Source organism: Gigantopelta aegis, unplaced genomic scaffold (assembly GCF_016097555.1).
Source record: "Gigantopelta aegis isolate Gae_Host unplaced genomic scaffold, Gae_host_genome ctg2354_pilon_pilon, whole genome shotgun sequence".
NCBI lineage: Eukaryota > Metazoa > Mollusca > Gastropoda > Neomphalida > Peltospiridae > Gigantopelta > Gigantopelta aegis.
Window position 1 is genome coordinate 10,348 of NW_024532905.1, and position 144,179 is coordinate 154,526.

A 144,179-nucleotide genomic window follows, 5' to 3' on the forward strand; every position below is an offset into this window, starting at 1 on the left:
GAATTAGGATATGCTTCAACTGAACAGTTTTATACAGCAGGACTTACTAATCCAGGAACTGGTAAAATATAATATAATATATCACTATATTTATATTTAGTTGGTTTGTACACACAATATATAATGTATGTTCATACCTAAAAAAGTTGTATGTTTTTATCAATTTATATTCATTCCAATAATCATGAAAATATCACACAATATATAATGTATGTTTATGTCTGCTTATATAAACTTTGCATGTTTTTGTCAATTTATTTTCATTCCAATAAATAATGTATATGTTAATATTGTTCTGTTATAGGGACAAAATATGGTTGAGTAATGTTAATTGTACTGGTTTAGAGTTCTCTCTTAGTTCTTGTAAAAATAATGGATATGGTGTAGTCACTGGTTGTACTCATGACAATGATGTAGGTGTGGTCTGTTCTGATAGTAAGTACATGTTAACAGTTATATTATATAATGTATTATAATTATAGATTTTGCTATACGTCTTGTCAGTGATAGTGACTATGATAGTGAGGGTCGTGTTGAGGTATATCATAGTGACCAATGGGGTACTATATTTGATGATGACTGGAGTCTGGCTAATGCTATTGTTGTCTGTAAACAATTAGGATATCCCAGAGTACTGGACTACTACAAGTAAGTGCTGGACTGTTGGCTATGAAATATAAATTTTTTTAATTATTTGTTGTAATAATGTAGTTAGATAAGGTAAATACAGAGGAAATAAGACACTTCCTTGAGAACATTCCATATAACAATTATATAAGCACATTTTTCTTTACCATTATACACTTTTATACTTATAAGATTCCCAAATAGAAAAACAAATTTACTCTATTAACATTTAATCATCATAGTACATATACTAATCACAAATTGTCATTAAATCTTAGTTCAATACATTAAATGTTGATAAAATCAGTTTCTTTGAATTAATCAATATTTAATGTTAATATGTTGTAGGTTAGACATTTTTGTAATGGTACTGATCAGATATGGATTGATAATGTCCAATGTGTTGGTAATGAGTCCAGTATAGGACAATGTCAATTTAGAGGATGGGGTATTCATAATTGTAGTCATCAGGAAGATGTTGGAGTGAGATGTGCACCTGGTAAGTCACATGTATCCAGTAACTTATATATACATTTACATGTTTATTTATTACCTTAATATTATTAGCAATGATATTGTACTCTAGATATATACATTGATCTCTCTCTTCTCTCTGTCTCTCTGTCTTTCTCTATCATTCTGTCTATCTTTCTACTTTTGTAGTTAACTATTCTATACCAGTTTATCCAGTTCGTCTTATTACTGATACTAATAACTCCACTCACAACTCATCTCTCTATTATGGACAAGTACAGATCAGAAATGGAACTATTAGTCAACTTAATGCTACATGGGTACTGTCTGTAAGATGGATGGGGAATTGAAGATGCTAATATTGTATGCAGACAACTAGGTTTGTGTTACTTGTAACTAATCAAATTTAGTTCATTTAAACTAGTCTATTTTTGGTGTGTCCACTTATCACAAATATTATATCTATTTTCTATTTAGGTTTCAAAGGAGCAGTTCTTGCATTATCTCATAGTCCATTTATTACTAGTTCTAGTACTCTTCCTATACTTTTAGATGAAGGTTTATGTCTTGGAAATGAGGAAGGTCTCTCACAATGTCATTATCGTAACTGGGGACTACATGATTGCTCTCATTATCAAGATGCTAGTGTTATATGTCAAGGTATTATTTACTGTATGATATATATAACCATTATGAGTCACATCTCTCTTCTTCTTTCTTAGTTCCTGGTATTAACATTGACACAGTTACTAATGTCCGTCTTATAATGCCTGGTAATTTACCTAACACTAGTAATGATAATACTACAGCTCAAGGAAGAATAGAAATAGAATTTATGGGAATATGGGGAACTATATGTGATAATATGTGGGATATTAATGATGCTAATATAATATGTAGGCAAGAACATACTATACAATAATACTATAATGTATATATACATTGTAATAGCTGTTTAGTTTATATACATGTATAATTTATCTTCTATTTAGAATGTTAGGTTATGCTAATGCTATTGATATTGTGACACATTCATATATGGAGTAGGACAGGGACCAATATGGATGGATAATGTACAATGTATTGGTAATGAGATTACTATTGAACAGTGTACATTCCCAGGATGGGGGAATAAATAATTGTGAACATAATAAAGATGTAGGTGTTGTATGTATAGGTAAGATAATGTAACAATTTATTAATGACCATATTAATTGTACATATATTTAATATGTTATGTTAAGTTGTAAAATAAAACATTTATTTACATGTACATTATTTTTACATTATATTTATTGCTACTGACAATCTGTTAATTATTTTAACATCTTATTAGCCACTCAACAAGGTGATCCAGTACTATTAATAGGTGGTACATCATCAATGGAGGGACATGTAGAGATATTACATAATGGAGAATGGGGGAACTGTCTGTGATAATCACTGGACTAATGATGATGCTACTGTTGTTTGTAAACAATTAGGATTTAATGGATCACAAGGTATTGCTATTCAAGGAGGACAATTTAGTTCAGGTATGTTATATTAACATAAGTCTATACTATTACAAACTACTAACTCACTACATAAAATATTGTACAGTACATACAACAATATATATAATTACAAAAGATTAGTATATTTTTACATGTTTTCTGTATAATATTCATTTTAATATTATTATTATGTACAGGTTCAAGTGATATGATAATATGGATGGATGATGTTAACTGTACTGGATATGAACATTACTCTCTCTGACTGTCCATTTAATGGATGGTCATATTCATGATTGCTCACATAATAATGATGCTGGTGGTGTAAAATGTCAAGTACTACCTAACATCACATAATAACACTCTATTAATATGTAATACATATTTAGGCAGTGTATACAATTATCCTGTACGTCTTTATAATAATGGTAGTGTGTCTGATAATGAGGGTACTGTAGAGGTCTTTATATCATCAACAAATACTTGGGGTCTCATCTGTGATTATCTGTGGGATCTTCATGATGCTAATGTTGTATGTAGAATGTTAGGATATGATGGTAAGTGATCATTCTCTCTCTCTCTGTCTCTCTGTCTCTCTCTCTCAGATATACATATATTATATAGCTATATGCATTGATAATATCTTTTAGGTGCTGCTAATGCTACTCTTGGATCTTATTATGGAACAGAAACATTATCATTTGTAGCAAACTATATATCTTGTCAAGGTTTTGAATCTCAACTATCTGACTGTCCAGGTTTTATCACATATCAACAATATGCTCAGAATTGTTCCTCTACACATGCTGCTGGTGTAAAATGTTTATGTAAGTACATACTGGGATTATATAATATGTATCAATTAATAGATTTATATTTTATTTAATAAATTAAAAATCATTAAATGCTATAACAAAATTATCACAAAAGTTTTGTATGTAAAACATACCCAGGTGTTTGTAAGATTGTTTTGAACAACAAGCTAATATACAATTGTGTTTGTTTATATATCATTATATTATATTGATGTATCTGATTATTATAAGCAAGAAATGATATTAACTCAAGAGAACTAACTGCTAACACACATGTCATTTATCCATTTAAATCTAATTATTCTGCCACTAGTGCAGTTTCATTTTTCTATCACAATATTTATTTATTATATACAATAAATATGTACTTAGTGAAAACAGATGAGCTTTATTTATTTTGTCTAAAACAATAAAATAAACTTTTTGATGTTTTTGTATTATTTACTCTGACCACTATTCTACTAAATTAACACATATTTTTCATACAGCACTTCAACTAGTCAATGGTTCTAATCAATTTGAAGGTACTATTCAAGTATTTCATAATGGTACCTGGTACTTAGTATGTGATAATAACTGGGATATATTGGATGCTAGTGTAGTCTGTCATCAACTAGGTTATGTTGATGCTATAGCTGCTACAAGATATTCTCATTTTGGAATTAGTTCAGGTATTATTATATGTTGAATATCTATATGTATCTATGATACTTGTATATATAATGACATATCTCTCATGAATATTGTACTTCACTGTTAATATGTATAGTTATATTATTACTAAATAATACTATATTGACAGGATCAATTTGGTTGAATGATGTGGAATGTTTTGGTAATGAGTCAACTTTGTTTTTGATTGTCTAAATGTTAATAGTCGTGGTTGTACACACAGTAATAATGCTGGAGTCATTTGTACTAGTAAGTAATGTCAGTGATATAATAATATAATATGTGAATATCTTAATTCTCTCAGATCAACATGACCATCTTGCTGATATTAGACTTCGTCTTGTTAATGGAACTGCTCCTAATGAAGGTCGTGTTGAGAATTTTATAACAATACTTGGGGCACTATTTGTGATAATTATTGGAGTATAAATGATACTAAAGTTGTTTGTAGACAACTAGGATATGATCCAAGTCAAGGAGTTAAAGCTTATACCAGTGCTTATTTTGGTCCAGGAACTGGTAAGCTTGTTAGCATTATTTCACATAATTGTTATATTTGTGTGTGTGTGTGTGTGTGTGTGTGTGTGTGTGTGTGTGTGTGTGTGTGTGTGTGTGTGTGTGTGTGTGTGTGTGGTGTGTGTGTGTGTGTGTGTGTGTGTGTGTGTTGTGTGTGTGTGTTTGGGGTGTATGCTCTATTTATATCTGCTGTATAATACAAGTTTGGTCTTTCTTCCATAATTAGGACCTATATATCTTGATAATGTTAAATGTGATGGTAATGAAGTAAGTATTACTGAATGTAACTTTGTTTGATTTGGTAATCTGTACAACAATTGTTCACATGCACAAGATGCTGGTGTACTATGTAATGATATTAATGGTAAGTTTAAATCATTCCTTTAAAATGTTAAGTTTACTTTCTATATAATAGCCATTCCACCATTTTGTTTATACAAGCTTCATTCTTACTGATTAACTGAAAATTTGACATTTTTAACTGTAGAAAATCCTATAAAATTTTTTAAAAAATAGATTTTTTAATTACAACTACACTATTAAGAATTGTCCAGTATCAATGTCCCTATTACGGTTCATTATCAAATATAGATCTAGTTTTAGGTGTTGTAATATATCAATGACACATAGGATATGAGTAGACAATATTACATGTTTAATAAATGGTTGAAGGAATAATGGATTACTAACTTGTGAAATAGGAAAGCAGAATCTGCAAATAGTATATTAATGGACTTACTGTAGATCAATATACTGGTTATAAACTTATAACATTGAAAGCTTTGAGGTTAATTGTGTTCATACTATATTACATGATATCTTTTAGGTAACTGGAACTGTTCAGAATCATCATGTCTTCCTTACAATTCTTTTATCACATCTTCACTAGTCATCACTACAACATCTAGTGCAATAACTACATCATTGACTTCATTATGGACTACAACTTATTCTTCATCATTACTCTCACTACAATATCTAGTGCAATAACCACATCATTGACTTCATTATGGACTACAACTCGTCATCATCATCTATAATTACAATATCTACATCTACCACACCTTGGTCCACATCATTTCATTTCTCTACATCTGACTCACTTGCTATTTTATCTTCATCTGTTGCTACAGTCTATTCATTTAGTAGTTCTTCTATAACAAACTAAATCTAGGACATTGTCTATTATAGCTTCTAAAATCTGAAGGTCATTCATCTGTTATTCCTTCTCCTTCATATGTTTCTATATCACTTACAGTTAATACTAATTCACCTTTTGAATCTGCTGGTTCTACTTCCAAAGATATATCTGTTCTTATGTCACCTACAGCTCATGTTCCCAGTAAGAAATAACAAAATAATACATTATAGATGAAGGAGAGCTCTAAATGTCCTGCTCTCTTATAATATTCATGTATAAATGTAGAGTTACAGATATAGACAGTAAATCCACCAAAAACAGGATACTTAGAGGACTATTATAACAGATGTATCACTTATTTTAATTGCTAGGGTTATCCTCATCACAAGAGGCTGCTATTATTGGAAGTGTTTCTGGGAGTATTCATACTACTGTTAATTATAGTCATAGTAGTAATGGCAGTCCATTATACGTGTACTATGTAAGTATTAATATCAATATTATCTCTAAGTACATTAGCTAGAGAGACTATTGCAACATATAATAGTATGCTTGTTTAAAACTTTGTTATAGATACTGAAATAAATAATTATGGTGTTTTGGGTCAGTACATACTAGTCCGAGTTCCTCATCTAAAGAGGAGGGTCAACCCAGAGTGTTCTAAATGTTAATATAATTTTATGGAAATTATGATATGTTCTGTTTCACATATTACAAATCTTCATGGCAACTATAAAAGTGACATATCCATGTAATCATGCCCTGGTTATCATGCATTCATTGAAGTAACTATTGTAGAGAAACAACAGAAATTTTAAGAGCAAATGGCATTTAACATTTAGAATATATCATTAAATGTGATGTTGTTCAGCAAAAGTGAATTTGGCTATGTTGTAATGTTATTTTTAAAGTGTTAGAATTATAAAACAACACTTTTCTTTATAAATATGTAAGTACTGACTTAGTCAACTTGAACTACTTAGAGGAATAAGTATTTTAATTTATATAGGAACGTCATAGACGTCGACGTTATAATTTTTTTTAATACCTGAGATGATGATGACAATGAGGAGGAGGAGAAGGACATTCATTATGACAAGCATTTGCAACTGTCACGTCATAACAGACAAGTTATGAGAACATGACTTTTCAGTCTGAAGATCATGAAACAAATTAGTAAGTGGATGATATTGGAGTTAATGAAATAGTACATAATGACTGACTACAGTTGCAATTGTGATAATGTACTAGAACATGGCCAATAATATATTTGTTTCAATTAATATTTGTTAATTAGCTTTTTGTTTATATATTAAACAGATCTATAGCTAATATTTAATACTTGTTAACACTAAGTATTAATCTGGATTCATGCCAAATACATATTTGTTGATCATTTGTCATGTTAGTTCACTATTCTGGTACTCTCAGTAAATCATGATCGTTTATCTCTAACCTCTACAGGTCAGCCATACTTTCTTTTGTTTGAGGAGGACGATGCAAACCTGGTTTATATAATATCATTATTTGTTATAATGTAAATTGTCTTCAATTATCATTATTCAGTTTGTTAACAGTTTAAGTAGAAAGTTATAGTAAGTGGGTGTGGTTGCTAGAATCTGTCATAGTTTATAGAGGGATTTTTATGGAAGATTCTTTGATAAGAGATTTTATGCATAAGTAATCTATTAATTGAAAATTGGACTTTTCCTGATCATACTGATTTGTACTGAAGCTGAAGAGGACCTTCCAATTCCTGTTCCACTTTTAACTTCTACTCTCCTTTTTCACTTTGAATTTTTTATTTTCCTTCTACTGATGGCGTTGACCTAACGATTAAAAAAACACTATGGTAATAGCTAAAGATGCTACAGAATTCGAAAGGAATATCATATTTTCCAGTCTCAATGCCTCCTTTTCTTTCAAGAGAAGATACGTCGTTAATAAATGCCACAAGTAAAAAATTAAGATGCCTTTAAGTGATACTGTGGTTAAGGAACTAGGAAGAGAATATTTCTAATACATATGTGACGCTATACTTGTGAAGACTGCAATAATTATGATGATGCTAACAGTAATTTTCACATAAGGAGAACTGCAAACATACTGATCTTTATTTGGTTAAAAGGGTATGTGGCAAAAGCTTTGCCCTCACTCGTCAGTTAACAGTAAAGAGCTCAGTAATAGATGTTGTTTTACCTACTACTGTTATGAGGTATATATGACAGAGAGCAGTCAATGATGTTGCTGCCAATTCTAGACTCATAGGATCACTGTCCAGGTCACACTAACGAGCAAATGTGAAGAGTATATGAAATAAAGTAAGTTTCCAAGATTGAGAAAGATTATAAAAATATAAATGCTAATTTTCAATAGGGTTCCAATTATGTTTAGCTTGCAACAGTTATAACAGATTGAAACCTTTTGAAATAGTAATTCATAAATTATTGATGGATGAGTAGACTTCTATGATGTCTTAATTGAAGAAGTGATATATTAGATATTCAATAAGAATTATTTGGCTTCATTGCAGTAACAGTAACAAAGATACTATGTTGAATGATAACTAATTTATCTGTTCAAGTTATTTTTATAATGAACATAGGTGTTCCTTGTATTTTATGACTGACAAAAGCGAGAAACTAGTATAGTTACTACAGCATTTGTAATATAGACTATACTTCAGACCATTCATAGTAATGAATTGATTGACACAAACCTGGTTATATAATATTCATTATTTGTTATAATGCAAATTGTCTTCAATTATCATTATTTATTTTGTTAATAATTCAATTAGAATGTTATAGTAAACAGGCATGGTTGTTACAATCTGTCGTAGTTTATAGAGGGATTTTTTATAGAATATTCTTTGATAAGAGATTTATACACAAGTGATCCATTAATTAAAATTGAACTTTCTGATTTGTACTGAAGCCGAGTGTGGACATTCTAATTTCTGGTCCACTTCCCATTTTCAATTTTTTCACTCTCCTTTTTCACTTCGAATTTTTCATTTCTTTCCCTTGATGGCATTCACCTATTTAGTTAAAAACATTATTTTAATGGCTAAAGATGCTGCAGAAGAAATACCAATGTCCACAGTCTTAAATCCCTCCTTTTTTTCCAGAAATAAACTAATTAAATATTACTATTCTTGCTAGAGTTACTACTTGGCGTGATTCAAAGATTCCTACAGAGTGATCATGGACATTTTCATTAGAAAATGCCACATAAGAAAATGAAGATACTCTTTTAAGTGTTACTGTGGTCAATAAGCTAGGAGGAGTATATTCCTAAGATATGTGAAGCTATACTTGTGAAGACTGTTATAATTATGATGATACTAATAATAATTTTTGTAGAGAGGACTCCAAACTCGTGGACCTTTATTGGGCTACAAGAGTATGTAGCGAAGACTTTGCTCACTCATCAGTTAACAGTATAAGGAGGCCAGTATTAGATGTTAATGATCTACTGTTATAAGATATATATTATATGACACAGTCATTGAGTTGCTGCTACTTCTAGACTTATAGGATCACTGCTATGCAGGTCACAGCACAGCTAGCAGGCAAAAAGAAGAGTATATAAAAAGTAAAGTGAGCTTTAAGAAAAGGTTTTATAAATATTCATACTAATTGTCAATAGGTATGTTTAGCACTGTGATTTTTACAACAAATTGAAAATCTTTGGTATAGCAATTTATTGACTATTGATGAATGAATAGACTTATAGGATCACTGCCTACAGCACAGGTAAAAATAAAGAGCATATGAAGTAAAGTGAGCTTTGAAGTTTGGAAAGGCTTTATAAAATTATGCTTACTAATTGTCAATGTTTAGCACCGTGATGTTTACTACAAATTGCAATTCTTTGGTATATTAATTCATGGATTTATTGATGGATGAGTAGACTTCTATGATGTCCTTAATTGAAGAAATGATGTAATAGTTATTCAGTCAGTAATCCAGCTTAAATAACAGGAATAGGAGTGACATCTGTAGCCTGAATATGTGTTGTACAGTACTATCATTCCTTTCCTGTCTTAATGATCTTTTTCTGGAGAAGGGAAACATCAGAAATGTTATACTAACATGATAAGTTCATGATATAATAATATTAATTACTCATTTCTTTCATGGCTGTACAAACCACATAGATTTATAATATTCACTGTACTGTATCATTAATTTTTAACTTAAAATCACGTCATGAGTTGTACATGTACTTCTCTAGATTTAATAATGAAAAATGTCTAGTAACACAGAGTTGGAGCTCTTAAGTTTTCACTATGGCAGATTAACCTCTACTCAATTACAAGTAAGCTATATGTACTTATCCTATTACTATTTGTTATTATTCAAACAAAAGATAGAATGAAGGTGGTCTTATCTTAAGAACAAGAATGCACATGACTGACAGGTGAATTTCAATTTTCAAGTACTATATATATAGTGTTAATAGATAATCAAAACTATAACTAAATCCCATTATAGTAAGGTATACTTATTGAACTAAAACTAAAAACTACAATAAAAGTTTTGATCTCCCATTTTTAACTAGAACTAAAATTATATATATAGGGAGGTTCTCAGATATTTCTTTATTGCAGTTTTTTTCAGAAAGAATTAAATAATTTAGTCTATGAATACAATCACCATACATGTGAAAGAAAATTAATACTGAATACCCACATGGAGTTCCAGAAGTCCTATATGTTCCCCTTGAACAGTCTATATAATTAATGGCATGTACAAACTGCACATGCCATTACTAATCATACAGGAGCGAGTCATTACAAATGTAATATCAATATTGAATTGGTTGATTATCCATATGAAATGTACACTGATAAGTCAAAAGTCTACAATGATGAGTTTAGAGAACATGCTGAATGCTGATGTCTTCTCTATACTACCTTCCACCAACTAAGACTATCTTACAATGAAATAGAAATTAAGATAATTATGAAAATAAATATGAATGAATATCAATTAAGATTGAAGCTGTATCCATGAAATGGAAATATAAATGATGACAGGAATAACATAAATTTGCAGATGTATAAATAACAAAATAAATTATAGAGTTGGAATATTGTAACTCATTTGATTTCCAATTCCTTGAGGTAATTAATCCAATTGCAGCATAAAACCAATGTTCCAGGTTAAACCAAACTTTGTTGGATCACATGTTGCCATTGATCTGTTAGCTCTGTGTAACATACAGTCCTCTGCCAGGCAAATGACAAAACTGTTTTCAGCAAGTGCAAGAAAGGCCTCTCCACATGTAATACATGACATCCTAGGTTGATAACCTTATATAATATACTTACAGCCTTAAAGTTTGCCAGTCTGTTCCTCAACATATATCAGTAAGTCTCGTCTTCTCGGATCTCCCTTAGGAAAGGATAAGACTGACTGTTATCTTGGAGAGGACAAGAGATTGTTATGTAATAAAAAAATTAGTTTTGCTTTGTAGAAGACTGAACATTTCACAGTACTGAACGATGCTGGTATAGAACTTTATTGTGTGCAAATTTAATGACTGATGAAGTGAGCGTCACAAAACAGACCAACTATTTATAACTTTAATAATAAGAATTATTCATACTTTCAATAACGGAAATAGGAGTGGCTTTGTGTTTTCTGTAGCGCTGACTGAGCATCCGAGAACAGCTAAATTTTGAAAGATAATTGAACTTACAATTACATATCACTAGATCTTCTTTTTTGTTTATTTCTAAAGCAGAGTTGAAGAAATATGACTCAGATGCTGTTCATAGTCTCTTTTCTTGCTTTAGTGTACCGCAGTCTTTAAAGAAGTCTCTCCATCTCCCTAATAACAAGTGAATGTAAGTTAAATTAATATTAAAATATTTTAAATGTATTTGGTAGAAAAAAATGAATATCTCACTCAAAATTGATTAAACTTTTTCGGCTCTTTGCAGTATTACTTTTCTATGATAACCTTTATTTATACAGTTATAGTTATGACAAAGTTACTAATCATCATAGATACTACTGCATGACTGGTAAAATGTTTCATTTGTTAATCTTTTTCAACCTTTGCACATGCCTCATGATCAGACTCGGTTTTATGAGTCCTTTATTACTCACTAATCATAAACAGGTTGGACACTAAAACCACAGAGCAGCAACATGCTCAAGTATGACAGATGACCTTTTGTATGTCTTGTTTTGAACACTTTAAAACAAAATTAATGACTTTAGCAGATACTTTTCAAAAGTTCCTAGTCAAAGTTTACTACCACCCTATCATATGTGGAGTGACATGATATATTGGTGATTAATTTAGTTGCTTAATAAAAGCAGAAGTAGGCCTTTTCAAAATAATTAGTAAATTTCCGCAGAGATTACCACAAAATTCCGTATAATTAATTGTCCGTATATATAATACCAGAAGAGTCCCAGTTTAACTGGAATATACGGAAGCCTCAGACGGACATTCCAATTCCTATTTCCAATTTCAATATAGCCAGATTATACGGAGTTTTTAATGTCCGTTCTCACTTCTTTAAATAATAGAACTACAATATACAACCAAAGTCAGGGACCAACCTAACTGGAAACATCTCGCTGAAGCTCGATTCTAAGAGACGGCTCGTGGTACTTGCGCTCCGTGTTTTTATTAAGTAACAAGAAACCCTAAAAGTTGCGCACATGCCAAAAATGGAATTAGAAATGAGAAATTGGACTCATCAACTGGATCGTTAATTGGAATTTTAAAATACGCCAAGGTTCGCGGAAGAAGTAGAAAAAAGGAATTGGAATGTTCGTCTGCGGCTTCCGTAGGAATAGCCCTCGTTAACGCCCTCTCAAAAACAGTATAATTCTCAAATTCTCAAAGATGGATTTTGTTGTTTACTTGTTAAGAAGAGTTGAAGAAATATGACTCAGACGCTCTTCATATTTTTCTTTCCTTGTTTTAGTGTATACAATCTTTAAAGAAAGTGACTCCATCTCTATAACAATAAGTGAATGTAAGCAATAAATGTGGCAATATCGAAGTAAAGTAATGCGTAATTTGTGACTTCGTTTGGTTATATAACTCCTATATATATGAATAGTATGGTTTTTGGCTTTTGTATGTACACACACACACACACACACACACACATATAATATATATATGTATATTCTAATACAGCTATTATGTAAGTGATTTGTTTACTGAAGTTAGTACCATGCTATTAGAGAGCATACTTTAAATCAATTCACTATCACTAGGGAAAATTTTATAGTACCAACTACTACTATGTTATGATAAAGAGCTAATGTAAACAGATTTCTAATAATTATATCAAGGTCACAAATGATTGTGTCAGCATGTCAGAATATTATTATCAATATGTAGTAGTTATTATAGTTTTGTCATTTATTATAGTTACTCCAACAATACGTCTTGTTACTAGTAGTTCATATATTGGAGCTCAATATGTTGGTCGTCTTGAAATATTTCATAATGGTCAGTGGGGTACAGTTTGTAATAAGTCCTGGACATTTCCAGACTCTCTTGTTGTTTGTAAAGAATTAGGATATACTTCAACTGAACAGTTTTATACAGCAGGACTTACTAATCCAGGAACTGGTATATATAATATAATATATCACTATATTTATATTTAGTTGGTTTGTAAACATAATATATAATGTATGTTTATATTTGCTTATATATACTGTGTGTTCTTTAAAAAAAACTTTATATGTTTTTTGTCAATTTATATTCATTCTAATAATCATAATGTATATGTTAATATTGTTCTGTTATAGGACCAATATGGTTGAGTAATGTTAATTGTACTGGTTTAGAGTTCTCTCTTAGTTCATGTAAAAGTAATGGATATGGTCTAGTCACTGGTTGTAGTCATGACAATGATGTGGGTGTGGTCTGTTCAGATAGTAAGTACATGTTAACAGTTATATTATATAATGTATTATAATTATAGATTTTGCTATACGTCTTGTCAGTGATAGTGACTATGATAGTGAGGGTCGTGTTGAGGTATATCATAGTGACCAATGGGGTACTATATGTGATGATGACTGGAATCTAACTGATGCTATTGTTTGTTTGTAAACAATTAGGATATCCCAGAGTACTGGACTACTATGAGTAAGTGCTGGACTGCTGGCTATGAAATATAATTTCTTTAATTATTTGTTGTAATAATGTAGTTAGATAAGGTAAATACAGAGGAAACAAGACAATTCCTTGAGAACACTCCATATAATAATTATATAAGCACATTTTTCTTTACCATTATACACCTCTATAATTATATAAGATCCCCAAGTATTGTCTTAGAAAAACAAATTTACTCTATTAACAAATAATCATCACAGTACATTTACTAAGGATAAATTGTCATTAAATCTTAGTTCAATACATTAAATGTTAATAAAATCAGTTTCTTTGAATTAATCAATATTTAAAGTTAATATGTGTAGGTTAGACAATTTTAGTAATGGTACTGATCAGATATGGATTGATAATGTCCAATGTGTTGGTAATGAGTCCAGTATAGGACAGTGTCAATTTAGAGGATGGGGTATTCATAATTGTAGTCATCAGGAAGATGTTGGAGTGAGATGTGCACCTGGTAAGTCACATGTATCCAGTAACTCATATATACATGTACATGTTTTATTTATTACCTTAACAATGATATTCCACTCTAGATTAGTACGTTTAATTCATCTCTCTCTCTTTTCTCTCTCTCTCTCTCTCTCTCTCTCCTCCCTCCCTCCCTTTTTTGTCTCTCTCTCTCTCACTCACTCTCACTCTCTCTCTCTCTCTCTCTCTCTCTCTCTCTCTCTCCTATCATAGTTAACTATTCTATACCAGTTTATCCAGTTCGTCTTGTTACTGACACTGATAACTCCACTCAACAACTCTCTCTATTATGGACAAGTACAGATCAGAAGTGGAACTATTAGTCAACTTAATGCTACATGGGTACTGTCTGTAATAATGGATGGGGAATTGAAGATGCTAATATTGTATGCAGACAACTAGGTTTGTGTTACTTGTAACTAATCAAATTTAGTTCATTTCTATTTTTGGTGTGTCCACTTATCACAAATATTATATCTATCTTCTATTTAGGTTTCAAAGGAGCAGTTCTTGCATTATCTCATAGTCCATTCATTACTAGTTCTAGTTCTCTTCCTATACTTTTAGAAGAGGTCACGTGTCTTGGTAATGAGGAAGGTCTCTCACAATGTCATTATCGTAACTGGGGACTACATGATTGCTCTCATTGTCAAGATGTTAGTGTTATATGTCAAGGTATTATTACTGTGGGATATATGTAACTATTATGAGTCACATCTCTTCTTCTTTCTTAGTTCCTGGTATTAACATTGACACAGTTACTAATGTCCATCTTATAATGCCTGGTAATTTACCTAACACTAGTAATGATAATACTACAGCTCAAGGAAGAATAGAAATAGAATTTATGGGAATATGGGGAACTATATGTGATAATATGTGGGATATTAATGATGCTAATATAATATGTAGGTAAGAACATACTATACAATAATACTATAATGTATATAATATTATAATAGCTGTTTAGTTTATATACATGTATAATTTGTCTTCTATTTAGAATGTTAGGTTATGCTAATGCTATTGATATTGTGACACATTCAATATATGGAGTAGGACAGGGACCAATATGGATGGATAATGTACAATGTATTGGTAATGAGATTACTATTGAACAGTGTACATTCCCAGGATGGGGAATAAATAATTGTGAACATAATAAAGATGTAGGTGTTGTATGTATAGGTAAGATAATGTAACAATTTATTAATGACCATATTAATTGTACATACATTTAATATATTGTGTTAAATTGTAAAATAAACATTTGTTTACATGTACATTATTTTACACATATATATTTATTACTATAACAATCAATTAATTATTTTTAACCTCCTATTAGCTGCTCAACAAGGTGATCCAGTACAATTAATAGGTGTACATCATCAATGGAAGGACATGTAGAGATATTACATAATGGAGAATGGGGGAACTGTCTGTGATAATCACTGGACTAATGATGATGCTACTGTTGTTTTTGTAAACAGTTAGGATTTAAAGGATCACAAGGTATTGCTATTCAAGGAGGGCAATTTAGTTCAGGTATGTTATATTAACATAAGTCTATACTATTACAAACTACTAACTCACTACATAAAATATTGTACAGTTCATACTACATGTATATAATTACAAAATAATACTCTATATTACATGTTTTCTGTATAATATTCACTTTATTATTATTACATGTACAGGTTCAAGTGATATGATAATATGGATGGATGATGTTAACTGTACTGGATATGAACATTATCTCTCTGACTGTCCATTTAATGGATGGTCATATCATAATTGCTCACATAATAATGATGCTGGTGTAAAATGTCAAGGTACTACCTAACATCACATAATAACACTCTATTAATATGTAATATATATTTTGGGGGAGTGCATACCAGTATCCTGTACGTCTTTATAATAATGGTAGAATATCTGACTATGAGGGTACTGTAGAGGTCTTTATATCATCAACAAATACTTGGGGTCTCATCTGTGATTATCTGTGGGATCTTCATGATGCTAATGTTGTATGTAGAATGTTAGGATATGATGGTAAGCGATCATTCTCTCTCTCTCTCTCTCTCAGATATATATATAACTATGTATATTGATATTATCTTTTAGGTGCTGCTAATGCTACTCTTGGATCTTATTATGGAACAGAAACATTATCATTTGTAGCAAACTATATATCTTGTCAAGTTTTGAATCTCAACTATCAGACTGTCCAGGTTTTATCACATATCAACAATATGCTCAGACTTGTTTCTCTTCACAAATGCTGCTGGTGTAAAATGTTTATGTGAGTACATACTGAGATTATATGATACACATTAATTAATTAATTTGAGGTTAATTTTAATAAACTAAAAGTCATTCAAATATTTTAACAAATCATCAGAAAAATTTTTTCTACATTGTATGTAAAGCAAACCTGGGTTGTAGTAAGATTGTTTTGAACAACAAACTAATATACAATTGTGTTTGTTTATATATCATTATATTATACTGATGTATCTGATTATTACAAGCAAGAAGTGAAATTAACTCAAGAGAAACTAACTGCTAACACACATGTCATTTATCCAATTAAATCTAATTATCTGCCACTAGTCCAATGATTTCGACATGACTAATTGAAAAACTTTTTAGTTATAGCTAAACCCAACTCTCTGTTTTTAATATTAGAAAATACACACACACAGAAATGCCAATAACACAAATTAACATTTTTACAATCATTCTTCTTAAACTAAAATGTAGTGTATATGATTGTTTCAGTTTTCTATTACAATATTTATTTATTATATACAATAAATATGTACTTAGTGAGAACAGATGAGCTTTTATTTATTTTGTCTAAAACATAAATAAACTTTTTGATGTTTTATATTATTTCTCTGACCACTATTCTACTAAATTAACACATATATTTTTCACAGCACTTCGACTAGTCAATGGTTCTAATCAATTTGAAGGTACTGTTCAAGTGTTTCATAATGATACCTGGTACTTAGTATGTGATAATAACTGGGATATATCGGATGCTAGTGTAGTCTGTCATCAACTAGGTTATGTTGATGCTATAGCTGCTACAAGATATTCTCATTTTGGAATTAGTTTCAGGTATTATTATATGTTGAATATCTATATGTATCTATGATACTTGTATATATAATAACATATCTCTCATGAATATTGTACTTCACTGTTAATGTGTATAGTTATATTATTACTAAACAATACTATATTGACAGGACCAATTTGGTTGAATGATGTGGAATGTGTTGGTAATGAATCAACTTTGTTTGATTGTCTAATGTTAATAGTCGTGGTTGTTCACACAGTAATAATGCTGGAGTCATTTGTACTAGTAAGTAATGTCAAATATGAACAATATAATATGTGAACATCTTAATTCTCTCAGATCAACATGACCATCTTGCTGATATTAGACTTCGTCTTGTTAATGGAAATGTTCCTAATGAAGGTCGTGTTGAGATATTTTATAACAATACTTGGGGCACTATTGTGTGTGATAATTACTGGGGTGAAAATGATGCTAAAGTTGTTTGTAGACAACTAGGATATGATCCAAGTCAAGGAGTAAAAGCTTATGCCAGTGCTTATTTTTGTCCAGGAACTGGTAAGATTGTCAATTATATATATATATATATTTATATATATATATATATATATATATATATATATATATATATATATATATATATATATATCTGTATTTACTGTCAACTTGTCCCAAAGTGACGAGTTGACAGTAAAAGACAAGCTGTTCACACTCAGTCCCACTTGTCCATCCTACTCCCTCGTCTCTAAGAGACTAGTAGATTGTGAAGGACATCCAAGATACTACTCCCTCAAATGTCCTTGGTTTATTGTCTATCATATCTCTTTTTCCATAAGAATAAATATAAACATGCAGTGGAAATGAATCCATAGAATCACTATTTTATCAATTAAACTGCATGTTTTGTATCCTATAGCATGATGCAATATCTGTACATCAACAATGACATGTACATGTATATAGTTTGAACATGTAATCAAGTTTTTACCACATAAAAGCAGCCTGAAGATGACTTTTCCATAATGTATATTATGGCGGTCACACAAATTTAACAAAAAGAACAAAAATGTGTGTCACTTATCTTAGTGTGGTATGCTTGTATCTTGAGAGCTATGAAAACACTGTCCTATACAGAATTCTGAATCAACCTAATGCATCATAGGAATAAAAGAAAATAATCATAATATATAAATTTGTGTACACCATTTCAATCAGGCATTCTTACATTTGCTACTTGCATGGGGAAAGTTATGGGGATCACAATTCTCCTCACACCATTTATCAGCATTGCCTCTCATATGGATTTTATTGACCTCTATTGTTAGTGATACTAGCTCTTCTACTTGTTCTATAAGAACCACTCTTTTTTTCTTGGCAAGCCTCTTCAGATGACAAGCATTGTCATAACAAATGAACTCTATTATAGGACACAGGTAAAGTAGATGAAAATAAAAATATATAAATATTATATAAATAAAAGCATCTGTGGTAAATCCTTGCACTTTGACTGATAAAGTAAGTTTATTGGTTGCTAATTATAAAACAATTGAGAATAGTGCTGGTATGTCTGATGTAAGGATTAAAAGTAATTTGAAGTCTTTGGCATTGTAATTTTTGCTTGTGATGTTTGGCTGGCCTCTCTGTTATAAACATGTAATATTGGTATACTATACTTCAATATAATTCATCCTCTACAAACTGAAGCCACTAGCAGTCTACAGATTTTGTTTGCTAACTACAGATGACTTTTGGGTCTCATTACCCAAATATTCATGAAACCTGAAATATAACTGACTTTTACAATTTTAATAAATACTCATTATGTTACTTTTGTGGGGATTCTCTAAAAGATACAAGAGAGAGGCAACTGATAAAGACATTCTACACCATATAAATCCCTCAAAAGTCTCCTAACAAATCAGAAAAAAAGTCCCAAGAAACACCTAGAAAATATCTTGCTACACAGGAGACCCAATAAATGAGTGACTTGTCCTTGTAATTTAAAGTTTTAGTCAAAGACATTTATAATTAAGTTTATATCTAAACTAACTATATCTGTTAAACAAGCCTACCAGTCATTTAGATATCTTTGTTGTATTCTTTCACTTACTGATTATACATCCTTTGGTAACTATGAGATGTAATAGACAACTGTTGACAATATCTAGTATTATGAGGGCAGTCCATGGGATATCCTCTAATGTAATAGTATAAAGTCGTTAGATCCCTTTGGAGACTGAGGAAGGAGATGGACAATAAGGTGAGTCCATGGGACATTTCTAAGATCATTACAATGTTTGAAAACTTAGAGATGGGATGGACAACTGGTAATAACAGTTAGTTATATGGGTAGTCCAGTGGATATCCCTGAGAGCTATACATCTCTTGCAATTGGTCTATGGAAAAAAGAAGGACAAACTCCAATAGATAGTCCATGCATATATATGACATTATCAGACATCTTTGATACTCTATTATTTAATACAAACTGGGTCTTCTTTCACAATTAGGACCTATATATCTTGATAAGGTTAGATGTGTTTGGTAATGAAGAAAGTATTACTGAGTGTAACTTTAATGGATTTAGTAATATCAATTGTTTCCACCACACAAGATGCTGGTGTACACTGTAATAGTAAGTTTAATACATTTTTCTTTGAAATGTTTGCTTTACATCTTTAGTTTCTTTTATTGTTATATAAAACTTATACATTGAAAGCTTTGAGGTTAATTGTGTTCATACTATATTACATGATATCTTTTAGGTAGCTGGAACTGTTCAGAATCATCATGTAATTCTTCTATCATGTCTTCATTACTCATCACTACATTATCTAGTGTAATAATTACATCATTGACTTCATTATCAACTAAAACTCATTCCTTATCTTCTATAATCTCAATATCTACGTCTACTATACCTTGGTATTCTGAGTCTCTTAGTATCTCAACAACATCACTTGTTGTCTCATCTCAATCTTCTCCAGACTCCTTTACATCAAATAAATTTACATCAATTAGTACTTCTGAATTCAGAACTTTGTCTTCTTCATCTGAGTTTTCATCAATATCACATTTTGTCTCATCTCAATCTACAACTATCTCATCTGTTATTAGTCCTTCAGTGTTATTCACATCATTTCATTTCCCTACATCTTTTAAACCTGAAGTTCATTCATCTGTTATTCCATCTCCATCATCTGTTTTTATGTCACTTACAGTTAATACCAATTCACCTTTTGAATCTGCTGGTTCTTTACTTCCAAAGCTATATTTGTTATTACCTCACCTACAGCCCATCCTACCAGTACTAGTAAGAAATTACAAAATTAATACAATACATTATAGGTGATGGAGAAATCTAAGTGTTTATCTCTCTTATAATATTCATGTATAAATGTAGAGATTACAGATATAGACAGTAAATCCACCAAAAACAGGATACTTAGAGGACTATTTAGATGTATCACTTTATTATAATTGCTAGGGTTATCCTCATCACAAAAAGCTGCTATTATTGGAAGTGTTCTGGGAGTATTCATACTACTGTTAATTGTAGTCATAGTAGTAATGGCTGTCATTATACATGTACTATGGGTAAGTATTAATATCAATATTATCTCATAAGTACATTAGCTAGAGAGACTATTGCAGCATATAATAGTATGCCTGTTTAAAACTTTGCTAGTCACTTAGATAAAAAAAATTAATGGTGTTTTGGGTCAGTACATACTAGTCCAAGTTCCTCATCTAAAGAGGAGGGGTCACCCAGAGTGTTCTAATGTCAATATAATTTATGGAAATTATGATATGTTCTACACACTTTCATGGCAACTATAAAAGTGACATATCCATGTAATCATGCCTGGTTATCATGCATTCTTGAAGTAACTCCTTGAAATGGTAGAGAAACAACAGAAATTTATAAGCAAATGGCACTTAACATTTGGAATACATCATTAAATGTGATGTTGTTCGGCAAAAGTGAATTTGGCTATGCTGTAATGTTATTTTTAAGTGTAGAATATAAAAACAAATGCTTTTCTTTATAAATATGTAAGTATTGACTTAGTCAACTTGAACTACATAGAGGAATAAGTATTTTAATTTATATAGGAAACGTCGTAGACGTCGACGTTATAATTTTTTAATACCTGATGATGATGATGACAATGAGGAGGAAGAGGAGGACATTCATTATGACAAGCACTTGCAACTGTCACATCATGACAGACACGTTGGAGAACATGACTTTCAGTCTGAAGATCGTGAACAAAGAGGTAAGTGGATGATACTGGATTTAATGAAATAGTACATATAATGAATGACTGTTATAGTAAAATGTACTAGAATATGACTATTAATATTTAGTTGCCTTTGCTGTGTATTAAAAAGATCCACAGCTAATATTTAATACTTACTTATACACATCTTTTAATTGCTTCAAATATGTCTGATTTTTCCTTTATTCAAGTTTATTGCATTACTAAACATCAATTAAACATTTTCATTGTGAAGAAAAACTGATCACATGCTTTTGCATACCCGTGGTTCTGGGTTCTGATAAAGCAATTATCTCATTCATAAGCATGATCAAACCACACATATACATATAAGGTAAGATTTTTGTTGCAGCATTCAGATAAGTTGCCTCATGCTAAGGTACTCATTAATTAGTCTGGACTTCTTGTTAAAATACATATTTGTTGATCATTTGCCATGTTAGTTCACTATTCTGGCACTCTCAGTAAATCATAAATGTTTATCTTTAACCTCTACAGGTCAGCCACGCTTACTGTTGTTTGAGGAGGACGATGCTAACCTGGTTATATAATATTCAATGTTTGTTGTAATGCAAATTGTCTTCAATTATCACTATTCAGTTTTGTTAACAGTTTAAGTAGAAAGTTATAGTAAATGGACATGGTTGTTAGAGTCTGTCATAGTTTATAGAGAGATTTTTATGGAAGATTTTTTAATTGATAAGATACTTATGCATAAGTAATCTATTAATTGAAAATTGAACTTTTCCTGATCATACTGATTTGTACTGAAGCCAAGGGAGGACATTCTAATTCCTGTTTCACTTTCCATTTTCAATTTTTCGCTCTCCTTTTTCACTTCAAAACACTATTAAAATGGTGTAGAAGAAATTCAATATCTACAGTCCTAAACCACTTCTTTTTTCCTAGAAACGTTAACGAACTAATTAAATACTACTAACTTACTATAGGCATAATTCAAAGATTCCTACAGAGTGTTTCTGGATATACTTAATAGAAGTAGCAGCAACTTCATGACTGTCTGTCATATGATATAATTCTTATAACAGTAGGTGAAGAACATCTACTACAGCTGACCTCCTTACTATTAACTGATGAATGAGGCAAAGCCTTTGCTACATATTCCTATAGCCCAAGAAAGGTCCACAAGTTTGTAGTCCTCCTCTGACAAATTATTGTTGGTATTATCATAATTTTGTAGTCGTCAAAAAGTATAGCAAAAGAAATCAAAGACACAAAAAAGTCCCTAGTCAAAGTTTATTGCTACCCTATCAGTTGTGAAGTGACATGATATATTGGTGTCCAGTTTCTAATACTCCATACAACCAGGATAAAATCAGCACAATGAAGTCTGGTTTTGACATGAGTCCTATGAAGTACGAACTCACAAAGACTGTGCTTGTAATTAGTAGCACCATTATAGATTAATCAACATGTTGCACAAACAGTATATTAAATTACCAATATCAGATTGACCCTTAGTTCTTAATGACGTATCTTTTCAAAAATAATTAGTAAATTTCCGCAAATTACCACGAAATTCCGTATAATAAAATTGTCCACATATCTAATACCGGAAGAGTTCCAGTTTAACTGGAATAGCCCCCTCTCAAAAAAACAATTTAATTCTCAAATTGTCAAAGATGGACTTGTTGTTTACTTGTTAAGAAGAGTTGAAGAAATATGACCTCAGACAATATCCATAATTTCTTTCCTTGTTTTAATGTATACAATCTTTAAAGAAAGTGATTCCATCTCTATAACAACAAGTGAATGTAAGCAATAAACTAGTAAAGTAATGCGTAATTTGTCACTTCGTTTAGTTATAAAACTCCTATATATAGGGTAAACGGCGATTAAACGGACGGGTCCTTTTTCGGACGCTATATCTTCAGACCTGAAGATGCTATTGATATGGAACCAACTGAATCTGAAAGAGAAGGCTTTTAAACCTTGGAGTTGCAAAAATTAACTAGATCGCAAGTATAGCCTTGATGTTGGAGGCGGGAGAAAAGGAAGTCTTGGTAAATGTTTACTCGAACGGGTGGTACCATTGAACGGACAGCACTTAACACTTGAGACAGAACAAACCAATGTTTCCAAATCTAACAAATATAATTTGTTCACATATCGAAATACATCTGTAATAAATTTCAGCTAAAGCTGACTACGATGTGACTAACTATGGTAGATGAGAAAATATTCAGCACGGGGGCCCATTAAACGGACAACTACGGTAAGCAGAGTGACAAGCACGTGTGTGAAGTGAAAATTGAATTTGAAATTTGTCAACTCTCAGTCGACTAATCTGTGTATGAAGATAGGATATCTATCGTTGAAAAGGTAGTATAGAAGTAAATTTAGGCATTTTTTACTTATGGTTCATATTTTATAGCATCATGGCCCAGCAAAGTGATTTTATTCCACTGCAGTCTGCCCAACCTGATAAGGTTAGACTAAAAAGAGCAGTCCAGTCAGTTCATGACGGTTTGTCGATAAGAAGAGCAGCAGAAGAGTATGGTATACCCAAATCTACTCTTTATGATCACGTGTCCGGTAAAGTAGCACTTAATGCTAGGCGTGGTCGCCACAAGCACTTAGACTCTGTTGAAGAAAACAAACTTGTCATCATTTTTAATAAACTGTGCAAAGTTAGGCTGTGCTCGTACAAGAAAAGAAGCTATTACTATTGCACAGCAGGTGGTCAATGAAAAGGGAATAAATGCTAATGTAACAACTAGCTGGTGGAAATCTTTTGTTAGTAGGCATCCAGAATTATCATTAAGAGTAAGTGAATGTGTTTCTCGTGCTAGAGTATTGGGACAAATAAAGTGGCACTAGAAAAGTACTTTGATTTATTATGTCAAACCTTGTCTAAGGAAGGATTACAAGAGTGCCCATGCCAGATCTTCAATTTAGATGAGACAGGAATTCCACTTGATCCACCTCCACCAAAAGTAATTGCAAAAAAAGGTCAAAAGCATCCAACATCTCTTACTAGTGGCAAAAAGAGCCAAGTTACTGTTCTAGCCTGTGTTAGTGCTGGAGGTTACTGCATGCCTCCTCTAGTAATATTTAAATCACAAACACTACAAGATGGAATGGATGTAGGGGAAGTTCCAGGAACAATGTATGGTTTGTCAGAAAGTGGGTGGATCAACAAAGAAATTTTCTCTGATTGGTTTACTTTTCATTTTCTAAGATATGCCCCACCAGCTCGTCCATTATTGATACTAATGGACGGTCATTCATCTCATTTCACACCTGATTTCATACATAGGGCAGCAAATGAGAAAATCATAGTAATGTGTCTCCCTCCCAACAGTACACACCGCACCCAACCATTGGATAAAGGTGCTTTTTCTCCCCTTAAACAAGCATGGAGAGAAGAATGTCATGCATTCCTGTTGAAGAACCCCGGAAAAGTCGTTTCTAAGTTTTCTTTCTCCACAATATTTAGCAAATCATGGCTGAAAGCTATGACACCTTTGAATATAATTTCAGGATTTCGTAACACAGGTATTTACCCTCTTGACAAGACAAAATTGCTCCCTGCTGAAGATAAGAGCTCCCCCATATCAAGTCAACACATCCCATTTCTGCAGCCTCTTCAGACACCTCAACCCCAGTCTCATTTTCATATCCATGTTTATCAGTCTACTCCACCTTCTACCCTTGAGCATTCTCAATTGCACTCTATCAATATCACACCATCACCTTCATGTCATTTAAGTCCTTCTAATCTATCAAAGTTAAGATCATTAAGTAGGATGTCGTGTTATGATCCATCTTATTATGACTCACCCACTATCACCAGAGAGGGACAATAGTGACAACTCAATAACAGAAGATGACTTTGTATTTACTGCTGAAGAAGAAGCAAAGTATAGAAGAAGACAAGAGGAAGGTTATGACATTGATACTGATACTCGTTATAATGCATGGCTGAGGTCACAGCATACGTTCACTTCTCAAAAACCGCTCGACACCATTGCAGCTAGTGGACATCAAACATGTTATGATCCATCATATTATGACTCACCACTATCACCAGAGAGGAACAATGATGACAACTCAATAACAGAAGATGACTTTGTATTTACTGCTGAAGAAGAAGCAAAGTATAGAAGAAGACAAGGGGAAGGTTATGATATTGATACTGATACTCGTTATAATACATGGCTGAGGTTACAGCATACATTTACTGCTCCAAAACAGCTTGACACTAACATAGCTCAACCTGTCAATCTGCTCAAACGAACTGGAACACTGGCTAAAGTATTGGACAAAGAAATATCTTCTATTAAGTTACCTGTTTTATCAAATCCTTCTTCCTCTGCTAAGGTGATCACAAGTGAAGAAAATCGAAAGAGATTAAAAGAAAGGGAAGAGAAAATAATCGCTGAAATCAAAAGAAAAGAACGAAACAAAATGGAAAGGGAAAGAAAACGAGATGAAAAGAACAAAGAAAAGAAAGAACAGCACCAACGGAAGATTGAGGCACAACTGAAACGGATTCAAGAACAACAGGAAAAGATTAACAAACAGAAAGAAAAGATAGAGCATGAACAGAAACTACTACTACAAGGTTAGTAATTAAGGTGTGTGTGACCTGTGTATATTCATAATCAACTATATAGTATATATGCACTGTAACCTCTTTCATTAACATCACTACTAAGTGTAGTATGTGTAGATCTACTACCTCCTCCAGTTAATCCAGTAGGAACGACATCTAATGAACTATATAATCACGGCAACTCTTATTAAACCTTGGGTTTTGGCATATTGTGTTGGCATGACAAATTGCCATCAAATTATTTAGAGAAGTTGTATGAGTAACAGATATAGTAGACACTATTTCTATAACTGCACTCATCATGATTTGCAAAGATAAAAGATTAATGTATCATAACTCAGCTAGTATTTATCATACAGAATATTCCCACTGGAATAACTGGACAAAGTAGGAGATATACATGCACTCAACTTACTAACAATGTAATAGTCCTTTTATAGTTAGCTAGAATATAATGTTTTTAATGATATAGATGTTGTTCCTACTGGACAAGGTACTAGATCTACACGCACTCAACTTACTAAAGAAAGAGGTAATAGTTCTTTTATAGTTAACTAGAATATAATGTATTTAATGATATAGATGTTGTTCCTACTGGACAAGGTACTAGAGCTACATGTACTCAACTTACTAAAGAAAGAGGTAATATTTCTTTTATAGTTAACTAGAATATAATGTATTTAATGATATAGATGTTGTTCCTACTGGACAAGGTACTAGATCTACACGCACTCAACTTACTAAAGAGAGAGGTAATAGTTCTTTTATAGTTAACTAGAATATAATGTATTTAATGATACAGATGTTGTTCCTACTGGACAAGGTACTAGAGCTACACGCACTCAACTTACTAAAGAAAGAGGTAATAGTTCTTTTATAGTTAACTAGAATATAATGTATTTAATGATACAGATATTGTTCCTACTGGACAAGGTACTAGAGCTACACGCACTCAACTTACTAAAGAAAGAGGTAATAGTTCTTTTATAGTTAACTAGAATATAATGTATTTAATGATACAGATGTTGTTCCTACTGGAGTAACTAGGCGAGGTACTAGATCTGGATGCACTCAACTTACTAATGAGAGAGGTAATAGTTCTTTTATAGTTAACTAGAATATAATGTATTTAATGATATAGATGTTGTTCCTACTGGACTAGGTACTAGATCTACACGTGCTCAACTTGCTAATGAGAGAGGTAATAGTTCTTTTATAGTTAACTAGAATATAATGTATTTAATGATACAGATATTGTTCCTACTGGACAAGGTACTAGATCTACACGCACTCAACTTACTAAAGAAAGAGGTAATAGTTCTTTTATAGTTAACTAGAATATAATGTATTTAATGATATAGATGTTGTTCCTACTGGACTAGGTACTAGATCTACACGTGTTCAACTTGCTAATGAGAGAGGTAATAGTTCTTTTATAGTTAACTAGAATATAATGTATTTAATGATACAGATATTGTTCCTACTGGACAAGGTACTAGATCTACACGCACTCAACTTACTAAAGAAAGAGGTAATAGTTCTTTTATAGTTAACTAGAATATAATGTATTTAATGATACAGATGTTGTTCCTACTGGAGTAACTGGGCGAGGTACTAGATCTGGATGCACTCAACTTACTAATGAGAGAGGTAATAGTTCTTTTATAGTTAACTAGAATATAATGTATTTAATGATATAGATGTTGTTCCCACTGGACTAGGTACTAGATCTACACGTGCTCAACTTGCTAATGAGAGAGGTAATAGTTCTTTTATAGTTAACTAGAATATAATGTATTTAATGATACAGATATTGTTCCTACTGGACAAGGTACTAGATCTACACGCACTCAACTTACTAAAGAAAGAGGTAATAGTTCTTTTATAGTTAACTAGAATATAATGTATTTAATGATACAGATGTTGTTCCTACTGGAGTAACTGGGCGAGGTACTAGATCTGGATGCACTCAACTTACTAATGAGAGAGGTAATAGTTCTTTTATAGTTAACTAGAATATAATGTATTAATGATATAGATGTTGTTCCTACTGGACTAGGTACTAGATCTACACGTGCTCAACTTGCTAATGAGAGAGGTAATAGTTCTTTTATAGTTAACTAGAATATAATGTATTTAATGATACAGATATTGTTCCTACTGGACAAGGTACTAGAGCTACAAGCACTCAACTTACTAAAGAAAGAGGTAATAGTTCTTTTATAGTTAACTAGAATATAATGTATTTAATGATACAGATGTTGTTCCTACTGGAGTAACTGGGCGAGGTACTAGATCTGGATGCACTCAACTTACTAATGAGAGAGGTAATAGTTCTTTTATAGTTAACTAGAATATAATGTATTTAATGATATAGATGTTGTTCCTACTGGACTAGGTACTAGATCTACACGTGCTCAACTTGCTAATGAGAGAGGTAATAGTTCTTTTATAGTTAACTAGAATATAATGTATTTAATGATACAGATATTGTTCCTACTGGACAAGGTACTAGAGCTACAAGCACTCAACTTACTAAAGAAAGAGGTAATAGTTCTTTTATAGTTAACTAGAATATAATGTATTTAATGATACAGATGTTGTTCCTACTGGAGTAACTGGGCGAGGTACTAGATCTGGATGCACTCAACTTACTAATGAGAGAGGTAATAGTTCTTTTATAGTTAACTAGAATATAATGTATTTAATGATATAGATGTTGTTCCTACTGGACTAGGTACTAGATCTACACGTGCTCAACTTGCTAATGAGAGAGGTAATAGTTCTTTTATAGTTAACTAGAATATAATGTATTTAATGATACAGATATTGTTCCTACTGGACAAGGTACTAGAACTACACGCACTCAACTTACTAAAGAAAGAGGTAATAGTTCTTTTATAGTTAACTAGAATATAATGTATTTAATGATACAGATGTTGTTCCTACTGGAGTAACTGGGCGAGGTACTAGATCTGGATGCACTCAACTTACTAATGAGAGAGGTAATAGTACTTTTATAGTTAACTAGAGTATGTTGTATTTATTGATATAGATATTGTTCCTATTGGATTTACTGAACAAGTTACTAGATCTACACGCAGTAATGTTAATGAGAGAGGTAATTATAATTAATTTTTACAAATAATATTTTGTATCCAGCAGACACTGGACAAGTTATTACAAATTGCGAAGATAAGAAGTGTGAGCATCCCAAAGCTTATAAGTGGGTAGAATGTGAGTACTGTGGAGGATGGTTTCATCAAGTTTGTGTTGGATTGAAACTAAGGATGAAAAAATACAGTCAACTTCTTCTGTGACAAATGTCAATAATTTTTGTATTCATGTAATGTGACAAATGTCTATATTTTTGTATTCACGTAATAATTAATTAGGCCTACATACACTATTGCTACAATAAAATTAATACTTTAAAATAATAAAGCCACACCCTTTTGTTACGTATGTCCGTTTAATGGGCCCGCGTGCTGAATATTTCTCATCTACCATAGTTAGTTACATCGTAGTCAGCTTTAGCTGAAATTTATTACAGATGTATTTCGATATGTGAACAAATTATATTTGTTAGATTTGGAACAATTGGTTTGTTCTGTCTCAAGTGTTAAGTGCTGTCCGTTCAATGGTACCACCCGTTCGAGTAAACATTTACCAAGACTTCCTTTTCTCCCGCCTCCAACATCAAGGCTATACTTGCGATCTAGTTAATTTTTGCAACTCCAAGGTTTAAAAGCCTTCTCTTTCAGATTCAGTTGGTTCCATATCAATAGCATCTTCAGGTCTGAAGATATAGCGTCCGAAAAAAGGACCCGTCCGTTTAATCGCCGTTTACCCTATGAATATTATGGCTTATATATATATATATAGATAGATAGATAGATATTGATAGATAGATAGATAGATAGATAGATAGATAGATAGATAGATAGATAGATAGATAGATATTGATAAATAGACAGACAGATAGGTAGATATAGATATATAAATATAGATATATATATATATATTTATTTTAATGCAGGTATTATGTAAGTGATTTGTTTACTGAAGTTAGTACCATACTATTAGAGAGCATACTTTAAATCAATTCACTATCACTAGGGAAAATTTTATAGTACCAACCACTACTATGTTATGATAAAGAGCTAATGTAAAACAAAGTTCTTATAATTATATTAAGGTCATAAATGATTGTGTCAGCATGTCAGAATATTATTATCAATATGTAGTAGTTATTATAATTTTATCATTTATTGTATTTACTCCAACAATACGTCTTGTTTACTAGTAGTTCATATATTAGAGCTCAATATGTTGGTCGTCTTGAAATATTTCATAATGGTCAGTGGGGTACAGTTGTAATAAGTCCTGGACATTTCAAGACTCTCTTGTTGTTTGTAAAGAATTAGGATATGCTTCAATTGAACAGTTTTATACAGCAGGACTTACTAATCCAGGAACTGGTAATATATAATATAATATATCACTATATTTATATTTAGTTGGTTTGTACACACAATATATAATGTATGTTTATATTTGCTTATATATACTGTGTGTTCTTTAAAAAAAACTTTGTATGTTTTTGTCAATTTATATTCATTCCAATAATCATAATGTATATGTTAATATTGTTCTGTTATAGGACCAATATGGTTGAGTAATGTTAATTGTACTGGTTTAGAGTTCTCTCTTAGTTCTTGTAAAAAATAATGGGTATGGTGTAGTCACTGGTTGTAGTCATGACAATGATGTGGGTGTGATCTGTTCTGATAGTAAGTACATGTTAACAGTTATATTATATAATGTATTATAATTATAGATTTTGGTATACGTCTTATCAGTGATAGTGACTATAATAATGAGGGTCGTGTTGAGGTATATCATAGTGACCAATGTGGTACTATATGTGATGATGACTGGACTCGAGCTGATGCTATTGTTTGTTTGTAAACAATTAGGATATCCCAGAGTACTGGACTACTACAAGTAAGTGTTGGACTGCTGGCTATGAAATATAATTTCTTTAATTATTTGTTGCATTGTAGTTAGATAAGGTAAATACAGAGGAAATAAAGACACTTCCTTGAGAACACTCCATATAATAATTATATAAGCACATTTTTCTTTACCATTATACACCTCTATACTTATATAAGATCCCCAAGTATTGTCTTAGAAAAACAAATTTACTCTATTAACATTTAATCATCACTGTACATATACTAATCATAAATTGTCATTGATTCTTAGTTCAATACATTAAATGTTGATAAAATCAGTTTCTTTGAATTAATCAATATTTAATGTTAATATGTTGTAGGTTAGCCAATTTTAGTAATGGTACTGATCAGATATGGATTGATAATATCCACTGTGTTGGTAATGAGTCCAGTATAGGACAATGTCAATTTAGAGGATGGGGTATTCATAATTGTAGTCATCAGGAAGATGTTGGAGTGAGATGTGCACCTGGTAAGTCACATGTATCTAGTAACTCATATATACATTTACATGTTTATTTATTACCTTAACAATGATATTCCACTCTAGATTAGTACGTTTAACTCATCTCTCTCTCTCTCTCTCTCTCTCTCTCTCTCTCTCTCTCTCTCTCTCTCTCCTCTCTCTCATCCTCATCTCTCTCCTTTCTCTCTCTCTCTCTCTCTCTCTCTCCTCTCTCTCTCTCTCTCTCTCTCTCTCTCTCTCTCTCTCTCTCTCTCTCTCTCTCTCTCTCTCTCTCTCTCTCTTTCTCCTATCATAGTTAACTATTCTATACCAGTTTATCCAGTTCGTCTTGTTACTGACACTGATAACTCCACTAACAACTCTCTCTATTATGGACAAGTACAGATCAGAAGTGGAACTATTAGTCAACTTAATGCTACATGGGGTACTGTCTGTAATAATGGATGGGGAATTGAAGATGCTAATATTGTATGCAGACAAACTAGGTTTGTGTTACTTGTAACTAATCAAATTTAGTTCATTTCTATTTTTGGTGTGTCCACTTATCACAAATATTATATCTATCTTCTATTTAGGTTTCAAAGGAGCAGTTCTTGCATTATCTCATACTCCATTCATTACTAGTTCTAGTACTCTTCCTATACTTTTAGATGAGGTCACATGTCTTGGTAATGAGGAAGGTCTCTCACAATGTCATTATCGTAACTGGGACTAAATGACTGCTCTCATTATCAAGATGTTAGTGTTATATGTCAAGGTATTATTACTGTGTGATATATGTAACCATTATGAGCTACATATCTCCATCTTTCCTAGTTCCTGGTATTAACATTGACACAGTTACTAATGTCCGTCTTATAATGCCTGGTAATTTACCTAACACTAGTAATGATAATACTACAGCTCAAGGAAGAATAGAAATAGAATTTATGGGAATATGGGGAACTATATGTGATAATATGTGGGATATTAATGATGCTAATATAATATGTAGGTAAGAACATACTATACAATAATACTATATTGTATATAATATTGTAATAGCTGTTTAGTTTATATACATGTATAATTTATCTTCTATTTAGAATGTTGGGTTATGCTAATGCTATTGATATTGTGACACACTCAATATATGGAGTAGGACAAGGACCAATATGGATGGATAATGTACAATGTATTGGTAATGAGATTACTATTGAACAATGTACATTCCCAGGATGGGGAAATAGTAGTGTATCATATAATGAGATTATATGATACACATTAATTAATTAATTTGAGGTTAATTTAATAAACTAAAAGTCATTCAAATATTTTAACAAATCATCAGAAAATTTTTTTCTACATTGTATGTAAAGCAAACCTGGGTTGTAGTAAGATTGTTATGAACAACAAACTAATATACAATTGTGTTTGTTTATATATCATTATATTATACTGATGTATCTGATTATTATAAGCATGAAATGAAATTAACTCAAGAGAACTAACTGCTAACACACATGTCATTTATCCAATTAAATCTAATTATTCTGCCACTAGTGCAATGATTTGGACATGACTAATTGAAAACTTTTTTAGTTATAGCTAAATTGAACTCTCCACTTTTTTATATTAAAAAATACACACACACAGAAATGCCAATAACACAAATTAACATTTTTACAATCATTCTTCTTAAACTAAATGTAGTGTATATGATTGTTTCAGTTTTCTATCACAATATTTATTTACTGTATACAATAAATATGAAAACAGATGAGCTTTATTTATTTTGTCTAAAACAATAAAACAAACTTTTTTTGATGTTTTTTGTATTATTTACTCTGACCACTATTCTACTAAATTAACACATATGTTTTTCATACAGCACTTCGACTAGTCAATGGTTCTAATCAATTTGAAGGTACTGTTCAAGTATTTCATAATGGTACCTGGTACTTAGTATGTGATAATAACTGGGATATATTGGATGCTAGTGTAGTCTGTCATCAACTAGGTTATGTTGATGCTATAGCTGCTACAAGATATTCTCATTTTGGAATTAGTTCAGGTATTACTATATGTTGAATATCTATATGTATCTATGATACTTGTATATATAATGACATATCTCTCATGAATATTGTACTTCACTGTTAATATGTATATATAGTTATATTATTACTAAACAATACTATATTGACAGGACCAATTTGGTTGAATGATGTGGAATGTGTTGGTAATGAATCAACTTTGTTTGATTGTCAAAATGTTAATAGTCGTGGTTGTTCACACAATAATAATGCTGGAGTCATTTGTACTAGTAAGTAATGTCAGATATGAACAATATAATATGTGAACATCTTAATTCTCTCAGATCAACATGACCATCTTGCTGATATTAGACTTCGTCTTGTTAATGGAACTGTTCCTAATGAAGGTCATGTTGAGATATTTTATAACAATACTTGGGCACTATTTGTGATAATTACTGGAGTGAAAATGATGCTAAAGTTGTTTGTAGACAACTAGGATATGACCCAAGTCAAGGAGTAAAAGCTTATTCCAGTGCTCATTTTGGTCCAGGAACTGGTAAGATTGTCAATTATATATATATATATATATATATATATATATATATATCTGTATTTACTGTCATCTTGTCCCAAAGTGACGAGTTGGCAGTAAAGTACAAGCTGTGAACTATATTCACACTCAGTCCCACTTGTCAATCCTACTCCCTTGTCTCTAAGAGACTAGTAGATTGTGAAGGACATCCAAGAGACTCCCTCAAATGTCCTTGGTCTTATTTGTCTATCATATCTCTTTTTCCATAAGAATAAAATAAACATGCAGTGGAAATGAATCCATAGAATCACTATTTTATCAATTAAACTGCATGTTTTTTGTAATCTATAGCATGATGCAATATCTGTACATCAACAATGACATGTACATGTATATAGTTTTGAACGTGTAATCAAGTTTTTACCACATAAAAGCAGCCTGAAGATGACTTTTCCTAATGTATATTATGGCGGTCACACAAATTTAACAAAAAGAACAAAAATGTGTGTCACTTATCTTAGTGTGGTATGCTGTATCTTGAGAGCTATGAAAACACTGTCCTATATAGAATTCTGAATCAACCTAATGCATCATAGGAATAAAAGAAAATAATCATAAAATTTAAATTTGTGTACACTATTTCAATCAGGCATTCTTACATTTGCTACTTGCATGGGGAAAGTTATGGGGATCACAATTCTCCTCACACCATTTATCAGCATTGCCTCTCATATGGATTTTATTGACCTCTATTGTTAGTGATACTAGCTCTTCTGCTTGTTCTATAAGAACCACTTTTTTTTCTTGGCAAGCCTCTTCAGATGACAAGCATTGTCATAACAAATGAACTCTATTATAGGACACAGGTAAAGTAGATGAAAATAAAAATATATAAATATTATATAAATAAAAGCATCTGTGTTAAATCCTTGCACTTTGACTGATAAAGTAAGTTTATTGGTTGCTAATTATAAAACAATTGAGAATAGTGCTGGTATGTCTGATGTAAGGATTAAAAGTAATTTGAAGTCTTTGGCATTGTAATTTTTGCTTGTGATGTTTGGCTGGCCTTCTGTTATAAACATGTAATATTGGTATACTATACTTCAATATAATTCATCCTCTACAAACTGAAGCCACTAGCTGTCTACAGATTTTGTTTGCTAACTACAGATTGTTGTAACCTGGCCGAGATAGGTTCAACATATAATAATATATATAAAGAATAAAGAGAGAGATTCAACTTGTACAAAACTCAACAGAGAACTAAACTCAAAAACGTGCTCACACAATACATACATGTGCTCAACTGGAATATTCTGGAATACATAAATATTCATACATTATTACCATATTCATAATTATCACATTTCCCCCCTCTTAAGTTTGAAGTAGGGGTGCAAAACGATCAACAGGTCGTGGTACACGAGTAGAATGACGAACAGCAATAGGACGAACTTGTGCAGGTGGTGGTATATCGACTTGAACTGCAGGAGGATCTGGATTTTGAGTTAACGCATCTGACATAAACCAATCTTCAACTGGTTCCTGTGGAACAATGTCAGAATAATTACGTCTAAGGTGATCTACATGACGTCTTAGAACAATGCCAGAGTTTGTTTGTACCTCATATGAAAGTGGACCAGTAACTTTTGTAACCTTAACAGGTATCCATTCTGTTCCATGGAAGTTTTTTTTGCAAAAAGTTTATCACCAATGTCAAACTTACGAGGGACTTTATTCCTAATTAACTTGTCTTGTTTCTCTGACACTTTGCATGAAGTGTCTGGGTGTAGTAAATCTAATGAAGTACGGAGTCGTCTCCCCATTAATAGTTCAGAAGGTGAAACTCCCGTAGTAGTCTGAGGTGTTACACGGTATTTCAACAAAAATCGAGCTAACCTAAGTTCCATGGGTCCTTCCATTTTTAAGACAGCATGCTTAAAAGTTTGTACAGCACGTTCAGCTAACCCATTTGAAGCTGGGTGATAGGGAGAGGTAAAAGAGTGTTTTTATCCCATTTTGGGACATAAACTTCTGAAATACTGAACTTCTAAAACCAGGACCATTGTCTGATACTATGTGTTCTGGAAGGCCATGAGTAGCAAAAAGGTAACGTAAGACTGCAATTGTTGAATCGGAAGATGTAGACTTGACTATCTGAACATCGATCCATTTGGAATGTGGGTCTACAACTACTAGAAAAAATTTACCATGAAAGGGTCCTGCATGGTTCTATGTGTAATCTTGCCCAAGGTCTACTAGGCCATTCCCATGGGTGTAAGCGAGCCTTCGGGGGTGATGAACAATTGTTTTGACAAATGTGACAGTGTCTTACTTTATTAACAATATCAGAATCAAGATGTGGCCACCAGACATATGATCTAGCCAAACTTTTCATTCGATTGATGCTGGGATGAGTGTCATGAAGTTGCTCTAATACAATAGCACGACCCTGAGGTGGAATCACGACACGTGACCCCCATAGTACACAGCCGTCCACGACGCTTAATTCATTTCGACGATTAAAGTAAGGTTGTAAATCATCATTAGAATTAGTAGTATTCCATCCATGTAGAATGAAATGATGTACACGAGAGAGAATTGGATCCTTACTAGTCCAGTGTTTGATCTGGGATGCTGTAATTATTGCCTCTGAAAGATGATTAAGAAGGAAATTAACTTCTCCAACATCAAAATTAAAATTAAAGTGTTTGTCAGCTATAGGTAGTCTGCTAAAAGCATCAGCATTGGCAATCTTGTGACCAGGTCGGTATTGAATAACATACTGATAAGAGCTTAGGAATAAGGACCATCGCGGATCCTAGGAGCAGCCATCTGAGGAACTGGGTGGTTATCACTGAACAAATACTTCAAAGGTTGATGATCTGAATATATGATAAATTTCCGCCCTAACAAGTATTGATGGAACTTTTTAACAGCAAATACCACAGCCAGACCTTCCTTCTCCAGTTGCGTGAAATTTTTCTCTGCGGGTGTCAAAGTACGTGAAATGAAAGCGATGGGCTTCTCTGACCCATCCTCCATACGGTGTGCTAGAACAGCACCTAGACCGTAAGCAGAGGCATCACAGGATAGTAATAACTCCTTCTGACTATCATAATAAATAGTAAGGTAGACGATTGTAGCAACTTCTTAGCTTGTTTAAACGCTAGTGACTGTTCCTCTGTCCAATCCCACTTCACGTGTTTTCGGAGCAACCGATAGAGAGGAAAAAGAACAACAGAAAGGTTAGGTAAAAATTTAGCATAGTAATTTAGTAAACCTAGAAAAGATTTGAGTTCAGTTATGTTCCATGGTTCCGGTGCTAATTGTATTGCTCGGAGTTTCTCTTCAGATGGGTGGAGTCCATCCTTATCTATGATATGGCCTAGGTATTCCACTGATGGTGCAGCTAAGGTACATTTCGATTCTTTTAGTGTGGCACCTGCCTGTTCTAGCCAGTGCATTACTTGGTCTAAGTTACGTAGATGCTCTTCAGGAGTCTTCCCAGTGACGAGAATATCATCGATGTAAACAACAACTCCTGATAGGCCTTGCATTAGACTTTCCATTGTCCTCTGAAAAAATAGACTGGGCAGAAGATATGCCAAATGGCAACCTTTGGTATTGGAAGAGGCCTTTAGTAGTATTAATGGTAGTGTACTTTTTTGACTCCTCATCTAATTCAAGTTGTTGGTAAGCATGTGACAAATCAAGTTTTGAGAACAATGTACCTCCTGATAAGGCAGTGAAAAGATCATCCACTCTGGGTAGTGGGTAAACCTCTGGCTTTGCAACAGCATTAACAGTTACTTTGTAGTCTCCACAAACACGGATATTTCCATCTGCCTTAATAACAGGGACGATGGGTGCTGCCCAATCTGAGAACTGTGTAGGCGTAATAACTTTATCTTGTACAAGTCGGTCGAGTTCGGCCTCAACCCGACTCTTAAGAGTGTATGGCAAGGGACGTGGTTTGAAGAAGCGAGGCTGAGCCTCGGGTGGTACAAAAATCTTGGCTTTCATTCCTTGGATAGTGCCCAATTCAGAACGGAATAAACGAGAATGTTTCTTAATAAGTTCGTCTACTGAAGACTTGTAATAAACAGCTTTAATAAACTGCCAATCTAATTGAATGGACTGAAGCCAATTCCTACCTAACAGGGTTGGTCCCTGACCTTTGACCACAACAATAGGCAATGTAAACTGTTGAGACTTATAGGTTATCTTGAGGTCAGCTGTTCCTAATATGGTCAAGAGATGTCCTGAATATGAACGTAGTGAAATAGTAGTGGGTTTGAGCTTAACCTCATCCTGAAAAAGTGACTTGAAGGTGTCCTCACTGATGATAGACACTGCTGAACCCGTATCCAGCTCCATGTCGAGCTTGCGACCATAGGCTGTAACTGTAACTCTAAGTGGTGCAACTCTAGACGGTATAGAATAAACTCGAAACCCCTGGTGCAAGTCATCTAAAAAGGATGTACTTGTCTCTTCAACAACATTTGCTGCTTTGGGGGACCTGCCCTTTGAACGAGCTTGAGTGAGGTGTGGTGTCACAGAGAGCTTGCTGCGACAAACCTTGGAGATATGACCAGTTTTACCACAAGAGTGACACTTCTCTTTGATAAACCGACACTTGTTTGCTAAGTGAGGCCCTCCACACCTGTAACAAGAAACAACAGAATGATTTTGAGGCTTACTTGAACGATTACCAACACGATGAACCTCGCGGGTCCCATGTGATGCAATTTGTGACTTCATCAATTGAGCATTCAACTTTGCTCCTTCTAAACTGATAGCAATCTCTACTGCTCGATCAAAAGAGAGGTCGTCTGTTTCCGTGAGTAACCTGCTCCGTATGTACTCTTGAGTAAGGCCGCAGACGAACCTGTCACGAAGGTTCTCATCGAGAGCATCGGCCTTGAAATTGCAACGGGCTGAAAGTCTCCGGAGGTCAGCAATGAAGTCAGCTAGGCTTTCTGAGTCTCCCTGATGACGGCATCCAAACTTGTATCTTTCAGCAACAATTTGATTTAGGGTGAAAGTGGTTAGTCAATCTGTCGACCAGCGTGTCGAAGTCTTCCGTCTCAGGATTAGTGAATATGTTCGCGAGTATCTCATACGTTTCATAGCCCAACGCAGAGAGAAAAAAAGCCTTCTTACGATCTTCTGTTATATTGTTTGCTTTGAAGTAGAGCTGCACACGTTGTACGTACTTCGGGAAGTTATGCCGCTTCGGGTCAAATACTTCGAGCTTGCCCACTGTAGTCTGTGCCATCTAGTATAGTTAGTGAGTTCGTTACAGCTCTCGTCGCCAAATATGTTGTAACCTGGCCAAGATAGGTTCAACATATAATAATAAATATAAAGAATAAAAGAGAGAGATTCAACTTGTACAAAACTCAACAGAGAACTAAACTCAAAACTCAAAACTCAAAAACGTGCTCACACAATACATACATGTGCTCAACTGGAATATTCTGGAATACATAAATATTCATACATTATTACCATATTCATACTTATCACACAGATGACTTTTGGGTCTCATTACCCAAATATTATCAAGCATTCATAAAAACCTGAAATATAACTGACTTTTGACAATTTTCATAATTACTCATTAATGTTACCGTTTGTGGGGATTCTCTAAATGATACAAAGAGAGAGGCAACTGATAAAGACATTCTACACCATATAAAATCCCTCAAAAGTCTCCCAACAAATCAGAAAAAAGTCCCAAGAAACACCTAGAAAATATCTTGCTACACAGGAGACCCAATAAATGAGTGACTTGTCCTTGTAATTTATAGTTTTAGTCAAAGACATTTATAATTAAGTTTATATCTAAACTAACTATCTGTTAAACAAGCCTACCAGTCGTTTAGATATCTTTGTTGTATTCTTTCACTTACTGATTATACATCCTTTGGTAACTATGAGATGTAATAGACAACTGTTGATAATATCTAGTATTATAAGGGCAGTCCATGGGATATCCTCTAATGTAATAGTATAAAGTCGTTAGATCCCTTTGGAGACTGAGGGAGGAGATGGACAATAAGATGAGTCCATGGGACATCTCCTAAGATCATTACAATGTTTGAAAACTTAGAGATGGGATGGACAACTGGTAATAACAGTTAGTTATATGGGTAGTCCATGGATATCTCTGAGAGCTATACATCTCTTGCAATTGGTCTATGAAAAAAAGAAGGCCAAACTCCCAATAGATAGTCCATGCATATATATGACATTATCAGACATCTTGATACTCTAATATTTAATACAAACTGGGTCTTTTTTCATATTTAGGACCTGTATATCTTGATAAGGTTAGATGTGTTGGTAATGAAGAAAGTATTACTGAGTGTAACTTTACTGGATTTGGTAATATCAATTGTTTCCACACACAAGATGTTGGTGTACACTGTAGTAGTAAGTTTAATACATTTTTTTTTTGAAATGTTTGCTTTACAAGTTTAGTTTCTTTTATTGTTAATACTCAATAAAATAGTAGGACAGTAATATCAGTGACATATCATATAGGATACATACTAAATGGAATAGAAAATATCACAAGTTCAATTAATGTTTCCATGAGTAATGAATTACCAACTTGTGAAATAGGAAATGGAGTTATGTATTTTATATAGTGTTAGACTACCTTACATGAAAATACACTGGTTATAAATTTATTCCAACATTGTTTAATGCTTTAATGTTAAGAATAGTCTACATTTTTACACCAAATTACATGATATTACAAGTTTTAATATTAGAATATACTCACACACAGAAATACCAACGAGGCAATTTAACAAATATTACAATCATTCTCCTTAAACTGCATGCAGTGTGTATGATTGTGTCAGTTTTCTATCACAATGTTTACTTACAATGTACAGTAAACATGTACTTGCGGCTCTTTTGAGAAAACAAATATCTTTCTTTATTTTATCTAAAAAACAATAAAATAAACTTTTTGATTACAAATGCATTATAGAGAATTGTTCTGTATCAATGTCCCTATTATGGTTCATTATCAAGTATAGATCATAGTTTAGGTGTTGTAATATCAGTAACATATAGGATATGAGTAGACAATATTACATGTTTAATAAATGATTAGTGGAATAATGAATTACTACCTTGTGAAATAGGAAAGTGGAGTCTGCAAAATAGTATATTAATGGACTTACTGTAGATCAAATATACTGGTTATAAACTTATAACATTGAAAGCTTTGAGGTTAATTGTGTTTACACTATATTACATGATATCTTTTAGGTAACTGGAACTGTTCAGAATCATCATGTAATTCTTCTATCATGTCTTCATTACTCATCACTACATTATCTAGTGTAATAACTACATCATTGACTTCATTATCGACTAAAACTCATTCCTCATCTTCTATAATCTCAATATCTACGTCTACTATTCCTTGGTATTCTGAGTCTCTTATTATCTCAACAACATCACTTGTTGTCTCATCTCAATCTTCTCCAGACTCCTTTACATCAAATAAATTTACATCAATTAGTACTTCTGAATTCAGAGCTTTGTCTTTTTCATCTGAGGTTTCATTAATATCACATACTGTCTCATCTCAATCTACAACTATCTCATCTGTTATTAGTCCTTCAGTGTTATCAACATCATTCATTTCCCTACATCTTCTAAACCTGAAGTTTATTCATCTGTTATTCCATCTCCGTCATTTGTTTTTATGTCACTTACAGTTAATACCAATTCACCTTTTGAATCTGCTGGTTCTTCTACTTCCAAAGCTATATTTGTTATTACCTCACCTACAGCCCATCCTACCAGTACTAGTAAGAAATTACAAAATAAATACAATACATTATAGGTGATGGAGAAATCTAAGTGTTTTTCTCTCTTATAATATTCATGTATAAATGTAGAGATTACAGATATAGACAGTAAATCCACCAAAAACATGATACTTAGAGGACTATTTAGATGTATCACTTTATTATAATTGCTAGGGTTATCCTCATCACAAAAAGCTGCTATTATTGGAAGTGTTCTGGGAGTATTCATACTACTGTTAATTGTAGTCATAGTAGTAATGGCAGTCATTATACATGTACTATGGTAAGTATTAATATCAATATTATCTTTAAGTACATTAGCTAGAGAGACTATTGCAGCATATAATAGTATGCCTGTTTAAAAACTTTGCTAGTCACTGAGATAAAAAAATTAATGGTGTTTTGGGTTAGTACATACTAGTTTCAAGTTCCTCATCTAAAGAGGAGGGGTCACCCAGAGTGTTCTAATGTTAATATAATTTATAGAAATTATGATATGTTCTGTTCACGTTATACAAATCTTCATGGCAACTATAAAAGTGACATATCCATGTGATCATGCCTGGTTATCATGCATTCTTGAAATGGTAGAGAAACAACAGAAATTATAAGCAAATGGCATTTAACATTTGGAATACATCACTAAATGTGATGTTGTTCAGCAAAAGTGAATTTGGCTCTGCTGTAATGTTATTTTTTTTAAGTGTAGAATATAAAAACAGACACTTTTCTTTATAAAATATGTAAGTACTGACTTAGTCAACTTGAACTACTTAGAGGAATAAGTTTTTTAATTTATATAGGAAACGTCGTAAGTGTCGACGTTATAATTTTTTAATACCTGATGATGATGATGACAATGAGGAGGAAGAGGAGGACATTCATTATGACAAGCACTTGCAACTGTCACGTCATGATAACAGACAAGTTGGAGAACATGACTTTCAGTCTCAAGATCATGAACAAAGAGGTAAATGGATGATACTGGATTTAACGAAATAATACATAATGAATGACTGTTATGGTAAAATGTACTAGAATATGACTATTAATATTCAGTTGCTTTTGTTGTGTATTAAAAAGATCCACATCTAATATTTAATACTTACTTATGCACATCTTGTAATTGCTTCAAAAATGTCTGGTTTTTCCTTTATTCATGTTTATTGCATTACTAAACATCAATTAAACATTTTCATTGTGAACAAAACTGATCACCTGCTTTTGCATACCTGTGGTTCTGGGTTCTGATAAAGCAATTATCTCATTTGTAAGCACGATTGAACCACATATATACATATAAGGTAAGATTTTGTTGTAGCATTCAGATAAGTTGCCTCATGCTAAGGTACTCAGTAATTAGTCTGGACTGCTTGTTAAACTTATATTTGTTGATCATTTGTCATGTTAGTTCACTATTCTGGTACTCTCAGTAAATCATAAATGTTTATCTCTAACCTCTACAGGTCAGCCACGCTTACTGTTGTTTGAGGAGGATGACACAAACCTGGTTATATAATATTCAATGTTTGTTGTAATGCAAATTGTCTTCAATTATCACTATTCAGTTTGTTAAAAGTTTAAGTAGAAAGTTATAGTAAATGGACATGGTTGTTAGAGTCTGTCATAGTTTATAGAGAGATTTTTATGGAAGATTTTTTAATTGATAAGATACTTATGCATATGTAATCTATTAATTGAAAATTGAACTTTTCCTGATCATACTGATTTGTACTGAAGCCAAGGGAGGACATTCTAATTCCTGTTTCACTTTCCATTTTCAATTTTTCACTCTCCTTTTTCACTTCAAAACACTATTAAAAATGGTGTAGAAGAAATATCAATATCTACAGTCCTAAAACACTCCTTTTTTCCTAGAAACGTTAACGAACTAATTGAATACTACTAACTTACTACAGGCATATATAATTCAAAGATTCCTACAGAGTGTTCCTGGATATACTTAATAGAAGTAGCAGCAACTTCATGACTGTCTGTCATATGATATAATTCTTATAACAGTAGGTGAAGAACATCTACTACAGCTGACCTCCTTACTATTAACTGATGAATGAGGCAAAGCCTTTGCTACATACTCCTATAGCCCAAGAAAGGTCCACAAGTTTGTAGTCCTCCTCTGACAAATTATTGTTGGTATTATCATAATTTTGTAGTCGTCAAAAAGTATAGCAAAAGAAATCAAAGACACAAAAAAGTCCCTAGTCAAAGTTTATTCCTACCCTATCAGTTGTGAAGTGACATGATATATTGGTGTCCAGTTTCTAATACTCCATACAACCAGGATAAAATCAGCACAATGAAGTCTGGTTTTAACATGAGTCCTATGAAGTACGAACTCACAAAGACTGTGCTTGTAATTAGTAGCACCATTATAGATTAATCAACATGTTGCACAAACAGTATATTAAATTACCAATATCAGATTGACCCTTTATTCTTTAGTTCTTAATGACGTTCTTTTCAAAATAATTAGTAAATTTCCGCAAATTACCACAAAATTCCGTATAATGAAATTGTCCACATATCTAATACCGGAAGAGTTCCAGTTTAACTGGAATAGCCTACTCTCAAAAAAAACAATTTAATTCTCAAATTGTCAAAGATGGACTTGTTGTTTACTTGTTAAGAAGAGTTGAAGAAATATGACTCAGACAATATCCATAGTTTCTTTCCTTGTTTTAGTGTATACAATCTTTAAAGAAAGTGACTCCATCTCTATAACAACAAGTGAATGTAAGCAATAAACTAGTAAAGTAATGCGTAATTTGTCACTTCGTTTAGTTATAAAAACTCCTATATATATGAATATTATGGCTATATATATATATAGATAGATAGATAGATAGATAGATAGATAGATAGATAGATAGATAGATAGATATTGATAGATAGACAGATAGATAGATAGATATAGATATAGATATATATAATATAAAATAGATATATATATATATTTATTTTTAATGCAGCTATTATGTAAGTGATTTGTTTACTGAAGTTAGTACCATACTATTAGAGAGCATACTTTAAATCAATTCACTATCACTAAGGAAAATTTTTATAGTACCAACCGAGCTAATGTAAACAAAGTTCTTATAATTTTATTAAGGTCATAACAGTAAATGATTGTGTCAGCATGTTAGAATATTATTATCAATATGTAGTAGTTATTATAATTATATCATTTATTATAGTTACTCCAACAATACGTCTTGTTAGTAATAGTTCAAATATTGGAGCTCAATATGTTGGTCGTCTTGAAATATTCCATAATGGTCAGTGGGGTACAGTTTGTAATAAGTCCTGGACATTTCAAGACTCTATTGTTGTTTGTAAAGAATTAGGATATGCTTCAACTGAACAGTTTTATACAGCAGGACTTACTAATCCAGGAACTGGTAAAATATAATATATCACTATATTTATATTTAGTTGGTTTGTAAACATAATATATAATGTATGTTTATATTTGCTTATATATACTGTGTGTTCTTTAAAAAAACTTTGCATGTTTTTGTCAATTTATATTCATTCTAATAATAATAATGTATTTGTTGATATTGTTCTGTTATAGGACCAATATGGTTGAGTAATGTTAATTGTACTGGTTTAGAGTTCTCTCTTAGTTCTTGTAAAAATAATGGGTATGGTGTAGTCACTGGTTGTAGTCATGACAATGATGTGGGTGTGGTCTGTTCAGATAGTAAGTTATATTATATAATGTATTATAATTATAGATTTTGCTATACATCTTATCAATGATAGTGACTATGATAGTGAGGGTCATGTAGGACAGTAATATCAGTGACATGTGATATAAGGATATGTACTGAATGGAATAGAAAATGTCACAGGTTAAGAAATGGTTCCTGGAGTAATAAATTATTAACTAATAATATACTAAAGTGGAATTGTGTACTTGATATAATGTTAGAAAAGCTACCTTTAGATACAAATATACTGATATTAATATACGCTAAAATATTGAAAGCCTCATATTTAGTAAAATTTATATGTTCACATTATATTAAATGATATCTTTTAGGTAATTGGAACTGTTCAGAATCATCATGTAATTCTTCTAACATGTCTTCATTACTCATCACTACATTATCTAGTGTAATAACTACATCATTGACTTCATTATGGAGTACAACTCATTCTTCATCATCTTTAATCTCAATATCTACATCTACTATACCTTGGTATTCTGAGTCTCTTATTATCTCAACAATACTCCTATAGCCCAAGAAAGGTCCACAAGTTTGTAGTCCTCCTCTGACAAATTATTGTTGGTATTATCATAATTTTGTAGTCGTCAAAAAGTATAGCAAAAGAAATCAAAGACACAAAAAGTCCCTAGTCAAAGTTTATTGCTACCCTATCAGTTGTGGAGTGACATGATATATTGGTGTCCAGTTTCTAATACTCCATACAACCAGGATAAAAATCAGGACAATGATGTCTGGTTTTAACATGAGTCCTATGAAGTACGAACTCACAAAGACTGTGCTTGTAATTAGTAGCACCATTATAGATTAATCAACATGTTGCACAAACAGTATATTAAATTACCAATATCAGATTGACCCTTTATTCTTTAGTTCTTAATGACGTAAACTTTTCAAAATAATTAGTAAATTTCCGCAAATTACCACAAAATTCCGTATAATAAAATTGTCCACATATCTAATACCGGAAGAGTTCCAGTTTAACTGGAATAGCCTACTCTCAAAAAAACAATTTAATTCTCAAATTGTCAAAGATGGACTTGTTGTTTACTTGTTAAGAAGAGTTGAAGAAATATGACTCAGACAATATCCATAGTTTCTTTCCTTGTTTTAGTGTATACAATCTTTAAAGAAAGTGACTCCATCTCTATAACAACAAGTGAATGTAAGCAATAAACTAGTAAAGTAATGCGTAATTTGTCACTTCGTTTAGTTATAAAACTCCTATATATATGAATATTATGGCTTATATATATATAGATAGATAGATAGATAGATATTGATAGATAGATAGATAGATAGATAGATAGATAGATAGATAGATAGATAGATAGATAGATAGATAGATAGATAGATAGATAGATAGATAGATAGATATTGATAAATAGACAGACAGATAGATAGATATAGATATATAAATATAGATATATATATATATATATTTATTTTAATGCAGGTATTATGTAAGTGATTTGTTTACTGAAGTTAGTACCATACTATTAGAGAGCATACTTTAAATCAATTCACTATCACTAGGGAAAATTTTATAGTACCAACCACTACTATGTTATGATAAAGAGCTAATGTAAACAAAGTTCTTATAATTATATTAAGGTCATAAATGATTGTGTCAGCATGTCAGAATATTATTATCAATATGTAGTAGTTATTATAATTATATTATTTATTATAGTTGCTCCAACAATACATCTTGTTACTAGTAGTTCATCTATTGGAGCTCAATATGTTGGTCGTCTTGAAATATTCCATAATGGTCAGTGGGGTACAGTATGTAATAAGTCTTGGTCATTTCAAGACTCTCTTGTTGTTTGTAAAGAATTAGGATGTGCTTCAACTGTACGGTTTTATACAGCAGGACTTACTAATCCAGGAACTGGTAAAATATAATATAATATATCACTATATTTATATTTAGTTGGTTTGTACAGACAACATTATTAAGCATACATTATAATAAATATAATGTATGTTTATATTTGCTTATATATATACTATGTGTTCTTTAAAAAAACTTTGCATGTTTTTGTCAATTTATATTCATTCCAATAGTCATAATGTATATGTTAATATTGTTATGTTATAGGACCAATATGGTTGAGTAATGTTAATTGTACTGGTTTAGAGTTCTCTCTTAGTTCTTGTAAAAATAATGGGTATGGTGTAGTCACTGGTTGTAGTCATGACAATGATGTGGGTGTGGTCTGTTCAGATAGTAAGTTATATTATATAATGTATTATAATTATAGATTTTGCTATACATCTTATCAATGATAGTGACTATGATAGTGAGGGTCATGTAGGACAGTAATATCAGTGACATGTGATACAAGGATATGTACTGAATGGAATAAAAAAATGTCACAGGTTAAGAAATGGTTCCTGGAGTAATAAATTATTAACTAATGATATACTAAAGTGGAATTGTGTACTTGATATAATGTTAGAAAAGCTACCTTTAGATACAAATATACTGATATTAATATACGGTAAAAATATTGAAAGCCTCAATATTTAGTAAATTCTATATGTTCACATTATATTAAATGATATCTTTTAGGTAATTGGAACTGTTCAGAATCATCATGTAATTCTTCTATCATGTCTTCATTACTCATCACTACATTATCTAGTGTGATAACTACATCATTGACTTCATTATGGAGTACAACTCATTCTTCATCATCTTTAATCTCAATATCTACATCTACTATACCTTGGTATTCTGAGTCTCTTATTATCTCAACAACATTACTTGTTATCTCATCTCAATCTTCTTCTCATTTCTTTACATCAAATACATTTACATCAATTAGTACTTCTAAATTCATCTTATCTAGACTTTGTCTTCTTTATCAGAATTTTCATCAATATCACATTTTGTCTCATCTCAATCTACAACTATTTCATCTGTTATTAGTCCTTCAGTCTTATCAACATCATTTCATTTCCCTACATCTGAGTCACTTGCTATTCCATCTTCATCTGTTGCTACAGTCTATTCATTTAGTAGTTCTTCTATAGCAACTAAATCTAGCACATTGTCTATTACAGCTTCTAAATATGAAGGTCATTCATCTGTTATTCCTTCTCCATCATCTTGTTTTTATTTCTATTTCATTTACAATTAATGTTAATTCACCTGTTTCTGCTTTTGAATCTGTTGGTTCTTCTATTGCCACACTATATTCTGTTCTTATGTCACCTACTCCCCCTTCAAAATAATAAAGACATTCCCACTTCAAATTTTCGTGAGGTCTTTATTTTTTATTGGGTTGTGCTATAATCCTTCTGTAAGAGGGGTTTGAATAACTTGGTTTTGATTTTTAGTATAGTTGTAGAAACATTTAAAATTAAATTCCTTTCATTAATTTACTCTCTGCCTTAACCCTTTTAAAAAATTAGTAAAGAAAAAGCTATCAGCATATAGATGGTGTTATAAATTTGTTTTTCATTGAATAAAATAATTTATTGGTGGTTTTTATAAACACTCCAAAGTTCCTAGTAAGGAAATACTAAGGTTTTAAGTAATTTAAATTTATAGAAATTAATAACGTTATTTAAACTTTATGCAAATAAAAGTGACAATCATGAACATTCAAGGGACCTGAAAAACTTAAATCTTCTTGAAAGGAAAAAACAGAAATTTAAAAAAGGATTAATTTTAAAGACCAAATACTGACAGTTTCCTTTTGAATTATTTTATTAAGGAATAATTGTCAATTTATTGTAAAAAGCTTTTTTTATAAAATAGTAATTTCTACTTGTAACTGAAACACAAAAAATATTTTAATTTTTAGGAAACTTTGTGATTAAGGTTAATTTTTTTTAATACCTATATTTCAATGGGTTTGAGGAATTCTTTTTTGGCCCCGCCGAAATTTTTTCCTTCCCCCTTTGCCCAAAAAGGGATGAACTTTTTGGGTATTGTATACATTTTCTTTGTTGGTTACTAACATGGCCTTATTTTGTTTCTTAAATTTGTTTAAATTCGTTAATTAAAAGTCTTAGGGAAACAATCTTGTAACCCAAGATTAATTGGGCTTCTTTCCAAATAAATTTTGTGTCATTTGTCTGTTAGTTCCTACTGGTTCCATTTAAATCAGTATTATTTAACCAAGGGTCGCCTTTTTCTTTGTTTAGGAGGCTGCCCTGTTTTTATCTTAGGAATATAAATTGTCCCTTCATTTCATTTTATTTTTTGTCAAAAAAATTTAGAAGTGGGGTTTGGCTAGAACGCCTTTTTGGGGGTTTTATGAAATTCTTTGAAAATTTTGCCATAAGTAACTATTAATAAATTACTTTTCTATCAATTTGACTGGCCGGGGGTTAATTCCTTTTCCCACAAACCCTCCTTTTTCCCAAAACCTTTAAAAGGTTGGGAAACAAAACCCCCACACCAAAACACCCTTTTTCCCAAAACAAGACGATTCCCTTCCAAAGGCTATTCAAATCCAAATTTCCTATATTTGGACAGTTCCGACTGGTCTTGTTAACTTAAAACTTAAAACCTTAACACCTGCCCCCCCCAAACGATAAAACCCAAAGCCTTTCCTCCCTTACCCAAGAAAGGCCAAACCCCCCCACAAAAGGGAAAAACAAAGTTGTCAAAAGTTGCAAAAAATCGAAAAAAACCCATAAATTTTACCCTCTTGGGGTGCAAATTTTTCCTTTCTTCTCCAACCCGAAAATAACGAGTCTTTTCAGGTTTGAAGTACAACTCAAAAGACCTTTAATTAGTGCCCATTATAGATTATAAACATTTGCACAAACAGAATTAAATACCAAATCAGTTGACCCTTTATTCTTTAGTTCTTATGCGTAACTTTTAAAATAATTAGTAAATTTCCGCAAATTACCCCAAAATCCGTATAATAAATTGCCCCATATCATAGGAAGAGTTCCGTTTAACTGGAATAGCCTTCTCAAAAAAAATTTAATTCCAAATTGTAAAGATGGATTGTTGTTATTGTTAAAGAGAGTTTAAGAAATATGACGACTATCCATAGTTTCTTTCCTTGTTTTTATTGTAACAATCTTTAAAGAAAGGCTCCATTCTATAACAACAAGTGAAGGAAGCAATAAAACTATAAAAGTAATGGAATTTTCATTCGTTGTTATAAAAAAACTCCTATTATGATTTATGGCTTATATATAATTAAATAGTAGATAGATATTTGTAGATAATAGAAGTAGATAATGATAATAGTAGAGATATTGATAAATAACAAAGTTGATTAAATTATAAAATTAGATTATATTTTTTTATTTAACAGGGAATTGTAAGGATTTGTTTCGAAGTTGTACCAACTATTTAAGGAGCTACTTTAAATCAATTCATTATCAGGGAAAATTTTAAGTAACCACTTATTTATGATAAAGAGCTAATGTAAACAAATTTTAAATTATATTAAGGTCAAAAAGGGGAATGTCAGAATTATTTCAATATGTAGAGTTATTATAATTATATTATTATTAATTACTCCAAAAAACTTTGTTACATAGTTATTTTGGGAGCCAATATTTGGTCGTTTGAAAATTTCCCAATGGGTGGGGGTACAGTAGGGAATAAGTTTGGATTTCAAGATCTTTTTGTTTGTAAAGAATTAGGATGGTTCAAATGTCTTTTATACGCAGGACTTACTAATCCGGAAGGTAAAATAAATATAATATATCACTATTTTATTTAGGGGTTGTCAGGAAACAATTGCATAAATTAATAATAAATGTATTTTATATTTGCTTATTATACATGGTTTCTTTAAAAAAACTTTGCATGTTTTTTGTCTTTATATTTAATTCAATGTATAATGTATTGTTAATTGTTATTTTAAGAAAATATGGTTGATATTTAATTTATGGTTTAAGGTTCCTCTTGTTTTGTAAAAATAAGGTTTGGGGTATACTGGTTTGTCATCAATGATGTGGGTGTGGTCGTTCAGAAGTAAGTTATATTATATAAGTTTAAATTAGATTTTGCTATAAATTTTCAATATAGGACTATGATAGTGAGGGATGAGGACAGTAATTCAGTGGAATTGAATAAGGTATGTTGAATGGAATAAAAAAGGTCACAGTTAAAAATGGTTCCTGGGGTAATAAATTATTAATAAATTATATAAATGGAATTGGTACTTGTATAATGTTGAAAAGGTCTTTAGATACAAAAACTGATTAAATCGGTAAAAAATTGAACCTAATTTTAGTAAATTTTAGTTAATTATATTAAATGATATCTTTTAGGTAATGGAACGTTAGAAACATTTTAATTCTTCTATTGTCTTCATTCCTACAATTACTAGTGTGAAACTAACATTGACTTCATTGGGACAATTTCTTCATCCCTTTAATCTCAAATACTCATCTAATACCTTGGATTTGAGTTCTATTCTCGGTTCTAGAACTGTATAGTTATGGGGGTTTTTATGGAAGTTCTTGATAAAATTTTGATAAAACATTAATTGAAAAATGAACTTTTCTGATAATGTTTGTTGAAGCCAAGGGGGGCATTCCAATTCCTTCCCTTTAAAACCCACCTCCTTTTTTTTGAATTTTCCTTTTTTTTACGGGCGTTGACCAAACGGATTAAAAACACTATTGTAATGGTAAAAGCTAAGAATTCGAGGGAATTCCTATTTCAGTTTTAATGCCCCTTTTCTTTAAGAGAAGAATTTCGTAATAAATGCAAGCAAAAATAAGATTTTTAAGGTTGAGAAAGATTATAAAAATAATAAAATGCTTATTTTCAATAGGGTTCTAATTATGTTTTAGCTGCAAACAGTTATAACAGATTGAAACCTTTTGAAATAGTAATTCATAAATTATTGATGGATGAGTAGACTTCTATGATGTCTTATTGAAGAAGTGATATATTAGATATTCAATAAGAATTATTTGGCTTCATTGCAGTAACAGTAACAAAGATACTAGAATGTTGAATGATAACTAATTTATCTGTTCAAGTTATTTTTATAATGAAACATAGGTGTTCCTTGTATTTTATGACTGACAAAAGCAGAGAAAATAGTATAGTTACTACAGCATTTGTAATAAGACTATACTTCAGAACACTCATGTAAGAATTGACTGGTGAGAAGAGTTTTCACTATGGCAGATTTACCTCTACTCAATTACAAGTAAGCTATATGTACTTATCCTATTACTATTTGTTTATTATTCAAAACAAAGATAGAATGAAGGTGGTCTTATCTTAAGAACAAGAATGCACATGACTGACAGTGAATTTCAATTTTCCAAGTACTATATATAGTAGTGTTAATAGTTAATCAAAACTATAACTAAATTCCATTATAGTAAGGTATACTTATTGAACTAAAACTAAAACTACAATAAAAGTTGATCTCCATTTTTAACTAGAACTAAAACTATATATATAGGGAGGTTCTCAGATATTTCTTTATTGCAGTTTTTCAGAAAGAATTAAATAATTTAGTCTATGAATGTACATGTGAGAGAGAATTAATACTGAATATCCACATGGAGTTCCAGAAGTCCTATATGTTCTCCTTGAACAGTCTATATAATTAATGGCATGTAAAAACTGCGCATGCCATTATTAATCATACAGGAGCGAGTCATTACAAATGTAATATCAATATTGAATTGGTTGATTATCCAAGTGAAATTAATGTACACTGATAAGCTAAAAGTCTACAATGATGAGTTTAGAGAACATGCTGAATGCTGATGTCTTCTCTATACTACCTTCCACCAACTAGACCATCTTACAATGAAATAGAAATTAAGATAATTATTAAAATAAATATGAATAAATATCAATTAATATTGAAGCTGACCAACTATTTATAACTTTAATAAATAAGTCTTATTCATACTTTCAATAACGGAAATAGGAGTGACATTTGTTCTCTATAGCACTGACTGAGCATCTGAGAACAACTAAATTTCGAAAGAGAATTGAACTTACAAATACACATTGCTAGATCTTCTTTGTTGTTTATTTCTAAAGCAGAGTTGAAGAAATATGATTCAGACGCTGTTAATAGTCTCTTTTCTTGCTTTAATGTACGCAGTCTTTAAAGGAAGTCTCTCCATCTCCCTAATAACAAGTGAATGTAAGTTAAATTAATGTAGTAAATATCTTAAATGTATTAGCAGAAAACAACGAATATCTCACTCAAAACTGATCAAAATTTTTTGGCTCTTTGCACTTTCTATGATAAACCTTTATTTACTCAGTTATAGGTTATGACAAAGTTACTAATCATCATAGATACTGCTGCATGACTGTAAAATGCCTCATGATCAGACTCTGTTTATGAGTCCTTCATTACTCACTAATCATGAACGGTTGGACACTAAAACCACAGAGCAACATTCTCAAGTATGACAGATGACCTTTTGTATGTCTTGTTTTGAACACTTCAGAAACAAAATTAGCAGATACTTTCAAGAGTTACTCTTATAGGAAGCCATGTTATGGAAATAATTAAACATTATTTCATTGGAAGCACAGTCTCCTACTTCTAGCTGTAAAACTGAGGTAGTTAAACATAGAACTTCTTTGCCTTCCAACTTTCAGCCACTATTGACTATATATCAAAATATTTGTATGCAAACAAAATTAAGTAAACTAGTAAATAAAAAATTGAGTAAATAATAGGAGGTATAAATAATATCAATCCAATACCAAATATAACAAACTAGATAGTAGTGATGGTAATTACACTATCCCTACATAATATCACTTGAAATATTAACTATCAAACACATATTGGTTACACATTGTCAATTACTTAACACGAAAAGAACGAATAGTTATTTCTAAACACAATTTCCCTTCACTGTTAGATCAAACATTACAAAGTCGTTAGTACCATGCTATTAGAGAGCATACTTTAAATCAATTCACTATCACTAAGGAAAATTTTATAGTACCAACCACTACTATGTTATGATAAAGAGCTAATGTAAACAAAGTTCTTATAATTTTATTAATGTCATAACAGGAAATGATTGAATCAGCATGTCAGAATATTATTATCAATATGTAGTAGTTATTATAATTATATTATTTATTATAGTTACTCTACCAATACGTCTTGTTAGTATTAGTTCATATATTGGAGCTCAATATGTTGGTCGTCTTGAAATATTCCAAAATGGTCAATGGGGTACAGTTTGTAATAAGTCCTGGGCCATTTCAAGACTCTCTTGTTGTTTGTAAAGAATTAGGATATTCTTCAACTGAACAGTTTTATACAGCAGGACTTACTAATCCAGGAACTGGTAAAATATAATATAATATATCACTATATTTATATTTAGTTGGTTTGTACACACAATATATAATGTATGTTTATATTTGCTTATATATACTGTGTGTTCTTTAAAAAAAAAAACTTTGTATGTTTTTGTCAATTTATATTCATTCAATAATAATAATGTATATATTAACATTGTTCTGTTATAGGACTAATATAGTTGAGTAATGTTAACTGTACTGGTTTAGAGTTCTTTTTAGTTCTTGTAAAATAATTGGGTATGGTCTAGTCACTGGTTGTAGTCATGACAATGATGTGGGTGTGGTCTGTTCTGATAGTAAGTACATGTTAACAGTTATATTATATAATGTATTATAATTATAGATTTTGCTATACGTCTTATCAATGATAGTGACTATGATAATGAAGGTCGTGTTGAGGTATATCATAGTGACCAATGGGGGTACTATATGTGATGATGATTGGGACTCTAGCTGATGTCTGTAAACAATTAGGATATCCCAGAGTACTGGACTATTACAAGTAAGTGTTGGACTGCTGGCTATGAATATAATTTCTTTACTTATTTGTTGTAATAATGTAGTTAGATAAGGTAAATACAGAGGAAATAAGACACATCCTTGAGAACACTCCATATAATAATTATATAAGCACATTTTTCTTTACCATTATACACCTCTATACTTATATAAAGATTCCCAAGTATTGTCTTAGAAAAAAAATTTACTCTATTAACATTTGATGATAAGAGTACATTTACTAAACACAAATTGTCACTGAATCTTAGTTCAATACATTAAATGTTGATTAAATCTGTTTCTTTGAATTAATCAATATTTAAAGTTAATATGTTGTAGGTTAGACAAGTTTGGCGATGGTACTGCTCAAGTATGGATTGATAATGTCCAATGTGTTGGTAATGAGTCCAGTATAGGACAATGTCAATTTAGAGGATGGGGTATTCATATTGTAGTCATCAGGAAGATGTTGGAGTGAGATGTGCACCTGGTAAGTCACATGTATCCAATAACTCATATATACATTTACATGTTTATTTATTACCTAATATTATTAGCAATGATGTTGTACTCTAGATATATGCATTGATCTCTTTCTCTCTGTCTCTCTGTCTTTCTCTCATTCTGTATATCTTTGTCTGTCTGTCTGTCAGTTTTCTATCACAATGTTTATTTACTATATACAGTAAACGTGTACTTGCTGTTCTTTTGAGAAAAACAGAAATATTTTATCTAAAAAACAATAAAATAAACTTTTACATGTGTTTGATATTATTTATTCTGATCACTGCTAAATTGAATTAGTTATAGCTAAATTGAATTCTCTAGTTTTTTATATTAGAAAATATTCACACACAGAAATGCCAATAAGACAAATTAACATTTTTACAATCATTCTTCTTAAACTACATGTAGTGTATATGATTGTTTCAGTTTTCTATCACAATATTTATTTACTGTATACAATAAATATGAAAACAGATGAGCTTTATTTATTTTGTCTAAAACAATAAAACAAACTTTTTTTGATATTTTTGTGTTATTTACTCTGACCACTGTTCTACTAAATTAACACATATATTTTTCATACAGCACTTCGACTAGTCAATAGTTCTAATCAATTTGAAGGTACTGTTCAAGTATTTCATAATGGTACCTGGTACTTAGTATGTGATAATAACTGGGATATATTGGATGCTAGTGTAGTCTGTCATCAACTAGTTATGTTGATGCTATAGCTGCTACAAGATATTCTCATTTTGGAATTAGTTCAGGTATTATTATATGTTGAATATCTATATGTATCTATGATACTTGTATATATAATGACATATCTTTTCATGAATATTGTACTTCGTTGTTAATATGTATAATTATATTATTACTAAACAAATACTATATTGACAGGATCAATTGGTTGAATGATGTGGAATGTTTTGGTAATGAATCAACTTTGTTTGATTGTCCTAATGGTAGTAGTCATGATTGTATGCACAGTAATAATGCTGGAGCCATTTGTACTAGTAAGTAATGTCAGATATGAACAATATAATATGTGAATATCTTAATTCTCTCAGATCAACATGACCATCTTGCTGATATTAGACTTCATCTTGTTAATGGAATGTTCCTAATAACAATACTTGGGGCACTATTTGTGATACTTATTGGAGTATAAATGATGCTAAAGTTGTTTGTAGACAACTAGGATATGAAAACAAGTCAAGTTGTTAAAGCTTATACCAGTGCTTATTTTGGTCCAGGAAGTGGTATTCCCTTTAACATTATTTCATATAACTTTTATATCTGTGTGTTAGTATATGCTCTATGTGTATTTACTAATATAGTCTACTGTCTAATACAAGTTTGATCTTTCTTTTACATTTAGGGACTATCTATCTTGATAAAGTTGAATGTGTTTGGTAATGAAGTAAGTATTACTGAATGTAACTTTGTTGGATTTGGTAATCTGTACAACAATTGTTTACACACACAAGATGTTGGTGTACAATGTTATAATACTTATAGTAAGTTTATACTATTGCTTCAAAACACTACTTTAAATAAATACCCACTCCACAATTGTGTTTATAAGAGCTTCATTTTTATAGTACATTGATTGTCTGACAATTTATCATATTTAATTGTAGAGGGTCTTATAAATTGTCTTTATTTAACAACTATACTAATTGATTACTGTCCAATATTGCTAACTCCCTCTCATAATTTAATATTTAATACATATCATAGTTTAAGTGTTGGATTATCAGTAACGTATGATATTAGAAGTATACTAATGGAATAGACAAAATTACATGTTTTAATATATAAATGGTTCATGGAATAATAAATAACTAACTAGTAAAATAGGAAAGTGGAGTATTTTATATAATGTTAGAGTAACTTTAGATGAAAATATACTGGTTATAAATTTTATACAAATATTATTGAAAGCTTCAATATTTAGTAAATTCTATATTTTAAATTATATTATATGATATCTTTTAGCTAATTGGAACTGTTCAGAATCATCATGTCTTCCTTACAATTCTTCTATCATGTCTTCATTACTCATCACTACATTATCTAGTGTAATAACTACATCATTGACTTCATTATGGACTATAACTCATCATTCATCTTCTATAATCTCAATATCTACATCTACTACACCTTGGTATTCTGAGTCTCTTATTATCTCAACAACATCACTTGTTGTCTCATCTCAATCTTCTCCAGACTCCTTTACATCAAATAAATTTACATCAATTAGTACTTCTGAATTCAGAACTTTGTCTTCTTCATCAGAATTTTCATCAATATCACATTTTGTCTCATCTCAATCTACAACTATCTCATCTGTTATTAGTCCTTCAGTGTTATCTACATCATTTCATTTCCCTACATCTGACTCACTTGCTATTCCATCTTCATCTGTTGCTACAGTCTATTCATTTAGTAGTTTTCTCATAACAACTAAATCTAGCACATTGTCTATTACAGCTTCTAAACCTGAAGTACATTCATCTGTTATTCCTTCTTCATCATCTGTTTTTGTTTCTATTTCATTTACAATTAATGTTAATTCACCTGTTTACTGCTTTTGAATCTGTTGGTTCTTCTACTTCCAAAGATACATCTGTTCTTATGTCACCTACAGCCAATGTTCCCAGTAAGGAATTACAAATAAATACATCATTGATGATGATAGAGAGCTCTAAATGCCCTACTCTCTTATAGTATGCATGTATAAAAGTAGAAGTTACAATAAATAGACAGTAGATCCACCAAGTAAAATCTGACAGAATACTTAGTACTATTTACAACAAATGTATATACCTTTGTTATAATTTGTAGGGTTATCCTCATCACAAGAGGCTGCTATTATTGGAAGTGTTCTGGGAACACTACTGTTAATTGTAGTTGCAATAATGGCAGTCATTGTATGGGCACTATAAGGTGAGTATATATAGCTAACTATAGATGTGTATTAGATAATATAGTATACCAAATACTGAAGCAGGTCTGTAAGTATTAATTATTAAAATAATTGTCTTTTTAATTATTTTAAATGATTTTAAATGTATACATTAGTGTATCTAGGAGCTCTATAAATTTGCAGCTACTGTATGACTAATTCATAAAATAGAATGAAAATATAATAATTAGTATTTTTAATAGAACTGAAACTTCAAAATAAGAAAGTATGGACTTTTTGTATTAAATAGGAAATATAGACATCGTAGAAATGATAATGAGGAGGAAATCCAACTATTACATCTTGGTAATGAGGAGAGGCAGAATATGAGCTTTAGTTTAAAGATGATAAACAAATTGGTATGTATGTTAAGTAGTGAAGATCAGTATGACATGTTAACACATAGGATAAAGGTGATAGAGAATACTCAGTATAATGTACAAATTAAAAGTTGGAGAAATTTATGATTATATTTGATATCTGGACTTATAACATGAACATTTACTGTATGCTGTATACATAACATGATATGATACTACTCTTACATTGCTATTGTTTATGATCGTGTGCATTGAGTTACATTACTGATGTCCTTGAATACACCTGAAACATAGGCTCTATTTGTTTTCTGTGCAATAATATAATATGTATGTATTGTACAGTACCATATAGACCCAAAGTTGCAAGTTTACGTTCAATTTAAGCCATTGATATTATCCTTGAAGGACATATCTATGTTGCTCTGGTTTCCTAGTGATTTATAGCATTCCTCTTTTGTCTTAATGACCCTGTTTCTAAGGAAGAAAAACAGTAGGATGTTTGATACTAGCATGATAAGTCCAGGACACATTTAGATTTATTTATTTATTTCCTTTCATAGTTACTCAATCATCTTTTGATGAAGACATGGATTTAATATTCATTGTACGATATAATGTATTTTAAACTTATTAATATATAACAAGTCATGAGTGGGAGGGCAAAGGGGTGTGGTTTGTTGAAATTTATATCAGTGGTAAGTGTTTTTAATATTCTGTACAGATTATTATACGTGTGCTTCTCTAGGTTACAATTAAGAAAATGTCTAGTATGATAATTAGCCGTGTCTTCTGTAGTACTGCCACTAGTCCACTTGTGTACTCACTAAGCAGGACCTCAATTCTAATGTCTGTGTGCTTTTAGAAAGGAATTATTTAAAGCAACTTATTCTACTCTCAGTGGAGAGGAGACGACATCTCCAAGACTAGGTGTAACACAGAGTTGGAGCTCTAGAGGAGGGAGTTTATTACAGAGAACAAGTGGAGAGTCTTTAATGAAAGATTTTTATATTAGAAAGTTTATTGAGGGAACATTTCCTGGTTATATCTGATCTCGTTATTCAACAGAAGACAAATACCATAACAGTGTCTTTTCAGTATAGATTGGAAGGTGTGGCAAGAGTGGCTCCATCATTATATTTTTTAGTATCATATGCTGAGACGATTTTGTCTTATTGGTTAGGATGTAAGACATCCTTACATGTACGAGGATACACTGCAGCATTAGTAAACCAAAGACAGACTTAAGGTAAAAATATCTGAAATTTTTTTTCAGCTTTTTTTGATGGAATCATGTAAAGATATTTGTTCTAATAATTGATCATGCTTTTAAAAAATTTTTAAACCCTAGTACTTTGCAGAAATGTAGTTTGATTCCTTAATATCTGCAATATTTTGGAGACGTCAAATAATAATATTAAAGAACTTAGAGGGCTGAAAGTTTTGAAAATTAAAGATGAAGTCAATTACTACAATTTTACGGATGGATTTATTTCTACAATAATATTTGACATTTTTACAAAGCTATAAACCTTGCTTACTTTAATCACTATTATTATTATATGTTATACAAATCGTACAAAGAAATGCATCCGTAAAATACTAAAAATTGATCATTTTCGTTCTTGAACTTGTCAGCAGGTTGTTACATTATCCATAGAATCAAAAATCACAACAACAGTATCTAACAGTGCAAAAGTCGCCATCTTGATAATGAATAATCGATTTTCATTAATTAAAGCCAATGAATACACTTAGTGTCAGGTTATTGATAAGTGACTTTCGCGGGGTTAAAATAGTTAATATATTATTATTATTTTTATTATTGTTGTTATTATTGTTATTAAAGCATGGTCTGCTTTGAGATGAAGCACATAAGACTACGAACAATAATAATAATAATAATAATAGCAATAATAATTAATACATTTTATTTAACTATTTTAACCCCGCGAAAGTCACTTATCAATACCCTGACACTAAGTGTATTCATTGGCTTTAATTAATGAAAATCGATTATTCATTATCAAGATGGCGACTTTTGCACTGTTAGATACTGTTGTTGTGATTTTTGATTCTATGGATAATGTAACAACCTGCTGACAAGTTCAAGAACGAAAATGATCAATTTTTAGTACTTTTACGGATGCATTTCTTTGTACGATTTTGTATAACATATAATAATAATAGTGATTAAAGTAAGCAAGGTTTATAGCTTTGTAAAAATGTCAATATTATTGTAGAAATAAATCCATCCGTAAAATTGTAGTAATTGACTTCATCTTTAATTTTCAAAACTTTCAGCCCTCTAAGTTCTTTAATATTATTATTTGACGTCTCTATATATTGCAGATATTAAGGAATCAAACTACATTTCTGCAAAGTACTAGGGTTTAAAAAAATTTTTAAAGCATGATCAATTATTAGAACAAGTATCTTTACATGATTCCATCAAAAAAAGCTGAAAAAAAAATTTCAGATATTTTTACCTTAACTATGATTACTATTTATGTGACAATGTTTATATATTGGTAATATAATTAATTAAATGTTTCATTCTTTGGTACACATAGTTATAACTGTTGTTAATATTCAGTGTTTGATTAATGCATTAAATTGGAAGGTATCAGGCTGTGTGTATGAAGTTGCTGTGTATGACTTGTTTATGAAGTCATGCAGTTTAGTAAAAGTACACCTTGTTCACCTGGTATAATCTTTAGCTCCTTGACTTTGATCATATCCTAGTCATCTACAAACAACTTCAGCATCATTTGTACTCCAGTTATTATCACAAATAATGTCCAAGTACTGTTATAAACTATTTCAACACAACTTTAATTGGCAACAGTTCCATTCACAAGACATATTTTAACAACAAGATTGATATTGATGGGAGATGTTCACATATTATATTGTGTGTATCTGACCCTAAAGTAGATGTCAGTAACTATGAAAATAATATGCTGATCTCTTGCAAATGGCTTGTAATTGAAAATTGAGTTGTGTCATATATAATACTGTAAGGTAAAAAGTGTTCTTACATCACATAATTAAGCTGTATTTGTATTTATATTAATAACTAGTTCACTATATAGAGTTCATAGTGACATCAAAATGCTTATAATATTATTAAGCTCCAATATATGAACTACTATATATGAAACGGGACATGGAGGCTGATGAAATTTGATAACAAAAGATGATCTAATTACTTTCATGATGTTCTATAAGTTACTTGTTGTTTACTGAACCAGGCGGTATGAAGACAAACAAATTATTTTATTTATAGTCAGTCTTCATCACAAGTTAATACTTGCTACAAAGTCTACATCTAAACAATTCACTGAGATGTCAAACAAATAGCTATGTATAATATACAATCTCAATCAAATGATATTTTATGCTGTGGTATATTGATGTAACATGTTTTGTTGATTAGTATTTAGTATTGTATGGGGGTGATAAAATACACATGCTGTTTCTGTCCTGAGCCTGAGTGTGTTTCTTTCCAAAGAAATATTACCACATTGACAGTTTAACAATAAAGAGGATACAGTAGAATGTAATGCAGTAAAATTAATATGAAACTTATCAGTCTCACATTCAAGTTGATACATGGGTTGGTAAATTACAACAGCTTGTTATGTCTAAGTAGTCATTTTCAGAGAGAGAATGTACACAAAACTATTAGTGAAACTCACAAAGAAGAAACACTGTCTCTTGATGATCTTGTATATTCCGAACAATACATTTGGTAGTATTTTTGGACTGATAGAAATATATTCTCTACTAGATGTGAGAAAGATATTCACGCTGCTTTGAAGCATGATATCTCCCCCTGCCAAATATTTTAACAAAGCAAGCATATATTCTAATCTAGACTGAGGTTTGTGGCTGAGGTTTAGCTTACACTTAATTTGACATTGATCTTAGTGAAATTTGTGTATGACATGAGATGTAAATTAGAACATTTCTAGCAAAATATTCTGTCTTTTTCACACTTTAACCAATATAGATGAAACAACGAAATCATAAAGAAACTTAAGCTAAGTTATCAAATAAGAGAAAAAATAACAGAATCACTCTTCCTACAAAGAAAGGTTGTTGTTGCTATTAATTACATTTACCATAATATGCTACATGTATTAAAATATGGAGAAGTGTTTTCAAGTGCAGTCAGTTACTTCAACAGTTGTGTCAATTTCAGGGAGAATGTACAGCAAGCATACAAACAGCAAATCGATGTCAAAGGGACTGATCTCCAATGTGTACATCAAGTGTGAGAATCAAGTTAAAGTGATGAATGTTGGCTCAATGACAATGTATGAAATGCAATAGATTACCAATAAAAAGATTTAAATAGCATTCCAGAAAGTCTGTGGCTATATCCTCATAATATGCAATGGTATTAAGAAGAAAACTTTAAGTAAAGACATAAGAAAAGTTCACATTAACTCCTTATAAAGAGTGAACATACTACCCATTAGTTCTTTTTTAGAGCCTTTAAAAGACAAAGGAATTGACAATATGCTTGAAAAGTGATATAAAAAGGTAGAACCTCATTATTCATTACTACCAATTGCCTCACTTGAACAGATCAAAAATATTTAGAATTTGACATGTGGATTATATCTGTCAACAGATCTGTTCATTGGACAATGATGGTATATAACACAGTCCTTACTATTAGTGTATATTTATTCTAAAACAGGTAATGGGCTTCAAGAAAAGAATCATACATTACATAAAACTCCTATGTCTGTACTACCAAAGTAACACGGGCTGAAAAAAGCAATTAATAAGGTGAGACAAAAATACCCCATTCATTAAACCTTTCTCTTATGCAACAATCGAAAAAACATAGACAAAAAGATATGTACAGAAAACAGGAAATAACCTTGAGTGGGCAAAAATAGGGACAGAAACTTTCATCTTGTAGGTAGAAAATAAAATAAAAGACAATTAATGATTGAAGGAAAAACTTTATTATGATAGCATGCACTACTCCAACAAAACTCAATTGATTGTGGGATATTTTTTGCAAATAAAAGTATGTAGTGGTATTTCTGATGGTTTCCTTTCAATACTAAAGATATAGATGGCACTGTGTGTTACTAGCACAACTTATGCAGACATTACCCAGTATATATATCCTTAGACATCATGAAGGCTATGCTCATTTGCTAGTATAGAATGATGTACCGAGATTTAGATACTAGGTCATGTATGAAATTCTTAATCAACACTTTTTGTAAGTTGTTAAAAACTTAACCATGACACATATGTATGTATTTATTAAGGAACAAAATGAAGATTGATTTAATCTGGTAAAAATGCAAATCTTTCCTGTGCAATTAAAGGTAATCCAATCAGGGGAAGTGCTAACAATGGTGGCCACAACCCTCAAAGTGAAAGTCTCAATTAATGGGTATCTTATTTTGCCATATGATAGCAACTAATGCAACACAACCAATAACTACCAAAGCCACATCACAAGCCAGTAATCTAACTATAGGAAGTGGTACTAAAGGTAGTCTACAGCTCTTAAAAAGTAAGTTTTAATTTATAAGTAACTTACTTTGCATATGATAGCAACCAATGCAAATCAACCGACAACTATCAAAGTCACAGGAACAAAACAAACAACACAATTACAAAAGGAAAAAATTGGGATAACAATGCTAAAAAATTAGCAGCTTTATCTATGTAGGTTCCAATGTTTGGATTATGGAAAGGTATACCAAAGCAGAAGTGGCCCTTTTCAAACACATGAAAGCGTTTTTCATTATGAAAACTCAGGAATTCTACATTGTCAGGACTCTAACTCACTTTTACAATACAACACACAAAGACTGATACAACTATGTGAACATTTAGCATTCACACACAGAATAGAAATGAAATTGAAGACAATGACATTTCCAGACAGTTAAGGTATAATGGTATTCATGCATCAGCAAAGATGATAGGGTTATATTAATCTCTCTGTAGAATTAAAAATATGGAAAAACATCCCTCGAAGAAGAGATTTCATCTTTTTTAAAGTAATGTGAATGCTGATGACAACATAATATGCTATTATTACTGTAACAGAAGTGGATTCTACAATACAAGGGGACTGGAAAACGACAGATCAAGTCTTAATTAAGACAATGACTGAGCAAAGTACAGGTATAGAAGTATGCAATACACACTATGGACACAACAGATCTAGGACATATATGCTTACCTGATAATGTTAGACTCTCTGTTGCTGGACAATTGCTTCAGGAAGTCTCATTTCAACACATCTTGGAAAAGGTACCTGACGGTGTTGGCACAGATCTGAAACTAGTTTATCTTCTCAGTAGAAAAGACATTGAAAATTGAAAAATCATATCACCTAATAATAAACAAGAGATAAGAATGATATAACAAGTGTGGACAGTTGAGTAAAAGAAATGAAGGGAAAAGGAAGAGAGGAATCCAATTATTGTTGATGACTTCCTGATATGTCTACAAACACCAATCCATGATGACGTTTAGGCATCAGATAATATTATGCATTGACTCCACCCATGGCACTAATAGCTATAATGTCTCCTTAATCACATTGGTAGTAGTAGATGAATTTGATGAAGGGTACCATTTTGGTCGGTGTTTGTCAAATAGTGAAGATCAATTTGTACTTCACAATTTTCTCACAGCAGTTAAGAAGAGGGTTGGTTCCATAACACCACAATGGTTCGTGTCTGATGATGTTGAGCAGTTTTATAATCCTTGAAGATCAACGTTTGGTGAAGTCAACAACAAGCTGCTATGTGCCTGGCATATGGGTAGCGCATGGCATGAGAAGCTCTCTTTGATAAAAGACAAATAGACACAGGTAGCAGTGTATCACAACTTGCATGTTATATTGGAGGAGAAAGACATACAGAAATTTAAAAAACTTCCGACAAAAACAATTTAACAACTTCAGCTGAATGATGAAACATCTTCATTCGCAGAGTACTTCGTCAGAACCTACATAGATAGAAAACAACGATGGTCACAATGCTACAGACAGGGATTGGTTAGAACAATGTACTGATAAACAGACATTACAAAAAATATAAACACACAGCTTGGTACTACAATAGGACTAATATAAATGTTATTTAGAGCAGACGAAACCAGTACTTCCACCATCACAACAACGTAGACCAGTTAGTACAACTATAGCTCGGCAACAACCATTCTTTAGCACTCGTAAAAGACAAACACCATCAGTTAGACTACCAAAGCCAAAGAACACTAAAAGAAATTGAACAAAAATCAAACAATGACACAAGATTTTATATAAAAAAAGAAGGCTTCATATGGTATGCCTAAATCTAACATCAAGGAATAAAATATCATTTACCTTCCCTTTGTAGATACTCTAATACTGTTATGTACCAAAGATAGAGCAGATAAGGTCATTGATGGAACAGTAGACAAATTAACACTGGTACAGACAAAAAAGAAAATGGACAACCACCCAACAATATAATCAAATTATATATCACTAACATTCAGGACTACATGATAAATGAAGCATGAGAAGCATTACAAAACTATGTATAGTAACATTCCACTTCAACCATACTATCATCAACACAAAACTAGAGGGACTACTAAATGTCTTGGATGGATGTGGTCTCATAGCTAACTATCTATAACATACAAAAACATGATAGAATGTGATGACTCCTGTAGATGGTAAGTATATTAAATGGTATATTATATATATAGGCTAGGAATTAACATCAATAATATACAGACTAACATTAACATATAATATGTCAGTAGTTGTTTACCTTTATTTGTAGGACATGTGTGAATATTGAAAATCCACTAACTGCTGCATGGATCTGCTCGAGTTGCATTATGATAAAGTCAATTAAAATAGAAGAATGACTAAACTAGATATTACTTATTTTTGAGTTTGTTTCACATGTAATTATTAAATGTTACTCAGCCCATTGTTTTAAGTTGCTATGAATATATAATATACCCATTCCTATGAAAACATTTCTGTCTTTAGACGCTTCTTTTTCATTGTAGGAAGAACAGCTACCATTAAAGGTGATGGGCTAATTTACTTGGTCATGAGTGGCCTGAAGAATTGGAGGCTTGATTGGAAGACAAGTTTTACAGCAACTGTAGTCAGCAAACAGGCATTGTTACAACCCCTCCTTGATTGATATTCAGATATTTTTTAAAGATGAATTAGGAACCATCAATACATTTAAAGCTAAATAAGAATTTAGTTCTGACACAAAATCTTGTTTCTTTTGTCCTTGTCCTGTACCATTTGCACTCAAGACAACGATTGATGAAGAACTTAATAGATTAATCAATACCAGAAGTCATGTTTGGTGGCTATCCTTAGATAACTCTGTTGAAGAACTATGTGAGAGTTGTCAAGTATGTCAAGAGGTAAAGCCTTCTCACCTATAGCTCCCATGTATCCATGGTCATGGCCAGACAACCTTAGCAAAGAGTCCAAGCAGATTTTGCAGGACCATTTCAAGGCCATATGTTTTTTCCTTGTAGATGCTCATTCTAAATGACCTGAAATATTTTGTATGTCATCCACCTCATTTATTAAGTCTATTTTAACTCTTAACATCTTTACTCTTCTTATGGTTTACCTAATCAACCAGTTACAGACAGTGGTAGTCAGTTCACTTCTCAAGAATTTGCTTGTTTTTGTCAAGAGAATAGTATTCATCATATTCGTACCTTGCCATACCATCCTTCCTTTAATGGAGCTATTGAAAGATTTGTTGAAACATTTAAGAGATCCATGAAAGCATCTGAGAAGGAATATCAGTAGAAGATCATTTACCCAATTTTCTCTTAAGTTATAGATCAATACAAGCCACTACTGCTGTGACACCTAGTGAACTGTTTTTGAAATGTGACTTGCAAACTAGGATAAGTCTTTTGAAACCTAAAATTGAAACTCATGTATTTGCTAAGCAAGCACAACAGAAAAAGGACCAAGATTCATCTAAGAGAGAAAGACAAATTGATATTGGAAGTAAAGTGCTAGCCATGCAGGAATTATAGAGATGGACCCCTTGGATGATCTGGTTTCCTATCATATCTCATTTCCAATGGATAATGGACAGTTATGGAGAAGACACATTGATCTAATTAGACTTTTGGTTTCTAACTTAAGTTGATAGTATTCCAATGTTGATACTTACAATTATTCTAGTAACCTCTTACCACTCGTAATTCCAAACAAGTTGTTGAAGCTCCGATTGTTAATGGCCATCATTACCCACAACAAATTTGATGACCTCCAGACAGGTACTTTGATATTTCTAATTGTTGCATTTCTTTTAATTATTATGTATTGTTTAAGGGAGATAGATGTGGTATATTGATGTAATATGTTCTTATCATGTCGTTAATTATCATTATTTTATGGGGGCAATAAGAACATGTCCAAACACATGTTGTTTCTGTTCTGTCCTGAGTGTGTTTGTTGTTGAGTTATCCTTTTTGATCTTGGATCTTGGCTAAGTACATAAACATATACACAGACTAATATCATTCAAATTATGAATGTACATCTAATTTCATTAATATCAGAGTGTTATTTAATATCATTAATATCAGAATATGATCTAATTTCATTAATATCAGAATATGATCTAATTTCATTAATATCAGAATATGATCTAATTTCATTAATATCGGAGTATGATTTAATATCATTAATATCAGAATATGATTTAATTTCATTAATATCAGAGTGTGATTTAATATCATTAATAGCAGAATATGATCTAATTTCATTAATATCAGAATATGATCTAATTTCATTAATATCGGAGTATGATTTAATATCATTAATATCAGAATATGATTTAATTTCATTAATATCGGAGTGTGATTTAATATCATTAATATCAGAATATGATCTAATTTCATTAATATCAGAATATGATCTAATTTCATTAATATCGGAGTATGATTTAATATCATTAATATCAGAATATGATTTAATTTCATTAATATCAGAGTGTGATTTAATATCATTAATATCAGAATATGATCTAATTTCATTAATATCAGAATATGATCTAATTTCATTAATACGGAGTATGATTTAATATCATTAATATCAGAATATGATTTAATTTCATTAATATCGGAGTGTGATTTAATATCATTGCAAAATTGAGTCATAAATAATTATGACAGAAGCAGTAGTAAGGAATTTTTTAATCTTATCCTTAGCAACTCACTCTGAAGGAAGGGGTAAGACAGCTAGGGATAAGACTAATTATAAGAATTCATGATATGATACATAAAGTTAACTGCCAGCTAGGTGATCATGAGGGAAGGATGGAAGTAAGTCTTATGTGTACAAAGATGCACTATACAGCATTATTGTAAATTAACTGAGGACAGATTTAGCCATGAATACTATAATATTGAGTCATGTTCACAATAGTGTTATTATTTTGTAAGAGCTAATATTTTACATAATTAATATCTATATATATGTATCTTACCTACATATCAAACGTGTATTATATATCAAAGTAGTTTTCTACTGTTGTTATATAATTTTAGTTATCAATGAGATTTGAAGCTTTGTAAGAACATCATTCCCCCAAGTAGCAAACAATTAAAGCAGATATTAAAGATGAACATTGAAGAATGCTTAACACACAATTAAACAGCTTGTGTCAAAAAGACTTACACAATCATTATTACTGCATCATTTACACTAATTTTATTGAAAGCAACAATAAAATAAACATAGCAAAAATTGGTTATAAAAAGTCTAATAATGTTTTTCAGACTAAATCAGTTCCTCATCCTCATGAGATAGTAAATTTTGATCAGCTAAATTGAATAGAGTATAAAGTAATTGATACTGATAATGGCACTTACCATCACTTCCAGAGGAATTCTCATCATCTTCCTCATTGTCATGATCAGCAAATGATAATAGTTGCATGTATTCATTGTTTTGAATGTAATTTGTTCCGGAACGATGACGCTTATTACGTTTCCTATATGTGGTATATAATAGTATATATATATATTTGTTTATACATATACTTATAAAATGATGATATTTCTTACTATTCCCTATTTAGATTAATATATTTTAGTCTTGTAAAGTCTGTTTCTTGATGTGGTGGAAGGGAAAATGCTTCTATTCTGCATAATTATCAAGAAACGGCCTGTTTAGGACAGAATGAATGTTCGAATGTTCTAGCTTTTTTTAGTTAACTTCTGTGAAGATTCTAACAGTATCACATGCTAAGCATCCTTATAATTAACAAAAACTGATGCAAATAAAATACAATATTTTATTCAATAACACATGTACACTGGAAATGATTTACAATGTACTTAGTAACTTGCCGTAGTATAATAATTGCCATTACTCCTATAATTACCAGTAATAGTAATATTACTGCTCCTAAGACACCTCCAATAGTAACTACCACTTCAAGTGAAAATGTTCCTTTAAATGAGCAATAAAAATAGTACAGTTTAAATATATTTATGAACTAAACTGTGCGCATTAATACAGATATTGATCTAGATATGGATCCATGTATCTTATGTCTATACAATTTCTTACTTGCATAATGAGCTGTAGGAGAACTAGTAACAAATATAGATGATAGAGAAGAAACATCAGATGAAAAAGAAAAAACTGTGTATGAGTGGCTAGAAACAGACACAGATGAGGGAGAAAAATTTTTAAATGAGCTTGAAATAATTTTGGATGAGGAATAAAAAGCTGAAAATGAGCTCAGGACAAACACAGACGAGCTAGAAACAAACTCAGATGAGGAAGGATAAAGTGAGAATGAGCTTAGGACAAACTCAGATGAAGAAGGAAGACCAATGAATGAGCTAGAAACAAACTCAGATGAGGAAAGATAAAGTGGGAATGAGCTAAGAACAAACTCAGATGAAGAAGAAAGACCAATGAATGAGCTAGAAACAAACTCAGATGAGGAAGGAATACCAATGAATGAGCTAGAAACAAACTTGGATGAGGAAGGATAAAGTGAGAACGAGCTTAGTACAAACTCAGATGAAGAAGGAAGACCAATGAATGAGCTAGAAACAAACTCGAATGAGGAAAAGATAAAGTGAGAATGAGCTTAGTACAAACTCAGATGAAGAAGGAAGACCAATAAATGAGCTAGAAACAAATTCAGAAGAGGAAGGATAAAGTGAGAATGAGCTTAGGAAAACTCAGATGAAGAAGGAAAGACCAATGAATGAGCTAGAAAAAAACTCAGAAGAGGAAGGATAAAGTGAAAATGAGCTTAGGACAAACTCAGATGAAGAAGGAAGACCAATGAATGAGCTAGAAAACAAATTCAGAAGAGGAAGGATAAAGTGAAAATGAGCTTAGGACAAACTCAGATGAAGAAGGAAGACCAATGAATGAGCTAGAAAACAAATTCAGAAGAGGAAGGATAAAGTGAAAATGAGCTTAGGACAAACTCAGATGAAGAAGAAAGACCAATGAATGAGCTAGAAACAAATTCAGAAGAGGAAGGATAAAGTGAAAATGAGCTTAGTACAAACTCAGATGAAGAAGGAAGACCAATGAATGAGCCAGAAACAAACTTGGACGAGGAAGGATAAAGTGAAAATGAGCTTAGTAAAAACTCAGATGAGGAAGGAAGACAATAAATGAGCTAGAAAACAAATTCAGAAGAGGAAGGATAAAGTGAGAATGAGCTTAGTACAAACTCAGATGAGGAAGGAAGACCAATGAATAAGTTAGAAACAAATCAGATGTGGAAGGATAAAGTGAGAATGAGCTAAGGACAAAACTTGGATAAGGAAGGAAAAGAAGAATTATAAGGAAGACATGATGGTTCTAAATGACTCCATTTACCTAATTAGAAATATTATATAATACAATACTCATGATCCACTTACCATTATTAGTACATCTACTTATTTCATGTCCACTTAAGTAATATCCAGGTTCACATTGAAATCTTACAATAGTACCAAATGAGATGTTATCAGTGTTATTAGATTGTGGAGTAAAGTTAATGATTAACTGAGGAACAGGAGGTAGATGATGACATGTAACTAGAAAATAAAAATAATGCTTCACATTTTAATCTGAAGAATATTTTATTTCCAATTAATATTATATTTTATCTACGATAAGTCTAATAACACAATATGTGTAGACTCCACTTCCTATTTCACAAGTTATAATAATTCATTATTTTAGGAATCATTTATTAAACATGTAATATAGTCTACTCCATTTAGCACATATCCTATCAAATATCAATGATATTACAACACCTAAACTATGATCTGTACTTGATAATGAATTATGAGATGGATAATACTGGAGAGTATTCTATAGTTTTCATAAACAGAGAATTTTTTAAATTTTTAAATAGTGGGAGTTTCTCACTATTTAAAGAACTTTTTGATAAAATAAAAGTATTAAAATTGTAGATTAAACAATTTAAAGAAATATATTAACTTACTATTGTACCATGACATTGTACACCAACATCTTGTGTGTGTGAACAGTGATTATGCAGATGGTTAAATCCAACAAAGCTACACTCAGTAATACTTTCTTCATTCCAACACATCTAACTCTATCAAGATATACAGGTCCTGTTAATAAAAAAGACCCAATATGTATTAGATAAGATATTGATAATATTACCAGTTCCTGGACCAAAAATAAGCACTGGGATAAGCTTTAACTACTTGACTTGGATCATATCCTAGTTGTCTACAAACAACTTTAGCATCATTGTATTCCAATAATTATCACAAATAGTGCCCAAGTATTGTTATAAAATATCTCAACACGACCTTCATTAGGAACAGTTCCATTAACAAGACGAAGTCTAATATCAGCAAGATGGTCATGTTGATCTGAGAGAATTAAGATGTTCACATATTATATTGTTATAACTGACATTACTTACTAGTACAAATGACTCCAGCATTATTACTGTGTGTACAATGATGACTCTACCATTAGGACAATCAAACAAAGTTGATTCATTACCCAACACAAGCCACAACATTCAACCAAATTGGTCCTGTCAATATAGTATTGTTTAGTAATAATATAATTATACATATTAACAGTGAAGTACAATATTCATGAGAGATATGTCATTATATATACAAGTATCAGAGATACATATAGACATTCAACATATAATAATACCTGAACTAATTCCAAAATGAGAATATCTTGTAGCAGCTATAGCATCAACATAACCTAGTTGATGACAGACTACACTAGCATCCAATATATCCCAGTTATTATCACATATTAAGTACCAGGTACCATTATGAAACACTTGAACAGTACCATCAAATTGATTAGAACCATTGACTAGTCGAAGTGCTGTATGAAAAATATATGTGTTTATTTAATAGAACAGTGATCAGAATAAATAATATCAAAACACATCAAAAAGTTTATTTTATTGTTTTTTAGATAAAATAAAGAAAGTTTCTGTTTTCTCAAAGAACAGCAAGTACATGTTTACTGTATATAGTAAATAAACTTAGTGATAGAAAACTGACAGACAGACGACAAGATAGACAGAATGAGAAGAAAGAAAGAGAGAGAAAGAGATCAATGCATATATCTAGAGTACAACATCGTTGCTAATAATATTAAGGTAATAAATAAACATGTAAATGTATATATGAGTTCCTAGATACATGTGACTTACCAGGTGCACATCTCACTCCAACATCTTCCTGATGACTACAATTATGAATACCCCATCCTCTAAATTGACATTGTCCTATACTGGACTCATTACCAACACATTGGACATTATCAATCCATATCTGATCAGTACCATTACTAAAATTGGCTAACCTACAAAACTGGATTAATATTAACATTAAACCTGAATTTATCAACATTTAATGTATTGAACTAAGATTTAATAACAATTTGATTAGTAAATGTACTGTTATCATCAAATTTTAATAGAGTAAATTTGTTTTTCTAAGACAATACTTGGGGATCTTATATAAAAGTATAGAGGTGTATAATGGTAAAGAAAAATGTGCTTATATAATTATTATATGGAGTGTTCTCAAGGAAGTGTCTTATTTCCTCTGTATTTACCTTATCTAACTACATTATTACAACAAATAATTAAAGAAATTATATTTCATAGCCAGCAGTCCAACACTTACTTGTAGTCCAGTACTCCTGGATATCCTAATTGTTTACAAACAACAATAGCATCAGCTCGAGTCCAGTCATCATCACATATAGTACCCCATTGGTCACTATGATATACCTCAACACGACCCTCACTATCATAGTCACTATCACTGATAAGACGTATAGCAAAAATCTATAATTATAATACATTATATAATATAACTGTTTAACATGTACTTACTATCAGAACAGACCACACCCACATCATTGTCATGACTACAACCAGTGACTCTACCATACCCATTATTTTTACAAGAAATAAGAGAGAACTCTAAACCAGTACAATTAACATTACTCAACCATATTGGTCCTATAACAGAAACAATATTAACATATACATTATTATTATTGGAATGATATTAAATTGACAAAAAACATACAAAGCTTTTACTAAAGTATACAGTGTGTATATATAAATATACATTATATATTGTGTGGACAAACAAACAAATTAATATATATAAATATAGTGATATATTATATTATATTTTACCAGTTCCTGGATTAGTAAGTCCTGCTGTATAAAACTGTTCAGTTGAAGTATACCCTAATTCTTTACAAACAACAAGAGAGTCTTGAAAAGTCCAAGACTTATTACAAACTGTACCCCACTGACCATTATGAAATATTTCAAGACGACCAATATATTGAGCTCCAATAATTGAACTATTACTAACAAGACGTATTGGTAGAGTAACTATAATAAATAGTATAGTTATAATAACATTAATGACACATTAACAAATAAAATATCAACTATTAAAATTTTTATAATAGTGATCTGTAGCTTTAACCCTCATAATGCTATTAATAATTACTGTTATTACAAATACAACCACATGTACTAATCAAATTACCAACTGGTAATAGAGTGGGTAGTGCGGTTTGAACTATAAAGATATCATATTTATAGTAAGTCTTTAAGTCTAAGAAGTAACTGTAAATAAAGGCTTTGTCCTCAATTGTCTAATCTCTGAGAAAGGGACAATGCTAGCAGCTAGACATCAGAATAGAATTCTTCAACAAACATTACATGAATGAGAGCATCACAACATCCTATACAGATAATGTTTATATAATGGAGTATCTAAGTAACCATTTTAACAAGGTAATCAAAATATACCACTAGTCTATGAAGAATGCCTGTCCTTTTGTATTAAATAAAATGCTAAAATTAATCCTTACAATTTTGCCTTTTAAAATTGTGCACTCTTTGTGTCCTTAATTCTAGAACTATAATAATTTATATTTTATGTAGTGATTCCTTTATCATCAATGATAACCATTTGTAAACCTTATCTGATTGTAAAAGTCAATCCTATATCTATTTCTATGTTCTTGACTAAATAGATGGATATATCTAGAAATGTCTCCTCTAACACATCAAATTTCCTACACTATCAATATCTTAATAGATCACCATTAGAAAGGATTTACTCATATAATGCTTAGGTGTAACCAGAATTCTGAGCTGTCCTGATGCACTCATATTATGATTATGTACATAGTCTGTTTTAAGTCAGAAATCTCCTACATGATACATAGTTTGATTTGTTACCATTTTATTCATTTATCTCTACTTTCTTCTGCTAATGATTTATCTGTTTGAAATTTTTTCACATCCTTGCTGCTTATCAATTTGGAATCATCAACTTAACAACTCAAAGAAGTTTACTTTCACACTTGAACTATGCTCAAAGCAATGGACCTTCAATTACCAATCTCTTTAGATACACTTTCACACTCTCAGGAGGTTTTCTAACAGAAAGAATTCTAAAAACTCATTTTTTCCACATATTTATCTACAATATCTTATTTATTCCCAAATTGTGTTCCAGATTTGAATTCATTTTAGTCCTTCTCCCCATCATCACTTCTCAAAGCACTTAAATACTAAATCATATCCACTTGCCATTCTTTCTTAATGATTCTTCCAAATGGACCTCCCCCCTATATAATGCACTCAAACTTCCCCCACCCCATGTATATATTAGATCATTTATATTAATATATTCAGGAATCAGTAATTCACTTTACATCAAACATAATGGCCCCTGACACTTACTCTCATTGCTAGTATAGTATCTACTGTTGTATTATTATGATGCTCTTTACTTTATATATTAGCTTTTTGCTCAGTATCACACAGGGATCTGTTTATGTTATGAATAGGATAGTTTTATTCATGCAGTTGAAGTTAGCCTCACATTTCTTCCTGTTTTCATTCAGTATACATACAACTTTAGTAAATAAGGCCATGCACAACTTAGTTGAATATTGTCAGTGACAGTTATAGCTTTGTTCATAGCATGTGCTTGTCTCATCTCTTGACAAATGTCAGAGTGTTAACAATATATATCTATGCAGATTATATTATACTCACATTCAAATAGCTCTGTGGAAATAGAGTAAGAGACTGTACACAAGAAATGCAGTATCAAAATCATATTATGACCTCCTGACAACATCACTTTTTCATAAGATGCCACTCCCTTTAAAATTGTGGATTGTGAGATTGACTACCAAGTCAGAGATTCCTTGTTACATGACTGTTATGAACTGTAATACACTTATCATTATATTTACCAGTTCACATTTTGATAACAGTTTCATAGTCTACAGTAATATTATTTCAAGGTAATTTGTAAACTGAACTGCTACTTTGCACATTAAAAATGCCTTAAATTATCTGTTCCATAAGTCCCTTAAATTTATCGATTGATTTTCAGTTAGAGACTGAACCATAGACTCTACAGTCTACATGTATGCAACGTACTGTACAAAAAATGATACTAGCAATATGAGCCACACCTTTTAGTAGTTGACCTGTGGTGGGCGTTGTTTTTCCTTCTTTTTGCTGAAGCCGTCTTACGTAAAGTAGTAAGTGACCTTTTCTGGATTTAAATAACACAATTATCATGTATTCCTATAATTTGAAGAAAAAAAGATTACTAAATAGATATTTTTCCCTGGAATTTGGGTTGGTAAGACTACTAAGCAGAGATGTACTATAATGTGAAAGCTCTAGTTTAAGTTTGTTGTGTGTTAGTACTCTACTATTATGGGGTCTTATATATATACTTATAGTTATAGTCTCACATGTTTCTAGTCACATGAGACTAAATTTGTTAGTAATGGTATAGATATTTATGGTAATGGTGTTTTATTAAGAAAGTAGAGTTAGAGATGACAATACCATGAATAATATTATAGTTGTAATTTTAATGACTAAAAATGTTGTTTGGTATAATAAACATTTAATTTCTGTCTTTTTATTTCATTTTCCCAGCTAAGAAGACTGAACACGTGATGTTATACTTAATCAGACACCTCACTAATTTAAGTCGTACTGTACTTAGGAATAAACCCAGTTTTGTTAGAAGTTCACAAAAGACTTTATTCTCAACCATATCGTTAAATGGTGTCATTGATAATAACAATATAGTGTACTCTCCATTTCCTGATGTTCCAATTCCAGACACCAACGTCTACAGCTATGTATTACGTCAATTTGACAAGCTGGGTAATCAAACTGCACTAGTGGATGCTGTAAGTACCCAAGAGATCAGTTTATTCAATTAAAGGAAGAAACACATCTTGTGTCGTCAGGTCTTCGTCGTATGGGGCTAGGAAAAGGAGATGTGTGACTATATGTGCTCCTAATTGTATTGAGTATGCTACTGTCTTCTTAGCCACTCTGGCTGCTGGAGGTATTGTCAGTACATGTAACCCCACCTATACATCTAATGAACTTAACTATCAGATCAAGAATTCAAATAGTAAGTTTGTAGTCACTATTCCAGCATTACTTCCCATAGTTCTTGAAGCTATAAAGGAGTAGTATCTGTAGAGAAAATAATTGTCATTGACGACAGCAAGCAACAAAAACAGAATATTATTTCTTTTAGTTCTCTTCGTAAAGATTCTGGTTCTTTATTTGAGGAGGTGAAAGTTGATAGTAAGAATGACATAGCTGTCCTTCCATACTCTAGCGGTACAACTGGGTTGCCTAAAGGTGTCATGTTAAGTCATTACAATTAGTAGCTAACCTATGTCAAATTGATCATCCTGAACTCATGCGAGTAGACAGCAATGATTCTGTCTTAGGATTGTTACCTTTTTTTCATGTCCACGGGCATGATAGCAATCTTATTATATGGATTAAGTGCTGGAGCTAAAGACATTATACTGCCTAAGTTTGAGCCTGATACCTTCCTATCTGCAATACAAAAGTACAAGATATCAAGGCCAATTTAGTTCCTCCTCTAGTTTTGTTTTTAGCCAAGCATCCTTTGATTGATAGCTATGATCTTTCTAGCCTCAAATGTGTGATTAGTGGGGCTGCCCCCTTAGGTGGTGACCTTCTTGAACAGGCTAAAGCACGAACTGGCATAGATGTAATAACACAGGGTTATGGATTGACAGAGACTAGCACTGTGTCACATACTAAGCCTTTTAGTTTGGGAATGGAAAAGTCTAGTTCTATTGGACCACCAATATGCAATCAAAAGGTCAAAATAATAGATGTTGCGACTAAAGAAACAGTTGGTCCAAATGTGGAAGGTGAAATAATGATGGTGGTCCCATATAATGTTAGGCTACTTTAATCATCCTACTGCTACAAAGGAATCCATTACAGATGATGGGTGGTTTCATACTGGAGACATAGGCTACTTTGATGATGAAGGTTATTTTTATATCACTGATCGACTAAAGGAACTCATCAAAGTGAAAGGTTTACAGGTGGCACCTGCTGAGCTAGAAGCTTTTACTACAACATCATCCTAAAATAACTGATGCTGCTGTGATTGGCATTCCTGATGAAAGACAAGGAGAAGCTCCCAAGGCATTTGTGGTACGAGATGACTCCTCTCTGACTGACAAGGATATTATAAGCTTGTCAAAGAGAGGGTTGCTGAACATAAATGGTTGGTGGGTGGAGTAGAGTTCATAGATGCTGTTCCAAAGTCAGCATCAGGCAAAATTCTCCGACGTAACCTGAAGAATAAAAAAATAAAAAATAATGGAGTGACTTCTTGTATTGTACTTGATTTTTCTGTTGTTATTATAATTTGTCTTATTGGCATTTCTGTGTGTGAGTATTTTCTAATATAATAATAAAAACGGTTTAGCTATAACTAAAAAGTTTTCAATTAGTCATGTCGAAATCATTGCACTAGTGGCAGAATAATTAGATTTAATTGGGATAAATGACGTGTGTTAGCAGTTAGTTTCTTGAGTTAATTTCATTTCTTGCTTATAATAATCAGATACATCAGTATAATATAATGATATATAAACAAACACAATTGTATATTAGTTTTTGTTGTTCAAAACAATCTTACAAACACCTGGGTATGCTTTACATACAATATAGAAAAAATTTTTTGATAATTTTGATATAGCATTTAATGATTTTTAATTTATTAAGTAAGATATAAATCTATTAATTGAAACATATTATATAATCCCAGTATGTACTTACATAAACATTTTACACCAGCAGCATATGCAGAGGAACAAATCTGAGCATATTGTTGATATGTGATAAAACCTGGACAGTCTGATAGTTGAGATTCAAAACCTTGACAAGATATATACTTTGCTACAAATGATAATGTTTCTGTTCCATAATAAGATCCAAGAGTAACATTAGCAGCACCTAAAAGATAATATCAATGAACATAGTTATATAATATATGTATATCTGAGAGAGAGAGAGACAGACAGACAGACAGACAGACAGACAGACAGAGACAGAGACAGAGACAGAGAATGATTTATTACCAACATATCCTAACATTCTACATACAACATTAGCATCATGAAGATCCCACTGATAATCACAGATGAGACCCCAAGTATTTGTTGATGATATAAAGACCTCTACAGTACCCTCATAGTCAGATATTCTACCATTATTATAAAGACATACAGGATAATGGTATGCACTGCCTAAATATGTATTACATATTAATAGAGTGTTGTTATGTGATGTTAGGTAGTACCTTGACATTTTATACCAGCATCATTATTATGTGAGCAATTATGATGTGACCATCCATTAAATGGACAGTCAGAGAGGTAATGTTCATATCCAGTACAGTTAACATCATCCATCCATACTATCATATCACTTGAAACTGTACATATAATAATAGCTTTACTACAACATCATCCTAAAATAACTGATGCTGCTGTGATTGGCATTCCTGATGAAAGACAAGGAGAAGCTCCCAAGGCATTTGTGGTACGAGATGACTCTCTCTGACTCAAGAGGACATTATTGTCATATCCTGCCTTCGTAACTTATAAATATTCATAACATATTTTGTATTTAAGCCTTTGTTTTTGCATTTTCAGTCAGTTAGTGAATGAGTTTTGTAGCTCCATTTTTTGTACAATTATTATACTGTTTTTTTGAGTCATTGTGTTTTTCATTTTATTCAGTAGTTTTTTTGTGAACTGCGATTGCGTGCATCTCGGTTATTTCAATTATAAGCTATGTCAAAGAGAGGGTTGCTGAACATAAATGGTTGGTGGGTGGAGTAGAGTTCATAGATACTGTTCCAAAGTCAGCATCAGGCAAAATTCTCCGACGTAACTTGAAGAAATAATAAATAATGGAATGACTTCTTGTATTGTACTTGTTTTTTCTGTTGTTATTATTTAAATCTATTGACTTATATGAACTATTAAATTGTCTTTGTTTTAGAACAGTGTTATAATATAACAATTTGAGCATATTGTTGATATGTGATAAAACCTGGACAGTCTGATAGTTGAGATTCAAAACCTTGACAAGATATATACTTTGCTACAAATGATAATGTTTCTGTTCCATAATAAGATCCAAGAGTAACATTAGCAGCACCTAAAGATAATATCAATGAACATAGTATATATAATATATGTATATCTGAGAGAGAGAGAGAGAGACAGACAGACAGACAGACAGACAGACAGAGACAGAGACAGAGACAGAGAATGATTTTATTACCAACATATCCTAACATTCTACATACAACATTAGCATCATGAAGATCCCACTGATAATCACAGATGAGACCCCAAGTATTTGTTGATGATATAAAGACCTCTACAGTACCCTCATAGTCAGATATTCTACCATTATTATAAAGACATACAGGATAATGGTATGCACTGCCTAAATATGTATTACATATTAATAGAGTGTTGTTATGTGATGTTAGGTAGTACCTTGACATTTTATACCAGCATCATTATTATGTGAGCAATTTGATGTGACCATCCATTAAATGGACAGTCAGAGAGGTAATGTTCATATCCAGTACAGTTAACATCATCCATCCATACTATCATATCACTTGAAACTGTACATATAATAATAGCTTTACTACAACATCATCCTAAAATAACTGATGCTGCTGTGATTGGCATTCCTGATGAAAGACAAGGAGAAGCTCCCAAGGCATTTGTGGTACGAGATGACTCCTCTCTGACTCAAGAGGACATTATTGTCATATCCTGCCTTCGTAACTTATAAATATTCATAACATATTTTGTATTTAAGCCTTTGTTTTTGCATTTTCAGTCAGTTAGTGAATGAGTTTTGTAGCTCCATTTTTTGTACAATTATTATACTGTTTTTTTGAGTCATTGTGTTTTTCATTTTATTCAGTAGTTTTTTTGTGAACTGCGATTGCGTGCATCTCGGTTATTTCAATTATAAGCTATGTCAAAGAGAGGGTTGCTGAACATAAATGGTTGGTGGGTGGAGTAGAGTTCATAGATACTGTTCCAAAGTCAGCATCAGGCAAAATTCTCCGACGTAACTTGAAGAAATAATAAATAATGGAATGACTTCTTGTATTGTACTTGTTTTTTCTGTTGTTATTATTTAAATCTATTGACTTATATGAACTATTAAATTGTCTTTGTTTTAGAACAGTGTTATAATATAACAATTTTTTAAATTGAAATGTTTAAAACAAAAGTCAATTGATACAGAAATAGTTACGTAAATCCATTATTTTAACTAAAAACAATCCAGCAAGACTTGAACACCAGTGGATAAACTTCATATATGCTGTAAATACGTGTGTTACAAGATAAATTATCTTAAACCCATGGCTAAATAATACACACTGGTCAGTAATCAAATGTTCAATTCATATTGTAAATGAGAAACTCTCTCCTACAAACAACATGTACTGGTAAAGATATATCCCTATCAGAAATCTCACTTATATTATTCAATATTTGATAATGTTTTTTTAAAACATTTAAATATTCCGTATCTTTTCTTCAGAGTCAAAGCAGTATAATAAACAAATATATCCAAGAATCAAGCATTGACAAAGTAACTGAGATAATATTTACAATAGATTATAATTATCAGATAAAGCATTGATCAAACTTGTCATCCCAACATTGAGTATGCAGATAGAATATTTCTTATGTTGATAGCGTTTTGTATTTGTAGATATCTTTAACTACAATGCATATATGGTAAAAACTAACGCATACTATGATCTAATTGTTTATTTGAGGCTCTGTTCCTGATGTATATAAGAAAATTGCTGTAATGAAGGTCATATTATTATCTTTAAAACAGTGCAAAAACAATACTTCTATTTATAGGGACGACCATAGGCATCAATAAATGGCTTGAATTTAATTACTGGATCTCTTGAGCTCTTGAAACTTTTTCCACCATATTGCTGCAGCCACTGACTCAAAAACACTATCAGTGTGTATCCTAGTCAAGTTATATGAAAAAATAGTGACATTATGAATAATGGAATATGTTTTCTATTGAGATCATTGATATTACCATCAACAGTCCAAAAAGTCCAGTGTATTTGTGTTGCTTCACATTTTAGCCTAGTCATCATGAAAGCATTGGTAATGGTATAAAAGAGTTGCTAAAACTGGTACAGCACTGTTGCCAGAAAACCAAGAAAATTTCCATAGTGATAAGATCAATATATACCAAAGTCAAGATTAAGCCACACAATGCTCTGAGATAACATTGAAATATAACAGGCTCATTTGATTTGACTATATTAGCATATAATAGAAGCCCATGATAGTTCCTACAGACGCATTCTAATAGGATAAAGCATCCATGATATGTCATACTGACATTTGTCAATGGACTTACATGTTATACACAATGCACATGGATCTGTTAATGATGGATGGCTTGCAGTATATTTGAATCAATTGTTACTTTTCCAAATTTAGAAATACAAAAGCATAATCAGAGATGTAAGACTACTCCAAAGCTGCAAAGATTATATTGAATGTGCTATCTTTAACAAGCCAAGTAGATATTCATGAGCCATCAAAACTAAAAATGCCCCACCATTATCATATCCTGTATTATTGTCAAAATGACATTTTCTATTGTTATATTGCTTTATGACAACAAGTATACTCCACCATATTATGTTAGCTAAGAACTTTGTATTTGACATTGGCAGGTATAAAATAATCAATGAACTGACATAGTCTTCAAGAGAAAAGAAAAGCCTCCACTTATGACTCCGATGTTTTAAAAATAAGTAGCGATCTAATTGATGCTGCTCATTAAGTAGATTAATTTGATAGAAATAATTTAATCCACCAACTCAGGGAGACCTTCCAAATGAAAAATTTCATTTACTAATATAAGTTGAAGTAGATGATGATGTAGTCACTATTTGAAGATTACCATATACACACAATATGGATCAGATATGGCTGACATGATCCCATTGTTAACAAAGGCACTATTAGTGATATTTTAATTGTTCCATTAATTGTTTAATTACCTTATAATTCAACCAATATAAGTACTATTTTATATGGATAATTGATGTAGAGCAACATGTGGAAATGAAGAAATGTTCAGACCTATACCATAGTGCAATGGTTATTCCTTTAATACAAACCAATACAGAAGTATTCCATAAAGAAATGGCAGTATTTGTATTACTCTTTTTACATCTGATGACACTTGCTTGTATAACTGACCAACGATATTCATCCATCCACTGACCTTGTCCTTTCAAAATAACTGTTTGCTCCATTTTATTTCAAGATGGCTCTTACCATACAATAGATGTTCTCCTTCCAAAAAAAATACAAAAGTGACGTTTCAAGAAAGTTGTCATTTTGAATGTAGATGAGATAGTATGGCAGTATTTAGTAGCACAGCCTTCTGTAGGTGAGACATAATAGACTGTTCCTTTGTACATTATAATTAGAAATAACAAATAAAAACAAGCAAATGTGCATTCTAAACTAGACAAATAATAATTAACAAAATAAACAAAGAAGTAAGTTGATAATTGGTAACTCATATTCACTGTAGTTTAATTGGTGCCATCTCACTATAAGACACTGGCTAATTGACTTAATGAAGCCACATATTGGTGATCGATTAGTCTACATGTACATCATATAATTGACCACAAAGTTAATTAGTTTTCTATGTTTCATTATGTAATGCTTGTTTGGCATTGTATTATGATTATAAATGCAAAACAGTTTGTTTGCAGCAGATGTAAATAAACCCAAATTTAATGACTAATAATCAATGTAACTGATTTTATTTCAAATTCAAACTCATGAACTAATTTCCTTCTTTGGATTTTAATTGTAGATTAGATTCAATGACAATGTATGGAATGTATATATACCATGTTAGTTAAAAAGATTGAAAGAAATAAAAACTAATAATACTTCTCTAAAACATAGATGATCTATGTTGATAGTATAATGCCAGTGTAATCAGCTAGCTTATGGAAGAAAATCAACATTAAACTAACTTGTGTTAAAATAACTTTATCATTTGTAATTTACAAATTCAACCAAAATAAGTTTATAATCAAGAAGGCCTTACATTTGAGATTTGACTATCATATATCAAAATATTTAAACACTGAATATCACAGCTAAAACTAATTAGAATCTTAATATTTCTGTGCCACCATACAGCCAGTATGATGGCACATGCATCAACTCTAATCCACCTACATCATTGATAGTATTTACAAATGGAGTAATTGTAAATAAACAATCTACTTGTATACACTGAAAAAATTATATGATATAAAAAAGAATGTATATGCCTTACCATATAATTTAAAAATAAAGGAAGAAAGTTAATGAAATCAAGATTTTAATATGTCTTACAAAGGCAATGAATATTGCTGGAGAGTCTCTCAGGATAACTTCATCAAAACATATCTGTATTATTAATATACTCGCGTAGATTCTAGGCATGCCCGTTAACGTCTAGGTCAGTGGGGCGAGACAGGATGAGAGGAGGAGACGTACTTGCAAGGGTTTAATAATAATGTCCTTGTTGCTGTATTCGTATTTCAGTGCTTTGTGTTTCAGCAAAGATCTCTTTCTGTAATCTTTGATTTCAGGTTAGTCATCATATTCGACTGTTTTTTTACTTGTTGTCGTATCCCTGTGTAATAATATGTTTGTCTTTACAGTATATATTGCACTCATCAGTGTCCTCATAGTCTGCTAGTGCAAGTATATTCAGTCAGTATCAGAATTACGACTTTACAAGATTTATCTCTGAGTTGCAAAAATGGAATGTAATAAATCCTTAGAACGAAAATGAGAGCGGTGTCGAAATTATGCTTGTAAGAGACGAACAACATTTAAATCATTAATAGATGAGCTGTCATGTTTGTTGCCATTCTCAAAAGATGTCATTGATAAAATGGATCAAAATTCATTGCTAAGACTAGCACTATGTTATATACGTATTAAATCTCTTGTTAGCAGTCCTCACACCACTGATGGTAAGTGTGGTTATGATAGGTAATATAATATTACAAGTTGAATGTCATAGTGATACTACAAAAAACTCTGACCTTCCTTAAAGGGTAACTGAACCCCCAATTTTTTTTGTTTGCAATTTGTTTGTGATGAAGTACTATTACCTGCAAAAATATCAAAAATTGCAAAAACGCGCTACTTCCACTCGAAATTTTGGATCAGATTTCCATTTTGTCAAAAATACTTCCGTTAATGGGCGTGGTCAATCGGTGACGTACAAGGGGGAACATGTCTGATTGAAGAGCATTCAACATTAAGGCAGTCATCACCTTCATGTTCTCCTCTGTCTTCCATTAACAATGACAGTGACGAGGAGCAATTATATGGAGCTCAGCCATTTCTGTTTGAGCCAGAGGTAACAAATAGTAGCAGTGGCTCTAGTAGCAGCAGTGAATCTGATGACCAGGACTCAGCAGTAGTAGCAGGCTTGGAAATACTAACTGTTAATAAAATACTAGAACAATTCCCTTCTCAAGGAAATTATGTTGGTTTTAAAATATGATTAATTAATTATTGATTACTTAAATCTACTTTTATGCTCTAAAATAGCTTTCTCTTTCACTGTAGGAACAATGTGTGTCATAATGGAGGAAACATATGAACATTTTAACAGCTTTTTCTGAACATTTCAATGCCTGCTAAACCTTCTGCTATTTTAAGTACTTAATCTGATGTACATTTTTGTATTTATACAAAGCTAATCTGTAATCTCACAATATACCAAAAATATCATCAATATTGCCCCCCCTGTTCCTACACCTATGCTTCCCCACTATACATGTACATGTACTTACTGTAACAACTCTTTTCCTTATCTTGCACTATGTATCCTCCTTTTTTATACTAGGGAAGGCAATGCTAAACCTTTAGAGACCCATTTCCAGTAGTGGCTTGTTTTCTGTCATTGTTGGTGTTATAATGCAGTGCAGCTAATTGTAACCTAAAAATTAAGACAAGATTATTGAAATTTATGCATGTGTAGTCTCTAATGACCTTGAATTCATCCTTCATAAGAGAAATGCTGTATGCTTTGGAGCATATTGTAAAAACTAAGCTGTGGAATGCCTCAAGCTGTGATGTTTGATACGTGTGTGATGAATTACAAATACTGCCCACCAAATATTTGTTCTTGATTATGGATACAAGTTTGTCACTAGGTTGAGTATCTGTAAAAATTATATAATACAAATGTAATGTTCAGTGGTCTTCAGTGGTGCATTGCACTATTGTAAAGTGCTTACTACACACACGAGTACTCAGGAGAATGCCAGTCAGCTCTAGTGGTCTTTATCTGCCTGTTCCGCGTTGCTCTCAGTTGAGCATTCTTGGGAATGTAAATAGACTAACTTTATCCTTGTAGGTACTGATACAGTTGGCTACTACACATCTTTTTCCCATTCTTACTCTTATCACATGTATAAACGTGTTCCCCCTTGTACGTCACCGATTGACCACGCCCACTAACGGAAGTATTTTTGACAAAATGGCGGATTGCTAGAAATCTGCAACTTTTGATCCAAAATTTCGAGTGGAAGTAGCGCGTTTTTGCAATTTTTGATAATTTTTGCAGGTAATAGTACTTTATCACAAACAAATTGCAAACAAAAAAATTTGGGGGTTCAGTTACCCTTTAATTGTTGTTTCCTTTGGTTCATTGTTTCTATTACAACCACAGGTTGGCAAAGTACTATTTACTAAACAATAAAGTAATTATAGGGGCCTCAATATGGAAATGACCCAGCAGTAGGCATTATGTATTTAGACATTTTAGGATAAGACATTTAAAGAATTATTGAGGACAGTACAATGTGACAATTGCAGTGTGTACTATGTGACTTTCTGATGTGTAATATGTGATAATTGTAATTCATGTGTACATATCATAACTACTATCACTGACAAGACGTATAGCAAAATCTATAATTATAATACATTATATAATATAACTGTTAATACATGTATTTACGATCTGAACAGACCACACCCACATCATTAATATGACTACAACCAGTGATTATACCATATCCATTATTTTTACAAGAACTAAGAGAGACTCTAAACCAGTACAATTAACATTACTCAACCATATTGGTCCTATAACAGAACAATATTAACAAATACATTATTATTATTGGAATGAATATAAATTGACAAAAACATGCAAAGTTTTTTTTAAAGAACACGCAGTATATATAAGCAAATATAAACATACATTATATATTATGTTTACAAACCAACTAAATATAAATATAGGGATATATTATATTATATTTTACCAGTTCCTGGATTAGTAAGTCCTGCTGTATATAAAACTGTTCAATTGAAGCATATCCTAATTCTTTACAAACAACAAGAGAGTTCTTGAAATGTCCAGGACTTATTACAAACTGTACCCCACTGACCATTATGAAATATTTCAAGACGACTAAAATATTGAGCTCCAATAGATGAACTACTAGTAATAAGACGTATTGGTAGAGTAACTATAATAAAAATAACATTCTTAATAACATTAATGACACATTAACATATAAAATATTAACCATTAAAATTTTACAATAGTGGTCTGTAGCTTTAACCCTCATAATGCTATTAATAATTACTGTTATTACAAATATAATCACAGTACTATTCAAATTACCAACTGGTAATAGAGTGGGTAGTGCAGTTTGAACTATAAAGATATCATATTTATAGTAAGTCTTTAAGTCTAGAAATGACTGGCTTTGTCCCCAATTGTCCAATCTCTGAGAAAGGGACAATACTAGCAGCTAGACATCAGAATAGAACAAACATTACATGAATGAGAGCATTACAATGTCCTATACAGGTAATGTTTATATAATACAGTATCTAAGTAACTACTTTTAACAAGGTAATCCAAATATACTATCACTAAGAATTCCTGTCCCTTTGCATTAAAATAAAATGCTAAAATTAATCCTTACAATTTTGCCTTTTAAAATTGAACATTTTTTGTGTCTGAACTGTAATAATTTATATTCTATGTAGTGAGTCCCTTTTTCATCAATGATAACCATTTGTAAACCTTATCTGATTGTAAAAGTCAATCCTATATCTATCTTCTATGTTCCTGACTAAATAGATGGATATATCTAGAAATGTCTCCTCTAACAATCAAATTTCCTACTATCTATATCTTAATAGATCACCATTAGAAAGGATTTACTCATTTAAATGCTTAGGTGTAACCAGAATTTTGAGTTGTCCTGATCCACCAACATTATGATTAGGTACATAGTCTATTACCATTTTATTCATTTATCTCTACTTTCTTTTGCTAATGATTTATCTGTTTTGAATTTTTTTTTCACAATCCTTGCTGCTTATCTATTTGGGATCATCATTAACTTAACAACTCAAAGAAGTTTACTTTCACACTTGAACTATGCTCAAAGCAATGGACCTCAACTACCAATCTCTTTAGATATACTTTCCACTTCTCATGGGTTTTCAAACAGAAAGAATTCTAAACTCATTTTTTCCACATATTTATCTACAATATCTTATTTATTCCCAAATTGTGTTCCAGATTTGAATTCATTTTAGTGCTTCTCCCCATCATCACTTCTCAAAGCAATTAAATACTAAATCATATCCAACTTGCCATTTTTTCTTAATGATTCTTCAAAATGAACCTCCCCCCCCCCCCTATATAATGCACTCAAACTTTCCCCATCCCATGTATATACTAGATCATTTATATTAATATAATCAGGTAATCACTAATTCAATATTACATCAAACATAATGGCCCTGACACTTACTCTCATTGCCAGTATAATATCTACTGTTGTATTATTATGATGCTCTTTATTTTATGAATTGGATAATTTTCATTCATGCAGTTGAAATTAACTTCACATTTTTCCTGTGTTTCATTCAGTATACATATGACTTAGTAAATAAGGTCATACACAACTTAGTTGAATATTGTCAGTGACATCTATAGCTTTGTTCACAGCATGTGCTTGTCTCATCACTTGTCAGAGTGCTAACAATATGTATATATGCAGATTATATTATACTCACATTCAAACGACTCTGTGGAAATGGAGTAAGAGACTGTACACATAAAAACGAAGAAATACAGCATCAAAATCATATTATGACTTCCTGACAGCATCACTTTTTCACAATATGCACTCCCTTTAAAATGGTGGAATGTGATCTAGACTACCAAGTCAGAGATTCCTTGTTACTGTACCAATAGTACTTGAGTGAGCAATATGAGCCACACCTTTAGTAGTTGACCTGTGGTGGGCGTGTTTTTCCCTCATTTTTCTTTTTTGAAGTCATCTTACGTGAAGAGTAAGTGACATTTTCTGAATTTAAATAAATGGACACAATTCTTATGTACTCCTATAATTTTAAGTAAAACAGATTAGTAGATAGATGTTTTTAACTGGTATTTGGGTTGGTAAGACTACTAGGTTATAAGTAGAGATGTACTATAATGTGAAAGTTCATTAATATCAGAATATGATCTAATTTCATTAATATCAGAAATGATCTCATTCATTAATATAGAGTGTGATTTAAATCATTGCAAAATTGAGTCATAAATAATTATGACTGATAAGCAGTAGTAAGGAATAATAAGGAAATTTTTAAATCCTCCTTACAACTCTGAAGGGAAGGGGTAAGGCAGCTAGGGATAAGACATTATAAGAATTCCTCTAAATGTGATATGATACATAAAGTTAACTCATGAGGTGATCATGATGGAAGGATGGAAGCAAGCCTTATGTGTACAAAGATGCACTATACAGCATTATAGTAAATTAACTGAGGACAGATTTAGCCATGAATACTATAATATTGGGTCATGTTCACAATAGTGTTATTATTTTGTAAGAGCTAATATTTTACATATTAATATCTTATATGTATCCTACCTACATATCAAACGTGTATTATATATATCAAAGTAGTTTTCTACTGTTGTTATATAATTTTAGTTATCAATGAGATTTGAAGCTTTGTAAGAACACATTCCCCCAAGTAGCAAACAATTAAAGCAGATATTAAAGATGAACATTGAAGAATGCTAAAACACACAATTAAACAGCTTGTGTCAAAAAGACTTACACAATCATTATTACTGCATCATTTACACTAATTTTATTGAAAGCAAACAATACAATAAAATAAAAAATTGGTTATAAAAAGTCTAATAATATTTTTCAGACTAAATCAGTTCCTCATCCTCATGAGATAGTAAATGTTGATCAGCTAAATTGAATAGAGTATAAAGTAATTGATACTAATAATGGCACTTACCATCACTTCCAGAGGAATTCTCATCATCTTCCTCATTGTCATGATCAGCAAATGATAATAGTTGCATGTATTCATTGTTTTGAATGTAATTTGTTTCTGGAACGATGACGCTTATTACGTTTTCTATATGTAGTATATAATAGTATATATATATATATTGTTTATACATATGCTTATAAAATGATGATATTTCTTTACTATTCCCTATTTAGATTAATATATTTTAGTCTTGTAAAGTCTGTTCTTGATGTGGTGGAAGGGGAAAATGCTTCCATTCTGCATAATTATTAAGAAAAAGGCTGTTTAGGACAGAATGAATGTTCTAGCTTTTTTTTAGTTAACTTCTGTGAAGATTCTAACAGTATCACATGCTAAGCATCCTTATAATTAACAAAAACTGATGCAAATAAAATACAATATTTTATTCAATACACATGTACATGGAAATGATTTACAATGTACTTAGTAACTTGCCATAGTATAATAATTGCCATTACTCCTATAATTACCAGTAATAGTAATATTACTGCTCTAAGACACCTCCAATAGTAACTACACTTCAAGTGAAATGTTCCTTTAAATGAGCAAATAAAATAGTACAGTTAAAATATCTTTATGAACCAAACTGTGCACATTAATACAGATATTGATCTAGATATGGATCCATGTATCTTATGTCTACACAATTTCTTACTTGCCTATATGAGTATAGGAGAACTAGTAACAAATATAGATGATAGAGAAGAAACATCAGATGAAAAAGAAAAAAAACTGTGTATGAGTGGCTAGAAACAGACACAGATGAGGGAGAAAAATTTTTAAATGAGCTTGAAATAATTTCGGATGAGGAAATAAAAAGCTGAAAATGAGCTCAGGACAAAACACAGATGAGCTAGAAACAAACTCAGGTGAGGAAGGATAAAGTGAGAATGAGCTAAGGACAAACTCAGATGAGGAAGGGGGAGACCAACAAATGAGCTAGAAACAAACTCAGATGAGGAAGAATAAAAGTGAGAATGAGCTTAGGACAAACTCAGATGAGAAGAAGACCAATGAATGAGCTAGAAACAAACTCAGATGAGGAAGGATAAAGTGAGAATGAGCTAAGAACAAACTCAGATGAAGAAGGAGACCCAATGAATGAGCTAGAAACAAACTCAGATGAGGAAGGATAAATTGAGAATGAGCTTAGGACAAACTCAGATGAAGAAGGAAGACCAATGAATGAGCTAGAAACAAATTCAGATGAGGAAGGATAAAGTGAGAATGAGCTTAGGACAAACTCAGATGAGGAAGGAAGACCAATGAATGAGCTAGAAACAAACTCAGAAGAGGAAGGATAAAGTGAAAATGAGCTTAGGACAAACTCAGATGAGGAAGGAAGACCAATGAATGAAATAGAAACAAACTCAGATGAGGAAGGATAAAGTGAGAATGAGCTTAGGACAAACTCAGATGAAGAAGGAAGACCAATGAATGAGCTAGAAACAAACTCAGATGAGGAAGGATAAGTGAGAATGAGCTAAGGAAGAACAAACTCAGATGAAGAAGGAAGACCAATGAATGAGCTAGAAACAAACTCAGATGAGGAAGGATAAATGAGAATGAGCTTAGGACAAATGAAGAAGGAAGACCATGAATGAGCTAGAAACAAACTCAGATGTGGAAGGATAAAGTGAGAATGAGCTTAGACAAACTCAGATGAGGAAGGAAGACCAATGAATGAGCTAGAAACAAACTCAGAAGAGGAAGGATAAAGTGAAAATGAGCTTAGGACAAAACTCAGAGAGGAAGACCAAGAAGGAACTAGAAACAAATCAGATGAGGAAGGATAAAGTGAGAATGAGCTTAGGACAAACTCAGATGAAGAAGGAAGACCCATGAATGAGCTAGAAAAAATTCAGATGAGTGAAAATGGAAGGACCAATGAAGAAATGAATGAGCTAGAAACAAACTCAGAAGAGGAAGGATAAAGTGAAAATGAGCTTAGGACAAACTCAGATGAAGAAGGAAGACCAATGAGCTAGAAACAAACTCAGATAGCTAAAGTGAAACAAACTCAGATGATGAGGAAGAACTAGAACAAAAGTGAGAAAGTGAGAGCTTAGGACAAACTCAGATGAGGAAGGAAGACCAATGAATGAACTAGAAACAAACTCAGATGAGGAAGGATAAAGTGAGAAGAAGCTTAGGACAAACTCAGATGAAGAGGAAGAAGGAAGACCAAGAAATGAGCTAGAAAATAGATGTGAGGTGTGAGATGGAGCTTAGGAAACTGAGAAGATGAGATGAAGAGAAGTGAATGAGCTAGAAACAAATCAGAAGAGGAAGGATAAAGTGAAAATGAGCTTTAGGACAAACTCAGATGAGAAGGAAAGACCAATGAATGAGCTAGAGAAACAAACTCAGATGAGGAAGGATAAAGTGAGAATGAGCTTAGGACAAACTCAGATGAAGAAGGAAGACCAATGAATGAACTAGAAACAAACTCAGATGAGGAAGGATAAAGTGAGAATGAGCTTAGGACAAACTCAGATGAAGAAGGAAGACCAATGAATGAGCTAGAAACAAATTCAGATGTGGAAGGATAAAGTGAGAATGAGCTAAGGACATACTTGGATAAGGAAGGAAAAGAAGAAGAATTATAAGGAAGACATGATGGTTCTAAATGACTCCATTTACCTAATTAGAAATATTATATAATACAATACTCATGATCCACTTACCATTATTAGTACATCTACTTATTTCATGTCCACTTAAGTAATATCAGGTTCACATTGAAATCTTACAATGTACCAAATGAGATGTTATCAGTGTTATTAGATTGTGGAGTAAAGTTAATGATTAAGTGAGGAACAGGAGGTAGATGAGGACATGTAACTAGAAAATAAAAATAATGCTTCACATTTTAATCTGAAAAATATTTTATTTCCTATTAATATTATATTTTATCTACAATAAGTCTACAAATGTATTACGTTGTAGACTCCACTTGCCTATTTCACAAGTTATAATAATTCATTATTTTAGGAATCATTTATTTAACATGTAATATTTATTGTCTACTCCATTTAGTACATATCCTATCAAATATCAATGATATTACAACACTAAAACTATGATCTGCACACTTGATAATGAATTATGAGAGGGACATAATACTGGAGAGTACTGCATAAACAGACAAATTTTAAAAGATTCTATATAAACAAACATGTCAAATTTCCTGACAACTGTAAAAATGAATTGGAGAGTTTCCACACTATTTTAAAGAACTTTTTGATAAAATAAAAGTGTTAAAATTGTAGACTAAACAATTTAAAGAAATATATTAAACTTACTATTAGTACCATGACATTGTACACCAGCATCTTGTGTGTGTAAACAATTAATGTGTAGATGACCAAACCCAACAAAGTTACACTCAGTAATACTTTCTTCATTGCCAATACACCTAACCTTATCAAGATAGACAGGTCCTAAATATGAAAAAGAAAGATCAAACTTGTAATAGACAGTAGACTAGAATAGTAGAAATACATAGAGCAAAGACCACACACTGACACACATACACAGACTATAACAATTACATGACATAAATGCTGATGACTTTACCAGTTCCTAAACCAAAAAAAGTGCCGGTATAAGCTTAACTCCTTGACTTGGATCATATCCTAGTTGTCTACAAACAACTTTAGCATCATTTGTACTCCAGTAAGTATCACAAATAGTGCCCCAAGTATTGTTATAAAATATCTCAACAGACCTTTCATAGGAACAGTTCCATTAACAAGACGAAGTCTAATATCAGCAAAATGGTCATGTTGATCTGAGAGAATTAAGATGTTCACACATTATATTGTTATAATGACATTACTTACTAGTACAAATGACTCCAGCATTATTACTGTGTATACAATCATGACTACTCTACCATTAGGACAATCAAACAAAGTTGATTCATTACCAACACATTCCACAACATTCAACCAAATTGGTCCTGTCAATATAGTATTGTTTAGTAATAATATAATATATACATATTAAACAGTGAAGTACAATATTCATGAAAGATATGTCATTATATATACAAGTATCATAGATACATATAGATATTCAACATATAATAATACCTGAAACTAATTCCAAAATGAGAATATCTTGTAGCAGCTATAGCATCAACATAACCTAGTTGATGACAGACTACACTAGCATCCAATATATCCCAGTTATTACCACATACTAAGTACCACGTTACCATTATGAAATACTTGAACAGTACCTTCAAATTGATTAGAACCATTGACTAGTCGAAGTGCTGTATGAAAAAATATATGTGTTAATTAGTAGAATAGTGGTCAGAGTAAATAATACAAAAACATCAAAATTTTATTTTATTGTTTTAGACAAAAATAAATAAAGCTCATCTGTTTTCACTAAGTACATATTTATTGTATATAATAAAATAAATATTGTGATAGAAATTAGAAAAACTGAAACAATCATATACATACATTTAGTTTAAGAAGAATGATTGTAAAAATGTTAATTTGTGTTATTGGCATTTCTGTGTGTGGTGAGTATTTTCTAATATGAAAAAAAACAGAGAGTTCAAGTTATGCTATAACTAAAAAAGTTTTCAATTAGTCATGTCCAAACACATTGCACTAGTGGCCATAATAATTAGATTTAATTGGATAAATGACATGTGTGTTAGCAGTTAGTTCTCTTGAGTTATATTTCATTTCTTGCTTATAATAATCAGATACATCAGTATAATATAATGATATATAAACAAACACAATTGTATATTAGTTTGTTGTTCATAACAATCTTACAAACACCTGGGTATGTTTTACATACAATGTAGAAATATTTTTTTGATAATTTTGTTATAGCATTCAATGATTTTTAATATATTAAGTAAGATATAAATCTATTAATTGATACATATTATATAATCCAGTATGTACTTACATAAACATTTTTACACCAGCAGCATTTGTAGAGGAAACAAGTCTGAGCATATGTTGATATGTGAATAAAACCTGGACAATCTGATAGTTGAGATTCAAAACCTTGACAAGATATATAGTTTGCTACAAATGACAATGTTCCTGTTCCATAATAAGATCCAAGAGTAGCATTAGCAGCACCTAAAAGATAATATCAATGAACATAGTTATATAATATATGTATATCTGAGAGAGAGAGGGAGAAAGAGAGAGAGAGAAAGAGAGAGAAAGAGAGAGAGACAGTGAGGGGGAGAGACAGAGAGTCAGAGAGGGACAGAGAGGGAGAGAGAAGAGACAGAGACAGACAGAGGGAGAAGAGACAGAGAGAGAGAGAGGAGAGAGACAGAGAGAGAGAGACAGACAGAGAGACAGGACCAGAGAAGAGAGAGAGAGAGAGACAGACAGAGAGAGACAGAGACAGAAAGAGAGACAGATACAGAGAGAGACAGAGAGAGACAGAGAGACAGAGAGGAGAAACAGACAGAGAGAAGAGAGACAGAGACAGAGACAGAGAGTGAAAGACAGAGAGACAGAGACAGAGACAGAGAGACAGAGAATGATTATTACCAACATATCTAACATTCTACATACAAACATTAGCATCATGAAGATCCCACAAGATAATCACAGATGAGACCCCAAGTATTTGTTGATGATATAAAGACCTCTACAGTACCTCATCATCAGACACTCTACCATTATTAGAAAAGACGTACAGGATACTGGTATGCATCTCCCTAAATATGTATAAACATTAACAGAGTGTTATTATGCAATGGTCGGTAGTACCTTGATTTTACACCAGCATCATTATTATGTGAGCAATTATGATGTGACCATCCAATAAAATGGACAGTCAGAGAGGTAATGTTCATATCCAGTACAGTTAACATCATCCATCCATATTATTCATATCACTTGAACCTGTACATATAATAATACTAAAATTAATATTATACAGAAAAAATGTAATATAGAGTATTGTTTTGTAATTATATACATGTGTATGTACTGTACAATATTTTATGTAGTGAGTTAGTAGTTTGTAATAGTATAGACTTATGTTAATAAACATACTGAACTAAATTGTCCTCCTTGAATAGCAATACCTTGTGATCCTTTAAATCCTAAGTGTTCACAAACAACAGTAGCATCATCATTAGTCCAGTGATTATCACAGACAGTTCCCCATTCTCCATTATGTAATATCTCTAACATGTCCTTCCATTGATGATGATGTACCACCTATTAATCGTACTGGATCACCTTGTTGAGTGGCTAAAAGGAGGTTAAAAAATAATTACTTGATTGTTAGTAGAAATAAATATAATATAAAAATAATGTACATATAAATAATTGCTTATTTTACAATTTAACATAACATATTAAATATATGTACAATTAATATGGTCATTAATAAATTGTTACATTGTCTTACCTATACATACAAAAACCTACATCTTTATTATGTCAAATTATTATTCCCCATCCTGGAGGGGAATGTACACTGTTCAATAGTAATCTCATTACCAATACATTGTACATTATCCATCCATATTGGTCCCTGTCCTACTCCATATATTGAGTGTGTCAAAATATCAATAGCATTAGCATAACTAACATTCTAAATAGAAGATAAAATTATACATGTATATAAACTAAAAAGTTATTAAAATATTATATAATTATTAGTATTATTGTATAGTATGTTCTTACTACATATTATATTAGCATCATTAATATCCACATATTATCACATATAGTTCCCCATATTCCCATAAATTCTATTTCTATTCTTCCTTGAGCTGTAGTATTATCATTACTAGTGTTAGGTAAAATTACAGGCATTATAAGACGGACATTAGTAACTGTGTCAAATGTTAATAATACCAGGAACTAAGAAAAGAAGAAGAGATGTGACTCATGAAATAGTTACATATATCACACAGTAATAATACCTGACATATAACAATAACATCTTGATAATGAGAGCAGTCATTTAGTCCCCAGTTACGATAATGACATTGTGAGAGACCTTCCTCATACCAAGACACATGACCTCATCTAAAAGTATAGGAAGAGCACTAGAAACTAGTAATGAATGGACTATGAGATAATGCAAGAACTGCTCCTTGAAACCTAAATAGAAGATAGATATAATATTTGTGATAAGTGGTTACATCACAAAATAGACTAATAATTTAAATGAACACAATTTGATTAGTTACAAGTAACCACAAACCTAGTTGTCTGCATACAATATTAGCATCTTCAATTCCCCCATCCATCATTACAAACAGTAACCCATGTAGTATTAATAATTCCATTTCTGATCTGTACTTGTCCATAATAGAGAGATGAGTTGTGAGTGGAGGTATCAGTATCAGTAAACAAGACGAACTGGATAAACTGGTATAGAATAGTTAATAGAGAGAGAGAGAGATAGAGAGAGATAGCTAGAGGGGAGAAAGAGATAGATAGATAGATGAATAGAGAGAGAGAGAGAGAAGAGAGAAAGAGAGGGAGAGAGAGAAGAGAGAGAGAGAGAGAGATGAGAGAGAGAGAGAGAGGAGATTAATGTACTCATCTAGAGTACAACATCATTGCTAATAATATTAAGGTAATAAATAAACATATACATGTATATATGAGTTATGGATACGTGTGACTTACCAGGTGCACATCTCACTCCAAACTCTTCCTGATGACTACAATTATGAATAACCCATCCTCTAATTGACATTGTCCTATACTGGATTCATTACCAACACATTGGACATTATCAATCCATATGAGACAGTACCATTACTAAAATGGGCAAACCTACAAGAAATTAACATTAAATATTGATTAATTCAAAGAAACTGATTTTATTAACGTTCAAACGCTTTCCGCGCCAACGACGCATTTGTATTGAACTAAGATTTATGGACAAATTGTGATTAGTATATGTACTGTGATGATCAAATGTTTAATTGAGTAAATTTGTTTTTCTAAACAATACTTGGGGATCTTATATAATATAGAGGTGTATAATGGTAAAGAAAAATGTGCTTATATAATTATTATATGGAGTGTTCTCAAGGAAGTGTCTTATTTCCTCTGTATTTACCTTATCTAACTACATTATTACAACAAATAATTAAAGAAATTATATTTCATAGCCAAGTTCCAGCACTTACTTGTAGTAGTCCAGTACTCTGGGATATCCTAATTGTTTACAGACAACAATAGCATCAGTTAGGACTCCAGTCATCATCACATATAGTACCCCATTGGTCACTATGATATACCTCAACACGACCCTCACTATCATAACTACTATCATGACAAGACGTATAGCAAAATCTATAATTACAATACATTATATAATATAACAATTAATACATGTACTTACTATCAGAACAGACCACACCCACATCATTAATATGACTACAACCAGTGACTATAACCATATCCATTATTTTTACAAGAACTAAGAGAGACTTCTAACCAGTACAATTAACATTACTCAACCATATTGGTCCTATAACAGAACAATATTAACATATACATTATTATTATTAGAATGAATATAAATGACAAAAATGCTTTTACTAAAGTATACAGTGTGTATATATAATTATACATTATATATTGTGTGGACAAACAAACCAACTAAATATAGATATAGTGATATATTATATTTTACCAGTTCCTGGATTAGTAAGTCTCCGCTGCTGTAAAAACTGTTCAATTGAAAGCATATCCTAATTCTTTACAAACAAACAAGAGAGTCTTGAAATGTCCAGGACTTATTACAAACTGTACCCCACTGACCATCATGAAATATTCAAGACGACAACCATATTGAGCTCCAATATATGAACTACTAGTAACAAGACGTATTGTTGGAGTAACTATAATAAAATAACATTCGTAATAACATTAATGACACATTAACATATAAAATATTAACTATTAAACTTTACAATAGTGATCTGTAGCTTTAACCTCATAATGCTATTAATAATTACTGTTATTACAAATATAACCCACATGTACTAATCAAATTACCAACTGGTAATAGAGTTGGTAGTGTGGTTTGAACTATAAAGATATCATATTTATAGTAAGTCTTTAAGTCTAAGAAATGACTGGCTTTGTCCCCAATTGTCCAATCTCTGAGAAAGGGACAATGCTAGCAGCTAGACATCAGAATAGAATTCTTCAACAAACATTACATGAATGAGAGCATTACAACCATCCTATACAGTTAATGTTATATAATACAGTATCTAAGTAAACTATTTTAACAAGGTAATCCAAATATACTATCACTAAGAATGCTGTCCCTTTGCATTGAAATAAAATGCTAAAATTAATCCTTACAATTTGCCTTTAAAATTGAACATTCTTTGTGTCTGAACTATAATAATTTATATTCTATGTAGTGAGTCCTTTTTTCATCAATGATAACCATTTGTAAATCTTATCTGATTGTAAACTCAACCCTATATCTATCTTCTATGTTCCTGGCTATATTCCAAATACTTAAAGAAGATTAAATAGATGGATATATCTAGAAATGTCTCCTCTAACAGATCAAATTTCCTACGCTATCAATATCTTAATAGATCATCATTAGAAAGGATTTACTCATTTTAAATGCTTAAGTGTAACCAGAATTTTGAGTTGTCCTGATCCACCAACCATATGATTAGGTACATAGTCTATTACCATTTTATTCATTTATCTCTATTTTCTTTTGCTAATGATTATCTGTTTTGATTTTTTTTTCACAATCCTTGCTGCTTATCTATCTGGGATCATCATTAACTCAACAACTCAAAGAAGTTTACTTTCACACTTGAAATATGGTCAAAGCAATGGACCTCAATTATCAATCTCTTTAGATATACTTTCCCACTTCTCAGGAGGTTTTCAAACAGAAAGAATTCTAAACTCATTTTTTCCACATATTTATCTACAATATCTTATTTATTCCAAATTGTATTCCAGATTTGAATTCATTTTAGTGCTTCTCCCCATCATCACTTCTCAAAGCAATTAAATACTAAATCATATCCAACTTGCCATTCTTTTTTAATGATTCTTCCAAAATGGACCTTCCCCCCTATATAATGCACTCAAACTTTCCCCATCCCATGTATATACTAGATCATTTATATTAATATAATCAGGTAATCACTAATTCACTATTACATCAAAAATAATGGCCCCTGACACTTACTCTCATCGCCAGTATAGTATCTACTGTTGTATTATTATGATGCTCTTTACTTTATGAATTGGATAATTTCATTCATGCAGTTGAAATTAATTCGCATTTTTCCTGTGTTTCATTCAGTATACATATGACTTTAGTAAATAAGGTCATACACAACTTAGTTGAATATTGTCAATGACATCTATAGCTTTGTTCACAGTATGTGCTTGTCTCATCACTTGTCAGAGTGCTACAATATGTATATATGCAGATTATATTATACTCACATTCAAATGACTCTGTGGAATGGAGTAAGAGACTGTACACATAAAAAACGAAGAAATACAGCATCAAAATCATATTATGACTTCCCACTTTTTCACAAGATGCCACTCCCTTAAAGATGGTGGAATGTGATTTAGACTACCAAGTTAGAGATTCCTTGTTATGTGACTGCTATGAACTTTAATATACTTCATTATTATCTTTACCAGTTTACATTGCGATAACAGTTTCATAGTCTACAGTAATATGATTTCAAAGTAATTATAAAACTGAAACTGCTACTTTGCACGTTAAAAATGTCTTAAATTATCTGTTCCATAAGTCCCTTAAATTTGTCGATTAATTTTCAGTTAGAGATTGAACTATAGACTCTACAGTCTACATGTATGCAAACGTACTGTACCAATAGTACTTGAGTGAGCAATATGAGCCACACCTTTTAGTATAGTTGATCTGTGGTGGGCGTTGTGTTTTTCCCTCATTGCTGAAGCCATCTTACGTGAAGAGTAAGTGACCTTTTCTGAATTTAAATAACTGGACACAACTCTTATGTACTCCTATGATTTGAAGTAAAACAGATTAGTAGGTAGATGTTTTTAACTGGTATTTGGGTTGGTAAGACTACTAGGTTATAAGTAGAGATGTACTATAATGTGAAAGTTCTCTTTTAAGTTGGTTGTGTGTTAATACTCTACTATTATGGAGTCTCATTATATATATTTATAGTTATAGTCTCACATGTGTCTAGTCACATGTGAGCTAAGTTGTTAGCAATGACTCGATATTTATGGTAATTGTGTTTTATCATGGAAGTAGAGTTAGAGACAATAATACTGTGAATATTATGGGTGTAATTTTAATAACTAAAAAGTGATATAATAGCACTTAATTTCTGTCTTTTATTTCATTTTCCCAGCTACAAGACTGAGCTCAAGATGTTGTACTTAATCAGACACCTCACTAATTTAAGTCGTACTGTACTTAGGAATAAATCCGGTCTTGGTAGAAGTTCACAAAAGACTTTATTCTAACCATATCGTTTAAATGGTGTCATTGATAAAATAACAATATAGTGTACTCTCCATTTCCTGATGTTCCAATTCCAGACACCAACCTCTACAGCTATGTATTACGTCAATTTGACAAGCTGGGTAATCAAATGCACTAGTGGATGCTATAAGTACCCAAGAGATCAGTTTTATTCAATTAAAGGAAGAAACACATCTTGTGTCGTCAGGTCTTCGTCGTATGGGGCTAGGAAAGGGAGATGTTGTGACTGTATGTGCTCCTAATTGTATTGAGTATGTACTGTCTTCTTAGCCACTCTGGCTGCTGGAGGTATTGTCAGTACATGTAACCCCACCTATACATCTAATGAATTTAACTATCAGATCAAGAATTCAAATAGTAAATTTGTAGTGACTATTCCAGCATTACTTCCCATAGTTCTTGAAGCTATAAAAGAAGTAGTATCGGTTGAGAAAATAATTGTACATTGACAACAGCGAGCAACAAAAAACAGAATTATTATTTCTTTTAGTTCTCTTCGTAAAGATTCCGGTTCTTTATTTTGAGGAGGCGAAAGTTGATAGTAAGAATGACATAGCTGTCCTTCCGTACTCTAGTGGTACAACTGGGTTGCCTAAAGGTGTCATGTTAAGTCATTACAATTTAGTAGCTAATCTATGTCAAATTGATCATCTGAGCTCATGCGAGTAGATAGCAATGATTCTGTCTTAGGATTGTTACCCTTTTTTCATATCTATGGCATGATAGTGATCTTATTATATGGATTAAGTGCTGGAGCTAAAGATATTATACTGCCTAAAATTTGAGCCTGATACCTTTCTATCTGCAATACAAAAGAACAAGATATCAAAGGCTAATTTAGTTCCTCCTCTAGTTTTGTTTTTAGCCAAGCATCCTTTGATTGATAGCTATGATCTTTCTAGCCTCAAAGGTGTGATTAGTGGGGCTGCCCCCTTAGGTGGTGACCTTCTTGAACAGGCTAAAAGCACGAACTGGCATAGATGTAATAAGACAGGGTATGGATTGACAGAGACTAGCCTGTGTCACATACTAAGCCTTTTAGTTTGGGTATGACAAAGTCTAGTTCTATGGACCACCAATATGCAATCAAAAAGTCAAAATAATAGATGTTGCGACTAAAGAAACAGTTGGTCCAAATGTGGAAGGTGAAATAATGATGGCTGGTCCCAATATAATGTTAGGCTACCTTAATCATCCTACTGCTACAAAGGAATCTATTACAGATGATGGGTGGTTTCATACTGGAGACATAGGCTACTTTGATGATGAAGGTTATTTTTATATCACTGATCGACTAAAGGAACTCATCAAGGTGAAGGTTTTACAGGTGGCACCTGCTGAGCTAGAAGCTTTACTACAACATCATCCTAAAATAATTGATGCTGCTGTGATTGGCATTCCTGATGGGAAAGACAAGGAGAAGCTCCAAGGCATTTGTGGTACGAGATGACTCCTCTCTGACTGAGGAGGACATTATAAGCTATGTCAAAGAGAGGGTTGCTGAGCATAAATGGTTGGTGGGTGGAGTAGAGTTCATAGATGCTGTTCCAAAGTCAGCATCAGGCAAAATTCTCCGACGTAACCTGAAGAAATAATAAAATAATGGAATGACTTCTTGTACTGTACTTGAATTTTTTTCTGATGTGTATTATATGTATTTTATTGACTTATATGAAAATTGGTCTTTGTTTTTGAACAGTGTTTTAATATAATAATGTTTAAATTGAAATGTTTGAAACAAAATTCAATTGATACAGAAATAATTATGTAAATCCATTATTTTAACAAAAAACAATCCAGCATGATTTGAACACCTGTGGATAAACATATATGCTGTAAAGACAATATTAAGACATGTATTACAAGATAAATTATCTTTAAGACTATGGCTAAACAATACACACTGGTCAGTAATCTAGTGTTCAATTCATATTGTAAATGAGAGACTCTCTCCTACAAAAAACATGTCTGGTAAACCATTAAACATATATCCCTATCAAAAATCTCATTTATGCACTATCCATATTTGATAAGTTTTTTTATAGGGACCACCATAGACATCAATAATGGCTTCGATTTAACTACTGGATTCTCTTGAGCTCTTGAAAACACTATCACAGGGTATCCTATAAGAAAACTAGTGACATTATCAATAATGGAATATGTTTTCTACTGAGATAATTGATATTTCCATCAACAGTCTAGTGTATATATGTGTTGCTTTGCATTTTAGCCTAGTCATCATGACAGCAGTGGTAATGATATGTAGCAAACAACTTAGAAAAAGGACATCAATGATAATTGCAAAAACTGGTACAGAATTATTGCCGAAAATGAGATTATTCCTTAGCGATAAGATCCAAAGTATCATAATACCTCGATATCTATAGATATAGAGGAAACACAAAACTGTAGCCATATTTCCAGTAGCCATCAAGTCCATTTAAAAACAAGACTCAATACCAAAGTTCTGCAATGCAATATTCTGAGATAACACTGGAATATTATTATTGGTAAATATAACAGACTTGTTTAATTTGACTATATTAGCATTAAATAAAAAGCCCACTGATAGGTCTTACAGACACAGTCATAACTATTTAAAAACAAGAAGAGAAATACTAAAGCCAGCAAATGTAAAGAATGCTATAACAACTGATTAGTACATATCATACAACTGTTTTGAACCCAGCCAATACATGACTAAGTCCTTCTTGGCACTGTTTACAAAGATACCTGATCTCTTATGATCTCACACTGGAGGTCAGACCTTAATAATATGGAATGACCACCATAAAAGTATACAGTAATCAAATGGACAGTGCTTGTGACCCACCACGCAATTGTAGTACATTATTACTCATGCAATTATATATATATTGTAATACTATGATATATTTTACTTGTCAGGATATACTTTGTTCCACCTTATTTTTGTAAAATTTCACTGACTGTATTTTTTTTCACTACTGTATTGATAGCTTTTACTCCCCTCTAGTAATAATCTTTATTAATGCATTCGCGTAGATTCTAGCGCATGCTCCGTAACTCTAGTAACGTCAGGTCAATAGGGCTCGTGAAAGGATGGGGAGGAGAAGATGTACAGCAAGGGTTAATAATAATGTTATTGTGTTGTTGTTTTTTCCCGCATTTCCGCGCTTTGTGTTTCAGCAAAGATCTCTATCTGTAGTCTTTGGTTGCAGTTAGCACATCATATTCTACTGTTTTTTTTCACTGATTGTCGTATCCCTATGTAATAATATATTGTCTTTTACAGTATATATTGTACTCATCAGTGTCCTCATAGTCTGCTAGTGCAAGTATATTCAGTTCAGCCTCAGAATTACGACTTTACAAGATTTATCTCTGAGGTTGGAAAAATGGAATGTGATAAATCCTTAGAACGAAAACGAGAGCGCCTTGTCGAAATTATGCTTGTAAGAGACGAACAACATTTAAATCATTAATAAATGAGCTGTCATGTTTGTTGCCATTCTCCAAAGATGTCATTGATAAAATGGATCAAAATTCATTGCTAAGACTAGCATTGTGTTACATACGTATTAAATCTCTTGTTACAGTCCTCACACCACTGATGGTAAGTGTGGTTATGATAGGTAATATAATATTACAGTTAAATGTCATAGTGATACTCTGACCTTCCCTAATTGTTGTTTCCTTTGGTTCATGGTTTCATTACAACCACAGGTTGGCAAAGTACAATTATAAACTAAACAATAAAGCAATTATAGGGGCTCAATATGGAAATGACCCAGTAGTAAGACATAATGTATTTAGACATTTAGGATAGGACATTTAAAGAATTATTGAAGAACAAGACCTTTACATTGTTATGTTTGTCCTTAGATCAATATAACCATGTCATCTACTGATATTATTAGCAAGGCAAGCTGCAAGATATGTTATGTGAAGTGAGTATAATTATAGTTTTTGTGGTATTGTTCTCCCATCCTTTCATCCTCCTCCCTCTCTCATTAGTCACTAGATGGGTTCTCCTAGTAGCACAGTCTAATGGTCTCATAATTTACTTATCAGTGAGTGTTCACAAACACTTGGGACTTTTTCAGGTAATTAATTATCACAATAAATCCATTACACATGAATATACATATATATACATATAAATGTACATGTACTTTTTACGATAGTTAAACCCTATCAGATACATTCTCAATATTAAAGATACAATATGTTTAGTCTATATACTTAGTCTCAATTTATTATATATATATATATATATATATATATACTATATATATATAATATGTATACATAATATATGTTATAATTGTCTATATTATCTATTATAGTCTGAGTATATAATGTCTATCTTTATTTGATATTATACATGAAGCAGATGCGTTTAATGTTAGAGGTATACTAAATGATGCTGAAGCAAGACTGCTTGGTCACATGTCACATGAACGTAAGCAATATATACTTTATATGCACGTTTCAGTAGTATATTATAGAACAGTTGAGTTAACACTTGTATTTTTAAGTATAAATTTTCCAAGTGGCCTAAAGTGTACAGAAATGTTTATTTAGTTCTAACAATAAACTTTTCACACTTCTATATAATACTTTTTTTAAAATTTTTAAATTCTTAAGGCTCTGTCAATTGTTCCTTCTTCTGTCGATGAAATGTTTTCTCGAAATAAGGCACCACAATCAACTTCATATTCTTATAATTATAGAGTAAGACATATAGAGTGTATGTTGTAAACAATATAATTATTACCTAAATGGTTTACACGTCTAGCTGTTTACTTGTATTATCCATTTTTATTAATAACAAAATGTACTCTATCCAATTTGAGTTTGACCCCTGACCTCGTGTTACATCTCAAGTTAGGAATAAGTTAGAGAGAACTGGTTTGTACCATTCAATACATATTGTAATTCCACTTGAAATATATGAAAAACTGGAAAGTAGTCAAGGAAGCTGTTAAGGAAAGTAGTAAACTATAATCCTATATAAAGTGTTGGTGTTCTTCACATTCCATCATGATGTGATGTCACAGATAATTTACATGTTATTAACAGACACTCACAATAGTATTCACTAGTTGGAATACTAATATTTAGAAAAGAAATAAAATGCCTTTTATAGTAATAACAAGGACGATGCCCAACATAATTTGTTGATGTTTTCATTATCAAATTCCCACGAAACTACTATCAAGTTCAAACTAATAGTGATTGGTGATATCACATAATAATGTGATATCAATGATGTGTAATGTATGGTGTGTAATATGTGACTTTCTGATGTGTAATATGTGATAATTGTGATTCATGTGTACATGTTGTGCAGTATCTGTTTATCGTTTTTAGCTTGTATTTGTGTCGGGTTCATCTCAAACAACAAGTATGTGATGAACCAGTGTTGATGGGTGTGGTTATCCAGTGACTCCGCCTACCATTGTGAGATAAAAACAGAGGACAATGTTTTTGTAACTCCACTATTCATTGGAAAATGAAAATGTATCTACTTTGATGGAAGGTAATGACATGGTAACATATGTGACCATAAATGCGAAAATGGTACCTAACGCGCAAACAAATTTTGAATGAACGCTTGCGTATAAACTGTTGGTATGCAGCCATTTGATATAACATATTACCATATTGATTTCCTGTTGAAGATGAATGCGTAGCAACCGTTTCTACACAAGCATTTCTTCAAAATTTGCTTGCGCGTTAGGTACCATTTTCATATTTATGGTAACATATATCCTCATTGGTCTTTATTATGACATCACTACTGTTATTCCATTCATTGTATATGTGTGCGTGATAGTTCATGTCACACTAATAAGACATAATTAGTGTATATAGAAACCACAATTGCTATAGATCTGTTTAGGATGGAAAGGTTTTTGTTGTTTTAATGAATAAAAATGGAGAGTCTTTGTTATTGATTAGGAAGTAGTAATCGTTTGAAATATAATTATCACACTAATAAGTTTGATTAGTTAATTCAGATGTGTTGATGATACTTATGGTCATAAATAAATATTTAAAAGGTTTGTAAAATTAGGTTTTCTTAATTATGTTACATTCCATAATCCATTATGTATCTATCTACTTTTATTGTCACTAGAAGATACATAACATACCTTAAACATACCTCTTATAACAAGGATGACTATTTGCCAAGTGCCTTAGCATGAGCAACTAATCCAAACAATGCTATAAAATCTCTCTTTCATTTCTATATAAAATTATATGCATAGATACATGTCTGTATAGTATAATTATACATTATGTTATGTGGTTTAGTCACATTTAGGAATATAACAATTAATAATTGTTAAATAGAACCTAAAACCACAGTTATGTTAGAATACTTGTTTAGTTATGTCCACAGAAATGAATTTAAAACAATTGATATAGCAGATCGAATGGATGTACAATATGGCTAGAATAGTATGGAAGTATATAATATCAAAGACTATGTTCAAAGCTAGGTATAAAGAAAATATGTTATAAATGCTAAAGTTACTATTATTCTGACCAGACTAAGAGATCAAAGCCACAAGTAACATTAAATCTATTTTTTTTTACTTCTTGAGACAAAGTCTTGTGTTCTTTTTAGTTGTTTTTCATTTAGTGTTGTCTATTGATCCTCTAGTGTTGTTTACCATATTATTGTTTAATTTAATCTCACAACAATAATATACTTATACTAAAACAATAAACAAAGCAATAAAATTAAAAGGTACACAATGGTAACTCTGTTGAGCCTGTCTATGTATACATGTCAATAATCCATGTCACTAGTAACATTTAATTAGAAAGTCCTCTTGCCAATGAGGTTCCTTTTCTTATCTCTTAGCCTTATTATTGCTATAGTTGAATCCTTTTCCTTTAGTCAGTCAACTGAGCAACATACATACTTGCTCCCTTCTTTGTGGTTATGGTTTTGAGAATAATTCTTCAGTATTAAATAGATAGGTATTCTTCCTTATAAAACTATGATTACAACTTGTGATCACATGTCTCATGTTTGGGCTCAGTAATTGTACAGGCTAGTATAGAAACTATGAATAATTTAAGTTCAATTAGTTGTTATAATATTATTTTATAAAATACTTTTTTATTAATATCCCACACATAGTTCATTAATTGGTAGCTATTCCAAGCCACACCCATCACCCATATCTATAAAATGACCCTGTCTATTGTGTTATTGGTTATTAATAAAATATCCTTTACATTATATTTGCTTATAAATAGTTGTTGTATTTCTATTACGTATGAAGTACAATACTCAATGTAGTTATATAAATGATAAATTATATATAATAGTTCTTTCATTTCACTGTTTATATTACAAGTTCTGTGTTCATTATTCATCATCTTGTGATTGTAAATTGGACAGTCTACATTATCTTGTTGATATATAAATATATTAATACTAATAATAATTAGTATTATGACAAGGAGTATTGAGATGAGAAGATGAGGCATCATAATAAAGAAGCATCCTATAAGAAAAAATTGTATACCCAATATTGTATTGTTTTATAGCTTAGAAATTACTAAAAATTATCACTTGCTCAATATAATAAGTAGTCAAGGGATCAAAGTATTAATAAAATTAAGAGATTGCATGACATCTAAAGTTTATTTACCAAGTAGATCACTTTAATGGTTTCATCTTGTTTTAATCCATCAATTTATATGTATGTAGCCTTATGACAATATTATGTTTAATACTAATACAACTGTCTATAGACTGTCAAATTTAATGGAAAGAGCTATATTAGAGTAATTGTCATGAAAAAGACGAAGTTATGGTAGAAAACAAAAGTCAAAGTTAATGTGAACAGACTTTAGTAGCTACAATTATAATCACTTTTATTTAGGCCAGACACACACAGCATCTAGTAGCTATATAACATGATATGAACTTTTATTTAGCCAAGCATTTAGAAGCTATAATGACCAGTATATACATAGAGCTGCAATACATATGAACTTCATTAAATGTCTTGTAGGCACAATAACACATCATATAAACTTTCATAAACACAACATCCAGTATTACAGTTCTATTCTAATAAGCTTATATATTGAACTTTCATCATTTGGAAGATAGTCCAGATATACAGCATCTAGACTTTTTGATAAAACAGAGACAACATCTAAAGGTCATATTGTATTTTGTCTCTCTGTTTATATATTCATAGTCATGTCAATAATCTAGATTAATAAGATTCCAGCAAATTCCTGAATTTATTTTACAATATACCATACTACATTTCACATGTACAATGATACCTATGACATAGTATACTTGAATATGTCAAATTTGAAATGAAGCAGAACTTTTTACAAACACTGTTTTATAACTATGTGTGTATTATAATTATTAAAACAATAGCAACATTAACAAATAACTTAACATTTAGTTTAAATGACTAATATATATTATTGATACAATAACATACAGTAAACTAAACTGATTTAGTCTTACTTCACTCACCTGATAATAAGTACATAGCTTCAGCTCTAATGTATCGCTGAATAGTGCTTTACTTATATACTCTACTATGAGCTCCACCCTGTCAATACTTGTTTACTTGACCTCAAGCTTCCCTATCCAAACTTATACATACCATTTAATGTCCATTTATAGTCTAACTGTAACTGTATTTTCTAGGAACTACATTTGATTCCAACCATCCTTGCTAACATCTTGTGGTATGTGTATTTTACCTCTGGGTAACATCACTGTACTCACATTTCAGGACATGTATAAGTGTTATTCAAGTCAATGGTTGTTTATTAAACAAAGAGGTATGACATGCGATGGTGTGTGTATTTTTCCTCTGGGTGTATGTGAACATCATTATACTCACATTTCAGGGACATGTATAAGTGATATTCAAGTTAATTGTTGTTTATTGAATAAAGAGGTATAACATGTGATGGTGTGTGCATTTTACCTCTGGGTGTATGTGAACATCACTATATTCACATTTCAGGACATGTATAAGTGATATTCAAGTCAATGGTTGTTTATTAAACAAAGCCTCATGATACATTGTGTATAAAGTATGTCAATTATGGCATTAAGTTATTCCAGTAGTACATCAAATAGAAATGTTTGTCCTAAGCATCTGTTATTCCAGAACATGTGAAAGTTTTATGAGATGCATACATTGTCTTTACCTTGACCATCTGTTGGATGATGTTATCAAACTATAGGATATATAAACAAAGCTTTGCTTTTTTCCTTAAGTAATTCATATTTTATGTCATTGTGAGAATTTAGCTGAGGCTGTTACTAAACCATATGATGTTACTAGTGTCATCACATCTGTACACATGAAACAGGCAGGTAGTCCACCTGTGTGTCATTTTTTGAGACAATTGCATGTACTTACTTTCTTCAAGTAAAGAGCTATACTAGTAGCAACCTTTTGATATTAACCTCCCGTTCCTATTGAAATTACAAAATAACTCTGCAATAGTAGCATAATGAAGGTGGTATTATTGTACTAATAAAAATAATATCATTGGATAGTGGCTTACCATATATACTTACTTTACTACTACAAGCTCCATTATAGTAATACTTGTTTACCTGACCTCAAAATTAGCTTGCCTAGCCAATTCCTATATGATATACCATGAAGTACACTGTGACTATTATAGTCAAAGAGTGATAAGCAAATAATTCAAAAACAAATGAAACTACTGTCAGTCTTTGGATACTGAGATAACCTCCATTTAGTTGATATATCTAGATTATATTTTAAAGCCACATAAACACTAGTTATGATTTGTTATGATTTCAAAGGACCTGAACTAGAGGTTTTGTTATTGCCTAGTATACCCAAATTCATTGGCTTTCGTTAGCCTCAAACATCTCCATACATCCAGATTTTAATTTGTAATAATAGAACATTGGGTAAGTTATCTTGAGCATGTACAATGTACACCTGTCAAATTTAACTCTATTGTATTACATCTATCTATTTCAGCTTCTACTATAGTAATATGTAATAATTGATCATAATCAGATTTTTAGTAGAAATTAATAGTACTGTTTGTCCTAAGCATCTGTCATTCCAGGACATGTGAAAGGAACCTTTTATGAGGTTACACAACATTCTGCTTCACTTAACAATTTATTGGTTGATATTAACAAGTTAATGGGCATATAACAAAGGCTAGGGCTACACTAGTGGCCACCTTTTAATAGTATCCCTTCTTCCTATTGAAATGACAAATTGAGACTGCAATAGTAACATATGTGAATGGTGTGTTATTTTACTAGCAGATTTATCCTTGGATAGTGTGGCTCACTTATTTACTTATAATACTATAAGTTCCACCATAGTAATACTTTGTTTGCTTGAACTCCAGTTTAATTTTCTTAAGCAAAATTCCCATATGATAATCCAATACAATAGTGTTATACCCACTATCATAATGTTTAATAATTTTAGAACAAAGCCAATGACCTAATATATAGATACTCTTCCTGAAGCAACAAATCAATTCATAGTATTGGTTCATGTGTATTTGCAGTAGGCTTTGTGGAGTTATCATGTACTAGCATAATGTTAAAAGTATGCATCTCTACATGATCACTTTGACATAGAATTTGATCATATTCATTGAAAGGTCAGATTAGTCATTGCCTTATGAGTAGTGACATAACTTATCATAATATTATGATAGTTTGAGTATATGTTAAAATATACTCATGTTCTTAACAAGGATGTGGGAATTACATTGACTTTGTACAGAAAGAGGTCAGGTAAACAACTACTGCTAGGGTGGAGCTAATAATAGTATTCACCACAACTTTCTCATTATGCTATTTTGAATATTTAAGGAACATAGCATGTTAATGAGATTTCTAAACATATCTACTATATGGAGACTTAAATAATTACCTTTTTGTTTAATAAATTCACTTAAATAGTGTTTTGATGGAAATGATGATATGCTTATATGATAAAAATACTGATAAACAAAATTTTGATGAAGTGTTTGTTATGTAAAGCAGACATTTATGTCTAAGAAATATAGTTTAAACAATGTCTGTCTCCTTTGACATCAGTTCAGGATATCTTAAAGTTGTATGTCAACCCAAACAACAAAAAGCTATTGTGAATTTTTATGTGTGCCTCAATCATAAAAATCTTTCTAGGTTTATTTTTATTGTGATATTGAATTCTGTTAACGTAAACTATCATATTATTTCTAATTTTGATTACTGGATAGTTGACAAAAGCTATGATGCTGTCAGCTATCAAATTATTTTTAACTTGTAGAGCTTAAATCAAAGCCACAAAACTCTTGTCATGAGAATCCATTAATTGCTAATGTTTCTTGGAAGTTTTGATAGTCACATTCTCTAACTGAATACAATAATAAAGTACAAAACATGTACAAAACATGACACAAGATCCAAACATATTACTACCTAACACACTGGGTTATGTATGCAGTGTTTACATTACGTCCTTTCCAGTAACAAAAGTCCCTGCTACTCTGGGACATGCTTCACAGTGTTATTTGGACAACTTATAATTGTTTATTTGATATTTTTGCTGATAATAAAGTTACCAAAATAGTCAGAGCACACTTGTTCTTTTCAGCCTGAACAAAGGTTAAGTAATACATAGCTAGTTACTATTATTACAGTCAAGTTGGTAGTAGTAGTTGTCACTACACAACTTGAGTTGAGTATACATAACTACTGCTACTACTACTAGTACTATTGATGGTAGAACTCTCTCTTAGTTATAGTAATGTTTAATTATTATTCAAAACTACAAGCTTGACTTTGTGTGTGGTAGTTCATTAATACACGAAGTTACCCATTAATTTCCTTAATACACTTTGAACAAACAATGATGATTGTGTCAGACAGTCTAGGAGTATGCTTCTCTGGTCAACCAGTCTCTATAAACTTCCTTGTTCAGGTTTTTTTAGCTTTTCTTTGTTCATATGAACTGGCTAGTCCCTTAGTGTGTAAGCTTTATTTTTCTCTCCAATAATTGATTTTATTGAAGGTTCTCTATCCTTTTGTTAGTTGTAAAAGATGATTTTTGGATAATATCTGGTGTATTCACAATAATAGACTACAGATATATGTATAGGTACATAGTATGATCTATTCAATGAATTTATTGCTGCTTTGGTAGTTTTTGTTAAAAGTAACTATCAATGACACATTTCTACATAATATTATTAACTCAAACACTTAAAATAATATGACATGTAGAGTTAAATGTTCACTGTTTGTAATGATTTATATACAAGTTCTGTGTTCTTTACTCCATTATCTGTGATTGTATTGGACAGTTTTCATTGTCTTGTTGATATAATAAATGTATTAATACTAATAATATAATTAGTATTGTGACTAGGAGTATTGAGATGAGAAGATCAGGCATCATGACTGGGAGGAGGCCCTCTAGAGAAAGAATGAAATGAAATGAGTGATTTATAATACCTACATAATGTGAATGCAATTCAACATATCAATTTAAATCATTAGTTTGGTTTGCTATCGAAGTCTAGATACTGTAATTCTTAGCTGTCCTCCATTATGGAAGTTCAATAGATATTTCACTGTATATGTGTCTCTTTTTATAGATACAGTTGCCTATTTTAACCACAGGTAATGAGTCTTCGTAAAATTCATTCTTCACAGCAGATATTTACAATCATACTCATAATAAAATTACACTTAAATGAATAAGTTTAAATAATGTATGGACATTTGATAATAATAACAAGCATCAATCTACAATCATATGTAGATATCCAATTTATTTAGCTGGTAATGGTACTGTTACATAGTATATTACATACATTTCACTTACCTGATAAGTCCATAACTTGAGCTGTAATATCACACTGGAGTAGTTGGTCACTTATATAGTAACTGTACTACTAGCTCCACCCTATTAGAAGTTGTTTACATACTTCTTTTACCAACTCTCAAGCATGTTAATTGAATTATTCATTGGACAAGCACACGGCTATCTTATCATTTTAAACTTTACAATATTGTCTTTGTTTTCTTGAACAGGTTAGACCCTCAAAGTTAACAGGTAGTTATTACATATTATCCCAAAATTTATTTTTATGCTGAAAGTTAGTAAAAGGTTGTTGTTTAGTGTAACAACAGAGACTAAAACATTATATGGAACATTTATCATTACACTCATGAAAATGAGCCAATCATTGGTTGGTGTATGTGTATATAGTAGTTAGACACTGTATACCTTATAAGTGCCCTGAAACCTGCCTGACTTCCTTTGGGTTGGAAAATAACCCTCAAATATCTCTATATAGTATTTCATTCTTGCTTAGTATTCCACACCATAACAAAGGATATACCTCCTGGGACAGTGCTTATTATTGTTATTTGGGCCTCATTTGGCTAAAAGAAATTGTATTATATTATGAGACACACAAGATACCTTCATAGTTGAAGTGATAATCCCTATTGTAATTAGTGCACCTGTTTATAGACAAGCTAAGTAAACTGGACACTATTCACCTAGACAATCAGCCTCCACACTATTTGCATTAGGCATCTGAACACTCTTTACATTAGGCCAACCTGAACACTCTTTACATTTGGTCAGCCTAGACAATTAGTTCAAGATCAACCTGGACACTGCCAACCTGAACACTCTGTACATTAGGCCAACCTGAACACTCTTTACATTAGGCCAAACCTGAACACTCTTTACATTAAGTCAGCCTAGACACTGTTTACATTAGTTCAAGGTCAGCCTGGACACTGGCCAATCTGAACACTCTTTACATTTGGTCAGCCTAGACACTTTTACATTAGTTCAGGTCAACCTGGACACTGGCCAACCGAACACTCTTTACATTAGGCCAATCTGAACACTCTTTACATTTGGTCAGCCTAGACACTGTTTACATTAGTTCAAGGTCAACCTGGACATTGTTTACATTAGGTCAACCTGGACATTTTACATTAAGTAAACCTAGACACTTTACAGTAGGTTAATCAAGACACTATCTACACTAGAGAACAAAGAAAAATGAAAACAAAGATGGTGAAAGCAAAAAATACACACACACACATACACACCATGTGCTCCAAGAGGATATCGGGGTATGCACAGTGTATCATTTAGAAAATGAAAATCATATAATGTAGTCCAGGTCTTTTTAAGTTTACTGTTTGTAGTGAATTATATTTACAAATTCTGTGTTCATTTGTTCCATTATACTTGTGATTGTACAGTCTACATTATCTTGTTGATATAGTAAGTATATTAATACTAATAATATAATTAGTATTATGACAAGTAATATTGAGATGTGAAGATTATGTAATCATGACAAGCATGGATTACCACATTGTGTACAATGTACATGTAGATTGTGGCTATTGAGATGTGTTATCAACAACTAGACTAAAATGTGAGGTAATGTTACGTGATTCAATGACTATAGTAAATAACCACAACAATTTATGTGTGTGCACAATAGACATGAGGTCAATTACAATACAATATAATAATAATATATTACTACTATTACCTTAAAATCAATATACTTCTGCTAGACAATTTAATATATTCTTACTATATTCTGCTTTTGTCTTTCATGAGGTTATGATTGCTCTAGCTGGTGATGCTAATTTGATAAAGCTTTTTGATGTTATGAAAAGATGTGATAGCAATGTTATACTTAATTTTAAAATGTGAAATTATTCAATTCATTTTAAAAAGGTCAATTACAGTTACCTCAACATTGACATTGTCTATTACTATCATTATTACTCAATGTCTGGTACAACAATTTAAAGTAAATAATTTTGATAACTTGGTACGTGTGTAGCTCAATATGAACAGTCTGAAAAGTTTTATATGCAATCAATAGAGGCTCTTGTACTGTATATTATGATGTTTTATTAATTATAGGTATAATACATAACAGCTAGACAATCAGTACCACTTGCTACAATGTACATGTAATATAGATCTATTGTAAATGTTTTAATGACACTCTATATTTGATGGACTGTCATCTTCAGCACCTACACTTGCAAAGTATAATTTGTAGATGTTATTGATTTAATTCTTGAAGTCTAGTTGTAAATACTCTCAGAAATTGTTAGACATAGAAATTAATTTTAAATAATTAAAGTTTTGATGTTACTAATATAAAGTGGTAGTATACTAAAATAATAGCATTTAAAATGGGACACTTGACAGAAGCTATAGTGATGTGATTACAATCCTTGTTATAAGGAAATTACAATTGTAGTGGTAACTTTGATGTACTACTATAAAACTACTATACGTTATTAGTAAAATTGATAGCTGGGGCGAGTTTATAACAAGCTATAGTAATATCACTTGTATGGTTGTCCTAGATACATTTATTGTCATAGGTTCCTTGTTGTAATAGTAACTGTGATATTGATGTATTACTGTAACATTGGGGGGACTATATTTCGTTAATTCAGTGATAGCTGGACATTGATAGAAGCTTTGTTCAACAATAACTCAGTTTATAGTTTATAATTAAAGCTTGGATAAATATCAAATAAAATTGAGTGAGCAGAGACTATCATCTGTATATTAAACAACAACTAAAATATTGTACCATGAAACTGCGATTAATATTCCATGAATTTTAAAAGTGAGTTTAAACTCAACGAAATTTTCCTAATTTATGGTATCTTTTTTATTATTATTATTAAATTATGTTTTAATTAAATGAGCAATAATCAAAAGAATAATGAAAAAATATTACCAAAGATTTTTTTGTGTTGTGTCAGTACACATAGGGTACACTTAGTAAATATGTACACTACATAATATATTATGGATGTCACTTGCCGTATACACAAGATGATGCCTTCAGTACGTGTACTAACAAAATTTTTGTAAAGGGGAGAGACAAGGACTACATACAAACAGTATTATGTTTTGAGGGCTTGGCTAACTCGTCCTTCACCGTTTTATTTACTTAAATTTTTTTTTTTTTCCCAAATAGTTTGGTTTGGCTGTCCTAAAATTTTCTTTTTTCGAAGATTATTTTATTTGAATTATCCAAATTCAAATTTAAAACAAAATTTCCAAATGTTTTAAATGGGTTTACCTTTTATTCAAAATTCTTTGGGGTGTGGCCTTTTTTCTTTAGGGAGTTAACCTTTAAATTCCGGTTAATTTTTTATAACAAAGTAAACGTATTAGAAAAATTTTTTTTGTTTGGGTAAAATAGAACCCCTTAATAATTTGGGGAAACTGTAATAATAACCCAAAACTTTATGCAGCAGTTTGAATATTTCTGGGAATTTTTTATGAATCATTCGATTTATTTAAATTAATTGTTGAAATATTTGTTTAAAATAGAAAAAATTTACATCTTTTAAATTTTAATGTTCAAATTTACAATAACGTTAGTTTTTATTTAGTCTAATTACAAGTTTTTCTTTTTCCTCTTTTTTTTGGAAATTTCTTTTTTCCCGTTTAATAAAAATATTAATATAAAATAAAATATACAAAGGGTATTTGAGAAAGAGTCCTCGGATTATTTCTAGGAAAAAATGAATTTCCAGTTTCTACTCTAAAAGGAAAAATTGATGTTTTTAAAAATTTAAAATACAGAAAATTCCCAATTTAAGACCCTATTATGTAAATCTGTTAAAGTGGGAATATATTGAACTTCCAATTTGAGCAAGGAATAAATCAATTCTTCAACAAAACTTTTTTATGGTTATGGGTCTTGTAAAATACATTAACTATTGAAAATACTGGAGGTTGTAAAATTTTATTTTCTCCCGATATTTTGTATAGAAGTTTTCCAAAATTCATTTAAAATTTAAATTATAAAATTTGAAGTAAAAAACATCAGTCCAAATCATTTTAGTCCTTGGTTTACTCTTTTAGTATAAAAAAAGAAGGCTATTTAAGTTTTTACATCCTTTTCATTTAAAATCAAAACCTGGGTAAACAATAGTATTGATCCCAAATTAAGAACCGTATTAATCCACCCTTTTTAAAGTGTTTCAACTTCTAAAGATACGAGTTCAAGAAGAAAAAGAGGGGAAAAAAAGACAAAGTGTCCCCCCCCCCCCTTTTTAAAATTTATTTATCTAATTGTAATTTTTTCAAACACAGCTTTAATCAAAACATGTTAGTAATTGTAATATTAAAAGAAAGGGAACAATGTGCATAAAGAAAAAAAAAAACATAAATTAAAATTATTTCCTTATTGCACCATTTTTTTAAAATGCAATTGGAGTTAAATAAACTAAATTGTCTTTATTAATCTATAAAATTGCATTATTAATTTCTTACTTAAACATTCATTTTAAATTTAGTGGTTTAAAATGGAAAAAATACAAAATGGTTTTGCTAACTAAACTTTTTATAAATTTTTTATAAATAATTAATATTAGTTTTATTCATTATGGTGGAAAATTTTATTTAAATAAACTTATATGGTGGGTTTGAACTTTTTAACATAATTTGGGTCAATATTATCTAATAACTTAATTAATTTTTAGAAAAGGCCAGAAAAACCTTAAGCAAGAAAACCTTTGTTAAATAGGAATGTTTAAGTGAAAATACCTTGAACTTAACATTTATTTAAAAAATTTTAATATATAATAATATTTAATATTTTTACATTGGTTTTTTCAAAATATCATGATTCTGATTTTTGTTAATCCTTTATTACATTATTTTTACAGGCTCAAGTTGTTGGATTTAACTAGATTTATTTGACCTAAATTTGAGTTTCACACCTAAGAGGAATCTACATTAAAGTCAAAAGAAAAATAGCTTAAACACCATATAAATTTAATAAATAAAAATAAAAAACTTTCAATTAGTTATGTGTTGAAATAAAAAAAATATAAATATTTTTTTTTGTTAGACCATCATCTTTAGGTTTAAAAATCATGGTGGGTTTCTTATTGCCATTTAATTTATATAAACAATTTGTTTGTTAATAGGACAGAAGGGAAGGGTTTTAATTTCATTCTTAAACAAAGGTGTATGCCGGGTATAAGAGTTCTTAAAGAAAACATAGGCCCCCTTTTTTCCAACATGCATAAATGAAGTCCTATCCTTCAATACTTGACAATACCTTAAAACTTGTTGGGTTTATGGAAAACCATTTCAAGATTAATATACTTTTATTTCTTCACTTTTGGATACTCGTAATAGTGTCCGAAGCAAAACCTTTTCAACCTTCTCCCTTCCAAACCCAATTTTTATTATTGCTAACCCAATTCAATTAGTTAACTGTACTTTTCCTCAATGATAAAACAAATAATTAATAAGAAAGCTTTTTGAAAAAAAATTAATTTATTACGCTTTTGTTTTATTTTATTTATTTAACATTTACCTTGAAGTTGAGGAAATGAATTAAAGGCAAAGGTATTATTGTAAAAAATAATATATTCCTTTTTTTTATTTTTAAAATTTTTTTGAAATTCCAAATCGATTTAATTTAAAAAGACCCCCTCCTAAAGCTATTTAAAGAAAAAAATGCTGCTTGGTTTGTTAAAGGTTTCCTTGGAAAAGAACAATACACTTAAGACCTAATGAATATGACCAAGTTTGTTATAATAGGAATGTAGAGTGGAATAATAACTATGATAGCTTAAGCATTATAGAGTTGTACATGAAATGGAATATAAATATCTAGTATACAATTAGTTATATATTACTCACATGTTGTTCAAAATATCATGACATATTACATTACATGATATGTCTTGTTAATCTCTCTATTATATTGTGTTTACTTGTAGGCTCACAAGGTTGTTAGGATTTGAAGCTACTGATTTTATTGGACACGTACCATTTGAGTTTCATCACCATGACGACGTGAATACTACATTAGAATGTGCAAAAGAAAGTAAGTAATAACATTAGAACTAACCCATATAAATTTACCATTATAGATAAACCACACCCCTAAACCACAACCTCCTCAAATTAGTTAATGTGCTATGAAATAAAAATAGAATTATATAATATAATACTTTTTTGTAATAGACACTCATGTTTTAGGATTTACAAAAGTTCATGGGTGGGTTTCCTTATTGTCACATCTTAAGTTTATATAAACAATTTGTTTGTTATATAGTGATGCAGAGAGGAGAGGGTTTAAGTGGATATTATCGGTTCTTAAACAAATTTGGTGAATATGTCTGGATGCAGTCGAGAGGTGTCATTATATATGATAAACACTCAGGCCACCCATCATATGTAGTATGCGTCAATTATGTCATAATGTAAGTCATTATCCATTCATATACTTGAAAACATACCTGTATATACTTGTATCTGGTTATTGTATAAGATCTATTATTCAATTGTATTTAATAGTGACTTAAGAATATAGTTCTCTATCACTTCCTCTAGTGATGACTCTAAATTAACTAGTAGTACTATACGAAGAGCACAGGAACCTTTTCCAGTACCTTCTCCTCCATCTCCATTATCCTCTAATGTTTTAAGTCATATTGTTGTCTCAGACATATATCAATTAGATAATAACTGTACTGTTAGTCCTACAACTGATAATACAACAAATATATCAGAAATAAAGACATAGCTATATCTCCTTGCAATATAAAATCTAATTATTACTGTCTTTTTGTTTTTACTTTATTTTGAGGTTTAACATGTACCTTGTAATGTGTTGAGGACTGAATTATAATAGTGATTATAATAATAATAGTGAGGTGATTGTTGTCATGTACACATATTGTTTATTAATTTTGGTGATTCACAAATGGAATTTAATTTAAACGAGCCACACCCTCGCTAAAGCTATTTAGCAGACAGAAAATGTCTGGCTTGGCTGTTGCCTCTAGAAGGTTTCTTAAAAAGACTGCCGTAGTTACAGGTAAGTAGGGTGATTATTATACTACATAATATTACACTGAACGACAGCTGAAGCTGATTAAAGTTGCATACTACTACGAATTCAAAGATCCTGTCCTCAATTTGTCTGTCATTTAGGAGGAGCATCTGGTATTGGTAGAGCTACAGTTGAGAGATTGGCTAATGAAGGCGCTATTGTGGCAATATTTGATATTAACAGAGAAGCTGGGCAAAAAGTAGCAGGTTTGTTTACCATTCAACTAAATCATTCAATAATATATGCACATACATTATGACCACTAAACAGTTCATAGTGTGTTAGTTAATCTTGTGAGCCAGACTCAACCCTAATGACTGAATGACAGATAAAGTTTGTGGAACTCTAATAAAGACATAATGATGGTCGGAAGACTCGGAACTCAAAACTTTAACGTAAGGGTTTGCAATTTATATGACATAATGTGTTTGTAGAATATAACAAAACAGACATTGCAAATGATCGATTAGCTAGTCATTATTGTCTAATGTGACATTTTGATTTTTTTGTTAATAAAAAGTTCTATAATAACAACACGTAATGTAAATGTAATTGAATATCCTGTAATTTGATTTGGCTATAGTCTTTCATGTGATATAAAGAAATGTTTTGTTAGAGTTCCTCAGATTCTTTCCATTCATCAAGTCATAGATGTTGTGGGTCTGACTATTATGGTAGGTAGATTTTAGAGATTTCAACAGGATGTGAATTTTGTTTCATATTTCAGAATTTGTCACACAAAACACACGCAGACAATGAAAGTTAATTTATACATATATATATATGTGTGTGTGTGTGTATCATGCTAAACTTTTTACAAGAATTAGATGTTTTGGTTTGTACACATTAGTTACATAAAACATTAGCATTAGCATTGGGATCTAGATATCTTAAGCCAAAGAATTGCCTCCCTAAATCATTAATGGAATAATGTACCGGACAGACATTTAATATGTTTGGTGAGTTCTTATAACATGTAGCACAATTAGCAAATCAGACACTAATTTATAGAATGCATTCAACATTATACGTTGTCTTGAATTTAAAGATATGGTAGGTACCACCTATTTATATCAAGTCTAATATCTATGAATATATTTTGGATAAAAAACACAATATGTATACGTAGACCTAGAGTTTATAATAAGTACAATGTTACTAAACTAATGTATATTTATTCAAAGAGCTTAATACTGTAAACATTTAATTGTCTCTTATAATTACCTATTGTCTGTTTTCTTTTTTAGTTGATCTATCTAAAGCTGGTTCACCTGTTGATTATTATAATGTTGATATATCTGACAAACAAAGCTGTATAGAATCAGTTTTGGCATTCATTCATAAACGAGGCAATTCTCTTAATTATTTAATAAATTGTGCTGCTTATTTCGGATCAAAAGGACTTGCAGCTAACAAAAAAGATTGGGACAAAAGTTTCAGTGTAAATGTCACAGGATATGCAAATATGGTTCAAGCATGTTATGATCCTATGAAATCAATTGCTGGGAAATATGGTAAAGCAGTTGTTAATATTGCTAGTATTTCAGCCTTTCGTGCACAACCTATACGCTGGACGTATGCCTCTACTAAAGGTGCTATAGCACAAATGACAAGATGTATGGCATTAGACTTGTCTGCTGAAAATATTCGTGTCAATTCCATTAGTCCAGCATGGGGTGTGGTCGCCTGAAGTATCTAAAGCTGCTAAAGGTGATCGTGAAAAGTGGGAACCAATATGGGGACCTTTTCATATGCCACGTCGCTTGTGTGAAACATCAGAAGTTGCCTCTGCTATTTGTTTTCTTCTCTCAGATGATGCTTCATTTATTACAGGCACTGATCTACCTGTTGATGGAGGTTATATGAGTTTTTGGGACCTGAGGGATTAGGAGAGAAGTCTTCTTTTGCTGGTACTGATTACTAACAATCATGAAAGTTACTTGTTAATTTTATTATTATTATATTTTATGGCAGTTATATCAGAAATAGTTTCTATCTAAGTAGTTCGTTGTAGTTGTTGTTAAACTATATGATACATTGGATGTTGTTATGTTGTCCCTGAAGACAATCTTCAAATAACAATAATTACTATATATCATCAAGTATGAGTGTGTCTGTGTATGTACATAATTTCTATTCACAGATACTTTAATAACCTATAGTATAAATAGTAGAATTCATTTTAATAATTTATATAGTTTCAAAAGCTAGTGTATATTTGGTGGTTATACAGAAAAAAATATTTTTACTAATAATTGATGTGGCTATTTGAAGAGAGAAATTTTGTCAGCAACCTCATGACTAGTATCTATGCTGTGAAGGTACACATCAGAATTTAAAAAGAATCATTTAGTATATTTTAATGGTATCTATTAGGTGTTATGTAATATTACCAACCATTCTTCTGGAAGACCTTGTCACAACTTCATGGTACAAGTTGTATTTTAACTATTCAATATAACATGAAATCAATCAGATATGATAATGATAATTCCAATGTACAAGGTGCAATATGGAAATATGTGAAGTGATCCATGATTGAAGAATGTTTTGAAATACAAGCAAATTGCATTTCCAGGTGTCAACAGGATATTGTTGTAATCACTTAAAAGCCAATATACTATGGCTACACATCACAAGGAATTCTTTTTCTTAGTTAATAATGACTGTATGTTCATGGTCTCAGCTTTTGGCTGAGACCATACATATTTACCAGATGTATTAGAACATTCAAGTTATTCATGCACTCAGCATTAATTATGGTTAGAAAAAAAGCTCAACCTCAAATTATTATATGCACATATTTAAATAGTGCATAATATCATTAAAACAAGGTCAATGATTTAATAAAACTTATATACTTAATTAGTTTCATTATTATCACCATTATCATGTAGCAATGACGATGTTTAAGGTATGAAATAAGGAATACCAACATTGTACTTTGCATGAGGTGAGTCTAGTTTAATAGCACTAATAATTGAGAGAATGATATGCTTGTATTCACTTGGATAGAGGGAAAGGTTAATTATTAAGTAGATCTAATATTATTATAAAAAGTACTATAAGTCATAAATTGTCACAGTTAGACTTTAGACTAAAATACTGAAAAGCTAAAGAAGAAAAGAGCTTGTCTGTATTCTTACATCATATAGAGTGGTCTCAGTGAATTGAAGGGTATAAATATTCTCTCAATTATTAGAGATGTTTTGGTTTTTCTTTATTGCAGCAGTGGTTGCTTTCTTTTATTATCTATCAAATTATATTAAGACAGCTTTGGATGAATTCACCCAAAAGCTGGTGGATCTTGAAAAAAAGGTACAATTAATGGAATATTGTTAACCAATTTTAAATATTTTGCAGTTGACTACTTGGACTCCTGTTGAGTGTGATTTCACTGACATATCTACATCTCCTGCCAATAAACCATCACTAGTCAATCTTGATGATCTAGGTGTGACAAAATCAGCTAAAGAAAGTGCTTGAGATCAATAATTAACCTCGCTGTGCGTGGGCGCATGGCGATTAGCGAAGTTACTGTAGTGTGTGTGTCTGTTACCCAGGCAAATGGCTTTGAACTGGTTTAACTCGGCAAACAAGGCACTGGTAGCCACCAAACTATAGTGGACGGTAGCAAAACTTCTGTACTTCTTAAAAATACTGCCAAAAGGAGCATGAAACGAAGAAAAAGCTTTAAAAGTCTGAAAAAAAACCTTTGAAAAAAAGCACAGCTTTCAGTGAAGACTCGAAAATTCAATAAAAACCTCCTGCATACAGTTTATGACATTTTCTAACTTTTTAAAGTGAGAATTTTGCCCAAAATACTTCTTTGGATGACAGTTTTACTAATTTTTGGCAGTTATCTTTGTCGATACATTGAAGGTGATCTAAAAGTACTAGCACCATAGCTGTCATTGGAGAATCACTAACTTTTACTAAGAAGTTGGAAAGTATTGGACCTTTTGTCAATTAGAGTACAAAGTACCCAGTAGACGCACTAAAAGGCAAAGCTTTTGATTGAAGAGAAATGCTGAGTCATCAATAATCATCTTGGGCATCACGTGAGATACGTCACTTGAATGGGATAAGACCGCAGCGCGGTTAAGCACTTTAGTGCATTTTATTTCAATACAGTGGATGGAAGGGTTGCAGTTTACACTAAACCTGATCATACACTGCACGTGTATTTTCACAATTATAATAGACTATACAACCCTTTACAGGTTGCTAGAACGTACGAAAATGAGAAAAATATCTGTATCTTTTGGACGTTCGTAGAAATGAATCGACTTGAAAGGCACGTTCTGGTTCAGTACTAGGAAGAAATAACTATAGACTGTATATTTTATACTAATATACCTTATACTTGTTTAATATAAAATTTTAGTGAGCTAGCTATAAGATTTCTGTTAGAAAAGAGAGCGAAATTGCTGGACGTAAAAATACGTCTACCGTATTAACGAGCACTTTATTACGTGACGTTTTTTTTACGTCTATCGTATATAATGGATTAATTAATATAGAGACAATAATAAAATTATCAAAAACAGGATGCCATAAGCTTCTTTATGCTATTTTACATAATCCGAACAGAATGAATATACAGGATCTATTGAGAATGTGCATTGAAGTGAGTGCATGATTATGACATTGCCACAGTAGTTGATCGCAAACTTGCATTTCATACACATATAATAATGGGGCTTTATAGTATTCAGAAACAATTGTTGATTCCAACATTATCTATAGGGGTCTGTCTGTTTCAATTCACTTGCAAACATCATGACAATATATTGAACTTATCTCTCATTTATACAGTTTACTTAGTTATTAAGTACAATTATAGAATTATCTAAAGGTATAGGTCTTAAATTGAGATCAAGAGTGGCCACAGCTAACCATACATGGAGGAGGGGTTGAAGATTTACAGCTACCCCATTGAAAAACACAGTATGATAGTGATAATAAATGTTGGTGATAGCATGCATTACTGGCAACTTTGTCATAGAATTCGAATATTATTAAGTATATTATCATGTCAAGTGGAAAAATACTGAATTAGTTAGTTTACAAGCCAAACCCAACTACTATGATATAAGAATGCATGGATATATCCACCATTCAATTATATAGTTGGATATGACTGTGAGACTAGAGTCAGCCAATATCTTCAAAAGCCATAATACTGTTTGTACCTGATAGTCCTTGTCTCTCCCACTTTCACAAAAATTTTGTTTACTACATAGTTACCATGAGGGCATCATCTTGTTTACTACAGGCTAACAGTGACATCCTATACACATATATATATGTACATATACATACATGTACATATATGATACTGACACAACACACACAAAAATTCTTTAGGTAAATATTTTTCCACTTATTATTTTGAGTTTTGCTCATTCTAATTAAAAATTAATTCTAATAATAATAATAACAAATATACCATAAATTAGGAAAAATTTGTTAGTTTAAACTTCACTTTTTAAAATTCATGAATATTAATCTCAGTTCCATGTTTACACATATTTTAGTTGTTGTTCTATATAATACTATATATAGTCTCTGCTTCACTAAATTTTTATTTGATATTTTGTTGATACCAAAGTTGATAAATACAAACAAAGTCTATCCTGTAAGGTATGTAATCCTAACAATATTATGGTGTTATGTATATAGACACCCAGCTTATTACAAAAGGAAAAAGGGCTAGCTCACTCAACTAGGCAACCGGGCAATCAATGAATTTAATTAGTGTTACAACTTTCTATTGAAGCTTTAATTATAAACTATAAACTGAGTTATTGTTGAACAACAGCTTCTATCAATTGTCCAGCTATCAATATTAACGAAATATAGTCATTTACAGTAATACATCAATATCACATGTTACTATTATTACAAACAAGGAACTATGACAATAATGTATCTTCACCACCATACAAGTGATATTACTATAGCTTGTATAAACTGTCTAGCTATCAATATTACTAATAAGTATAGTAGTTTATAGTAGCACATCACAGGTTACCATTACAATTGTAATTTTCATAATAACAAGGATTGTAATCACATCACTATAGCTTCTGTCAGTGTCTCATCTTAAATTCTATTATTTTAGTGTACTACCACTTATATTAGTACCATCAAAAACTATATTTAAATTAATTTCTGTGTCTAACAATTTCTGAGAGTATTTACAACTATACTTCAAGAATTAATCAATAACACTCTACAAAATTATACTTTGTAAGTGTAGGTGCTGAAGATGCCAGTCATCAAATATAGAGTGTCATTAAATCATTTACAATAGATCTATATTACATGTACATTGTAGCAAGTGGTACTGATGTCTAGCTGTTATGTATTATATCTATAGTCAATAAAAATATCATAATATACAGTACAAGAGCCTCTATTGATTGCATATAAACTTTTGAAACTGTTCATATTGAGCTACACACGTACCAAGTTATCAAAATTATTTACTTTAAATTGTGTACCAGACATGGGGCAATAATAATAGTAATAGACAATGTCAATGTTGAGGTAACTGTAATTGACCTTTTTAAAGTGGAATTGAATAATTTCACATTTTAAAATTAAAGTATAACATTGCTATCAACACATCTTTTCATAACATCAAAAGCTTTTATCAAATTAGCATCAACAGCTAGAGCAATCATAACCTCATGAAAGACAAAAGCAGAATATAGTAAGAATATATTAAATTGTCTAGCAGAAGTATATTGATTTTAAGGTAATAGTAGTAATATATTATTATATATTGTATTGTAATTGACCTCATGTCTATTTGTGCACACACATAAATTGTTGTGTTGTTATTACTATAGTCATTGAATCACTAACATTACTCACATTTTAGTCTAGTTGTTGATAACACATCTCAATAGCCACAATCTACATGTACATGTACACAATGTGGTAATCCATGCTTGTCATGATTACATAATCTTCAAATCTCAATATTACTTGTCATAATACTAATTATATTATTAGTATTAATATACTTACTATATCAACAAGATAATGTAGACTGTACAATCACAAGATAATGGAACAATGAACACAGAATTTGTAAAAATAATTCACTACAAACAGTAAACTTAAAAAGACCTGGAACTACATTATATATTTTCATTTTTCTAAATGATACACTGTGCATACCCAGATATCCTCTTGGAGCACATGGTGGTGTATGTGTGTGTGTGTATTTTTTTGCTTTCACCATCTTTGTTTTCATTTTTCTTTGTTCTCTAGTGTAGATAGTGTCCCCTTGATTAACCTACTGTAAAGTGTCTAGGTTTACTTAATGTAAAATGTCCAGGTTGACCTAATGTAAACAATGTTCAGGTTGACCTAACATAAAGTGTCCAGGTTGACCTTGAACTAATGTAAACAGTGTCTAGGCTGACCAAATGTAAAGAGTGTTCAGATTGGCCTAATGTAAAGAGTGTTCAGGTTTGCCAGTGGTCCAGGCTGACCTTGAACTAATGTAAACAGTGTCTAGGCTGACTTAATGTAAAGAGGTGTTCAGGTTGGCCTAATGTAAGAGTGTTCAGGTTGGCCTAATGTAAAGAGTGTTCAGGTTGGCCAGTGTCCGGTTGATCTTGAACTAATTGTCTAGGCTGACCAAAGTTAAGAGTGTTCAGGTTTGGCCTAATGTAAAGAGTGTTCAGATTGCCTAATGCAAATAGTGTGGAGGCTGGATTGTCTAGTGTGAATAGTGTCCAGTTTACATTAGCTTGTCTATAACAGGTGCACTAATTACAATAGGATTATCACTTCAACTATGAAGGTATACTTGTGGTCTCATAATATAATACAATTTCTTTTAGCCAAATGAGGCCCAAATAACAATAATAAGCACTGTCCCAGGAGGTATATCCTTTGTTATGGTGTGGAATACTAAGCAAGAATGATAATACTGATAGAGATATTTGAGGGTTATTTTCCAACCCAAAGGAAGTCAGGCAGGTTTCAGGGCACTTATAAGGTATACAGGTGTCTAACTACTATATACACATACACCAACCAATGATTTGGCTCATTTTCATGAGTGTAATGATAAATGTTCCATATAATGTTTCTTAGTCTCTGTTGTTACACTAACAACAACCTTTACTAACTTTCAGCATAAAAATAAATTTTGGGATAATATGTAATAACTACCTGTTAACTTTGAGGGTCTAACCTGTTCAAGAAAACAAGACAATATTGTAAAGTTAAAATGATAAGATAGCCTTGTGCTTGTCCAATGAATAATTCAATTAACATGCTTGAGAGTTTGGTAAAGAAGTTATGTAAACAACTTCTAATAGGGTGGAGCTAGTAGTACAGTTTTACTATATAAGTGGACCAACTACTCCAGTGTGATATTACAGCTCAAGTTATGGACTTATCAGGTAAGTGAAATGTATGTAATATACTATGTAACAGTACCATTACCAGCTAAATAAATTGGATATCTACATATGATTTGTAGATTGATGCTTGTTATTATTATCAAATGTCATACATTATTTTAAACTTATTTCATTTAAGTGTAATTTTATTATGAGTATGATTGTAAATATCTGCTGTGAAGAATGAATTTTACGAAGATCCTTACCTGTGGTTAAAATAGGCAACTGTATCTATAAAAAGACACTATTACTGTGAAATTATCTATTGAACTTCCATTAATGTATCATATAGTTTTAGCAACAAACACAATGAACTATTAGATAGAGACTATTTCTGATATAATAATAATAAAATTAACAAGTAACTTCATGATTGTTAGTAATCAGTACCAGCAAAAGAAGACTTCTCTCCTAATTCCTCAAGTCCCAAACTCATGTAACCTCCATCAACAGGTAGATCAGCTGTGCCTCTAATAAATGAAGCATCATCTGAGAGAAAGAAAAAATATAGCAGAGGCAACTTCTGATGTTTCACACAAGCGACGTGGCATATGAAAAAGTTCCCATATTGGTTTCCCACTTTTCACGATCACACCTTAGCAGCTTTAGATACTTCAGGTGACCACACCCATTGCTGGACTAATGGAATTGACACGAATATTTTTCAACAGACAAGTCTAATGCCATACATCTTGTCATTTGTGCTATAGCACCTTTAGTAGAGGCATACGTCCAGTGTATATATGTTTTGCACAAAAGGCTGAAATACTAGCAATATTAACAACTGCTTTACCATATTTCCCAGCAATTGATTTCATAAGATCATAACATGCTTGAACCATATTTGCATATCCTGTGACATTTACACTGAAAACTTTTGTCCCAATCTTTTTGTCAGCTGCACGTCCTTTTGATCCGAAATAAGCAGCACAATTTATTAAATAATTAAGAGGAATTGCCTCGTTTATGAATGAATGCCAAAACTGATTCTATACAGCTTTGTTTGTCAGATATATCAACATTATAGTAATCAACAGGTGAACCAGCTTTAGATAGATCAACTAAAAAAAGAAAATAAGACAATAGGTAATTATAAGAGACTATTAAATGTTTACAATATTAAACTCTTTGAATAAACATACTTAGTTTAGAACATTGTACTTATTATAAACTCTAGTCTACATATACATATTGTGTTTTTATCTAAAATATATTCATAGATATTAGACTTGATATAAATAGGTGGTACTACCATATCTTTAAATTCAAGACAATTTGTAATGTTGAATGCTTCTATAAATTAGTGTCTGATTTACTGTTTGTGCTTCATGTTATAAGAACTCACCAAACATGCCTGCCAGCTACATTATTCTGTAATGATTTAGGGAGGCAATGCTTTGGGCTTAAGATATCTAGATCCTAAAGCTAAAGCTTTAGCTAATATTTACAAAAACAAAATATCTAATTCTTGTTAAAACTTTTAGTACAATATATACATAGATAGATAGATAAATTGTCTACGTGTGTTTGTTGTGACAAATTCTGAAATGTGAAACAAAATTCACATCCTGTTGAAATCTCTAAAATGTACCTAGCATACAGTCAGACCCACAACATCTATGACTTAATGATGAATGGAAAGAATCTGAGGAAATTATCAGAACAATTCCTTCTTATCACATGAAAGCCAAATCAAATTACAGGATATTCAATTACATTTACATTATGTATTATTATTATAAAACTTTTTGTTAACAAAGACCTCAAAAATGTCACATTAGACATTAATGACTAGCTAATGATCATTTGTAATGTCTGTTTTGATATATTCTAACAAACACATTATGTTATATAAATTACAAACACCTTAAGTTAAAGTTTTGAGTTTTCCGACCATCAATATGTCTTTATTAGAGTTCCACAGACTTTATCTGCCATTCAGTCATTAGGACTGAGTCTGGCTCACAAGATTACCTAACACACTATGAACTGTGTAGTGGTCATAATGTATGTGCATATATCATTGATGATTTGGTTGAATGGTAAGCAAACCTGCTAGTTTTTGTCCAGCTTCTCTGTTAATATCAAATATTGCCACAATAGCGCCTTCATTAGCCAACCTTTCAACTGTAGCTCTACCAATACCAGATGCTCCTCCTAAATGACATACATATTGGGCACAGGATCCTCGAATTCGTAGTAGCATGCAACTTTTAATCAGCTTCTGCTGTCGTTCAGTGTAATATTATATAGTATAATAATCACCCTATTTACCTGTAACTACGGCAGTTTTTCCAAGGAACCTTCCAGAGGCAACAGCCAAGCCAGACAGCTAAATAGCTTTAGCGAGGGTGTGGCTCGATTAAATTAAATTCCATTTGTGAATCACCAAAAATAATTAATAACAAAGAATATGGTCTACATGTCATTTGACAATAATCACCTTTGCATTACAATCAGTCCTCAACACATTACAAGGTACATGTTAAACCTCAAAATAAAGTAAAAACAAAAAGACAGTAATAATTAGATTTTATATTGCAAGGAGATATAGCTATGTCTTTACTTCTGATATATTTGTTGTATTATCAGTTGTAGGACTAACAGTACAGTTATTATCTAATTGCTATATGTCTGAGACAACAATATGACTTAAAAATTAGAGGATAATGGAGATGAAGGAGAAGGTACTGGAAAAGGTTCCTGTGCTCTTCGTATAGTACTACTAGTTAATTTAGAGTCATCACTAGAGGAAGTGATAGAGACTATATTCTTAAGTCACTATTAAATACAATTGGAATAATAGGTCTTATACAATAACCAGATACAAGTATATACAGGTATGTGTCAAGTATATGAATGGATAGTGACTTACATTATGACATAGTTGACGCATACTACATATGATGGGTGGCCTGAGTGTTTATCATATATAATGACACCTCTTGACTGCATCCAGACATATTCACCCAAATTTGTTTAAGAACTGATAATATCCACTTAAAACCTCTCCTCTCTGCATCACTATATAACAAACAAATTGTTTATATAAACTTAAGATGTGACAATAAGAAAACCCCACCCATAAACTTTTGTAAATCCTAAAACATGAGTGTCTATTACAAAAAAGTAGTATATTATATAATTCTATTTTATTTCATAGCACATAACTAATTTTGAGGAGGTTGTGTTTAGGGGTGTGGTTTATCTATAGTGGTAAATTTATATGGGTTAGTTCTAATGTCATTACTTTACTTTCTTTGCACATTCTAATGTAGTAGTCACGTCGTCATGGTGATGAGACTCAAATGGTATGTGTCCAATAAAATCAGTAACTTCAATCATAACAACTTGTGAGCCTACAAGTAAACACAATATAATAGAGAGATTAAGGATCCTTCTTGGTATAACTTCTATGATGATGTAACTTGTACTATGATGATGACATCACTATGTGGTCATAAGGTTTGGTTTAGGGTGTAGGTGATGGATTTAGATTTATGTCATCATATATGATGACATCACTACCTGTCATTTAATGATGATGTCATCAGAGTGAAGTTGCACCAAGAACCACCCGAGATTAACAAGACATATCATGTAATGTAATAGGTCATGATATTTTGAACAACATGTGAGTAATATATAACTAATTGTTATACTAGATATTTATATTACATTTTATGTACAACTCTATAAGCTTAAGCTATCATGAGAGAATATTTCACATTAGGTCAACCTGGACATTTCACATTAAGTAAACCTAGACACTTTACAGTAGGTTAATCAGGACACTATTTAAACTAGAGAACAAAGAAAAATAAAAACAAAGATGGCCAAAGCAAAAAAATACACACACACATACATAAAACATGTGCTCCAAGAGGATGTCTGGGTATGAAGTGTACCATTTAGAAAATGAAAATATATAATGTAGTTCCATGTCCTTTTAAGTTTACTGTTTGTAGTGAATTTTTATTTACCAAGTTCTGTATTCGTTATTCCATTATCTTATGATTGTATTGGACAGTCTTCATTGTCTTGTTGATATAATAAATATATTAAATACTGATAATATAATTAGTATGTGACAAGGAGTATTGAGATGTGAAGATTATGTAATCATGACAAGCATGAATTTACCACATTGTGTACATATACATCTATTGAAATGTGTTTATCAACAACTAGCCTACTTTTAAAAGCATGAGAGCTAATGTTAGTGATTCATGACTATAGTAATGATCACAACAAATTATTGTATGTGCATAGTAAACATGAGGTCAATTACAATGCAATGTAATAATAATATATTACTACTATTACCTTAAAATCAATAATATTACTAATACAATTTTAATATAGTCTTACTATATTCCTGCTTTTGTCTTTCATGAGGTTTAAAGCTCTAGCTGTGATGCTAATTTGATAAAGCTTTTAACGTTATGAAAAAAAAGATGTGATAGCAATGTTATACTTTAATTTTAAAATGTGAAATTATTCAATTCATTTTAAAAAAGTCAATTACAGTTACCTCAACATTGAAATTGTCTATTACTATTGACAGAAGCTATAGTGATGTGATTACAATCCTTGTTATAATGAAAATTATAATTGTAGTGGTAACCTGTGATGTGCTACTATAAAACTAGCTACTTATTTAGTAATATTAATTTTCATAGTCCAGCATGGGTGTGGTCACCTGAAGTATCTAAAGCTGTACTAAAGGTGATCGTGAAAAGTGGAAACCAATATGGGAACATTTTCATATGCCACGTCGCTTGTGTGAAACATCAGAAGTTGCCTCTGCTATATGGTTTTCTTCTCTCAGATGATGCTTCATTTATTAGAGGCACTGATCTACCTGTTGATGGAGGTTACATGAGTTTGGGACTTGAGGAATTAGGAGAGAAGTCTTCTTTTGCTGTTACGGATTACTAACAATCATGAAAGTTACTTGTTAATTTATTATTATTATATCAGAAATAGTCTCTATCTAAGTAGTTCATTGTGTTTGTTGCTAAAACTATATGATACATTGATTGCTGTTATGTAATTATCTTGCTGAAGACAATCTTCAAATACAATAATTACTATATATCTTTATGTATGGAGTGTGTCTGTGCATGTACATAATTTCTATTCACAGATACTTTTAAATAAGCTATAGTATAAATAGTAGTATTCATTTCAATAATTATAGTTTCAAAAAGTAGTGTATATTTGGTGGTTATACAGAATATGTTTTTTACTGATAATTGATGTAACATATTTGAAGAAAGAAATTTTGTCAGCAACCTCATGACTAGTAACTATGCTGTGAAGGTACACATCAGAATTTAAAAAGAATCATTTAGTATATTTAGTATATAAAAAGAATCATTTAGTATATTTTAATGGTATCTATTAGGCGTTATGTAATATTACCAACCTTGTTTTAGGTGCGAAATAATGAATACCACATGTGTACTTTGCATGAGGTGAGTCTAATCTAATAGCACTAATAATTGAGTGAAGGACATGCTTGTATTCACTTAGAAATAGTTAAATTATAGAGGGAAAGGTTAATTATTAAGTAGATCTAACATTACAAAAAGTACTATAAGTCATAAATTGTCACAGTTAGACTTTAGACTAAAACACTGAAAAGCTAAAGAAGAAAAGAGCTTGTCTGCATTCTTACATCATATAGAGTGGTCTCCGTGAATTGAAGGATATAAATATTCTCTCAATTATTAGAGATGTTTTGGTTTTTCTTTATTGCAGCAGTGGTTGCTTTCTCTGTATCTATCAATTACATTAAGACAGCTTTGGATGAATTCCACAAAAGCTGTTGGATCTTGAAAAAGGTATACACTTAATGGAATATTGTTAACCAATTTAAATATTTTTGCAGTTGACTACTTGGACTCCTGTTGAGTGTGATTTCACTGACATATCTCACATCTCCTGCTAATAAAGCATCGCTAATCAATCTTGATGATCTAGGTTGTGGCAAAATCAGCTAAAGAAGTGCTTGTTTATGTTGAGATCAATAATTCAATAGCAGTCCTACAGTGGATGGAAGGATTGCAGTTTACACTAAACCTGATCATACATTGCACGTGTATCTTCACAATATAGTGGACAAGCATATGGCTACAGTTACAATTCTGATAATTTGTGGCTACCAATTGAAAAACGTACTGTGACTGGAATGTATGTTGGTAAAGCCATTACAGGCACCATTAAGCTCCGTTTCAAAGGTCATAGGATATCGTTAAACACAACTTTATTAACTGTTAGTAGTTTATATAGACTAAGTATTATCCCCCAATTTATCTTATATCTATATATCAAGAAGGTACTAAATCTATGACTATAGTAATTTACATAATATTAAAGTCATAAACGTATTACATGACATGCTTCTTCCGCCTTGTACGTGCAGACGGTCGTATAATCGTTTTTGGAACACGTGTTATCTATTTATTATATTATATTACGTTGTGGTCACTTACGCGATTTTAATCCATTTATACGAATTTGAGAGCGAGGAAACCTGTAGCTTATAGCAACCAATGAATTTATTAACCTAACCGTGAGCACTATACCTATTAACATTATCGTTGTACGTTTCGAAGCTTCTCTCTAGCTTGCTCTTCTATATTTCTAAAATCTATAATAGCTATAATCTTCCACAGACACTGCTGATAATTCTGTAATCTTTCTAGCTTTAGTCAATTTCATTGTAAGTCAGTATCTAATTATAGATTTCTTCAATTATAAGTTGCTAATCCTATAATCTCACCATTAATTGAACAGAATCAATCAAAGAGCTACAAAAGGCAGAAGAAAAGATCCAAAGACATATTCAAGAATTGGTATAATTATTGTTAATGAATACTGCACATGATCAGTAAACAAAGTCATGTGTCCACTAAGTGAGTCCAGGAGTAACAACATTCATAACTGACTATAGGATATGATTGTCTTCACTTGAAAACAATTGTTAGTTTTTACAACTTTATCTGTATAGAGACAAACTGCATGCCAGAACTTTCCTCTTGACACTTGGAAACAACTAAGTTGATAATTAACAGCAATGCATGCTACATTATACACAAAATATTAATAAACATAATAATAATGATACTGACGTACTGTTAGATTTACTTAATATTGAAACATTAATAAAATTATCAAAACTATCAAAAAAACAGGATACCATAAGCTCCATTATGCTACTTTAAATAATCCAAACAGAATGAATATACAGGATCACTTGAGATTGTACACAGATGTGAGTGCATGATATAGCATTGCTTATAACCCACAGTAGTTGATTGCAAACTTGCACATACAAATAATGGGACTTTATAGTATTCGAGAACAATGTTGATTCCAACATTATCTATACAGGTCTGTCTGTTTCAATTCACTTGCAAACATCATGGCACTTATCTCCCATCTATACAGTTAGTTTTTTAGGTACAATTATACAATTATCTAAAGGTGTAGGTCTTAAATTGAGATCAAGAGTGGCCACAGCTAACCATACGTTGAGCTATCCATGGAAGAACACAGTAATGATAGTAATAATAAATGTTGGTGATAGCATTACTGGTAACTTTGTCATAGAATATCATTAAGTACATTATTATATCAGTTTACTAGCCAAACTCACAACCCTATGATATAAAATTGGATATCCACCATTCAATTATATAGTTGGATACGACTGTGAGACTGGAGTTAAGCATGTGCAAGCATATTTGTAATGAAAAATGATCATATATTTATTGTATCATGTTACAAAATATTATATTGAATTTATGAAACGGTTTTTTTAAAACTCTTATATAGTGTTTTAATTTGTGGCCTGGTGGTACATGAAGTGAGTTTTACTCACAGGCATGTAGCCCAAAAACTCAATTTCTAACTTGATGTTGTTTTGCATAAAGAGATTTCACTTCCTCAGGTTTATCACTTTTGCATGTAACAATCACAATACCAAGGTTGTGAAATAAACGAATAGTCCAGGGTGATAACTGACTGAAGGATATAATTGTCTTTCAATTGTAATAATCACTAACTTGTCATCTCATTTCATATCTATATCTGCTTTTAAACATAAATTATACTCCAAGTAAACATAATCATAATTATGGATATACTGTTAGATTTACTTAATATAGATGACACTAATAAAATCATTGAAATAATCAAAACAGATGCCATATGTCCTTTAAACTATTTTACATAATCCTAAACTGAATATACAGGATCAATTGAGATTGTAATTTAAGTGAGCACACGATTAGCATTGCTTATAACCCGCCAGTAGTTTGATTGCAAACTTGACATACAATAAGGGGGACTATAATATTCAGAACAATTGTGATTCCAACATTATCTATACAGGTCTGTCGGTTCAATTCACTTTACAAACATCATGACAACATATTGAACTTATCTCTCATTTTATACAGTTAGTATTAGTGTATCTATAAGGTGTAGGCCTTAAATTGAGATCAAGTGGCCACAGCTAACAGTAATAGAGGGGTTGAAAACTTACAACTACCATTGAAGAACACAGTATGATAGCTGATAATAAATGTCAATGATAGCAGCATTACTGGCAACTTTTGTCATAGATGGTAATGAAGTGAGTTTCTGTCTCAAGGCACAGGCCTGTAGCCCAAAAATTCAGTTTCTAACTTGATGTTGTTTGCAATAAAGAGATTTCACTTCCTCAGTTTATCACTTTTGATTGTAACAATCACAAATACAGGTGGTGTTGAATAAAGAATAACTGAACAAGAAAAACGTATTGAGTATACAGTCCAGGTGTGTAAATTGACTGAAGGATATAATTGTCTTCACTTGGTAATAATCACTAATTGTCATCTCATTTCACATAATTTATCTCGCTTTAACACATAACATTATACTCCAAATAAACATAATATTAATTATGGATATACTGTTAGATTTACTAATATAGAGACACTAATAAAATCATGAAATAATCAAAACAATGCCATATGCTCTTTAAACTATTTTACATAATCTAAACTGAATATACAGGATAATTGAGATTGTACATTTAAGTGAGCACACGATGTAGCATTGCTTATAACCCACAGTAGTTGATTGCCAAACTTGCATATACAATAATGGGACTTTATAATATTCAGTCAAACAATTGTGATTCCAACATTATCTATACAGGTCTGTCTGTTTCAATTCACTTACCAACATCATGACAACATATTGAACTTATCTCTCATTTATACAGTTAGTTATTAGTTATCTATAGGTTGTAGCCTTAAATCGAGATCAAGAGTGGCCACAGCTAACAGTAAGTAGAGGGTTGAAACTTATCAACTGCCCATTTGAAGAACAAAAAAAAACAGTGGATAATAAATGTCAATGATAGCATTACTGGCACTTTTGTCAGAATTATCATTAAGTACATTAATTGGTTTACAAGTCACACCCACCCCCATGATTTTAGTCAAGGATGTCCACATTCAATTATATTGTTGGATCCATTGTGAGAACTAGAGTTAACCACATACAATCATATTTGTAATCAAAAAATGATCAATATTATATTTATTGTTTCATGTTACCAAATATTATATTGAAGATATGCCCTATTTGTTTACATAAAATCAACTTCGGTTATAGCATTTTTAATTGTGGTCAGGTGTATATGAAGTGAGTTTTGCTCACAGGCAATGTAACCCAAAAAACTCAGTTTCTAAACTTTATGTTGTGTTCCATAAAGAGATTTCACTGCCTCAGTCTCCTTTTTTCCCATTTCCATGTAACAAGAATAAAGACCAAAGTGTTCAATAAGGAATAAAACTGAACACAATACAGTCCAGTTGTGTAATTGACTGAAGGATATAATTGTCTTCCACTTCGGTAACAATCATTGAATGTCCTAAAGAGCCTGAATGTTTGGGTAGTTTATCAAGTTCATTGGTTCATTTTTTGATCGTTCACAAAACAAAACATTTTCCTTTGGCCAAACGTTTCAACAAGTTAGATCAACTGTCACATCAGTGGCTACATACTAACTAAATCATGAATGAAAACAGTCCTATTTTAACCTACTAAGTCATTAGTGTCACTCTCCTTTGTCATAGTGTATTATTTAAATACTTAAGTAACTAATAAATTACTAGTTCATAGTGTTATTGGCTGAAAAATATTGGTCAGCCTTTCACAAAGACCAAGGCAAAGGGATTTGAGATTACCTCACAAACATATTGAGGCACTGCCAATGAACAACATGAAGAACACATTGCAATTACGTTGTTACGCCACTTGAAAAGGGCCTTTGAACTTTGACCTTTTTTCCTCTGCAACACTGTTAACCATAATGCATTTCCAACTTGGAAACCGCTTATATAAAGATTGAAACACATTGACTGAGTTCGATTGACGAGGACTTTTAAATCCAGAGGTCAATGAAACACATGTCATCGTAGCTGTGAAATATCTCATTGACTTTTTGGCGAAGTAATCTGTTTTGGCCCTAATTAGTTTGAATGTTTTGGTTTCTTGTTTGGTTGCATGTTAATAGCACATGGCCACAGTACTACTGAACACAGGTTATAATTGAGCAAAATTCCCTATATTTATATCGCTTTCATTGGACATTATCGTGACTTTTGACGGTTGAACAATCAATAAAAAGAGCTCGCAAACTTGTGAGAAACGAGATATCAGAACTTGGAAGCTCAGGTAATGAATATAGAAGGTATAGACATTATGCTTGTTTTCCGGATGTACAGCGTGTTACTTGGCTCTCCTATTAAAAGTATTTTACAGCCAATTATTACAGATCCTTATGATACAAAAAGTAAATATTGGATTCTTGAATCTGTTGGTGGTGCTGAATACAGCGAACAAGGTGCATGTTAATGCGGAGGTTGAAACTGGCCCATTGTAATAAACTATCAAATGGAAGGGTTCTAATTTACACTATCCTGAGTATAAATTTCAACTTATGTTCATGCATACGGTCAAGGGGGCAAATGGGCATATAAACTCTGAAGTAATGTGGCTCCTTATGATGGAAATTATTCACAGGATTATACATGGTGTACTTTTGGTGGCAACTTAAAAATGGCGTGTTCGAGTCATTGGATATAAATGGAATTGATTTTTACCTACACAAACCCGTAAAAATTAAGCTCAAAATTAATCATAATTTTTACAGTTAAGTGACTATGTCTTATATAATAAGTATGATAAAACTAAATTCCTAAATTTGATTAAGACCACTAGATTTTGTCCCTATGCAATGTGTATCTCAATATTAGTGTTATATATGGTTGGCGCACAATTAATCTCATCTTACATATTAACAAAATATCAAGGGATGTCACGATGACATCATGTTCCATGCCAAAGAACATGTAATTCTTTTCAATGTTTTTTATACTCCTTTATATCTCAACTAATTGTGATCAAACTTTTGACTTATGCATTGGTAATTGCAGATTAGCTTGGTTCTACTATACATTTTAGATTGGTTAGCTTGCAGAGACAAATCCTGGTTTAGCTGGGGGATACTAATATTTATATTTTAATGTTGCTCAAAGACACACTAAACTATGGATCAACTGTCCAGGAGGCCTTGGTCTCTTTATGTATCATGCATTTGTTAAAAGATTGTATTGATATTTATCCTCCATTTACCTTTACAATTTATGACATTATATATAAAATGCATGTAAATGTATCTTCTAATAGACACAGTTTAAGTGTTACACTTGGTGAATCTAAGATGAGATCAGGGTGGTGTCATTAAAGGCTATAATACAACATAAGGCATTCATGTTCTTTTACCTAAAAGATATAACAGTACTTTTGATTATCAACTTTTACATAGGTGAATATATAGAGATTATATATGATTATAATATCTAATACAAGTATACTTAAAAAAGTTATTTTGAAAATCTTTGAGATGGATACTGATATAGTACAACAACTAAGCACAATTTAAGTAAGTCATTCAAAATCTAACCTAATCTCATCAATTGTTCAAACTTGCTGCTAATTCTTCATTACTTATGCTATAACATCAAACCTATATCATAAAGATAATTAAAATAAGAAATTAAAATAAGATAACTTTCTCAACTGAAAGGCTTCTCATTAAGGACAAAATGATACAATCGAATGATATACAGCAACACTCTATTTGGTATATACACTGTGAGGCTATAGTGATGGACAAGTTATTTATGTTTAGTTTTAATGATTAAAATTATTAGAAAAGTG

General features: G+C 31.3%; 1 protein-coding gene across 1 annotated transcript; it reads left to right on the forward strand.

The window, feature by feature from the left end:
• Positions 1 to 43,107: 43,107 nt before the first annotated feature.
• On the forward strand, positions 43,108 to 105,116 carry LOC121391413 (luciferin 4-monooxygenase-like). The gene is given in 4 exon segments (XM_041523056.1): positions 43,108 to 43,191; positions 78,766 to 78,850; positions 104,643 to 104,940; positions 104,942 to 105,116. Coding segments are annotated over 4 exon segments (642 nt in total).
• The last annotated feature ends 39,063 nt before the right edge of the window (positions 105,117 to 144,179 follow it).